Source organism: Eumetopias jubatus, unplaced genomic scaffold (genome assembly GCF_037043125.1).
Source record: "Eumetopias jubatus isolate StellerSeaLion01/CBP00866 unplaced genomic scaffold, mEumJub1_p1.0 scaffold_13, whole genome shotgun sequence".
In the NCBI taxonomy this organism is placed as follows: domain Eukaryota; kingdom Metazoa; phylum Chordata; class Mammalia; order Carnivora; family Otariidae; genus Eumetopias; species Eumetopias jubatus.
The window spans coordinates 12,375,383-12,519,561 of NW_028274819.1; the positions used below are offsets into that span (position 1 = coordinate 12,375,383).

The following is a 144,179-nucleotide window of genomic DNA, read 5'->3' on the forward strand; positions in this document are numbered from 1 at the left end:
TTGAATGTTTCTGCTGCACAGGAAGCACAGTTAGAATAGCAGCTTTGTCAGAAACTACTTTTCTGCCCACTAGCGCGTGCAACTAAATTATCCTAATGCGTCAAATGGGAGTTTCCATTTGTTTTCCAAGTTGCATTCAGTGACAGCAGTGGGCCTCCAGCATTCCTTCCTTTCTTCCTTTCATGCACTATAATCAAGGAGCAATTTGAAAGAACGGTTCTTACCCCTGGAAAATAAAGCTGCTGGGGTTAACCCCCCGTGTGCCCCTACCCTCCCCGCCCCCCCAGAAAGCGGATGGAAACAAGATCTAGGGATCCAATTCTAAATTTCACATTAATCATTCATTTAACCTACAGAGAGAGTCTAATATTTGCAAGCCAAGTGCTGAAGTGCATTTTTCCTCTCGGTGTTTTGGCTCAGTTACCACCATAGATTAGGCAAATGTTTTATATTTGCTATCAAATGTTCTGCACTTTCATAGGACTAGTGGCATTTCAGTTGTAAAAACTATGGATTAGTGTGGATGGGAATTTTTTCAAACCCATTTGGATTTTTGGAACAAACTTTTGGAACAGCACTGACATCCAATGGCTGCTCAAAGTAATGCAGAGTGGGAATCTCCTTTTTATTAAAGAAAAAAAATCTTAGCATCACAATGGAATGGGAGAATGAATGATTCCGTTACATCACCCTAAAAAAAGACCACGTATTGCAGAGGAAAAATCACAGGGATTGAAACTAAATCTGGACTATAGTAAATAGTAAAGCTACCTATAATTCTGTTATCTTTAGCAAGTTACTATTCCTTGAATCTATTTCACCACTAGTAAAAATGGAGATAATATTATGTTTCACTGAGCCATAATTACAGTTCTTTACATACTGCTTTCTCATAGTAGGCCTTTTGTAAATGTTTTATTTAATTCAAGGTGAATAAAATCACAGTGGTAGAAAAGGTGAAAGTTAATCTCAGAGTCCCTTTTCAGAGAAACTGCTCTTAGGCAACATAACTAGGCAGGAATTGTGCTTCCCTGAGGCATCTGCAGCTTAACACCTTGTGTCTTGCCTTCCAGTTTCATTCTTTATGATCACTATAGTTGTTTGTGTTTTGGACCACAGAAATAACCCTGAAAATCCAAATATGACTGCTACTCTGCCCTGCTTTTAATGGATTTACAGTCTATTCAGGAAAGGAGGTAAGCATAATTTCTGGATCATTAAGTAAATAGAGACAGCAGAATGAATTGGGTGCTGGTTAACTCTGATGGAAATTTTATGAAGGCAACCACTTCAATGGTCATCAGCTTTACACACACACGCACACACACACATAACACACATTCACACACATACAGGTTTTCTGATGGCACAGTCACGGTGGGATACCCACACTGGGAAAAAACACAAGTGCAAATCTGCCATCCCATGAATTCAAGATGAATCCTGGTGCATAGTAGGTGCCCAATTTTTTAAAGTTAATTTTAAATCTTTCTCACCCTCACCAATGCACTAACAGAATAACAGAATTCAAATCCCACTACCCACCTTTCTATGTCCCATTTTCAAAACTAACATCGAAATGAAAGAAAGAAAGAAAGAAAGAAAAAAAAAAAAGAAAAGGAACTCACCAAATCAAAAGAAAGGAAGTGCTAAGCAAATACAGGAACCAAAAAGGGTTATAGAGGCTGCTTCACGCTGTCTCATTCAGTTCCTTTGCGGTCCTCTTCTTCAGCACATGCCAAAGCAGTTCCTCACAACCTGTGGGACCAGAGCATCTTGGGTGTGTGACAATGGAAGAGTTGGGTGAGTGAGGACCTTCTTGGAGGAGAAACTGAGGGAATGAAGACTTGGCTGCCATCTCTGTGGTGGGGTGTACTTCTAGCCAGAGGGAGGGTGGTGCTGGAAGATTTTGTTTCCACTTCTCTCATGACCTCAGCCCAACCAAGAGTGAAGCATGAGGAACTATGATTGTTTTGGGGAACTACAGGTTCACTCTTTTCAGTGGCACAAATAGGCTGAGAGTGTGGTGCTCACCAGGGTAAACTATGCACAAATACGTTTGGACCGAATTGTGATTGAGATTGTCATTTTATTATGAGTATTTGCTTCTTGGGGGCTGTTGCAGGTCATAGGGTGGTCACACAGTTGGCACCTGCAGATTTGTGATTTAGGAAGAAAAAAAAAAGAAGGGAGAGGGACAAAGGCGGTGTTATAAGGAGAAGAAATGGAATAGAAGAACAAGAATGAGACATCTGTAAACGTTGGACAAAGGCCAGGGTAGTTTCATTTGTTCCATGGTTTAGTATTAAATCATGGAGAATTAGTGCTAAAACTCCAGTGATTCTGTTGCTAAGCTTTTTATTCAGAGGAATTCTGAAGGAACAGATTACTGTGGCCTGCAAATATGATACTCTTTCCATTTCAAACAATTAAAACCAGCAGTGAAACAATTGGCCACATTGCTCAGACAGATCCCTGATTTCCAATCTTTGGAGTAATGGAAGGTTTGTCATTCTTGGGATTCATTCCTTATCCTTTGCTGACTTTTGTTGCTGGCATCCTTACTAATACTGAGTCACTAACCTTTTACTCAATTTCCAAGCTGTATTAATTCCACAATGTTCTGGGTTTTTGTATGTTTGGGGTATGTCAAAAGTGTGATTTGAGGGCTGGAGGAGCAGAGAAAGGAAGATAGGCAAATTACAGGAGGGAAGAGATGTTAATGAAGAGGGAAAAGTGTTATTTAATAAATATTGAACTGTTTTGGAGGCAAAGTCTATTTTGATGCTTGGGGTAGAATGTGTTTTGGACTTGGAGTAGAGTCCAGATTCTTACTCTGTGTGAGAATTGGGGAAGTTCACATTTCTGCCTGAGTTCAAAGTCCAGCGCACTAGAATCTAGCCCTTCTTTCTTATTTTAGCAATACCTAATGGCTTTCATGCAGGTAATTCAAAAGGGAAGTAATACGTATTTAGTGACTTAAACTAAAACTTGACATTTTTACATATATTAATCATGTTAGTGTCTGAAGCAACTCTCTGAAATAAGTATTGTCCACTTTTTTTTTTCCAATGAGATAACTAAGAAAAAAAATAAATGTGTTCAATATCACTCTCAGGTGCCCCTGACACCAAAACTGATTAAGCTACAAGGCAATCTCCTATTTTAGCAGTGCGTTGGCTCAGGATTCCAAACAATAGAACAACCCAGATAAGTAAAAAATTAAAAACTAGATTTGCACAGTTTTGCACTACTTGAGCAGGATGAATGGTAGAGAAATATGGTGCAGAAATGTAGAAAGTACCAAGCCTCCTGGAAAGTAACATTCATATAATCTATCTGGGTGGCTAAACCTCAGCTGTTTCTTCAGATTGTCAGCATCTCAGTAACTACCCAAAAGACTTAGGGTGGGTCTTTCTTCCCTGCTGCAGAGAAATAGGGTGCAAGACAGGTCAGCAAAGGCAGGCGGATATTTCCTTTTTGTAGTACTTCCTCCAACGTTGATGGTTTGTTTCCACCCAGCAGATTTTACCTAAACCTTCATTACTTGGGGATGCTAGATAAAGGAGAACCAGGAGCAGACTCTAGCTCTGAATGAAATCATTCCAATCCAGTGAGATCCCCCAAGAGACCTCACTTTATTCCTTTCATGTTACTGTTGACATTATCGGATTTCTGCAGATGAAGGGCCATAGGGAAGGACTACAGAGTTTTCCGTATAATATTTCCCTCCACCCCTTATAATCCCACATTTGTCATACTGAAATTAGTCATCTGCAAATTACGGAATTTGGCAGAAGGCAAGATAATCTTGAGTATTGGTGTTATGTGCACTCCTAGGAAACAGGAAGAGAAAAGCCTGTTAACTCATGACTCAGAGGGGAGAGTTTCACTAAACTTTGGTTCACTGGTGCGTCTAAGGGTAACCTTCTCCTCTTAGAGATATGGTTTGCTTCTCTTACAGAGGGTCTCCCCTCTCCCCTAATCTTTACTGTAAATGTCTTTTTATTTTGAATACAAGAAGATCCATGATTTCTGATTGGAGCAAAGCTTAGAAAATAGAAAAGGGCTATATCTTAATAGAGGGGTACAGAACAAAAATTGGGAACCCAGAAGTTTGGCATTCAATCTGGCTAATAAAGTTATGAGAAAACAAGTTTTTCTTTCTCTTTCTACATTAGTTTTCTCTCTCTTTTTAAAAACCTTTTATTATGAGGAATTTTAAAATATACAAAAGTAAAGAAAATAGTTTAATAAAGTCTAGTATACCCATCAACCAGCTTAAACAGTCATCAACTCTTGACCAATCTTATTTCATTAATACACCCACCCATTCCTTACACTCCTGGATTATTTTAAAGCAATATCACATAATGTCATGTTCATTGGTGAATATTTCCCTATAGCCCTTCATCTGCAGAAATCAAATAATGTCAAATAATAGAATCCACTGTTTTGCAAACTTAAAAATCATGACCTGTGGTAAAAAATCCAATTAGAGATCCACTAATGGGTCTCAACCCACAATTTGAAAAAATTTGTAATAGAATTGCTTCATTATGTAGATGAGGAAGTGGCTTCAGAGAAGAGCATATCATGCCAAGATGATCCTGAGAATCCACATGAAGATGGGGACCGGAATTTTTGACATGAAGTTAGTGCAGGGGCTGGGATCAGATAGCCCAGGATCAGATAGGATCTGCATTAGTAGCAGTGATGCTACTTTTTTTCTTTCTTCTTTTCTTTTCTTTTTTTTTTTTAGAGGGAGGAGGGAGGTAGGGGCAGAGGAAGAGGGAGAGAGAGAATCTTAAGCAGGCTCCGCGGTGCTCAATCCCACAACTCTGAAATCCTGATCTGAGCCGAAATCAAGAGTTGGATGCTTAGCCAATTGAGCCACTCAGGCGCCCCAGTCTCTTTCTTGATCTACAAGATAAGGACAATAATATCACCTGCCTTAAAGCATTAGGGTGACTAAATTAAATATATAAATTCCTAAGCATAGTGCCTGTAATGTGTAAATTTTTATTAATTATTATTAATTTCATCATAACAGAAAAGTGGTAGTGTGATACTTGTAAAGTGCATTGGTTTTTTCCAAGAAAACTACAGGAGAAACAAATCTCAAGATTTGGATTGCAACATCTTCTTGCTTGATTTCACAATATCTATTTTCTCCTTGATCCCCCCCTTTTTTTTTACCCTATATGCCCTAAAAGACAGAACACTTCTACTTTGTTTTGAAAATTTTGTTACGTGCTTGGGATATAAGAAAAAAATAATCAGGTTAAGAATAAGCATTACTCCCCAACACTCCAGCGGTAGTGGGGGGTGGGAGGGATGGGGTGGCTGGGTGATAGACGTTGGGGAGGGTATGTGCTATGGTGAGCACTGTGAATTGTGCAAGACTGTTGAATCACAGACCTGTACCTCTGAAACAAATAATACATTATATGTTAAAAAAAAAAAGAAGAGGGTGCCTGGGTGGCTCAGTCAGTTAAGCGACTGCCTTCGGCTCAGGTCATGATCCTGGAGTCCTGGGATCGAGTCCCGCATCGGGCTCCCTGCTCAGCAGGGAGTCTGCTTCTCCCTCTGACCCTCTTCCCTCTCGTGCTCTCTATCTCTCATTCTCTCTCTCTCAAATAAATAAATAAAATCTTTAAAAAAAAATAAAAAATAAAAATAAAAAATAAAAAAAAAGAAGAATATAGCAGGAAGGGAAAAATGAAGGGGGGGAATCGGAGGGGGAGGTGAACCATGAGAGACTATGGACTCTGAGAAACAAACTGAGGGTTCTAGAGGGGACGGGGGTGGGGGAATGGGTTAGCCTGGTGGTGGGTATTAAGGAGGGCACGTATTGAATAGAGCACTGGGTGTTATATGCAAACAATGAATCATGGAACACTACATCAAAACAAATTATGTAATATATGGTGATTAACATAACAATAAAAAATTTAAAAAACTATGATGTAATATATGGTGATTAACATAACAAAATAAAAAAATAAAATGAAGCATTACTGTCTTGGTACATTTAGAAAAAAATGTGATTACTTACACTTTTCTGATAGGAAAAATATATAGGATTTACTTTTTTTCTAATTGGGGATCTTTGTGGACAACCCACCCTTCATGAATGATAAAAATTAATACCCTGCAATATAAGAAATCAAATGCTTGAGTGATGCTGTGAAATTGGATGCAACCATAGGAAATAGGTCACAGTATGTGGAGGCATTAAACATCCTCTGGGAGAATAGACCACATTCTTGAAGTAAAATAAAGAGTAAGGGAAGATATTTGAAGATAGCCTTAACCCAAGAGAAGAAGGAGGTGAATGGAGGCACAGGAGCGATATTTAAGGAGGAAATCATCCCAGAAGAGGAATCATCCCATGTTCTGTATTATGATTCTCTCATATCTTATGATACAGATGCCTTATTGGAGGAACTGGAGCGCTCCACCCTCCAAGACAGTGATGAATCCTCCAACCCAGCTCCTCTTTCCCTGGATCAGCGCTCCAGAAAGGAGAGTAACCTTGCTAAGACTTCAGAGACCCCTTCTGTTCAGAATGATGCAAGTCCCTTGCCGGTAACTTTTCATTTATTGCAGTACCTTGAATATACATGTTTGAGTGCCTTTCTGAAAATTAATTGTATCTCACATAAAATGATATGAAGGGAGAATCGTGTATCCAGGAAAGAGAAAGAAAAATCCCTTATGAAAAACTTGAAGGTGACTATTTTTGGAAAGGATGAGAATTGAGAAAATCATCATAGAAGAATAAGCCTTTGAGAACTGAATTTTTTCTAATGAGGGCATGGTAACACAGTATTCCCTATTTTACTCAGACTCTTCTGGTAGGACTGTCTGGGCATCAGAGCTGCATGTTGCAGTTTGACTGGAATGGCACTCACCAAGACTGGGGGTCACCTGGGCAAGGCCGAGTGGCAGCTCAGACAAGTCTTTTCAGGGTGACTTTTTAAAGTCACAACTTTCCAGGTCTTATTTTCTGTTGAATTATTAGGAAACCCAATTAGTAGTACACCTACAGGTGATGGCACTCTAGGGAACCGACACAAACAAGCTATACTCATAAGAGATGGTATATAAGAAAAACCCAGAAATCCAATTTATTAATTTCTGGTTAGAGTCAAAACCATCAAGTACAACGGAGAACAGTATTTGCTGATTCGCATATTCCCTTCCTGTTGGTAAGTCTACATGAATCTACTTTATAATGAGGAAGTTGCTTGATGAAAATGGCATTAGTTTAAGAGGAATTAAGTAGATACTCTTCATATGCAGTGTTTTGAACAGTATTCTGATTCATCCTTGCGCACTTGGTATGAACTCATGGTTGCATGGCCCTAAAATTTGAGCCTGTGTTTCTTTCCCCCTTTAACTGTTCTTCCCTTCAGCTACATATATACAGTTTTTTTTTTTCATATATATAGTTTTAAGGATGCACATTTATTTCCCTCCTAGGATGCTATTGTCTTTTCTCCTCAAGGCAAGATCACAGCCACAGGCTCTTAGCTGGTTTGCTACACTTGCCCCCTGCATTTTATTTTCAGAGTAGCAGCCAAAGTGATCCCGTAAAACTTAAATCAGATCTCATCATTCCTCTACTCAGAATCCCACTGTGAATTTCCATCTCCAATTGAAGTAAAAGCCATGGTCTTTACACTGACCTTAGTGGCGTGACTGAATGTCCTTGTTCACTTGGAAAAGCCCTGGGTTTTTGCTTGTTTTCTCAACATTCTGTTATTGGCTTTGCCATTTACCGTAGATTTTCCATATTTTATGAAGTTTTCTTGTTAGCGTTTCCACTAACGTAAACCAGGTTGGGTTGATAGACCTCCATTTGGTTCTTCTGGCTTCTTCCAACGTCTCGTCTAGTAGCATGTGAAATATATTCAGTGAACAGAATTCTAACTTTATTATGGCTAAATCCAAAAGATGGCTAATGATAACTCATCTCTTCTTTCCCTGATCCTGTTCAGACAAATCCTAACCGGTAAGCACCCTTTCAGGGATAATATGCAGAGTGCTGATTGTTAAAGCTAAGAGCTTAAGCACAATCAGTCAGGAACAGCCAACTCCTCTGGTGTTAGGTGGTGGCAGGAAAACTTTCGAGGCTTTTCCCCCAGCTGGCCACTTGGTATACCACCACTCGTGCTTATGAGGTACATAGAGCCTCCTCAGGATCAGAAAAAAACATGGGAAACTTTGGCTTAATGTCATACAAATTATGTTTAGGAAATAGAGGCCAAGCATTCTTGCCATTGAGTGTAGCATAATCTAAAAGTTCTCAGTAAAGCAGTTTTGGCCTTAATGGTATATATAAAGCTGTAGCTATTTATTTCATTATTTGGCAATGTTTTTATTTTTGCATTCGATGCTTTGAGCAGCATTTGGCTCAAACCAAAACCAAATCCAAAATTACATGTTTAATTTTCTCAAGAAATTGATGGGGGATGTGTAATTTGCCCCAAATATTTGCCAACATTTCCTGGCCACCCTGGAGGCAAGTAGATTACTGCCCCCTTGGAAGACAGGAAAACACAGGTATGGGGAAGAAGCATCAGCCTCTACTTCAGAAGTTAATAGTTTAAGAAGAGTGTGCCCAATGATTTAACATGTACAACTGCAGGAGGTGTGTCTACATGTCATGGCGAAGCACACCTTTCCATTTGGGTCAAGTGACGCCTCTAAATTGGTTTTGCTCATTGTCAGTTTCAAGTTATCTTGTGCTTGTAACTAAAGTGTAAATGTGATGATTGAGTTGATGCCCTTTGTAAACCACCAAATAATGTCAGCTTTATATCAGTGCCACCTCAGTCAGGACATTTGTTAATTCCAAAAGCTTTCGTTTTTTTATCCAATCCAAAGGATCGAAGTAAAGTACTTGGAAATTCATTCTTCTGTCAAAAAGAATTGAAACATCCGATATTGTTAATGCTATTGTAAATTTAGTTGAGAAGTTCAACATTGAAGAAAAAGTGGGTGGTTTTTTTTTTTGGTGGTAATATGAATATAAATTTTGGTGGAGCACAGATTTATGATAAAAAAAATGTTCTTTACAGACTTAAAAACCTATGAAGCAGAAACGTGCCTGGAATTGGTTGTGATGTACACAAAATTCATGACTGCATCCAAAGAAGCTGCAGGATTCCATCAATCAAATTAGAAACTGCAAATGTCAAAACTTACAAATATATATTTACACATAATCACAGTACATGTATAACTCATCTACAAAGCTCTCGTGACAGAAGCTGATGTTGAATACAGAAACATTTCAGTATGGCTGCATATGCTTTTCTGTGTTGCCTGTCATCAGGTTTTAGAAATGCCTGAGCCTTTGAAAAAATGCTTTGTAAAGCAACTTAAATATAGGTTACATTATGTGCAAGATCAGTCAGAAATATTTAATCAAATTATTCAGTGAATGTAGCATGGAAATTCAGCTTTTGAAGCTTTTAGCAAGTTGCAATTATGTAAAACAAAGCTTGCAAAAAGGAAAGGGCTCAAATGTCTCTTGACAAAAGCTGGGGAGGAATTGAACAAGTTAAAAGATGAGAGCTCAAATGGTTTAATTACCTAATTTGAAAATCGTGCTTTGGAAAAATCTTGCCTTTGGTGGAGTTTCTAATTTTAATTGGATAAATTTATATTCTCCACCAGAATGGGATGGAATTGTGAAGGCCTATGATTTTGCAGTATCTACATTTGGCAACATGTTAAAAAGAATCTTGAATAGAGACAACTTAAGAGCTCATCTTGTAAAAACATTACTAAAGAAAGGTGCTCCGGATGGAGGCAGAAATACAGCACCTGTGAAAATATTGGGGCAGAAATATTTATACATTTTAATATGGGAAACAATTGAGGATATTCTCCATTTAGCAGAATATGCCCTGAATTTAGAGGATCAACAGCAGCTGAGTGGGAGCCTTTGCTTAATTGAAAAAATTATGGTTTATAGAGAAGCATCAATTAAAAGTGTCAACAACTTCAAAATATATTAATTATGAAATCAGCTCTGCGGAAGTTTGCAATTTTATTAAAAATATGAAAATAAGATCAGATTAAAAAAAGACATCTTTCAGAAAAATTTCCACATCACAATGTTAGAGGCAACAATGGCTAGGTAACCAATTAAGGGATATGAATCTATATCAAGAGTAATTATTTACTGTGCTGTTTAAAAATATTCAAATAATATAAAAGTATTTTTGTTGGTTTTTTTTTTTTTAGTTAATGTTTGGGGCGACTGGGTAGCTCAGTTGGTTAAGCATCTGACTCTTGATTTTGGCTCAGGTCATGATCTCAGGATCATGAGATCAAGCCTCAAGTCAGACTCTGCACTCAGTGGGGAGTCTGCTTGAGATTCTCTCTCTTTCTCCCTCTGCCCCTCCCCTGCATGCGTGCACTTTCTTTCTCAAGTAAATAAATAAATCTTAAAAGAAATTAATGTTTTTAGCTATGTGTCATTTTAAAATATTCTAGAAAATTTTATTTTGAAAATAAGTTTTCAACAATTATTTTGTAGGTCCATCAATACAATAAAACCAAGCTTTTGGTCAATAAATATATATTTTAAAAATTATAGAGTATTAATTATTTTTGGTACCTTCCCCTCGTTCACTTTCAAGAACATCCCAGTTTGAACAATAAATTATATGGTCACCCTACCTGCTTGATCTGGCCTCTTTTACTCCCATCCCTGTCTCACCAGTTCACTGTGCAGGCCACCCCAGCCTCCTTTCTGTTCCACAGATGCTCCAGGGTGCTGGCCCCCTGAACCATGTTCCCCCTGATATCTGCTTACTTCCCTTACCTTCTATGAATCCTCACTCAAGTGTCCCCTTCTCAGTGAGTCCTTCCCTGATCAATATATTTTTAATTGCCATCTCTCCCCCATTTCTCATCTCCCACCTCCTGATGAGTTTTACATATTAATGGATTTATTCTTTTTCTTATTAATGTTTTTATTACCTGTTTCTCACCACCATAATGTAAGGTCAGGGTAGACAATTTTTGTTTGTTCGTTTAGTTTTGTTTTTTGACTGCTGCATCCCTGGCCCTGGCACATGACAGGTATTCAATAAATATTTGTTCAATAAATGAGTGAGTTGCTAGGCAACTACCGTTTAGAGACACACATTATTATTATTTTTTTTGTATGTTAAATTTAGTTGTGTTATAGTCTTCCCCTAGACACCATCCTGTCTAGTTAAAGAGCTTTGTTCTGATTCATTTTGTTTGTTTTGTGGTTCCTATGTGAGTACGATCAACTTCTCGATTTCAGTGCTTTGGGGGCAGGGAGAGGGACATTATTATTTGCTTAGAATGTGGCCTTTTGCTGTGGGATGGCTGTTTTTCCTCTCCCTTGTGAAAGATCTCAGAGATACGCTAGTTACCAGTCCCGTTTAGAAGCTAAAAACATCCCCTAATTCTGGGTGTAGATGAGTGTCAACATTCTCCTAACAGACACTCATTCTCTGCTCTTCTCTGTCGCTTACATGTCTTAGGTGCAGCTCGTGTATACTACCCATATCCAGGAGCACAATATCTACAGGTATGTTTTTTATTAAATACTTAAAAAAATTAAAGTTATTAGATAATTTTATCAATCTGTGTTTGGATGCTTTTGCGTGTGTTCATTATTAGAACTCCTGCTAAGTCACTCCTCCTCTTCCCCAGTGTTTGAACAGAGGTGGAATTCTGCCAAACTCACTTGGCAGTTTCTCAGGGTACGTGGCTTCTAGATGGGTTGTCTGGGCTGGTGGGCTCTGCTATTTCCTTCACCACCTGAGAAAAGTGTAAATAGTTTGAGTCACCACACATGTTTTGGCTGGGCTACTCTAAATAGCATGTTCCAGATCATGGAACAGGAAGTACCTAATGAAATTTCAGCAAGATGCCAACAAAACCAGAGCTAGGATTAGGATCAAACCGAGACAAGAGGGTCTCTGCAGCATACTACTGAATGTGTACTTCTAATGAATCTGTACTTCTTTCTATATTTGCTCAAGATTTATTTAGCCAGGGAAGGGGGTTTCCTTTTAAAAACATTACATACTGAAACAGACCCACTTACTAAATCATTTCTTCTGGCCAAGGCTGCTTTTCTTATTCTCTCTTCAGGTAGTGCTTGTCATTTAAAAAAAAAAAAAATCAGCTTTCTGGGAAACAAATGGAAGGGCTTAAGAAATTAAAAGGGAAACAAGATAGCAAAGGCTCATGTGTGGTAAAGAGTACCACACCACACCTTATTTGGTTCTAGAATTGCAGCCAGTAGTGCACACATGATGCCAAATAAGGGAAGGACCTGTGTCATCATGAAGTCTTTTTATAACTTCCCACCTGAGTACTCTTTCTACTTCGATGGGAGTAAGGCCAGTTTATTAATATAATTGCCAGTTTATTCCAGTTCCAGGAGATGGCCTGGTGGGATGTCCCCTAGACCACCCTGTCCATCCTTCTTGTAAAAAAAATAAAATCAAAACAAGCAAAACAACAAGAAAACAGTGCCTGGTGCACATAGACTTGCAGTAAATATTGATTTTTAAAAACTAGGAAACCAAGACTTCAACAGAAATATTAGTGAACACAGGCACCCAGAACATAAAAGCCAGCACAACTGACAGCGATTTTTCTGTACATCTGGCATTGTGGTCAATTGATGGCACACCAATGTATAAGTCTTTGATCTTTTTCCCATTTCTTTCTCTTTTCTTGCTCTGCTCTGTATTCCAGGGGAGCTGACCCCTGTCGGTTGGGTTTTCCAGGCTCCAGGATTAGTTGGCTTTCTCTGGCTTTGACCAATGGGAGGCACTGTGCAGAGAGAGCTGGAGGGCGAAAGGCAAGGCAAGTCAGGACATTTCTTCCCCTAGTCTCTCTCCACAGGTCATCCAGGTCAGCAAGCTACACCTCCTTTATGGCTTCAGCTGGAGCAAGACAGAGCCGCTGTGATTCCAGCATGTGCCTATCTGCCTTGGCCCCTGGCTTTTAGTAACTTTGCTTTTTTTTTTTTTTTTTTTTTGTCCCTTTGGCGTAATGGTTACAGGCTGTGGCTTATCTCTGAGTTACCTCAATATCTTCTGTTTAGTTCTGCCATCACCTGTGTAATCAAATTTCTGGATTAAATTCCTTCGGCTTACTCCCAGTATGTTTGCATTTTCCGGAGTGGGCCGTGACTGATACACCTCCCCAAGTACGGAGTGATACTTGCCCTGAAGATTTGCGTGAGAGATTGATAGGAAATCCAGGTGGCCTAGTCAGTATGTAATAGACTGAAACAAATCCATATGGCTGGTGTAACTCAGAGCCGAAAATGCTCCCAGGCATAGGTAGAGCTTGAGACTCAGAAACCAGATTCCCGCATCCCACTTTCACAATTTCCTCTGTCTTGTTTAAGTGAACTGAATGTTGCTCTCAACCTTGAAACTATTCAATACTAGTTGCGAGTATAGTGACGTGATAATATTTCTAATGTAGTTATATATCAGTAGCAATATGAACAATAATTTAGAAATGTACACATGAACAAAAATAATTTTGGTAAGAATGAGGAGAAAAAATTCATAAAAACATTTGCAGAAGAGTGAATAGGAGAAAACTCCAGCACAGTGAAGCCCCTCACGTGAGGAGTCTGTATTCTTTTAAACGCATCTCTTGTATTTGGATATTATTAAAATCTCTGACTCATGAATTACACTGTTGCTCATGACATAGCAGAGCACTTTTACCATCTTCAAGACATGAGGGTACAATTCAAAGGAGCTCTGATTTTGAGGTTCCTCTCTTTTGAGGAACACTTCCTGTAGTTATGTAATCACCAACTCTTTAAGGCCTTTCCATTCTTAGTTAGAATATTATATTGTCGACTCAGTTACTATTAGGGTATCACAAATATGATTACTTCTCTTTCCATACTGCTCTAGGAATCTTGCTAAAAACCAAAAACAATTTTTTTGAGTAAGCACAAGGATGCCCCAACTGTGAGACAGACAGGTTTTTAGGGTCGTACAGACCCATATAAGAAGCTACATTTATTCTACACGGGGAAGCAGAGCAGAGAATGTGCTGACAGCCCTGTTGCCTTTCGTACTTTCAAGACACATGCCTGTGGCAGCAATGACTGCGGGATTATGACTTAAAAGTGTTGTGAGGAGCTCCCCTGCACTTTCTTGGAAGCCTCCAAGGACCAAATCAAGCACTTGCATACCTGACCGTTTTTGTTCCTAGATTAGACAAAAAAAATTATGCCTGACAGGAGGCCATGTTGTACCTAAAAGACAAAATCTTTTATCTTTGGAGGGGAAGATATCCACTTCCTCCTACTTTTTTCTTATAGCTAAATACTCAAAAATAAGTTAGTAGTGGGACATGTGGTACCCAAAAGACAGTCTTTTTTCCCTAAGAGAGGAAGGTATTTTCCTTCTGCCTTTTGGCTGGTTGATAAATACACAAAAATAAGTAAAGTAGTACATCTATGTTTTCATCTTTGAAAATATATTTAGTGGAAGACTTACAATATTTGGTTTATTTATGGCTTTGCGTGCATGTGTGCATGTGTGTGTGAGAGAGAGAGAGAGAGAGAATGTGTCAGAGTCAGTTTGGTGGATTGTTAGCTAAGCTTAGTTAATGTTGGTTACAACATTACTCCAGAGTCAGTTACCTATATGATTCAAATTCCACTTCTCAAAATTTACTCTGGAAATAATCAAATATGGGTGCAGATATTTATTTACTGTATTATAACAGTGAAAATCAGAAACAATCTAGGTGTCTAGTGATAAATGGTTGGTTTAATAAAGTATGGTACATTCTACATTTGAAAGCTGGATAGCCTTTAAAGATCATTTTGGAGGATAGTTGAGTGTGGTGCTAGAGGACATAAGCTTTGCAGTCTGTGGGCCCAAATTCTGTTACTTACCAGCTGTATTATATAGAGCAAAGCTTTTTACTTCTCTAAGCCCCAGTGTTTTCTTCTGGGGGTGAGAATACCTAGCTTTTAAGGTTGTTATAAGGATTTAAGGAGAACATGTGTAAAACCCTTTATGGAGGGCCTGACATAGAGTGGACAGAAAGTGCTAGCTGTGGATGCCAAGTTAGATAAGAAAATACATAAAGATACTTCAAAATACGAAAAAAGGTCATTCTAATTTTCCAAAATTAGGCACAATCATAGAAGGGCATAATGGTTTAAGCCAACATGTCCAGAATGATTAATTGCCTCTCAAAAGGAGAATTAAGTGTGATTTTAATTTTTTCTTTATATCTCTCTGCATCTTTAAAATTTTCTGTACTTACATTAACTTTATATTTAACCTGTTAATAGTAAAAATAACTAAGAATTCAGAAATATACAGAGTAAAAAGTTAGACCATCTCCCTTTGAACGCATCCTCCTACCACCATTAATTGCTATCCCCATAGGTAACTGCTGTCAGATATGTCTCCTTATAGACCTTTGTGTATGCAAAGTCACACTTAGGTTTATGTGCTTATAAATTCACATGAATGGAAGGATAGTTTTCATATTGTTGTGGGCTTTGCTTTCTTAACAATGTATCTTAGAAGTCTTCCTTAATTTGGGGTGCTTGGGTGGCTCAGTTGGTTAAGCGTCTGCCTTTGGCTAAGGTCATGATCCCAGGGTCCTGGGATCAAGTCCCACATTGGGCTCCTTGCTCAGTGGGAAGCCTGCTTCTCCCTCTGCCTCTGCCCCCCCGCCTGTGCGCGCTCTCTCTCTCTGTCTCTCTGTCAAATAAATAAATAAAATCTTTAAAAAAAAAAAAGAAGTCTTCCTTAATTCATATAAATCTATGCCTGCATTCTTTTTAGCAGCTGCATGGTATTCTGTAGCATGTATCTATAATTTATTTAGCTATATGTCCATTTATTTTATTTTTAATTTGTTTATAAAGACTGTACTTTTTTGTCTTAAGGAACATCGACATATACCTTTTTATGTATATCTTCATTTTCTTGTAGGATAGAATCTTGGAAGTGAGATTGCTGAATCCCAGGATATATGCATATGAACTATTGATAGATACTGCCTTGCAAAGGATATAATAAATTTACATTGCTACCTATGATGTATGTAAATGTATATGTGTAAGATAATCCTGACTTTTGCCACCACTGCATGTTATTAGTCTTTCAGATTTTTGACTAATGGGTAAAAATTGGTATCTCACTATTTAATTTGGATATTAAAGATTGAGATTGAACATATTTTTATATGGTAATAAAAATTCAAATTTCTTTTTCTGAAACTTGCTTTTCTTCTTTTAATCCCCTAGCCCATGTTTCTATTAGCTTGCCTTATTTGTAGACTTTTTAATATTTGGATATTATTTATGTTTTAAATACTTATGTATGTTTAAATTTTTTTTGAGATTAGCCCTATTAATATTTTTTCTTTTTTTTTCCTTCATTCCAGAGTTTATGCCTTTCTTAGGAAAGTCTTCATCACCCCAAATTATAAAAAGTGTCCTCCATTTCCTTTTTTGTTAATGTTTAAACGTATTTATGTCTTTAATTCATTTAAAACTTATTCATGTGTAGAGTTTGTTAGAGATCTAAATTTATTGTGTTTCAAATAGGTTGTCATGCATTTTGTGTCTAATAGTCTATTTCTGATGATTTGAAATGGCACATTTAGCATATGCAAAATTCTCATGGTTCAGGAGTCTCTTTCTGGGCTTTCTCTCTCTTCCATTCCTTTGATCTGTTTGTCCATTTCTTTACCAACATCACACAAATTTTATTGTTAATTTATAGGAAAGCACAGCTATTGGACAGATCTTCCTTCTTCATCTCTTTTTTTTTCCCCAAAATTATCTTGAGTATTTTAGCCCACGAATTTTAGCATCAACCTATTAATGAACTTGAATAATTCTATTAGGATTTCTGTATGAATTACATTGAATTTATAGTTTAACTGGAGAAACTGACATCATATTATGTATCATGATTTATGTGCATCTTGTATGTCTACCAGTGGGTTTCTCTTCATAGAAGTCTTGTTAGAGTGATTCTTTAATATTTTATAGTTTTTTTGTTGGTATTATGAACATGTTCTTTTTTCCCAGTGGATTTTCAAATCAGCTACTACTGGTCTATAGGAAAGATACTAATTATTTCATTTTATTCTTTTTTTATTTTTAAATTAATTTTTAATTTTTTTTTTAATTTTAAGTAGGCTCCATGCCCAGTGTGGGGCTTGAACTCACGACCCCAGTATCAAGAGTCACATGCCCTGGGGCCCCTGGGTGGCTCTGTGGGTTAAGTGTCTGGCTCTTAATTTCACTTAGGTCATGATCTCAGAGTCATGATGACAGGGCTCCAGGCTGAGTGTGGAGTCTGCTTAAGAGTCTCTCTCTCCCGCTGACGCTTCCTGCTCCCTCCGCCCCCTCCCCAGCTCATGTCCCCACACACATGTTCTTTCTTTAAAAAACACAAAAAGAGTCACATGCTCTACCTACTGAGCCAGCCAGGCACCCCCTCATTTTATTCTTGTGCCTCGTAACCATCCTGGTATTTTCTATACATTCTAATAATTATCCAGTCACTTATCTTGCATTTTCCAGGTAAGTGATCATACCATCCAGTTAAAAGAGAAAATAGGAATGAGAATGTTTTACCTTTTTCTTTCCAATATATAAATCTCGTATTTGTATTCTTAAATGCATCCAGTAATGCGGTCTGCAGTGACACCGCAGAGCAGCAGTGATAGTAGGGTCCTTGTTCTTCTCATCCTTCTCTTTCTTAAAGATTTTATTTTATTTTAGAGAGGTGGGGGAGGGGCAGAGGGAGAGGGAGAGAATCTTAAGCAGACTCACCGCTGAGCACGGAGCTCTTAATTAGAAATGTGTTTAGTATTTGCACATTAAATATGAGGTTCATTATAGATTTTACACTTTATCAGGTTATGAAACTTCTTTTCCTTGATTCTCCACAACAGGAATGGTGGTAGAATTTGTTTTCTACTGCTTTTCAACACCTATCAATATGTTTATAAAGCTTTTCTCTGTTCTTGGGTATAATGAATTATAGTAATCCTTTTTCTAATGTTGAACCACACTTGAAAGACTGGCATAACACTATCTAGCCAGGATGTTTTTAAAACTCATTTCTGCTGTTTTTATTGAACTTCCCTCCCTCCCCCACCCCATGCACCCATGCACATACGCGTACACACGTACACTGTGCTCTTTTTGTCTGGTTTTAGTATTGAGTGTCTGTGATATTTCTAGAACTTATTTGGTGATTTTCCATATTTTTCTATGTACTTGAAATTTACACAATTCTCCCCCAAACCTCAGTTTCTGTTTGTTTTCTGTTTCAATAATTTACGCTTTTAGTTCTTCTGTTTAATTATTTTAGGTTTTTTTTTTAGATTCTTGAGTTGAATGTTTTGTTTATTTGCTTCTAGCCTCTTATTTTTCAATGTTGCACTTAAATCCATTTGTATTTTTTCCTGTTAATAGCATATTGGTGGGACGTCTGGGTGGCTCAATTGGTTAAGAGTCTGCCTTTGACTCAGGTCATGATCCCAGGGTCCTGGGATCGAGTCCCACATTGGGCTCCTTGCTCAGCAGGGAGTCTGCTTCTCTGTCTCCCTCTGACCCTCCCCCTTCTCATGTGCCCGCACACATGCATGCACACTCTCTCTGACAAATAAATAAATAAATAAAATCTTTAAAAATATATATATTGGTTCCACTTTGAAGGGTGTGTGTGTGTGTATGTGCTTTCATTGCTATTTCTAAATAGGTTGAAAATTCAGTTTATTTTTTTCTTCACAAGAATTATTTGGCAGTGCTTTATTTTTTCTTAAGCGGGTAGATTTCTTATGATTAATTTGTATTAAAGCAATAGAAGAATATGGTCTGTATTTACTTCTCAGAATTTATTGAGCTTTTATTCTGTGCTCTCATACACAGTTAATTTGCTAACAATTGGCTGGGATGCCTGGGTGGCTCAGTTGGTTAAGCGTCTGCCTTTGGCTCAAGTCATGATCCCGGGGTTCTGGGATCGAGCCTTGTCGGGGCTCCCTGCTCAGTGGTGAGTCTGTTTCTCTCTCTGCCTGCCGCTCCCCCTGCTTGTGCTTTCTCTCTCTCTCTCTGACAAATAAAATCTTTAAAAAAAAATTTACTAACAATTGGGCAAGTATTTGAATAGACTCTGTATTCTGTTTCTTGGGTCCAAATTTTAATCATCAATTTAGTCACAATTATATGGTTGTAAAACGAACATCATGTACATTGTCTAAACTCTCTCAGTGGTCTTTTTCTGTAAAGGGCAGACAGTAAATATTTTGACCTTGGACCACAAGGTCTCTGTTGGAACTATCCAACTCTGTAAGAAAGCAGCAGTATGTAAATGAACGGGTATGGCCAAATTTGGCCCATGGACCTTAGTTTGCTGTTGCTTGCTCTTTATTCTTACTTAGTTTTTATCTTTCACCTGACAATGAGAGAAAGTGTAATACTTTATAATTTCAAAAATAATGCTTTGCAAATAAAAAATGTATATTGGGCCATTGTCTTCTTTTTTTTTGTTAAAGATTTTATTTATTTATTTGACAGAGAGAGACCACTAGAGAGGAAACACAAGCAGGGGGGAATGGGAGAGAGAGAAGCAGGCTCCCTGCAGGGAGCCCCATGCGGGGCTCAATCCCAGGACCCTGAGATAATGACCTGAGCCAAAGGCAGATGCTTAACTGACTGAGCCACCCAGGCATCCCTGGGCCATTGTCTTCTTAAAGGTCTTTTCAGAAGCTGCTTTGCACCTGACCACTGGGGGACAATGGCCTGCCAAGCTACCTGTCCAGCGCTTTTCTTCATTCACTTGAGAACAATGGTCAGTTTTTGAGATGACTAGAACGGAGATATAGAGACAAAAGGCAGGGAGACCTTGTTCAGATTTTTAGTCACTACCTATTTTTAAATACTCTCTTTCTCTAGTTTTACTCACATGTAAGGGGTTAATAGTTAAAACTGCATTTTCTGGTATTTTATGTGTGGCTTAACATTTATCTGAGTTTTGATGTGTTAGGATTTTTTTTCTCCCTATAGTGAGGCCCAAAAGCCAAAGGAAGCACCACATCCTCCGAAAACCTCAGCAGCTGCTCAGCTGGATGAGCTCATGGCCCACCTGTGTGAGATGCAGACCCAGGTGAGTGCAGTTTCCTGAGTGTGTCTCCGTGCCTGAGTGTGTCTCCGTGGAGCTCAGCTCTGCCGTCCCCTTTCAGAACTCTTGGTTGTCATTCTTTTTTCCCAGACTAAATTTAATTCAGCAGATGAACTCAACTTTCTATTATGTATTAACACAAAAGATAATACGATGCGGGCTCTGATCTCAAGGAATGTGGAATGTGCTTGGTAAAATGAAGCAGAAGCCCATGTAACATTTGTAGATTAAAACACAGATAGTTTATCAAAATACGGGCAGCCAACATTAGGAATGTGGAGACTTTTATCAGAGGTGGGGATGGGATGTGGGATGGACTCCAAAGAATGGAAAGGGTTTGGATACAAAGAGATAAAAGAAGAGGCCCTTCCAGTTGGCATGAGCCCCAAGGGCATGGGCATCTACAGCTGGATGCAATGTGGTGGGACCGTGGGAGACCTGCCTGAGTGGGACAGAGGAGGGCAAACAGAGGCAGAGCCAGGGAGATCAGAGTACGGCTTTGAAAGTAAGGAGGATGAGGAGTCCTGAGCCCCATACAGAGATAAAAATCCGCCTCCTTGTTCTAGCCTCTAGAGCATGAGTGGTGAGCTCACGTGGCCTGGCAGGGGATGGAAATCAGAGAAGTGGGCTTAATAATTTATTAAGGGAAATCATCTAGAATTCTTAAGGTGGAGAATTCAACCACTTTAAATTGATTGGAGGATTTGATATGCACGCATGAGTGACTATGAAATAATTGCAAGGCAGTATATAAAAAGGTGTGTCCCTGGGGAGGTCAGGAACCTGATCTTTGTGGCTCACCTTTGGACTCCCAATGCCTGCACAGTTCCTGACATATTAGAGGAACAAATGAATGGACGTCAGAAACAAATTTTCTTCACTGCCTACAATAGAGCTGGGTACATTCCTCATTGTATTGTATATCTGAAAATACTGGGGAAAAAATCTACATTAGGAGTTTTAATTGTGTTTCCTAATTGATTTAATGTGTGTCATGGTTTATTTACATTTTTAAAATATCTGTTTATTTTTGGAATGAGCCATAATTCATGTTGTGCAAAAATCAAAAGTACAAAAGTTTGCAGTGAGCTATTTCCCTATCAGCCCTGTCCCCAGCCATCCTGTTCTGTCCCTGTTTCTTTCTTTTTTTTTTTTTTAAAGATTTTATTTATTTGACAGAGAGAGACACAGCGAGAGAGGGAACACAAGCAGGGGGAGTGGGAGAGGGAGAAGCAGGCTCCCTGCAGAGCAGAGAGCCCGATGTGGGGCTCGATCCCAGGACGCTGGGATGATGACCTGAGCCGAAGGCAGACGCTTAATGACCTAGCCACCCAGGCACCCCTCTGTCCCTGTTTCTTATATATTCACTCAGAAGTATTCTGGAATATGTAAGCAAACGGATGTAGATATGGATAGATATGTGTGTGTGTGTATGTATGTGTGTATATACATATAAAATTGTGTTTTTACTTACTTCATATTGATGATCCCTTTGGGCTTTCCAGACAGTAACCTTTGGAACACTAATCTCTTCAACATTAAGTAACATTATATAATAGAGGAGGAAGGAAATCTGTCAGTTGATAAGTTTCTTGAAGGGAAATGAGCATTTTGGATTAGTGAGATAATGCAAGGTTATTCCTGGCGGTGAAAATAGGATATGTAGAGGCCTGAGGGCAGACACTAACAAATCACGTTCAGGAGACTGCAGGGAGCCTGACTGGCCTCAAACAATGGAGGCTTTTAGTGACTAATGAAAGATAGATTGGAAAGGTAAAGTGAGGGCAGCGAATGGGAGACTTTGGATGTCTGTCTAGTGCATGCAAATCTGATGCTGTGGAGGCCGTAGAGAGCACCTGTTTCCTGATCAGGAAGTATTAGGTCGATGGTAGTAGTAGCCCAGTCAGAAAGGAGTTGAGAGAGAGAGAATCAGGACATGAAGTGATGAAGGACAAGCTGGGCATCGCATCATTTTTGTAATTCGAGGCTTTTCCTTTGAATGAATTATAATGACTATTTTGGGGGTTTTGCTTAAATAAATCCAGTCCATCAGTTAGTCTTATCTGACAGTTTCTCATCGCCTTCTCCCCTAACACTGGATCAAGTCATTATTTCTGGTTTGAACTGTTAACAATAATCTCCTTCCAAACTAGTGTCTTTTATTCCACTCTTGCTTGCCTACACTTAACTCCTCACTCAGCTACCACAGGGATCTTGTGGATCAGATTCTTTCGCTCTCATGCTTAAACTCCTCCAGAGGCTCCATCACCCTTGGAATAAAACCTGAGTTTACCATGAGGGCGCCACATGATCTTTGCCTCTCTCTCCATTGTCTTCTCCTGCCACGCTTACTCTCACTCCCTCTGTTCCAACCCCCCCCCCCCCGACCTTTCTGACTTTCTCCTGACGTACCAAACTGTTCTCTTCCTCTGGGCCTCCCTTCCCTCTGGAATGCTTTTCCCATTAATTCAATATTTCTGAGCCCCTAAGTACACCATGGAATAATCTGTCCCACCCTCTGGCACTTCTATCTTGATATATAACTTATGTCTTATCTCTACCTGACATCACATCATACATTTATTTAATCCGTTTATTGTCTATCACCCAGAGAAAATAAACTCCATGAGGGCAGACTCCTCAGTCACCATGTATATTGCTCTACACCAAGAGCCTGGAGCTGTGACTGGCACAAACTAGGTACTCAATAAACATTGCAGAACAAATGGGCAAAAAGAAGATATGATTAGTTGTTGACCTGTGGTCATTGTAGGAGTGAGGAAAGGTATCATCTTCATACACTCAATTTCCCATGGTCAGAAAAGATTTACAAATGGAGGAAGATTACTCGTGTTTCACCTGGCCCAAGGAATTTAGGATAAAAGGGAGATGGAAGCATTTTTATTGGTGTTACAATGTTGGACTCTTCCAGTGCCTTGGCCAGAGGTTAGGTACAGAACAAAGCATCAGTCAGTAGAGGTGAGCTTGTGGAGTCATGTAGAAGATGCCAACGAGGGCAAATATTCATGAGACTGATTCTTTTTCACGGTTCTTTCCCTGGTGCCAGGTTGCAGTGAAAGCAGATGCCAGCAAGAAACACACAGCAAATAAGCAAGATCCCAAGGCCTCCCTGGACTCAATGCTGGGGGGTTTGGAGCAGGATCTGCAGGACCTTGGAGTTGCCACAGTGCCCAAGGGCCACTGTGCTTCCTGTCAGAAACCGATTGCAGGAAAGGTGCGGTGGGCCGAGATGTTGGTCCTGCCGCCATGTATGACTGCGTGTATGTCTGTCTCTGTCCCACCAAGGATTACTCTGTCACCTTCTATCCTAAGACATTTTCATAATAGTTAATAATTACTCATCCCTTACAGTGCTCCAGGCACTGAGCTGAGCACTTTGCCAAGTATTCTCTCTTAATGGTCACATCAGCCCTTCAAGGGAGACTCTACTATTGTTCTTTTGTAAAGACAAGGGAACCAAGGGCTCCAGGATGTTAACTGACATGTCCAAGTCTAGAAAGAGGTAGAGGGAAGATTTGAACTGGGAGAGCCTGACTCCCAGGTGTGACTCTTAACTGCCTTTCTGTACTTCTGGTCCTGGGAGGGACTTTCCCACTGTCCACTCTGTCCCAACATTCTCAGTCAAGTTGATTGATGGTAACTTTCACCTGACTCAGCTCTGAATCATGGCCACAGACTCCTGCTCTGCATCATCCTTCACCAAAACCACAATAAAGGGCTCTGAGATCTGACTCAGTGTGGGGCAGGAGATGAGGTGTTCAGACCAGAGGAATAAAAACTCTCATTTGGCCTTTTCCTCTTCCAGGAATTCCTCCAGGCCAGACTGTAGTTATCCCTGTCTATCGCTACTGTGCTCAATTCTGATTCCCCCACCTCCAGGGCAGTGTCGTGGTAACGAACACTTACAGACTTTTATCAGCATGATTAGTCAGGAAACTGGGCTCCCTTTTACTATCCATAAAGCACGGACACCAGACCGCATAGGTGGGACCTGGGTCTAGGCCTCTGTGTTGTGTAACTCTGTGGGGGCGCTGTTTGCGTGGAATACTGTGTAAAAAGTTCTGTCCAGAATTGTGCGACTTGTAGGCCCTCCAGGACCTAGCTGCCATCGCCTGCCATGCTTTATTTCCTCCCCAGGTGATCCATGCTCTAGGGCAAGCGTGGCATCCAGAGCACTTTGTCTGCACTCACTGCAAGGAGGAGATCGGCTCCCATCCCTTCTTTGAGCGGAGTGGCTTGGCCTACTGCCCCAAGGACTACCACCATCTCTTTTCCCCACGCTGCGCTTACTGTGCTGCTCCTATCCTGGATGTAAGTCGTCCCCCTTCCCCTGCTTCTGCACTGGGGCCCTGGTTTATAGCTCTGGGACTCTCTAATATGGCTCCGTGTGTTCCTTTTCCAGAAAGTGCTGACGGCAATGAACCAAACCTGGCACCCAGAGCACTTCTTCTGCTCTCACTGTGGAGAGGTGTTTGGTGCAGAAGGTACGCCTGGATAGTTGCAAGAAGACCAGTAGAGCTTGTCCATGGTTTGCCGCGGTAGTCCTGGCTCCTGCCGCTAGCGTCCAAGTGCCCATTTCACTACTAGATGCCATCCCTCCTTACCTTTCCCCGGTATTTACAAATTTTGTTTAAACTGGTTTCTTAAATCAAAGAAATGCGAATGCATAGTTCAAAAGCGGAAATATGTCAACCATAATAGTGAAAAGCATCAGTGCCTTGCTTTTCCTTTCTCTACCCCTAAATCCAGTTACCCTCTCCAAATTTTTTCAGCTTTTTCTTCTATGACTTACTTGTGTATTTTAAGGAATATACTTAAATTATTATAGGTTTCCTTTTTTTTCCTTCTAATTTTAATCATTTGTATTAACTTTCTACCAGGGAAGATGAGGATTTACTCCCCGACCTTATCCCAACATACTTCCTCTCCCCCCCCCATTCTCAGTATATAATCAGGTCATAATTATAGGTCAGACCAGTATTCAGTGTGCACAGATTGACAACTATGAAAATATTGTTCATTGTTGAGCCTTGTAGCAAACCTATGGTTACAACAGAGCACAGATTTTAAGAGTTTAGACTACATGGTTCAAATCTGGGCTGCGGTATTTATTAGCTATATGATATCATTCAAGTCATTTAACCCCTTCGTACCTTGCTTTCCTCATTGATGAAATGCGCCTAGTCATAATTCCTACCCTGTAATCTTAGCTTACAGGGTAATTATGAGGATTTAAGATACAATGGCCATATAGTGTTTAGAATGGTGCCTGGCACATGGAGACTCAGTAAAAATTCGTATTACTATCATGGTATCCTTCTCATATAAATTTTTTCCTGAAGTTAATATTTAGATTTCTTTTTCACTAGCTTAATTTTCATTGTACCTAGCTGTAATTTATGTGACAGAACTGGGAGATCATTCTCAAAATGGTCAGCCACCTCTAGTAGTAGGTCAGTTCCACTTGTTTTGTCTTGGAGAAGTCTGTCCAGGAGACTTCCATCCTCCTGCCCAGCCTGAAATGGCTTCTCCTCAGGCCTGCTGTGAAGCATTTATTCTGGGCCATTCTCTTGGGAATTCCTTTTACTGCTTGACTTCTTTTTTTCCTTGGATCCTGTTTTCTGGATCCCCTTTTAATACACGTTACTACCTGTATTTTGGTGGAGCAGCTCCTAGGAAAGAATGAATAGGAGGTAAAATTTTTGAGACCTTGAAATACCTGAAAATTTTGTAATTCCGTTGTCTACTTTAAGTTGCCTGGGCATAGAATTCTAGGCGAAATTATTTTCCTCTATAACTCCGAAGACGTTGCCGCTGTCTTCCAGCTTCTGTGGTTGAGAGGTTTTTAAGATTTTGTTCTTATTCCTGATCTTTTTTGTGTGATCTGTTTTTCTCTTTTTGCAAGTTTTTTTTTCCTTCTTTTTTCTGAATTACCTTGATTTTTTTTTCCTGACTTCTTTTTATGTTTGTTTGGAACAAGTCTGACTCACGCGTGGAACCAGAAAGCTTCTTTATTTTGTTTGTTTGTTTCCTGTCCTTTTTGAATTAACTCAGTGGGGAAACTATTCACCTCTTTCCTAAGTAAAAACTTGGGCAGTCCCATCTGCCATCTTTTCTGATGACTCTTATTAAACAGTTCTAAATAGAAAATCAATTTCAGACACAAAACACAAAACTAAGTCCTTGGGTAATTCCATCTGTGTAATAGCTAAAGCATCCAACTTATTTAAAGTGACCGCTACTTTAAAAAAAAAATAAACAAGTAAAAAATAAAGTGACTGCTACTCTCCCCTGGTCAGGCCTTTCAGCTGCTGGAGACCAGCAAAGGGCATTATGGCCCTTCATCCGTCCTTTCCTGCCTTTAGCATCCACCACCCCCACCCCTGTTGCTAATCTTGATATCTGACCCCTTCAGGGCTGAAATAGGAGGGGAGGATAATGAGCCTGGAGGGCAGGTAAGTCCTAACTTGCCTAGTGCCATCATAAATTTGCTTCATGCTCTCTGGACCTGGCAGATGTTTAACTAACTTTTTTTTTTTCTCAGATGCTTTTGTGGATTCAGTACAGGTCCAACTTCAAACTCTTGATTACTCTTCACTTGTCTTAGCTAGCTGTTTTCTGCTTGGCCCATTTTAGGACCCATTCCACACAGATTAGTTTTGTGGGTTTTCATTGTTCCCTCCTGGTGATCTCTTAGAAATGATTACAGTGGTCCCAGATGTCTCTTTCACACTTTCCTATATGGACCGTGGGAAACTGGCACCTTTTTCTTATACTCAGTGAGATTGTAGTCAGTTAACAGCTATGTCTCTCTACTCAACCAGACTCATTCATGGACTTTTTCCAGGAGTGAGTCAGATACCATTAACTATATCCCACTGATGGCTCGGGACATATATCCAGCTCCTGAGTGGCTCTCTCGAAGTCCCTCTCTTGACTTGAGGTTAGCTGGAACCATGCCATACCTCATCCCTCTTGGTTGTGCGATGGTGGTAGAGCACCCATAGCTTTCTCCAAAGAAACCCCTCTTTCAATTTCCCTTCCTATCTACCTGTTTTATATCCTCACAGTGCGTGAGGAGTTCAAGAATCATGTGAACAGTCCATGGCTATCTACTTTGAGGGATGTCTTGAAGTTCATTTTGCAGTTTGACATTGTTACATCTCATGCCTTACACCTTGTTATACTGGTCTTGGCCAAATGCTGCTGATCTTTGGTTGCCCATTTCCTACTTAAGAATGAGACACAAGAATGTTAATTGGAAACTCTGTGGGTATAAGCAGAATTTGTCGACTGATGGACTCAACTGTGTGGTACTCAGTGCTCTGGCCATTTTGCTGGGAGACCCCTGACTATTAGTATGTTCGGTCTTTTAGTGCCTGAGACTCTCTGGTTTGATATTTTCAGAATTAATCACTACTCTTCAGACTTTCAGCCAACCCATTTCCAGCCTTGAAGACTATTTTGTACATTCACTTTCTGAGCCCCTCTGATGCTCTGGAGAACCCCAGCTTGAGTTGTCTTAGCCCCTCTCCTCTGGAGAAATGTGGGCTTCAGTTTTCCTGTTTGCCAAGCTAGTTGCCACTGTTATACCTACTTAAAATTTTGGAAAATTTTATTGATATCTCATCTATGGCATCTCCTCTCCTTTTCTCTTATTCCTTGTGGGTGTTTCTATATTAAATAATTCTTTAACTATTGTGTTGGTGGTATTTCAAGAGGGAGTGAAAATAATCCTATGTATCCTGCCCTTCACCAGCACAGAGACCCACCTAAATGTCAGGTGTGTTATTATGTATATTCCTAAAATATTATTCATTTAATCCCCAACGCCGTCTTATTAGGGTATTTTTATCCCACATTTTACCTAGTTATAGATGGAAACACTGAGCCTCAGGGAGGTAACATAATTTTCTTAAAGTTATACAGCCAGAAAGTCAAAGAGTAGGAACTGAAGCTCAGGTCCCATTTCTGTAAGTTCTGTGTTGTTTCTATATCACCACAACTGCTCCCTGACAGAGACTCAATTCTTCTTCTGCTGTTGAATCCCTTTACTTTCTTGGCAGCACCATGGTCCACTTTATTTGACAATAGAGCCAGATACAGTGGCATTGACATAATCTACTAACAAAGTGCTTTGTAGTAATTTGCTTGTTCACTGAAGCTTGTTCAATGCTTTTCACAAATCATTAGATATTTCATTTCTCGATTGTGCTTTAGTTAAGCAGGATTTTTTTTATTGAGATTTAATCTAAATCACATTAAAGTGTGTCATGGTAAATTTATATTGTACTGGTAGCCATAGAAGTGTGAGAGTTAGTTGAGTAGAACAGTCAGCAAGTGAATACTGCCCACAGACTATTATGATGTGGAAGTTGCCTGAGAGCAGAGCAATAGAATACAGGCATATTTCAAGAAGAGATATAAGTTAGATACAAAAGAAAAGTATCCCATCCATAGGATGACCAGCAAGCACCACAAAGGTAGCTAATACTCATTGTTCTTGACCTCGGCCCCCTCTAAACAGACAAGTCTTTTATGACTTTACGTCCTCATCAGGCCACACTTAAAACATTTATTGAGACACCTGACAAAAGAAGGCCATTTGTTCATCAGAAGCTCCTCCTAGATTATGTTTTTGTTTTTGTCCTTTGCTTTCTGTAAGTGGGTCTCCTGCCATATGATTGGTCCATTAGTTGGGTGGCATCCGGCCTCACCCTAAGTTACATAGTCTCACATGGAGTTTCTGTAATGAGAGCTTAACCACTGAGCCTTCTGGGAAATTAAATTCATCTGCATTTTTGTTTCAGTTCAGAAAATTCCTCCTTAAGGCTCAAGTTTCTAAGCATTTCAGGCCTTGGCATCCTCCCGTAGGGACCAGGTCCTCAGTGCCTGTCTTTCTTTTGAAATTGTTCATTATCCCGGCCATGCAGGTGCTCCCTAATTTCCCCTGTGGCTAGGAGCCTCACCAGAGTATAAACACCTCTCTCTCTCTCTGTGGCACTTTTAATTGTTAGTGTTTCTTATCCGTTCTCCAGAGGTAATTGGCCCCAGAGAGAGCCTCCAGGAAAGTAACTGCTGAAACTTTCTCAGTTTATTGGATCACTAAATGCAGGGGCATCACAGCAAGTTTGGCTGATTGCTTTTGATTCCTCTCCTGAGACTCACCCTAGTTGAAACAGAGGCTGTTCCTTCCCTGCTGTGTCATTCTGGAGATCAGCTACCCTGCAAATGCCTAGATGAGGGTCATTCCTAGGTCAGTTGGCATGTCTTAACAATTTTCTCAAGTAACACCTACTTATAGGCAAGTTCAGTTTTATGTCACCTGCTTATACATGCAAATTCTTGGGCCCCATCCCAGACCTACTGAATCAGAAACTCTGGGGGTGGGACCAAGCAATCTGCATATTGACAAGCTCTCCAGGTGCTGGATGCACGCTGAAGTGTGAGAAATACCTTGCCACATAAAAGCAAGGAGGATGGTTGTGGATGCTGGTTTGTTTTTCTTAAATGGAAGGCCTTCCTGCATTCAGTTGTCACTTGATCAGACTCTAGACATTCTTTGATAAAGTGAAAAAAGTATAGTGAGTTCTTCTGTGTCTAGGGGCTTTAGAAGAACACAGGACAGCTTATAGAATTATTAGTTTAGTTTCTTAGATCTGTAGGCCTCAGAAGTCTGTTCATTTGTCTGCGCTTCAAAGACAGCCTAGTTGAACAAAGCAAGGGATGTCAAAAAGTGACCAGAGAGAACAGAAAAACTGTAGTTGCATGATTTGGGTCCCAACCCCTGGCTGCTCCCATTGCCTTTTTGGATCTGGCTGCTACTATCAAAATGGGTCCTAGAAATAATGTTTCTTGGGTAGGCTGCTTTTCAATCCACTGTGCACACTTTGCTTACATGCTCTTTTAGTGGGGGTACAGGTAGAGCTCTCATATTTACAAAGCTTTTGGGCTGTGATATTTGGGCTTAGCTGATGCTATCAGTCCCCACAGAGAGGTCACCACCAGGATGCATTTAAATTAGGGGCATGACATTGAAGTTAGGCTTTGAAGTTAGGCCTAGATTTGAACATCAGGTACCCTACTGACTAGTTTGTTATTTGTAATTTCTCTGAGCCTCCCTTTTTTTCATTTGTAAGATGGGAGCATTGCTGTGAAGAATTTAATTTCAATTTAGTACCGCAGGTAGAGCCTTCAGTTGGAACAGGTACAAAGCAAGTGCTGCATAAATGGGATTGCTGATAGTCATCTTCACTTTACACAGGCTCTCCTGATAGATGCTAAGGAGAGTTCCTTACAGAAGAGTTCACCTATTTACACATATTCTAGTTAGTCCTGGAGAGATTCTAAGCTACAACATACTTCTGGAGCCGATGGTCTCAGTTGTGCAGTTGTAATATTGTTGACATGTCTGCTCATTCAGTAAATATTTATTGAGCAACTACTCTCTATGTGTCAGGTACTGTTCTAGGTACTAGGGACACAGTGACAAAAGACAAAGCTCCCGCCCTCATGGTGCATATATTCTAGTGAGAAAGACAGATAATCATCAAAACTAGCCGACTAATTAACTAACTTACTCTATGCTTATAATTCACTTATAACTTACTCTACATGTTAGGAGAGGGAGTGATAGATAGGGTGCTGTTTGAGATAGGGTGGTTGGGTCTGCTGTTCTCTTAAGCAGATCCCTCAGTGATGTGAAGGACCAAACCATCTGGGAATCTTGGAGAAGTGATTTTCAAAGCAGAGGGCACATATTACTTAAATAGGTGCTTGAAGATGAATTGATTTATTATATTTTTCTTTCTAAAATGTAAAGATGATAAAAAAAACTTGCTGAAATCTTCACTTAACAACCTATTACCCTTGTTAACCTAATGCAACATAAAAAAATTTCCCTAATAATGTTTTCCTACATTTGTTAATATTTATGTATACCTTAGTTAGGTGTACCTAAAAGTCCTTTTTATCCTTAAGCATTTCCTCATGTGGCTTTGTAATTTTATAATAATAACCTTAATAATATCAATTATTCCATTAGGGCTTTCTGTAAACAAATTATAAAAAAATATGTGCTTAAAGATGTTCCTTGAAGCTTTATTTATAGTTCCAAATATTGTAAACAAATATGTTCATAATCATATATTTAGATTACTTTTTGTGATAGTGAATATCTTTAAACATAACATTTTCTTTCAGTTATTTGTATAGATTAATTCTCAGGAGAAAGATATCTATATACTTATTTAAATTCTTGATACACATTACCAAATGATTTTCCAAAAGAATACTAACATTTAACTTTATCACCGGGAATATATAAATCGTGAATCACTCCATGTATTTTCCAGTATTAGGTAGTCTTATTTAACACTGTTTTTACTACTTAGCTAAAATTAGAAATTAAACTTACTAATTAGCAAAAATTGGAACTTTACTTTTTTCTTTTCAGTTTCATTGTTTACTCACGTTGAACATATTACTACTAAAAGTATTTCATCTGACGTTATTCGTCTCTTTATGAGGCTGACTTATTTTATTTTATTTATTTTTAAAGATTTTATTTATTTATTTGTAAGAGAGAGTGAGCTAGAGAGAGCACAAGCCAGGGGGAGAGGCAGAGGGAGAAGCAGACTCCCTGCTGAGCAGGGAGCCTGATGTGGGGGCTCGATCCCAGGACCCTGGAATCATGACCTGATCTGAAGGCAGACGCCTAACCAACTGAGCCATCTAGGCACCCTGGGACAACTTATTTTAAAAAAGTAATCACCTTGGGTTTCTCATCCTTCTTTATCCGGGCATAGGATGTGTAAGACTCAAGCCAGGGGTTTTCTAACGTGAGCCCAGCTGTGAAAATATCCAGTATTAAAGTATTTAAGAGAAAGCCCTTACACATTAACAAACTGATTAATTTTTTTTATTATGGAAATTGCTTCCTGCCTGGCTTCACCAAGTATCTGTGTTTTACCAAACTAATTTCCTCTAACCTCCACCCACCTTTCTACCCATTTTTCTTGCTGGAATATTTAAAAACAAATAATAGAAATCTTATGTCACCATTAAAAACTTCAACCTGCATCATCTTTAACTGATTATCAGCACTTTTTTTTAACGTAACTACCTTCACAACTAATGAAATTATTAATTACTCATTATCATAAAAAAACCCACATCTAAACTTCTGAAATTTCTAAAACACATAATTTACTTGGTTTGTTTGAATCTGTTGGGTCCAGGCAAAGCATATGCCTTGCATTTGACTGTTTTATCTCTCAAAATTTAAAAATCCTGTAAGGATCCTCTCTTCCCCATTTTTTAAATACCATTAATTTGTTAAGAAACTGGAACCTGTGTCCTGTAAAATGTTCCATATTCTTGATTTGACTGGCTGCTTCCTCATGATATTGTTTAACTTATTTGCTTTATCAGCCCACCCCCTATTTTTCTGAGATATAATTGACAAATATTTTCTTTGGTTTGTCCCTTGTCTTGGCTTTGCTTATGGTGCTTTTGGTCATGCACAAGTCATTCATATATATTTTTTCCATTTTGTTTATTTATTTATTTTATTAAATTTTATTTTATTATGTTAATCACCATACATTCCATCATTAGTTTTTGACGTAGTGTTCCAAGATGCATTCTTTGCATATAACACCCAGTGCTCCATGCAGTACATGCCCTCCTTAATACCCATCACCAGGCTAACGCATCCCCCACCCCCCTCCCCTCTAGAACCCTCAGTTTGTTTCTGAGTCCAGAGTCTCTCATGGTTCATTTCCCCCCTTCATTTTTACCTTCCTATTATCTTTTATTTTTTTAAACATATAATGTATTATTTGTTTCAGAAGTACAGGTCTGTGATTCAACAGTCTTGCACAATTCACAGCGCCCACCACAGCACATACCCTCCCTATTGTCTATCACCCAGCCACCCCATCCCTCCCACCCCCCACCACTCCAGCAACCCTCAGTTTGTTTCCTGAGATTAAGAATTCCTCATATCAGTGAGATCATATGATACATATCTTTCTCTGATTGACTTATTTTGCTAAGCATAATACCCTCTAGTTCCATCCACATCATTGCAAATGGCAAGATTTTGTTCTTTTTTGATGGCTGCATAATATTCCATTGTGTGTATATATATATATACCACATCTTCTTTATCCATTCATCTGTTGATGGACATCTTGGCTCTATCCATAGTTTGGCTATTGTGGACATTGCTGCTATAAACATTGGGGTGCATGTACCCCTAGGGATCACTACATCTTTATCTTTGGGGTAAATACCCAGTAGTGCAATTGCTGGGTCATACAATAGCTCTATTTTCAACTTTTTGAGGAACCTCCATACTGTTTTCCAGAGTGGCTACCCAGCTTGCATTCCTACCAACAGTGTAGGAGGGGTCCCCTTTCTCCGCATCCTTGCCAACATCTGTCATTTCCTGACTTGTTAATTTTAGCCATTCTGATTGATATGAGGTGGTATCTCACTGAGGTTTTGATTTGGATTTCCCTGATGCCGAGCGATGTTGAGCACTTTTTCACGTGCCTGTTGGCCATTTGGATGTCTTCTTTGGAAAAATGTCTGTTCATGTCTTCTGCCCATTTCTTGATTGGATCATTTGTTCTTTGGGGGTTGAGTTGGATAAGTTCTTTATAGATTTTGGATACCAGCCCTTTATCTGATATGTCATTTGCAAATATCTTCTCCCATTCTGTCGGTTGTCTTTGGTTTTGTGGACTGTTTCTTTTGCTGTGCAAAAGCTTTTTATCTTGATGAAGTCACAATAGTTCATTTTTTGCCCTTGCTTCCCTTGCCTTTGGCGATGTTTCTAGGAAGAACTTGCTGTGGCTGAGGTTGAAGCAGTTGCTGCCTGTGTTCTCCTTTAGGATTTTGATGGACTCTTGTCTCACATTTAGGTCTTTCATCCGTTTTGAGTCTATTTTTTTGTCTGGTGTAAGGAAATGGTCCAGTTTCATTCTTCTGCATGTGGCTGTCCAGTTTTCCCAACACCATTTGTTGAAGAGACTGTCTTTTTTCCATTGGACAGTCTTTCCTGCTTTGTCAAAGATTAGTTGACCATAGAGTTGAGGGTCCATTTCTGGGCTCTCTATTCTGTTCCATTGATCTATGTGTCTGTTTCGGTGCCAGTACCATACTTGATGATGACAGCTTTGTAATAGAGCTTGAAGCCCGGAATTGTGATGCCGCCAGCTTTGCTTTTCTTTTTCAACATTCCTCTGGCTATTCGGGGTCTTTTCTGGTTCCATACAAATTTTAGGATTATTTGTTCCATTTCTTCGAAAAACATGGATGATATTTTGATAGGGATTGCACTAAATGTGTAGATTGCTCTAGGTAGCATTGACATCTTCACAATATTTGTTCTTCCAGTCCATGAGCATGGAACATTTTTCCATTTCTTTGTGTCTTCCTCAGTTTCGTTCATGACTATTTTATAGTTTTCTGAATACAGTTTCTTTGCCTCTTTGGTTAAATTTATTCCTAGGTATCTTATGGTTTTGGGTGCAATTGTAAATGGGATCGACTCCTTAATTTCTCTTTCTTCTGTTTTGTTGTTGGTGTATAGGAATGCCACTGATTTCTGTGCATTGGTTTTATATCCTGCCACTTACTGAATTTCTGTATGAGTTCTAGCAGTTTTGGGGTGGAGTCTTTTGGGTTTTCCACATACAGTATCATATCATCTGCAAAGAGTGAGAGTTTGACTTCCTCTTTGCCGATTCGGATGCCTTTTATTTCTTTTTGGTGTCTGATTGCTGTGGCTAGGACTTCTAATACTATGTTGAATAGCAGTGGTGATAGTGGACATCCCTGCCGTGTTCCTGACCTTAGGGGGAAAGCTCTCTGTTTTTCCCCATTGAGAATGATATTCACTGTGGGTTTTTCATAGATGGCTTTTATAATATTGAGGTATGTACCCTCTATCCCTATACTCTGAAGAGTTTTGATCAAGAGAGGATGCTGTACTTTGTCAAATGCTTTTTCTGCATCTATTGAGAGGATCATATGATTCTTGTTCTTTCTTTTATTAATTTATTGTTATCATATTGATGGATTTGCGGATGTTGAACTAACCTTGCAGCCCAGGGATAAATCCCACTTGGTCATGGTGAATAATCCTTTTAATGTACTGTTGGATCCTATTGGCTAGTATTTTGGTGAGAATTTTTGCATCCATGTTCATCGGGGATATTGGTCTGTAATTCTTTTTGATGGGGTCTTTGTCTGATTTTGGGATCAAGGTAATGGTGGCCTCATAAAATGAGTTTGGAAGTTTTCCTTCCATTTCTATTTTTTGGAACAGTTTCAGAAGAATAGATATTAATTCTTCTTGGAAATGTTTGCTGGAATTCCCCTGGGAAGCCATCTGACCCTGGACTCTTATTTGTTGGGAGATTTTTGATGACTGCTTCAATTCCTTAGTGGTTATAGGTCTGTTCAGGTTTTCTGTTTCTTCCTGGTTCAGTTTTGGTAGTTGATACATCTCTAGGAATGCATCCATTTCTTCCAGATTATCTAATTTGCTGGCATATAGTTGCTCAAAATATGTTCTTATAATTGTTTGTATTTCTTTGGTGTTGGTTCTGATCTCTCCTCTTTCATTCATGATTTTATTTATTTGGGTCATTTCTCTTTTCTTTTTGATAACTCTGGCCAGGGGTTTATCAGTCTTATTAATTCTTTCAAAGAACAAGCTCCTAGTTTCTTTGATCTGTTCTACTGTTCTTTTGGTTTCTATTTCATTGATCTCCGCTCTGATCTTTATTATTTCTCTTCTCCTGCTGGGTTTGGGCTTTATTTGCTCTTCTTTCTCCAGCTCCTTTAGGTGTAGGGTTAGGTTGTGTATTTGAGACCTTTCTTGTTTCTTGAGAAAGGTTTGTATTGCTATATACTTTCATCTTAGGACTGCCTTTGCCGCATCCCAAAGGTTTTGAATAGTTTTGTTTTCATTTTCATTGGTTTCCATGAATTTTTTTAATTCTTCTTTAATTTCCTGGTTGACCCATTCATTCTTTAGTAGGATGCTCTTTAGACTCCATGTATTTGAGTTCTTTCTGACTTTCCTCTTGTGACTGAGTTCTAGTTTCAAAGCATTGTGGTCTGAAAATATGCAGGGAATCATCCCATCCTTTTGGTACCGGTTGAGACCTGATTTGTGACCTAGGATGTGATCAATTCTGGAGAATGTTCCATGGGCACTAGAGAAGAATGTGTATTCTGTTGCTTTGGGATGGAATGTTCTGAATATATCTGTGAAGTCCATTTGGTCCAGTGTGTCATTTAAAGTCTTTATTTCCTTGTTGATCTTTTGCTTAGATGATCTGTCCATTTCAGTGAGGGGGATGTTAAAGTCCCCTCCTATTATTGTCGATGTGTTTCTTTGCTTTTGTTATTAATTGGCTTATATAAGTGGCTGCTCCCATGCTAGGGGCATAGATATTTGCAATTGTTAGATCTTCTTGTTGGATAGACCCTTTAAGTAGGATATAGTGTCCTTCCTCATCTCTTATTACAGTCTTTGTTTTAAAATCTAGTTTGTCTGATATAAGGATTGCCACCCCAGCTTTCTTTTGATGTCCATTAGCATGATAAATGGTTTTCCACCCCCTCACTTTCAATCTGGAGGTGTCTTTGGGTCTAAAATGAGTCTGTTGCAGACAACATATCGATGGGTCTTGTTTTTTAATCCAGTCTGATAGCCTGTGTCTTTTGATTGGGGCATTTAGCCCATTTACATTGGGTAACTATTGAAAGATATGAATTTAGTGCCATTGTATTACCTGTAAGGTGACTGTTACTGTATATTTGTCTGTGTTCCTTTCTGGTCTGTGTTACTTTTAGGCTCTCTCTTTGCTTAGAGGACCCCTTTCAATAATTCTTGTAGGGCTGGTTTCGTGTTTGCAATTTCCTTTAGTTTTTGTTTGTCCTGGAATCTTTTTATCTCTCCTTCTATTTTCAGTGACAGCCCAGCTGGATATAGTATTCTTGGCTGCATATTTTTCTCATTTAGTGCTCTGAATATATCATGCCAGTCCTTTCTGGCCTGCCAGGTCTCTGTGGATGGGTCTGTTGCCAATCTAATGTTTCTACCATTGTAGGTTACAGACCTCTTGTCCCGAGCTGCTTTCAGGATTTTCTCTTTGTCTCTGAGACTTGTAAGTTTTACTATTAGATGTCAGGGTGTTGACCTATTTTTACTGATTTTGAAGGGGCGTTTCTCTGTGCCTCCTGGATTTTGATACCTGTTGACTTCCCCAAATTAGGGAAGTTCTCTGCTATAATTTGCTCCAATATACCTTCTGTCCCTCTCTCTCTTCATTCTTCTGGGATCCCAATAATTCTAATATTGTTTTGTCTTATGGTATCACTTATTTCTCAAATTCTGCCCTCGTGATCTAGTAGTTGTTTTATCTCTTTTTCTCAGCTTCTTTATTCTCCATCATTTGGTCTTCTATATCAGTAATTCTCTCTTCTGCCTCATTTATCCTAGCAGTTAGAGCCTCCATTTTTTTATTGCACCTCATTAATAGCCTTTTTGATTTTGACTTGGTTAGATTTTAGTTCTTTCATTTCTCCAGAAAGGGTTTCTCTAGTATCTTCCATGCTTTTTTCAAGCGCAGCTAGTATCTTTATAATCATCATTCTGAACTCTAGTTCCAACATCTTACTAATGTCCGTATTGATTAGGTCCCTGGCAGTTGGTACTCCCTCTTGTTCTTTTTTTTGAGGTGATTTTTGAATCTTGTCATTTTGTCCAGAGGAGAATAGATGAATGAGAGAACAAAATGCTAATGGGGTAACAATGACCCCAGAAAAATATACACTAAACAAAGCAGAAGAGACCTGAAACCAGGGGAAAAGAAAGGGAAAGAAAGAAAAAAAAAAAAAAAGAAAAAGAAGAAAAAGAAAATGATAAAAGAATATGGTCAAATATGATCAGGCTGGTGAATAGATCAGTGCCACACCCTAGATTTTGGACGTATTTTGGTCTGTTAGAAGAAACTGCCTTCCAAAATTTTAAAGAAATAAAAACTTATATATGTACAAAAATAAGGGTAGATACAATGAAGGGATGGAATATGAATATAAAGATGAAAAGTATAAAAGATTTTATAAAAGGAATTGGTAAGATAAGTTGGTTGAAAAAAGAAAGAAGAGAAATTAAAAAAAAAAAGCGAGAGAATGTGATCAGGCAGGAGACTAGAACAGAGCCATACACTAGAGATTTAGGGTATATTTTGGTCTGTTAGAAGAAACTGTATCCCAAAATTTTAAAGAGAGAACAACTTTATACACACACACACACACACACACACACACACACACACACACATACACACACACACACACATATATACACCAAAAATAATGTTAACTACTATGAAGGGACAGAATATGACTCTAAAAATGAAAAATAAAAAAGATTTTTAAAAAAGGGATTGATAAGATGTTGTTTGAAAAAGAAAAAGAAAAATCAAAAAAATATATAGAAAAAGAAGAAAAATTAACTTTGAAAGACTAAAGAATCAGGGGGAAAAAGCCATGAATTCTATGTGCAGTATTCCCCTAAGTGCTGGAGTTCTGCTGTTCTCATTGATCGGTAAACTTGGTCTTGGCTGGCCATTCTTGCTGATCTTCTGGGGGAGGGGCCTGTTGCCGTGGTTCTCAAATGTCTTTGCCGGAGGCAGAATTGCCCCACCCTTGCAGGGTCCGGGCTAAGTAATCTGCTTGGGTTGGCTCTCAGGAGCTTTTTTACCCTGCAAGCTTTCCATATAGCTTTGGAGGATGAGAGTGAAATGGCAGCTTCCCAATCTTCGCCCAGAGGAGCTGAGAATTCGGGGCCCCACTCCTCAGTGAGCCCCCAGAGAAAAGCAGTCAATCACTCCCGTCTCCTCGCCTCTGGTCGCACTCTCTGCTCACCTGACCTGTGACTGAGTGTTTCTATCTCTGGCACCCAACTCAGTGTGGAGTCTCCAAACCCAGCAGATCCCCGCGGTGCGCTCCCGCACTGCTCCTCCCGGGGGAGGAAGGGGAGTCTCCCCGGATCTGCCGCTTGTTGGGTCCCTGCTGGAGGAGCAGGGGCCCGACTGTGCCGCAGATCACGGTTTATGGCCACCCCAAGCTGAGAGCCCGCGCCTCGGCTCCATCTCTGCAGCCGGCTTCCCCGCTCCGATACCTGGGAGCTCTGCCGCACTCAGGCACCCCCGGTCTTTCTGTGACCCCGAGGGTCCTGAGACCACACTGTCCCGGGAGGATTCCACCCCCCGCTTAGCCACTGGAGCGACGTCCCTCAGCAGAGCCGAGGTCTAAAAGTTCCAATTTTGGGCTTTGTGGCACAATCACTTGCCAGTAGCTGGCTGATGGAGGCCCCCTCCCCTGCCGTCTATTTCCTGAATATCGCCTCAGATTCACTTCTCCACACGTCCTACCTTCCAGAAGGTGGTCGCTTTTCTGTTCAGAGAGTTGCTGCTATTCTTTTCTTCAATCTCCTGTTGAGTTCGTAGGTGTTCAGAATGGTTTGATCCCTATCTAGCTGAATTCCTGGGACCAGACGAAATTTAGGTCTCTGCCTACTCCTCCGCCATCTTGCTCCTCCCCCCATTCATATATATATTTTAATGGACCTAAATTTTTTGATTTTTTTTAATTTATTGGTTTTTAACTTGCTTTTGAAATTTGAGCCAAGTTTACTACAGTTTTCTCATTCCCAGGTTAAAGAGGGTCCCACTCAGTTTTGATTCACATCTTTGTATGGCTTAAACTGTTACATTTAGAATCTTGCATCCATTTGGAAATTATTGTTTCATAGTACTTTCTTTTTAAAGATTAAGCTCTTTTGTGCAGGTGCTGTTTTAGGTACTAGAGTTATAACATGACAAGACCAACAGTATCTAGTTTCAGAGCCATGCTCCAGTTCAGGATGACAGACCACCAAGGTAGTTTCAGATAATGGTAAATGCTGGAAAGATGATTTTAGAAAAGATGAAGTGATAGATACGGGTAGATAACAGGTGCCTCTGATAGGGTGATATTTGAACCGATTTCTGAATCATCAGATGAGATTAGCCACACCAAAGCCTGGGGCAGAGCTATGCAGGCCAGCACGATACTTAGTACAGAGATGTCGAGCAGGAATAGACCTTAATACTAAATGCTGGGTATGAGCCAGGCCTAGCACTAACGCACCTGTTCCCCATTACCTCCTGTATTTATGTATTTATGTATTTCTCTCTCACGTATTTCTTACAATGAGCTATTGAGGTTCGTATTGAATATGAGGACACTGAGTTTGGGAGAGTTGAAATCACTGGCCTCTTCTCAGCCTCCAGCTTAGTGGAAGGTGTCACCCTGCACCATGAACTGTTGATTTTACTTCTCCAGGCTTTCATGAGAAGGACAAGAAGCCATACTGCCGGAAGGATTTCCTAGCCATGTTCTCACCCAAGTGTGGCGGCTGCAACCGCCCCGTGTTGGAAAACTACCTTTCAGCCATGGACACTGTCTGGCACCCGGAATGCTTTGTGTGTGGGGTCTGTACACTCCTCTTTTGGACCTCTTTTGGACTGAGGGAAAGTCAAGAGTCTTCCTTTTTGAGGGGCAGAACAGCAACTGGGAAAAGGGTTCACAGCTTGGGGTGAGGGATTGATGCAGGCCTGGTAAAGGAGGCTGGGGGCACTTGCTCATGTCTTTTGCAAGTGGGTAATAACTGGCAGGAATTTCTAGGCTGCAAGTTTTACTTTGCTGTTGTTCTACTTCTTGACATCTGCATTCCTTTTTCTTTCCCTTTGCTCTGTCCTGCAGGACTGCTTCAGCAGTTTTTCTTCCGGCTCCTTCTTTGAACTGGACGGACGTCCGTACTGTGAGCTCCATTACCATCAGCGGCGGGGAACACTCTGCCACGGGTGTGGGCAGCCCATCACTGGCCGCTGCATCAGTGCCATGGGCCACAAGTTCCATCCCGAGCACTTTGTCTGTGCTTTCTGCCTGACACAGCTGTCAAAGGGCATCTTCAAGGAGCAGGACGACAAGACCTATTGTCAACCCTGCTTCGTGAAACTCTTCCCCCTGTAATCTCAGCTGAACCCACAGTCTCCGCAGATCCCCTACAAAATTTAAACCAGGCGGGGAAGGAGTATACTTTGTTGTTACTGCTCTTCAGCTCAGTGGGCGTATAGAGAAAGTAAAGGTAATGAACTTGTAGTTGTTACATGGCTAGGCTTGTTTAGGTTTTAGATTTCTAGTCTTATTTTTTTTTTCTTAATCAGGTACTTGGATTTAGATCTGGGTCCCACTACTCGTGCCTCTGCAGATGCATCTTCCACATGCACACATTCATTCCACCGCTGGTTTTCTCAGATTTCTCTGCAGCTGCAGATGCATCTTCCACATGCACACATTCATTCCACCGCTGGTTTTCTCAGATTTCTCCCATTTTCACTCCTGCGATGGCCCTCTTCCCTGGGCCTTTTCATACCTCCCTCATTTCCCCGTGACTCACTTTCCCATGACCAGTGCATTGTCCTCGCTGTCAAGAATCCTGATGCCCCCCCAAAGCTCTCTGCATCTCTCTTCAGTGTACTTCTCTTTTTCAAGAGCAAGTAGATTTTAACTGGACCACTTTGAGTACTGACATCATTGATAAATAAAATGGCTTTCAGTTTTAAGGTCTTACTGTCATGTTTGGAGATAAACTGCTTCCTGTGTTATATACTCAGCACCATGTGCAGTTAAATCCATATCGTATCTTTTGTTTACTTCCATACAATAGGCACTTTTTCTTAATCAAAAGAAATTGAAAGGAGGGACTCCTGTTCACCAACTTTTCTCTTGGTTTGGGCCCATAATATTCATTTTATTTTGTATTTTGAACTGAGATGATTGAATCATCTTAAAAGGTGGCATAGCCTCTTAAAATTGTTTACCCAAAGTGAAAAACCAAATCTCCACTAGACACTTGAAAATTCATATTTGTATGCATTTCTACAAACTCATGCAATTGTGTATATTGAATAAGTTCAGTTTTTCTGTATATCAATTATATCTCAATAAAGCTGTTTTTAAAAAATGAAACATACATCTTCCTCAACTTCACAATTATCTCAAAAGACAAACAAGATGGCTGTTTTATCTCTAAAGAAAGTTGCTATAAAGGATCATTTGATAATTTCCAGTTTGGATTAGGAAATCTAAGCTCCAGAGAAAATCTCCATTTAATTATTTGTTCATCTGCAAAACATCAAAGTATATTTGTAGAAAAGCTTGTCAGTTATTAACAAATCTGACTTTCTCATGTCCTGGCTCAAGTAAGCTTCAGGAGTCCTGCTTCCTCGAAGGATATTGATAAGATCTGTACTATGTCTTTCTTACCATGGTCTTAATTATGTGACTATTTTATTTTTTTAAAGATTTTATTTATTTGACAGAGAGAGACACAGTGAGAGAGGGAACGCAAGCAGGGGGAGTGGGAGAGGGAGAAGCAGGCTTCCCGCTGAGCAGGGAGCCCAATGTGGGGCTCGATCCCAGGACCCTGGGATCATGACCTGAGCCGAAGGCAGATGCTTAATGACTGAGCCACCCAGGCGCCCCTATGTGACTATTTAAAAAAAAACAACCCAGAGTTTAAGGTACTGAGGAAAAATCCTTTACCGAGGTTATTTTTAAAAATAGGACCAATGTATATGTATATAATGGAGTATTATGCAGCCATCAAAAATGAAATCTTGCCATTTGCAACGATGTGGATGGAACTGGAGGGTGTTATGCTGAGCGAAATAAGTCAATCAGAGAAAGACAAGTATCATATCTCACTGATATGAGGAATTCTTAATCTCAGGAAACAAACTGAGGGTTGCTGGAGTGGTGGGGGGTGGGAGGGACGGGGTGGCTGGGTGATGGACATTGGGGAGGGTATGTGCTATGGTGAGTGCTGTGAATTGTGTAAGACTGTTGAATCACAGACCTGTACCTCTGAAACAAATAATACATTATATATTAATAAAAAAAAATAGGACCGATTTAATGTCTTTAGACTGGTATAGGAACAGGTTCCTTAGAGAATGATTCTTGTTAAACTTGATCACATCTGTCTCCTTCATGGGAATGGATCGTAAGGGGTTTTTGAGAATTACAAGGAAGTGGTAACAGGAACTCCAACATAGCCAAGCTGCATGGGAGTTTTGCGCAGGGAGCCGTCAGGCCTCCTGCCCTGTTTGGTTGAGACCAGACTGAGCAGAGTATTCCTTCTTCTTCCAAACACCGTCCTTACAGTAGCTGCACTCTATGATGTCATGTGCAGGTGCCAGCATGACAGCGTTCGTGGCTGTCTTGGCACTTTGACAAAGTTCGCTTGAGGTTGTAGCCCTTAAGGAAGAATGTTCAGGTGCTGACACTTTTCTTTTTTAAGGATTGGCTATTTTGAGATACTGGTAGAATCTATAGATTTAAAAAGCCGGAGAAAAGGCAGTGTTGACCAGGTGCAACTAAGAAGTGAAGACTTTTTCTCCTTACAATAGTGAATGTAAGTGGTAATATTTGCTCAAGAGGAGAGCTGCATTCAGGGCCTTTCAGCAGCAAGGAAACCATTCACAAAAAGTTTTCCTTAAAAAAACAAACAAACAAACAAAAACCCAAGAGAAATACTGTTACTCAAACTGATCATCTACCTGTTTACTCTTGGTTCCAAGTAACTTCTAGCTTTGAAAAGATAAAATCTACCTTGAGGGAATGGGGCTTTTCCACCAGTGAGCACTATATATTTGTATATTTGTATCTATATCTACATATTTATATCCACATATATATATTTCTCAAAGATAAATTTCTTAATTCATTTGGCCAGTTATTCTTTGGGATAAATACAGAGTACTCCAAGGTGGAGGCCAACAATGATTCTTCCATACAAGTTCTTCTATGGCGGTAGGATGGCTACCAGCCACATGCTGTCTCTTTCATGATCAGTAGAGGGAGGAAGAGCCCTTTCTCCAGCTTTGCAAGTGAAAGTCCTAAGATTCATCCTCACTTGGAGTAGCTTAGGTCATTACTCACCAGTAATTTTTACTGGGGAAATGGATTATGCAGCTTGGCTTAAGACAAACCAGACCATTCCTAGAGTTAGGGGCCGGGCTAAGTTCCTGAAAGCACAAGGGCTGTGTGGAGGAGATGTGAATTCTTTAAAAATCTGGGTACTGGTAAGAAGGGGGTAATGAATCTCAAAATTCAGTGACTATATATATTTACAAGCAAAAATATTAAAGCATTTCTGAGTTTCAAGGTAATACAGACGGTAAACAAGCAGATATTTCTAGTGCCCCAAGGGAACATGTCTGAGAACCTAACAGAAATCCAAAGCAGAGGACAGCCAGGAATGATGGTGTCATGAAGAAAAGGGGGCGGAAGTATTGGTCTTCGCTGGGACCCTAGAGATACAGCATTAGGAAGCATCAAAAGCAGCTTCAGTCTGTGAATCTGAAGAGCGAGCTCTTCCAGCTGAAATAAAAATGAGAAGGAGTGACAACTTTAGGGGCAAGTGTCTTGGGCACAAGCAGGTTCCTACTAAGGGCAGTGGTGGCAGCCACTCACACATGGGGCTGAAAAAGTGACCACCTGCCCCCTGAATCCTGTGGAGGCTGTGTTATCAGGTAGAACTCACTATGAGGGCAGCACCTAAGTGCTGAGAACCCAGAGCTCAAAGGAGAAATGGAAATCTACTGGGATCCACTGGATGAGAAAGAAAGAAATCTCAGATAAGAGCTGGGGCTTGAGTTGTGCTTGTTACAAATTTATAACTTTGCCAGGAGGCAGCAACATCTCAAATTTATTCTATAAGAAATAAGACAGTTTATGTAAGAGCTTTCTCCTTCCTAGATATAGTAAACACACGGTACCTAAATGAGTTTTCTGTGGGAAGATATGTCCTAATTGCATTTAGGTTCACAGATTGTGGATTCTGGACAATTGAACAGACCTGCTGGCATCCTGCTGAGCGATTCTTCTTCCTTCCTATTTTGAATATCACCACATCTCAACAAAGACTGTATTCTAGCAGGAACACTTTGGCCTGGGATGACTACTTCAATTCCACTGAGATGATATCTCAGGTCACAAGTGCTGATGGAAAAATCTCCTATAGCTCAGCATGAGCAGACCAAGAAACCAAAGAGGACTTGACTTCCTTTGAACTTGACTTAAAGTATGTCAACTTAACTTAATTAAACCTAAGTTATGTCCTATGACTGGACATAATTGGGGATGTGAAATTGAATGGGAGTACCACATTGCTCCCATCTCTGGCACAGGTGGCTAAGTGGGGCTGTCCATCCCTTAGCTCTTGGGATGGACACACATCTCAGGCCTGACCAGTAAGTGTACTTTGTTCTTCTGGACCAAGGTGATTGGATCAAGCATAGTCCTGTGACCCAAACAAAGCCAACTAGATTTTCCCAGAACCTTTGCTGGGTTTACTGGGGAAGAGATGTTCTCATTTTGTTGAGATTCTAGCTCTGACCATAATAAAAACACATCACTACTGAGAAATAGCTTTATGGTCACTTACGGGGAGCCTGCCTGAGAGAAAGAAGCCAACACAGAGGAAAGAACTGCTGAGTCATGAAGAGGCCATGTTTCAGGGTGCCTGGGTAGCTCAGTTGGTTGAGCGTTGGATCTGGTTTTGGGCTCAGGTCATGATCTCAGGGTTGTAAAATCGAGCCCCGAGTAGGCTCCATGCTCAGTGGGGAATGTGCTTGGGATTCTTTCTCTCTCCCTCTGCCCCTCCCCCCCATTCTCTCTCTTAAATAAATAAATCTTAAAAAAAAAAAAAGGCCATGCCTTCTTTTCTTGAGCCACGCAGTCCTACCATATCAACACCTTAACCCCAGACCAGGAAGTTATGTGAGCAAAGAAATCTTTTTTGCCTATACTGATTTGAGTTGGAATACTATCACCAAAGAATTGTGTAAGCAGAACAGGCCTATTCTCTCCTTTATAGACTTAAAGTCTTGTGAAAGAATGGATAAATGAATGAACAAACCCAACAGTGACACTCTATGAACATTGCATGTCACCTTGCAAAACTATTACACAAACATCTGATCTTCCCAGGGCTTTTTACATGAGAGCACAAAGAAACACTTTGTATTTTAAGTCTGAGGCATCCTGTGGATAGCTGTATTCCTAAAATACAAACTTCTTGATCCTGTCCAAGTTGTTAGTAAAACTGAGTAATGTGTATCAATATCTCTAAGGGGAAGGAGGGAGGAGAGGGTGCTGTCATTCTCTATGCCAAAAATGTGTTGGAAATCATGTTAAATGTGCTGCTTTATCTAGTGCTCATCCATAGAAAACTATTATAGCTTTAATGTTACTGTAATGCTATGTATTTATAAGGAAAATAGTTTTAGAAAAATCTTGATGTTTTACTTGCAAACAAAAAAAGAAAATTTGGAAAATTTTAAGAGAATTGGATTTACCTTTATCCTAAAAGTTGGTACTTGACAAAAATTGCTCAGAAGAGGTTGAGGTTGAGGAAGAGAAAGAAGACATTTATAGTGATTTTGAGAGGCGATCTTAGGATACTTTTCAGTGCTTTGGAGGCTGAGGGTGATGATTTTCGTTATGTTCAATGACACTTGGAAAATATGACTTTCCCTCTCCAGGTGCTCTTGCATTTTCAGACACGAGTTAAGAAATATTAGAGGCTCAAAAATAAAGTGAGGAGCTTAGGAGAGACATTTTCCTAAAATAATCTAAAATTTGAAAGGCAGTGAAAGTGGGAGGGGAGAAAATTATAGAATATATAAGGGAACTTGTGAGTTAGACAAGATGAAATTTCCAGAGCTTCCAGCAAAGGAAGAAACATGGGTTAGAAGAAGGTGACATACGACACACTCTCTGTGAGGTAAAGAAAGGCAGTGAGGATGGGAGGGGGAGCGTCACGCAGTGAGTGACAGATGACCTTATACAAACGGCCAGGGGAAGCTATCACTTATTCTGGAGTGTCTCGGAGTTTGGGTTTTCCTAGAGGTGGATCCTGAGGCTAGGATTTGTGCGCACTAGTCTATTGAGGAGGGGATCTCTGGATGTATCGGTGGGAGAGATGGGAAAATGAGAGAGCAAAGGGAAGCAGGCCAATTCACTGTGCGCTGATGTGAACAGGTTACCGCTGCGTGTGGGAAGATGGAGTTCAGGGTTCTTGAGGATCTCTGGAATTTATTGTAGGACCCATGGGATGTCAACCAGTGCCCATACCCCACCTCTGCGTCCTCTAGCCTGCTCCACTTTGCAAGCTGGACATGTTTCTGTGGCCAAAGAAAGCCCTTCATCTAAGTCACGGGTGCTTGAGCACTTTCAAAGAGCATGAGTGTGCACCTTGCAGCAGTGCCAACAGATACGGGTGGGGAACTCACAGTGTCTGTTGGGGAAGTTATGAAGGGGTCAACATATGGGCAAATACTCATTAGAAAGTTCTTCCGATCACTGATAATCATAATACTTTGAAACAATACATTTTGTTTGCAAAGCTTCAAAATATTCCCAGCTCTGGGAAGCTTAATGAATTTCATCTAGTGTAGTAAGTGGTAGAGGGGATCTGAGGAGGAGAGGGGGCAAGGATTACGATTTCCAGTTCACCTATGGAAAAAATGATCAATTACACGAATAGGCCAAGATCACTCAGTTTTAGTGATGACACTAGAACTGGACCAAAGTTTGCCTCATCTTTGCCTGGGACACTGGCTCTTAGGCTGAGGCTCTACATCAATGATTTAAAGCCCGTCTCAGAAATATGGCCTGGGCGATACATTTTCAGGAGACAAGTGAGGGCACCAGGACAGGAAAGTGATCCACTGCTGCAGCCTGGGCTGTTTTTGGTTATAGCATCAAGAACAGTAGCTTTGGCACCAAACAAATCAAAGTTCAAATGTTGATTCTTCCACTTAGCAAACTGCGTAAACCTTGGTTAAGCCACTTATCTTCTCCAAACCTGTTTCATAATAGGCTAAATGTGGGGAATAATACCTCCCACGTGGGTTTGCCGTGAGGATTAACCAAGATAATAAGTGAAAAAAGGGCTCTGTAAACCACCTCAAGCCATACATAAAAGGCATTGACAAAAGAGTCCAAGAGCTAAATGAAGTCAACATCGCTTCCATCTCTGGCATTGCCGTGGAGACTGTGAAACCATGGCAGGCTTTTCGTTGTTTCTGTATGATTTTAGAAATCTTTTTTAAGGCTCAGGATGAAAGCTGATGGAATTGAAAATGCTGGGAGATTAGAAGAGCTTGAATTTGAGCCCATAATCTTCCTGTGCAGCAACAAATTGACAAAGCAATGCTCTCAAGTGAGTGATTTCCACGGCGCAGGAAATCCATCCCGTTAGCTGCTCACCACAGATAGAAAACAGAGAACCTGGGTTGAGGAAGCAGAGCCACAGGGAGGAAGTTCGGAAACCTTCCAATGTTATGATTTTCACTGCCTGTCATTGGCCTAATCATAATTCGAGGGAAATACCCGGGAAAATCCTTATCATCATCACTACTTCTATCAGTCTGCTGGGACTACCATGACAAAACACCAGAGGAGGCGACTTAAACAATAGAAATGTGTTTTCTCACCGTTCTGGATGTGGGAAGTCCAAGATCAAGGGGTCAGTAGGTTTGGTTTCTCCTGAGACCTCTCTCTCTGGCCACTTTCTCACCGTGTCCTCACATGGCCCTCTCGCTGCGTGCCTCTCTAGTATCTCTTCCTCTTCTTGTAAGGACACCAGTCCTATTGGATTGGGTCCCCACCCTCTGACTTCATTTAACCTTAATTACCTCTGTAAAGACAACTTCTCCAAACACTGGGGACTAGGGCTTTAACATAGGAATTTTATGGGGACATAACTCAGCCCAAAACATTACTTCAAAGAACACAGTGGCAAAGATACCATTCTACATGCTTTCTGATGGCCAGATCGGTGGTGTCACTCTGTTAGCTAATCCCAAACTCACCAACGGGCAAATTTTGGTCTTTTTTTTTTTTTTTTTTTTAAGACACACCTTATTATCTCCACAGGTGATAAAATCCCAGAGGCACCGATAGGCAGGTAAATACAGACCTGCTAAATGTTTAATATTATCAAGCTTGTGTGACTGGAGCGTGGTTTTGAGACTGTTGACCTCGGGTCTATCTTCCTGTCTGTCTGGGTAAGGGTGAGATCTGGCTTGGCATGAAATGCCACCCTTTCTGTCTTCACTTCCTGAAGCTTCCTTTCATTCATTGAACACAATTCTTTCACTCTGCTTCTTTCTAGGTTGAAATCAAACTTGCTCTCTGTCCAGATTTTCATTGCTTCATCCACTACTTATTCTTTTAACAGATGCAGTTCCCGTTTTAGTTTCTCACTTTCTGCTCTGAGGGATGAAAATTCGTTCTTCTCCAAAACAGCTACTCCATTTGCCACATTAGCACCCCGAGATGTTATTTGCCGAAGAGTGACCTCGGCTGCATCTTGGTGACCAGTCTCTGAAATGATATTCCTGTTGGCCTCCATGGTCTTGACCAATGTATATATAGTACATAATGATTTCTGCTTGTTGTGTGGTGATCCCATCTTCTTTGAGTTAACACAAGAAGTCATGGTTCACTTGTGATGACCTTGGGAGTGGGTCTTGCCTTCGGGTGTGGGTTTCCATCCAGCTCTGCTGCTCACGCGTTCTGTTACCTCGTGCAGCATCCCTTGAGTTTTGATCATTTGTTCATTCATTTCATGAGCATGAACATCTCTTTTGAGATGTTTTGTGGAAAAGAAAGTTGCATTAGAGAGGTAGCTCTAAGGGTAACCTGAGCGGAGAAGTATTTTCTAGATATTTGTATGCTGAGGGGATGAGGGCTGCAGCAATGGGGATGCTGGAGCTTAAGGTGAAGATTAAGATGAATATGGAGATTTAAGATGAAAACTTGATTAAACCAGGTTCTAGAGGAGACAGATGAGGTGGAGGCAAGAGCCCAGATGAGAGTGTTATACTTAGGAAGGAGGATGGTCCCGTCTTCTATGTGTTTATATAGGCAAATGCGCTGTGATACAGAGGATGGATGTTGGTTTCCTTTTCAAAGGTGGGAGATATATTTCAAGGCACCAATTTAAACTGTTCCTTTTTATTTTTCACTAACAAATAAGCCTTCAAGGTTTACAAACTTACAAAGAGATAATTTTCCATTTTTATCTCCCCCTTTTTAAGTAAGCTCCATGCCTAACGTGGGGCTTGAACTTGTGATGCTGAGGTCAAGAGTCACATGCTCTACCTATTGAGCCAGCCAGGTGCCCTTTCCATTTTTATTCCTGATGAGAATCACATAGTGCTGTTTTTAAACTACCGTGTCTGGTGAGTTAAGGACAAATTTTTCAGAAATGAGCCCCTCAAGTGACATTTCTGTGCCTAGGTCTCTGTGTCTCATCCAATTTACTAAATAGAGAATCTGGTGGGATTTACACTGTCTACAGGCACTGTTCTAGGTTCCAGGAAGTAGCCTACGAGGAGTGAGACACAGTGTCTCTCCTCAAGGAGCTTGAGGAAGGGTGGGCTGCACATTCAGTCCTAATATGAGCTTGTCCACACAGGATAATTTCTTCCCTGACAACAAGGTCATGAAAGACATAGGGACATGGGGTGGGAGAAGCGAAAGTAGAGATCTTCCTTGACTTACAACGGGGTCACATCTGGATAAACCCATCTTAAGTGGAAAATATTGTAAATATACGTAATACACCTAACCCACCAAAGATCATCGCTTAGCTTAGCCTACCTTACTTGTGCTCAGACACAGACATTAGCCCCCCATTGGGCAAAATATTCTCACACAAAGCCTACCTTAAAATAAAGTGTTGTCAGTCTCATGTAGTTTATTGAATTCTGAACTGAAAGTGAAAGACAGGATGATTGTGTGGGTAGAGAATGGTTGTGGGTATATCGGTGGTTGGTGCTTGTGATGGTGGGGCTGACTGGGAGCTGCAACTTGCTGCCGCAGCCCCGCATCCTGAGAGAGGATTGTATTGCATATCACTGGCCACAGGAGAAGATCAACATTTAAAATTCGAAGTATACTTTCAGCTGAACGTGTATCACTTTCACACCGTCATAAAGCCAAAAAATCATAAATTGAGCCATCATAAACTGATGGCTTCTGAGAAAGGAAACAAAAGGAGAGAGAAAATGTACAGAACTCAATATTATAAGGCACTTTGGGAAAGTGTTATAAATAGAAGGCCACACAGGTTTTCCATAACCCCAGAGAAAAACTTCATGGTGGAAATGGCTATAATTTGAACCTACACGTGGAAGAGAGAAAATGGAGCATTCCAACCAGAGGGAAAAGCATGAAGTAAGGCAAAGGGGGAAATGTGCATGGTGTGGGAGTTGGAGAAAGGAGCTCATCTGTTGAGGATCCCCTTTGGACCGCACTCTGTGGTAGCTAGCTGTTTGGGGGTTTGTGAGGATAAGAGGTAGAATACACAGTGGTTGTGAAGAGAAATCAAGCTGGAAAGGTTGGTTGGGTCTAGTTTGCTTTGAACGTCAGGAGGCAGAAGCTGCACATTATCCTGTGGGCAGCAAGCGAGCCATTATGGTTTTGAACATGGTGGATTGAAGAGAGGGGGAGGCAGTGGGGGAGGGGGACTGGCCACACACAAGCTGAGGTTCCAAGCTTCCCATGCACGCTCCATCGTCCCACTGGGTTTTAGTTACAAAGCACAGATTTGAAGATAAAATTATCCATAATTTGAAGATGCGAACTGCAGAGCATTAAACCCCAAGAATGGGGCCCTTCTTGGCACAGGGCCCTGCGTGACTCCACTGGATGCGTGTCTGTGAAGCTGGCTCTGGAGTGACCTTTAAGAATATTGTTTCAGGGGCGCCTGGGTGGCTCAGTCGTTAAGCGTCTGTCTTGGGCTCAGGTCATGATCCCGGAGTCCTGGGATCGAGTCCCGCATCAGGCTCCCTGCTCCGCGGGAAGCCTGCCTCTCCCTCTCCCACTCCCCCTGCTTGTGTTCCCTCTCTGGCTGTGTCTCTCTCTGTCAAATAAATGAATAAAATCTTTAAAAAATATATTGTTTCAGTGGAAGGGGTAGGGTAGTTGAGGCTACAGGGAAGGAGGAGAGAATGGAAGATGAGGTAGACCACCCTTGATAATTTTGATGGTAGAGGCCCTGGGATAGCACAAGGGTATGCTGGGGTGGGGGAAAGCCTTTTGAGAGTCTTGGGGGAAGGGATGGATGACTTAGGAATGTTTGTGGACACAGAGGGTAGGAGTGAATAAGGGAGGGCATAGAGAATGGGCAGTAATTGCAGTAGCAAGATCTCACAAGAGTAAGTTGAGGCAGGATCAACAGTGTGTGAGTGGCAGGGACCACCTGAGAAAAGAGAAGAGAAGCTCTAAGATAGGAAGGCGGAAAGGAGACAGGATGGATTCAAGGCATGGCCGAGGCGAAGCTAACATCAGATGGCCTCACTCTCAGTAAAGGAGGGCAAGACATCATCCTCAGAGAAGCCAGTACATGAGTGGGGCTCAGGAGTCAACAGAAGCTCAGGAAATTCTGGGGAATCAATGGATAGACACAAGCCAGGAGTCTTAAAGCCCTGGGTTTCCAATATGCTGCTAATCAGTGGCATGGCTTTAGGCGGATCACTTCACCACTATGAGTCTGTTTATTCCTGGAGAAAATTAGATATTTACAAAATAACACATTTATACGGTGCTTAGTATTCTGAGTACTTTGCATCCATTAACTTAATTAATTCTCACAAGAACCCTGTAATGAGAAAGCGAGGAATGGAGAGCCTAACTGACTTCATGAGCCTTCCAGGCATTAGTGGGGAGAGCTAGGATTTGAACGCAAGCAGCTGCTCCGGGGGCTGTGCTTATCTCCTCTGGGCTTTGGTGTTTTGCGTACCATAACACCCAGTGATCTTTAAGTTCGTAAAATGTGCTGACATACGCTGTGTCCATGAAATAAGCTTTTTAGACAGACTAGTAGCTTCTTGACTCTAACTCAATGAAGACCAGCTCTCCTTCCCAGCCAGCACCACTGGGAATGGCTCATCACACGGAAGGCATGAAATGGCCGCAAGGTGGCAGCGTTAACTCAAAGATGGAAGGAGAGACACCGCTGTTTGGGCTTGAACTAGCCCCCGAGTCAGAATTGGCCCCTGTCTTGCCCTTCATTTTTCGGAAAACCCAAGGTATAGCTATTTGGATGTGAAGTCACTATGTAATCTTGTGAGGAGACCAACTGTTGAAGGAGCCCGAGAAGTCAAAGCAGAAGTATTCGCTGGGACTCAAGGGTCTTCCAGAGGGAAAATGAAGACACGCTCAGTGCTGTGAGAAACTGAGGCTCAAAGAGATCACGTATCTGAGGCATCTGTTCAGTAAGCAGCACATTCTAGGTCTCTCACTCACCACTGCCCAGGACCATTCCACTTCACCATGATAATAGTCTCCATTTTTAGCTGTGTAATTTTTTAAAATATTAAACACTGATAAAGAAGAGTATTAAATTATTTTATAGAGCCAGGTGTTTTTGGCTAGATTGTCTCAGTTGTTCCTGTTGGTCCTAGAAGTGAAGTTTTCTCTGCTTTCCTCCTCCCCCCTTCTGTCTTCTCCCCCTTCTCCCTCTCCTCCTCCTTCTCGCTCTTCTTCTTTCTTTTTTCCTTTTTTATTTATTCATTTGAGACAGCGAGATACAGAGAGAGAGAGCAGGAACAGTGGGGAGAGGCAGAGGCAGAGGGAGAAGCAGACTCCCTGCTGAGCAGGGAGCCCGACGTGGGGCTCGATCCCGGGACCTGGTGATCATGACCTGAGCTGAAGGCAGTTGCTTAACCATCTGAGCCACCCAGGTGCCCCTCTTCTTCTTTCTTCTCTTTCTTTTTTCATCTCTCCCTCTCCTCTCTTTTCACCTTGGTTGCTGTATTGATCAAATAAAATAATGAGGGCATCTAGTCTTCAGAGCTGGATGTGTGGATCAGGAGATTAGATGCTACAAAATTCCAAGAATGGTGCAAAAACTCCTTGGTCTCATTTGACCTAACTTGCCACCTATTTGGCCACTTCGTATTTCTTTTTTTTTTTTTTAAATAAGAATTTTTTTTTTAATTTGTTCTAACAGGAAATTTTTCCATGAAAATATTTTCATGAAAAAAGTAAGTAAATAAACTTCACCAATGGGGCCAACTTTACTGGAACAGGCATTTGTGAGAGTCTATGAGAAATAGGACCTTTTCTAGATTCTGAGAGCTTCCCTGATCTTCCACACTGACTCCTACAGGAGCCGTACGGCATGGTGTAAAAGTACATAGACTCTGAGTCAGACCAACTTGAGCATGTCCTCACTGGAACTACAAGATGCTCCAGGTTTGTCTGGTATGTTCCGGTCCTAAAACCAGTCATTTCTCCAAGGAACCCTGGTTCCTTCTCTTGGAAAACATTATTAGAAAACAAGGTATATATTGAAGTTTTCATATCTGTAAAATTGGGAAAGAAATGCATTTCTTACAGAGTTGTGTGAACTTTAAGTGAAATAACATATGTATGTAATAAAGGCCTGAACCATAGGAAGCACCTCTTATCTGACAACTCAGGATAGAATCCTTTGCTTCTTATAGGCTCCATGTTAAAGCACATTGAAAACCAGATTGATTGGAGGAAAAAAATTCCTGAAAGTGTTTTGATCCACAAAGCTCCTCGGAACTTGGAGCTCTTCAATCCGAGCTGAGTTTAGGTAAAGTGGAGATTCTGATGTTTACCATCTGTATTTGGCATTTAAAAAGTTCTCCCCATTTAGTCTTGGAGAAAGAACCAAATTCCACTACCCACAAGAAATCTGTTGGCTGAGGAGGGACAGTTGGACCATCCAGATCCTTTGAAGACATTTTTGATGGAACTTGAGATCAATAATTTTCACCTGTGCTTGAAGAACTGGGGCTCCCCCTGGGCCTAAAGCCTCTTCTGTATCATGCCAATGTTTCATTCCCTCAGGAAAGTGGTTGTTTTGATTGCTCGTTTGCATGAGATGAGCCCTGGGTTGGGGTTGAGACCTCGGGAAACATCCCTCCAGAGGATCCCAGGTCTGCCTGGCTGCGCGCTCCTGGTTGGCCCCAGCCCCCTCACAGTTTGGGATGACTCACTTGGGCTCTGAAACAAACTAAAAGCACCCCAGCTGCCTTTGCACTTTTACTACGTAGCCTGAGGAAATCTTTCACTCTTTGAAATCTGAGGTTCTCAGAGCCTAAACAACTTTGCTTTTCTTTTTCAGATTCAAAAAGTCTGGTACTTGAAGGCAGTTAGATATGAATTGAGATCTCATAATTCCCCAGGAACCAGGTATGTTTTCCTTGACCTTTTCTAAAGCAGCATTCTTCACGCTGTGGGTGAAAATAATGAGTTTGTCTAGGAGAAAGGGGCTCAGAAGTAGGTATAAAAAATGACTCAATTCTATTTTCTTCATTCACCTCTGCCACAGCTCATAAAACATGGAGACAGAGTGAGCCTCCCATAGGTAATTTTGGCTCACCTTGTCTTAAACAGGAACTGACATAGTCATTGCCAGATAGAATACTGATACCAATTGGTGTTAATAAAACCCAGAAGCCATGTTCGTATGATTGACCAACAGTTTAGCAGAAAAAGAAATAAATTAGTTTGTGTTGAGCACCCACCACAGACCACATAGTGGCTGGATTTTTCCATAGTTTATCTTACTGACTCCTCTATTGATAGAGGGAAATTGACTTGCCTACAGTTGCCCAGCTAGTAAACATTAAAACTATTATTCTAACTCAATTGTTGAGCTTCTAGTCCATTCATTCATTCAACAAATAGATGAGTGTATAATGTGCCTGGCACCAGTCTAGATGGTGAATAATGATGCACAAAACAGTGACAGACCTTGTCTCTTTCTTCGTGAAATTCAGTCTAGTCCTTTTCCATTGAAGACCCTCTTCGGAACTCCCCAGATGGGATGTGATGGCCAGGGGTGAGTCTTCAAACCCCTTTAGAAACAACTGTGATGAAACTTTTATTTCCAGACTCTCTATCTTGGGGATTTAGGCTTCTAAAATTCCTTAAGTTTTAATGTTTTTCAGTTTTCAACACATTTTCTTATTTCTTATTTCTCAAAGAAGGTGGTCTATTCCATATTATCTTTAAATATTTAAAAATGTCTTTATTCTTTCAAGGCTCCTTCTGATATTTATTTTAGGCCTTTTCAGGACTTGGGTAAGAGAAATACAGTGGCAGGAGCACCACGGGGTTTGGATTCTGGCCTTGAAACCCTTGAGGGATGGCACTGGGCTAAAGAAGCCTCCAGATTTCTCTTTGCTGCTCTGGATCCAGACACATTTATCAATAGTGACTACAGTGCATAATGGAAAGGGTTGTCCATCATGAGAACAAAGAAAATGCCTTGAGTATTAATTGCTAACATATGAAGATGGCAGTCTGGGGCAGTTCAGTAGAGGGACTGTGTGATAACTATAGCTTAGGTGAATATAATCGGGTGGGCAGTTCTAACCAAGGAAATTGATCAAGCAAACATTTTGAGAAGGTGCTTTGGAATACAATTCAGAATCCGTGCTGTTAGCTGCCTTTCATTCTTGGAGTCTTTCCAGGTTGTTTATCCTCTCTTGGGTTGGGGAAGAGGTTGGTTTCTGAGCTAGGAGGGTGAAGTTCTTGTTAGTTAAAGGATCACAGTACTTAATAAGTGGTTTTCCCTTCCTGGTCTCCGTGCCCCCCCACCCCCCTGCCGCCAATGAGCAGCAATATTTGGCTGGAACTCCAAACCTTGAACTAGACACTTTATCTCACCAAGTCTTAGTTTCTCCATGTATATATTTACATGAATATAGGTATTTTTATATATATGTGCATGTGATGTAAGATGTATAGTATACATGACTCATGGAATTGTGATTAAATGTGGAACTGAACACAAATAGAGTTTTATAAACTCTAGAAAAGTAGTTCTCAAAACTGGGGACAATGTTGCCCCCCACCAGGGGGGAACATTTGAGACATTTGGGAGTGTCTGGAGACATTGTTGGTGGTCACAACTGGTAGGTAAAGGCCAGAGATATTGCTCAACATCCTACACTTCATAGGACAGCACCCCCCCCCCACCCACACCTGCAACCAAAGAACTGTTCAGCCCATAAGGTCAATGGCACAGGAGTTGGGAAATCCTGCTCTGGGGCATTGCATGGATACTGCAATTAAGTAATTGTGTGATCTCAAGGGGGCACCACCTACCTCAGCTTTTAATATGTAAAATCAAGAAATTGCCTATCATAGATGATAGGATATAGTAACCGCGAAATTATAGAGAACAAGCACAAAGCACAAAAGTCAAAAGGAAACAGAAAAATCAAAGGACTGGATCAACGTAATGGAAAGTGCTACAGTTTGGAAAGTTAGTTGGTACATTAAGGGATGGGAATCTATCAATAAGCAAAAGCAGATGAAAAATATACAATTGTAGGATTTATCCTAAGGAAAAAGGAAAGAACGAGGAGTCACGTGCAGGGGTATTCACTGGAACATTGTTTGTAAAGGCGAAACACTGGAAAGCAAGGAGTGGCATGGTGAAGCTTGTTCCTGTCCTGTAGCATTTCACGGGCTGGCTGAGCTCGTTCTTGTGACACCAGCACAGCGCTGGTGTGTGTAACCCTCGCCCAGACAGGACAGGCTTGGCTGTCTCCTTGTTTGATGCTATAAGAAAGGCTCCTAGTGGTGAACATAGCATATTGTATAGAATGGTTGAATCACTACTGTGTATATCTGAAACTAATGTAATGTGGTGTACTAACTACACCCCCCCCAAAAAAAATGCTCCTCAATCTGATGACCACAGCTGCTTTCCAAGGTAAGCCAAGGTCAAGCAGAGCTGAGGCATTTTCCCCTTCTCATCCCTGTTTCTCCCTTCCTCTCCTCCCTCCACACTTTGTCTCCCTGTTGAGCCCTTCCCCCCAACCCCCCCCAACCCCCCCCCCCCCCTGCTCTGCTTCCAGGGACAGGAAAAGCCTGTAATCGCCTCGGGCTGAGGGAAGACAACAGTGAGAGAGACCGTGCACTCAAATCAGGACACAAGCCCTTCTCCAGGTCTGCTGGCTCCATTCAAGCTGTTGTTTCTGAATATTTTTCATACCACAAGTCTAAGCTAATATTTTGGCAGGAAACATGGGTCCAGCTAGACGAGAGAACAATAAGCTGTTTGCTGTGCAGCTAGGTAGCATGAAAAAGGTTTAAACACTTTGCTGTTGATGTTCTGTTCTATTCATCAAGTATTTATGTGTGCCAAAGGGCCACAGTAGGCTGGGTGGGCCAGAGCCAGTGAAGACAAAGGTCCCAACAGGCTTAGAGCTAGTTATGGAGCTGGGTGGTTGCCCAGCTAACTGTGTGATAATCAAGCCAAACTCTAGAGCTTTGAGGGAGCAGAGGAGGGAGGACTTAATAATAACCAGCATCAATCACAAAGATTTCTTTTTTTTATTTATCTAAATTCAATTTAGTTAACATATAGTGTAGTATAGTTTCGGGAGTAGAATCTAGTGATTCAACACCTACATATAACACTCAGTGCTCATCACAAGTGCCCTCCTTAGTGTCCATCACCCAGTTAGCCCATCCCCCACCCACCTCCCCTCAAGCAACCCTCAGTTTGTTCCCTAGAGTTACGAGTCTCTAATCGTTTGCCTTCCTCTCTGTTTTTAATCTTATTTTATTTTTCCTTCCCTTCCCCTATGTTCATCTGTTTTGTTTCTTAAATTCCACATATGGGTGAAATCATATGGTATTTGTCTTTCTCTGACTGATTTATTTCACTTAGCATAATACCCTCTAGTTCTATCCACGTCATTGCAAAGAGCAAGATTTCATCCTTTTTGATGGCTGAGTAATCTTCCATTGCATATATATACCACATCTTCTTTATGGATTCATCTGTCAATGGACATCTGGGCTCTTTCCATAGTTGGCTATTGTGGACATTGCTGCTATAAACATTGGGGTGTGTGTGCCCCTCTGAATCATTATTTTTGTATCCTTTGGATAAATACCTAGTAGTGCAATTACAGGATCATAGGGTAGTTCTATTTTTTAACTTTTTGAGGAACCTCCATCCTGTTTTCCAGAGTGGCTGCACCAGCTTGCATTCCCACCAACAGTGTAAGAGGGTTCCCCTTTCTCTGCATCATCACTAACAACCGTTGTTTCCTGAGTTAATAATAAAGATTTCTGATTTCTGATAGGAGGTGAGAACATCTATATTCCCATATAAATACGTAAATGTCAATTGAATTGCTGTTGAAGAATAAACTCAAAAGACATTAAGGGTTGTGATTAACACATCTTGGACTTAACATCAGGAAGACCAAGGTTTTCATTCCGCTTCCAACACTTACTAGTTATGTGACTTTGGACAATAGTTACTATCATTATTATTATTATTATAGCTTTCCGGTCCCATCTAAAAGCTACTGGATTTTAAGAGCAGATAGTAGCCAGAAAAGGGAGAGTGAGCATAAAATATACTGCCAACTGGAAATAATCTAAGAAAGAGAGCCAAATGCTCTATCATGGAGCACTGTTTATAAAGGTGAAAAAATGGAATTGAGTGAGTGGGGTATTATCATTATGCAGTTTCTCCTTGTGTAAAAGGAGGAAAATAACAGGATCAAAACTGAAGAGTTAAATGAGTTAACAATGAGTAAAGCCTAGCATATAGTGAGCCATTGTTAGGGTTTCTGTGATTACTACTATTTAGTTATATGTGCACGGAAAATGTTAGGAAATCTCCTTGGAGGCTATATTTTTGGGAGTGGAATAAGAAGACAAGAAATGAGGGATTTATACTTTTTACTTCTTACTATTCTCTTTTTGATTTTTTAGAAAAGATTTTTATTTATTTATTTAGTTAGTTATATCTTTTATATATAAGACAGAGAGTGTGCGAGCAGGGGTAGGGGCAGAGGGAGAGGGAGAGGGGAGGCAGACTCTCCTCTGAGCGGGGAGCCCGACAACGGGGGGCTTGCCTTAATCCCAGGACTCTGAGATCATGACCTGAGCCAAAACCAAGAGTCAGATGCTTAACCGACTGAGCCACCCAAGGGCCGCTCTCTTTTTGATTTTTAAAAATGGAATAAATAAAATCTTAACAACTATGCTAGTGGACTTTTCATAATTTATTTTATATGATGTAAGCAGTCAGGATAATTCAAGCTGTGAATGTATGGGACTTTGGATTCAGGAATATAAAGGTGTGACCTTTGATTCTGACCCCTGCTGATTAGGTTATTTTGGTCAATATTAAGCTCCTTGAGCCTTAACTTTCTCATCTGTAAAATGGGTATAGTAGCACCTACCTCACAGGATTCAATGCTATAATATAATGTAAGGGTCTTGCATGTGCCTTATACATTGTCAACACATACTGGTTTACTATTTTCATACCATTCCATTATCCCTCCTACACTTTCTTCTCATTTTCATTGACTCTTCTTTAATCACCAGACGAAATTCAAGTTGACCAATGGACAATAGCACAAAAGCCACAGAGTTCATCCTCTTGGGATTAACAGATGACCCTAATCTTCAGGTCCCCCTCCTCCTGGTACTTTTGTTCATCTACCTCATCACTCTGGTTGGGAATAGGGGGATGATGGTGATCATCCTCTCAGACCCCCACCTCCACACTCCGATGTATTTCTTCCTCGGTAACTTCTCCTTCATAGACCTGGGTTACTCATCAGCAGTAGCCCCTAAGACGGTGGCCACCCTGCAGTCAGGGAGCAAAGTCATCTCCTACAATGGCTGTGCTGCCCAGTTCTTCTTCTTTGTGGGTTTTGCCACCGTCGAGTGCTACCTCCTGGCCTGCATGGCCTATGACCACCATGTAGCCGTATGCCGGCCTCTTCATTACACCACCACCATGACAGCAGGTGCGTGCGCCCTCCTGACTGTTGGCTCCTACGTCCGTGGCTTCCTCGATGCTTCCATTCACACAGCAAACACCTTTAGACTCTCATTCTGTGCTTCTCATGAGATTAATCATTTTTTCTGCGACATTCCTCCACTCTTGGCTTTCTCGTGTTCCAGCACACACATCAACAACTTGGCTGTCTTCTGTGTCGTGGGCTTCAGTGTCTTTTTCATTCTCCTGGTCATCCTCCTCTCTTACCTCTTCATATACACCGCCATTCAAAGGATGCGTTCTGCTGAAGGATGGAAGAAAGCCTTCTCCACCTGTGCCTCCCACCTCATTGCTGTAACCATCTTCTTTTTTTTTTTTCCTCCAAATTCCTGGTTTAATTAGGACTTGTTTATTTTGAGAAAAAAGGGTCCCAAACATCGGGCTGTTCTCAAAAATAACCCACAGTATCAACTTTAGAAAACAAATCTTAAGACTATTACACTAATTATTTTTCTAGAGGATGCATTTGACATGCCAACTCTCATTCACAAAAATACATTGTTACATTTGTGTTGAACAGCCCCACATAGCTCTCTTATGTGGGGTATAACACACATACCTCTAACTCAAAGCTGCTCTCAGGTGCTACTCAACTAATGCGATTGCCTCTGCAGTTAGGGAAGCAACTACTGAGCTCATGTATGAATGAATGGAAAGAACTGTACTCCCTGCATAACAAGAGGTTATTTTGGAGACAGTTGATAAAAACCACACATCCTTTTTATTGTTAAGTCATAAAGAGGTATCAAAATTAAAAGCAAAAATTACAGGGTAAGACTTAACTACTAGGAGCGTCAAAGGAAGTGAAAATGGGACAAGGCGCAGGGCAAAATGAATTAATGTAACATGGGAAGGACAAGGATGGGGAGAGCAGTGAGCATGTGCTGAAGATACTAGGGGCGAGGGTCTGGTGAAAATTTTGATCTTAGACAAGCGCCTAGGTAAAGAAATAATGGGACAACATTTCTAAACCCCACTATGTGCTTAAGAGTCATCCTCGCCATTGGCGCTGTCTCTGTCATCCTCTCCTTCCTCAGCCTCTTTTTCATCATCCTTGATCAACTCCAGCTCCTTGTTTGCTCTGTTCTTTCTCAATTTTTTCCAGGCTTTCCAGTAGAGAATCCACTTTTTGTTTTATCTGGGTCAACTCCTTCTTAATGGTCTGAAGGTCATCACCTTTCAACTTTCCAGACTTGGAAGAAGATCCTCGCTGTCCACTCTTAGAATTGAAGCCAGGTTTGCCCCTTCGTGAGGTGTTTCCTGATACACGCTGGCGTTTTGAAGGAACTACAGCCCGAGCAATAGGAGGAGGAGGAGGAGGAACACGTGCTGGGTAACTATACATCCTGTCATAATAATCTCGTTGAAAGTCATAGTCCAAGTCAAAAGAGCAGCCGTACATCTCCGCTGCAGATCGTTTCACACCTGCTTTTCCTCTGTTCACTTTTGGCTCTGCGGCCAGATTAATATCTAAAACCTGGCCAGCAATCATTCTGCCATCCTCTCCTGCCACAGCAGCCCGGGCATTTCTCTCATTAACATACTGAACGAAGGCAAAGCCCTTATGGACAGAGCAACCAACAATTTTGCCGTATTTTGAGAAGATTGCCTCCACATCAGATTTCTTGACCACAAGAGTATTGAGATTCCCAATGAATACACGGGAATTCATGGAGCGAGGATCTGTCTTGTTGGTAACATTGCTGGCCATTTTCTTTGATGATAAGGTTCCTCACAAGGCCGAAAAATGTAGCTGAAGATCAAAAAAAATCTCACAGGAGGGGGAAGGGAGAAGAGATTCGATTCTGAATCTCCTACTCCAGAGTTCTACGTGGAGAAGCCAACTGCTGCTCGAGGTCGACAACGCAGCCACACCGCTCAGTCTTCGTCTCTCTGCCGTAACCATCTTCTATGGGACTATCATCATGTACCTACAGCCCAGCTCCAGCCAGTCCATGGACATGGACAAAATCGCTTCTGTGTTTTACTCGGTGGTGATTCCCATGCTGAATCCCTTGATCTACAGCCTTAGGAACAAAGAAGTAAAAAATGCTCTCTGGAAAGTACTCAACAAACTTTATCCCAAGTCTGTAAGTGTGAATAGGAAGTAGGCAGGTAATGGTGGGATAAACCTTCCCCCAGACCTCAATGCCATCACGACTTCTGAGGTTTGGCAGATTCCAGACCTTTCTTCTTCAAGAACAGTGGTTACTTCTGCTACTTAGAGGAATCAAGAGAGCAGCACTTGGAAATGTCTCACTCAGGGAGATAATCTTATATTTAGTGAATAACAACATTGGACATTTAAACCCTTCTTGCACTAGTTTCTTGATATGATTCAAAACAGAAGATCAAAGCATAAACTGAATCCACTGAATTTCCTTTCCCTAATTTTAATTGGAAGAAATTTCCACTCACCATTAAAATTTGTGTAAGGATCACATTTTCATTGTATAATACTTATCAGTTGAAATGCACAGCATTATGCTTTCCATCTTTGGTCCATGTGTTTGAAAGTTAAAGTTTCTTAGGCAGACAAAAGATGTTTTAATATTTTTAATAATTCCTCCAGAAGGTTTTAACTCAAAGGACAGGGCACTGGATCCGGAGTTAGATGACCCAGCCTTCAACCCTTCAAAACCCCCAACCCACATCCCTGCTCACCCATTGGTTGAGCACCTTTGTATTTTCTGGCTCCTTCCGTTAATGTGTTGGGACAACTTTGGTAGAAAACAATAAGCCACCTTTGTATGTAACGGTTTCAGTAGATAAATTGTTTAAACTTTAACCCAAATCAACATATCTTTCTTTATAGAGCTTGCACTCTGTTCCATGCTTTTGGCCTTTGTCTAACATAATTACCAAAGCTTGCAGAAGGTTTGGAGGAAAAAACATTTTTTTGCATGGGCTATGAAAGAGGAGATTTGTCTTCTGAATTAAATGTTTGTATTTCTCAGCACCCTTAAGTTTGGAGAATCTATTATGGGCACACATAATAGCTTTCTGTGCCCTCTTGGCTTCTGTTTTTTCAATAATTCAGTTCCCCTCTGGATCCCTGTTGCATTGCAATGTTCTGTAATTAGATGCTGCAAGAATAAAAAAGCTTGTAGAAATGTACTTCCTAAATAGGAACGGCACAATGATGCACAGCCCAAGTCCAAGTCCACCTTCAGGTCTTGTCTTGTGTTCTGGATGGTATCCGCGAATGTGTGTGTCTGTGTGTGTGTGTGTGTGTGTGTGTGTGTGTGTGTGTGTGTGTGTGGCAGGGGCCTGGGGGTGGGGTGGTGGTGATTAATTTTACTTCTCACATATCAATGGCTTGATGGTGTTTGTAGCCGCAATTGGTCTAAGTCACTACATATTTCATGATATCAAGGTCTCAAAGACAACAAAACAAGAATTTTTATTCTAAATGAGAGAACAGGAAATCTTGGTGGGCTAAGTCAGGGAGCTCAGAAAGTCAAATTAGTTTTGAGACCATCAAACTCATTAGGCACAGGGCAGCCTCTGTCTGAGGAGAGTGGATCATGGGGCTTGTGGAGAGAAGAGTGAAGAGGGAGTTTTGGAACAGAGGCTGACCTATAGGAGAAGCTTCCTCTAGCACATGGCCACTGCCACCCAGTGAGACCAGGAGCTTCTCCTGGATCCAAGGCCTTGACTACCTGCACCTGCCTCATCTGTCCCCCTGCCACCCGCCCTTAGCAGGGTGGCCTCCGGAGCAACACACATAGAAGAATAGTCATTAAAGGCCAGCATCCACTTCACATGGGAGCCTTCTCAGTGACTGCCAGAAGTCACAGAGCTCATGGGCACCCAGACTTGGAAGCAGGGAGGGCATTTTGGTCTGAGCTCAGCTCCTTTTCCCACTTGATCCATATAATCGACTTCTTTCTTTTCCTCTTTCTTCTGTCCCTCCTTTTCTACTTCCCCTTCTCCCTTCTCTTCTTCTTCTCCTTTCTTTGATTCTCAACCCCTTTCTCTCCTAAGCTGTTCAGTCCCTATGAAAAATCAGATTTTATAGTTTGTGTATCATAGCTATTACTGTACCTAGTAAGGCATATTTCTGGGTGTGTTTCTTTGTGCCTCGACACCCTAGTGTGGCAGAAACATGTGTGACTCTTCTAAGAGCTAAAGTTCTGATGCCTATATATTTCCCTTTCTTACTGAAGCCCTCCCCAGTTAGTGTGACAGTTGACTGCCAATGGGTATAAGAGAGTACTAGTTCTGGTGTCAAGAGATGATGAAAATCCTTACTCTTCTTATCAGGTGTCAAGAAAGCCATTTAATCTATTTGACCTCAACATCAAGGTTGAACTGTGAAGATGACAAAATAAAGCATTTGAATGTGCCCAGCATAATGGATGCATATTCGAGACAGTGGAGACTCCTGTACTAGTTCTCACTTGGCTGCCCTCTTGCTCCCCACTTTTGGCTTCTGAGCTCCCTCCCTCTCTCCACCCCATCCAAGCCCAAGTTTTTATTTCTAGCCATTACTTAACTGCCTTTCTTCCAAGCTCCTCGTTCTACATCAGACACATTTCAAGCTGATATTACATGAGTATTCATTTACAGAAGCTACTCAGAAGGAGACGGCTTGTCGCCAGCAAGACATTAATTTTCAGAATCCACATTCCTGTGGGAAGCTTTTCACTTCCACATGGGAAATCTGTCAAATGGAGACTAAACGCCCATTTGGTTATTAACAACTCCCACCCTCTCTCTGCAGGGATGGCCTGATGAATGGGAGGCAGTGAGTAAGGCTCATGGCTCAGGATAGTAAAGGTGCAGGAAGATCTCCTTCCCGAAATGGCCAAAAAGAGAATAAAAACACATCAATCAGGACAATCATTTATATCGGGATAGATTACCCCTTTGAAAAAAGGATTCATGATTGAATTATTCTAAATGCAAGGCTCCCTTTGTGCATTAGATGATTTGCTTAGCTTTATGTATGGGGAAAGGAAAACCAAAATATTGGGAGTCTTTGACAATTGAAGCTAACATTACAGAGTCATAACTCTTTAACCTTCAGAGAGCCTTTAAAAATAATCTTGACCAACCCTCTCATTTTACAGTTGACAACCCTGATTCCCACAGTTTAACTTGCTTCAACTCACAGAGAACCACGTCTTATTAGACTCTTATTCATCCTTTACATTGTATAAAGTTCTTGAAGTGTCAAAAGACATTTTTACATTTTTACTTTCATTTTTCACCACGAGAAAGATTTCTGTGCTTCAGTTTTGCAATTGAGGAAACTGGAGTTTTGAGAAGTTAGCTTACCTACCTACCATTAACAAGAGGATCCCAGATTTGAACAGTCTTGCCTTCCCAGCCCAATTCTCTGAGAAGGAATAAGTAGCTTTATATTCTAGTAAGTTTCAACAGAGAACTTATTTCATGTATAAATCATTTACAGACAGTCTTTCCTGATAAGTCCCTGCAGTGTGGAAAGGCGCTGTGGAGAATACAAACAAATATAAAACTATAAGATATAATTCCTGCATATATGGTGACCGATGCAATGCAACTTTGAGATTAATGACTCAGTATTCAATAACTTTGTCAGCAGGAATTCTTCCTGGATGCTATGGAACTTAATGGATCAGAGCACATTTGTTTTCAGCCTTGAGAGTGGGAGTTGAGTCTGCAGCCTACAGAGAGAGCAAGCCTCAGTCAATGTTCACTGGGCACTGAGCGCAAGCTGCAAGAAAGGCATGGCATGAGATCTGTGAAAGAACCAGGCCATAGTCAATGCCATTCTTGCTTCAGAAGCAGCTCGCAAACAGTGCAGTAAAACAAGGCACATGCTTCCAGGTAGCTGGCAATTTGAGGCATTTGTGGTCATGGTCAAGTGAGCAGTATGGAAAATAATAATTAGAACTCTTCAGAGATGAGACGGAATCCTGTGGGCAGCGAAAGCTCCTTGGAGGAAGTGGAATTCGAGCCAAGCTCTGAAGGGATAATGTAGAAAGAGCCCAGAATTCAACAGAGTAGGCTTAGCTTCTAGTCAAAACCCTACCACTTACTAACTGGGAGACTGGCAGAAGTCACTTACCTCTGAGCCAACTTCCTCCTCATTAAAGTGGAGATAGTAGCAGGCCAAACATTCCTCAAGGATGTTGTAGGGTCAAAGGAGATAATGGACAGGAAAGCGTTTTTAGAGTTGCTACCTCTCGCTAATGACAATGAAATTATTAGCAGAGCTGACTGGGGAGTTTCTGACCAACAGGGACCGACCTGAACCCAGGAATGAAGATGGGACTGCACATGGCAGGAGGTTCTGTTGGCAGAGCCTTGTAGGAAAAGTAAACCACTCAGGTGTCAAGTTGACGGACCACCAACTCCTCAGTCCGTTACTTCTGCAGGGACTTAGGACTTGTTGCCATCCAGCTGGATGAAGGGCCTGGGTCTATGAGAGCAATTGTATCACCATAGACAAATCCCTTTCATTGCAAAACTTCTGTAGGATCCTACCACTCAACTACCCAGACCCAAGTCCAAGAACCTCACCTCCTATTCATGACATGAGATTTCTCTGTTGTTGGTCTGTGATTATTTCATAAGGTGTGTGTGTGGGGGTGGGGGTGGGGGTGGGGGGTGGCGTAGGAAGAAGGTGGCTAGTTTTTATAGTATATTTAACCAGGAAAAAGTTAGTGTCTACACATGTGTGTGTATGTATTTGTATATATATATAAAATATTAAATATATTCATAAATATAAATATAAATATATATATACATATATATTAAAGCTTCTTACACATCAGTGGGAAAAAGACAGACAGCCCAATAGAAAAACACAAAATTGAATCACCCAGTATTTGTTCATGTTGATTTTACTTATCTCCAGTTTGGGGAAATGATAAACACTGCTGATGTGAACTTTTTGTCATGAGTCCCGGTGCACATATGCATTCAGTTCTCTAGGGTATATGCATCTGAATGTGGAACTGCTGAACCACAGGTAAATAATATGGCACCAGTTTTGAAAGTAGTTATACCAATTTATAATCCCATCAACAGTTGTGATGTCCCACTGTCAACGCTTGATATCACTGGGGTTTTAAATTATGCCAATCTGAAAAGAGGTTAGTGTTTTTTTATTGTTGTTTTAATTGTATTTCTTGATTACTGATGAAGTATCAAACACACTATGGTGGGTTTTCTTTTTTCCAATTCTTTCAGCCATTTTTCTATTGCTATGTAAAAATAAAGCAAATCACAAACAGATCCGAACAGAATTGTGGAATGAAACTTCTGCTTTATTCCTGACTTGGATGGTGTCTATATTGACATTTGCTTCTTAACTATTATTAAACTCAACCTAGATGTTTTATGCACTTTTTTGAGTATATGTATATATACGTATATATGTAAGACACATATATATGTATGTAATCACAGTAAAAATGTTTAAAAAGGAAAATGAAACATAGTTCCTGTATTCATCTCTATATTTCATCACAGAACTTTATGTACTTTTCCATTATGTATCCTGTTATGTACTATTCTGTATAAGATGTATTTCATAATACAAATGTTAAAAAAGATACGTCCAAAAGAGTTCCTATATTTAAGAACTTTATAGCGTAAACTAAAGTGGAGACAGCACCTACATATAAATAAGTTTAATTCAATGTAGCAAATTATAAAAACCAATAAGAGATACAGATAAACTGTTATGGTAGATTGCAGAAAGACTAGATCCCGCGGGGCGGGGTGCAGTGCGGGTGGGCACTAAAGATGAAAACACTTGCTCTGGATAAGACACATGCAATGAAATGAGAATGAAGCTATGCAGATGTATTCAGCAAAGTGTTCTATTTGTCTGGAATGTAATATTCATGAAGGGAAGTAATGGAAAATAAGTTTGGAATGCTGTAGGCTGGTGCCCAATTGTGGAGAACATTCTCTTTCAAGTTAAGATTTTCCAATTTAAACTAGATTCAAACTCAACTGTGGAAAGTCCAGATATCATGTAAATATCAGAAGTAGAGGAGGGATCCCAAATAGTGTAGATCATTTAGAACAGTTTTGCTTATGCACCTATGTTAAGGCAAAGCATTTGTTTGCTTCAGGCATATTGTCCAACATTTTATGTGTGAGCACATATCCACCGAAAAAGTTATTTTAGCCCCTGTTGTAGCAGACATTGGTCATTTTTGAAATATCCAGAATCCATTTTCTTTCAGTTTTTAAAAAGATTTATTTATTTATTTTTAGAGAGAGCAAGAGACTGAGAAAGAGAGAGAGAGAGAGAATGAGCAGGGGGAGGAGCAGAGGGAGAGAGGGAGAGAAAATCTGTTAGCAGACTCCCTACCCTGAGATCATGACCTGAGCTGAAGTCCGATGCTTAACTGACTGAGCCACCCAGAAGCCCCCATTTTCCTTCTTAAAAACATTCTGACCTTCCTTTTGGAGAATGATCTCATACCCAAGCCTATGGGAAGCAAAGTAAGGGGAAACCTTTCCTTCTCTGCCCCTATAAAGAGATTTCCTACAGAGAAATGCACAGAGGTGCACAGAGGGCAGGTATGAGTTCTAAGCTCAGCCAATAATTTCTCACTCTCCCAACTTTGAACCTGAAGCAAGTGATACACACATTCACAGCCCAAAGGCTTGGGTTTCATTTGCCCCCGTGGTGGGATTCCGGTTGGGCCATTTCAGACAGGATATAGTTTCTTTACAGCGGACTTCTGTTCCTTAGGCCTCCAAAATGCCCCCAGTTCCTGCCTTTTACCCAGTTGCCCACTGATTCTGTGAACCTCTGTGATACCCTTTTAATTACCTCCTTTTTTCCCCTTTATGTTAGCCTGAGTTGGTCTGTACTAAAACATAACTGATATATCTAGCATGTGAGAAACACCCCACCAGGGATTGTAGAGTAAACAAGAGACAAGATCCCAGCCTCAAAAAGTTGAGACATAGAGTAGAAATGTAAAACGTTAAAAGAACAAGAAATAAAATCCTCAGTAATAGGAGAGAAATCTAAGCATTTTAACTAGCAAGTCAGTAGGAAACTGAATACTGCAGGGAAAGCATGGCCCTAAGATTTATCTTACCAGCAGAAAGCAAAGCAATTACCAAGCCATCCATTTTGTAATCATGTTTCCTTGCTAACAAAGCTGATTAAGATCTAGAATTATTGGTATAGAGATGAAAGGGACCTCGGGGCTATTTTTGTTTCACCATCACAATGTTTCAGACGAGGAAGCTGAGGCCTGGGGAGGGGAAGTGGTCTCGTGTCCAAGAAGCGGCTGAGCCAGATCTTGAGCCGTGATCCAGCACTGCAGATCCTCATGCACACTACAGCTGCCCTGGCCTCTGGCCAGTTCCCATATCGTGCTTGTGAATGCCCACTTTTGCTTCTTCCTGGATGTTGATAGGATCACTCTTTGTCCTTATGAACACATTATTGGTTCTCTCTTCTGATAATGGTTGCTTTATACCTGAGTGACACATGGACCCTGCTAATTGTTTCAGGGAACCCCCGTCTCCCAAGGTAACCTGCAGCCAAGACTGGCCAGTGAAGGATACCAAGGCCTGGCCCCTTGTCTTGTCTCTTTGAGATGGTTCCTGAGATCTACCCCAGCTCGAGTTCCCCAAAGGATAGGCTGAAGCCCTCGTGTCTGGTCCTGCCAGCATCTCTCCCTCACAGATGCCTTTCCTGAGAGCAACCCGTGGTGAGCCTCCTGCATGTGAATCTCAGCCGCAGAGACTGCATCCCAGAAAATATGATCTAAGAGGTCTCGCTCACCCGCTCTTTATTCTGTGAACTTCTGATGGCCAAATAATATTGTTTTACCTTCTTTGGGATCATGCTTTGTGTTGCTCACAATTTCAGAGATAAAATCCTAAATCTTCAGACTTGTTTTCTTTTTTGTGTGTGTGAAACTTTATTTTATTTATTTATTTTATTTAAATTCAATTAATTAACATATAATATATTATTGGTTTCGGAGGTAGAGGTCAGTGATTCATCAGTCTTATACAATACCCAGTATTCATTACATCACGTGCCCTCCTTAATGTCCATCATCACCCGGTTACCTCATCCCCCACCCCCTTCCCCTCTAGCAACCCTCAGTTTGTTTCCTATGATTAAGTCTCTCATGGTTTGTTTCCCTCTCTGATTTTGTCTTGTTTTACTTTTTCCTCTTTCCCCCGATGATCCTCTATTTTGTTTTTTTAAATTCCACCTATGAGTGAAATCATATGATAATTGTCTTTCCCTGATTGACTTATTTCGCTTAGCATAATACCCTACCGTTCCATCCACATCATTGCAAATGGCAAGATTTCATTTTTTTGATGGTTGAGTAGTATTCCATTGTGTATGTATACATATAATTATCCATTCATCTGTCGATGGACATCTGGGCTCTTTCCACAGTTTGGCTATTGTGGACATTGCTGCTATAAACATCGGGGTGCAGGTGCCCCTACAGATCACTACTTTGTATCTTTGGGGTAAATACCCAGTAGTGCAATTGCTGGGTCGTAGGGTAGCTCTATTTTCAACTTTTTGAGGAACATCCATACTGTTTTCCAGAGTGGCTGCACCAGCTTGCATTCCCACCAACAGTGTAAGAAGATTCGCCTTTCTCCACATCCCTCACCAACATCTGCCATTTCCCCAGTGGTTAATTTCAGCCCTTCTGACTGGTGTGAGGCAGACTTGCTTTCTGAATAAGCAGAAAATAATAGCCCTGAGTTGAGTGCACACAACTTCCCCATTTCCTGGAGATGTAAAGAGCCTTAGGGTTCATCATCTCCCTTCACCAAGTCTTCCCTGAGGGTTTTCTGTACTCGGTGCTGTGCTGGGCATTGTAACTTTTGTTTCTCATGCTTACTCTGTTAGCATTGAATTCATTATCTTAATTTTATGGTTGATAAAACCTAGCCTCGGAGATGTGAGGTGACTTACTAAAGGTCATCCAGCTGGAGGAGCTTATTCTCCTAAATGATAAGCCACTGGGGGACAGGCACTCTGTTATCTTCACTTTGTGTCCCTAGTACCTAGCTTAGTACCTGGCACGTAGCAGGTGTTTGATGATTCTTACTGAATGGGTGGATGATTGGACCTTCAAGGAAAGAGAATTATAATTTTATTAAGCACCTTTACCACGCCAGATTTGTTTCTATAATTCAATGTACATTATCTCCTTAAGGTTCACAACAGATGTGTGAGCAGTGAATCAAATTTCCCATTTGACAGATGGCAAAACCGAGGCTCAGATACGCAGGTGCTAAGTGGCAGAACCAGGATTTAATCCACTCTATTTTGGGGGCTCTACATGCCTTCTTCTGTACCTGGACCTTTGCACTGTCTCCTATTTCTCAGATAAGGAAACAGGTACAAAAGCCTTAAAGCTCTACCTAAGTCATGTTGCTAGAGGGTTCGTGTCAAGGCTCAACCCAGATTTCCTGTCTCCCCCTCCACAACACCAACTAGTTCTGCTCAGCAGGCTCAGAATCTGTAGGACTGCGGTCGCCTTTCCCAAACATGGTCAGTAGGATGTCATTGTCACTTAGATCGCAAAACTCCTCACCACATATAAAACCAAAAATGTAGGCCACCTGCCCATGTGATTGTATCTCATAGCTCAGAGCTAAAAATAGCTCTCTGCTTGCTTGGCCTGTTTATAAGATATTAAAAGCTCATATTCAAATTTGCTCGCCTCCTGGATTAGTGTCAAGATTATGGCTTTCCAGGTTTCTTTCTCTCCCTGTCTCTATCTCAGCCAGCAATGAGTGGATTATGCTTGTCCATGTTATTTTCCACATGAATTACTAAGCGCTTATTTTCATAGACGAATTTCATGGCCTTATTCTCTTTGCTGTACCCGCAGAATTCACTTCTGAAGGCGGAAGAGAGAAGTGGTTAAGGGTGCGGGCTCTAGAGCCAGATGGGGGTTAAGGCTGTATATTCTTGGGCAAGGCGTGCAAACTTTGTCTTAGTTTCCTCATCAGTGAAATGAAGACAAAATAATACCTATTTCCTAGGATCGTTTTGAGGATTAAACAAATTAATCCATGGCCAGTGTTTAACTCCATTTCCAACACATGGAGAGAGTGCACGAGTAAGACAACTAAAAACACAAATCAACAAAACAAAAAATCACCACCGCCTGGCATGACCGGTTTGTCCCAGTTAGCCTGGGACTTTCTGGATTTCACACCGAGAGTCCCAGGTGCCAGGGACTTGGCAGTCCTGGGCAGATTGGGATGGTTTGTTACTCTCTTCCCCATCAATGAAACAAACAAAAGTTTCTGAATTATTCCTTTACTTGCCAAGTATGTATTTTTTTTAAAAAATTTTATTTATTTATTTGACAGAGAGAGACACAGCGAGAGAGGAAACACAAGCAGGGGGAGTGGGAGAGGGAGAAGCAGGCTTCCCCCTGAGCAGGGAGCCCGATGCGGGGCTCGATCCCAGGACCCTGGGATCATGACCTGAGCTGAAGGCAGACGCTTAACGACTGAGCCACCCAGGCGCCCTGCCAAGTATGTATTGATCATGCACACATTCCAGAGGTTTTAATGGTATCTGAAAGGTAAACAGAACAAAATGAGTCCTCACAGGATGCTCAAGCTAATGAGACAAAATCACGAAAGTAGGCATATTCTGTATGGCTGAAGCTGGCATGAAATATTCAGAGTATAAGCCTGAAATGCCTTACTCTCAGGGGACAGTGTGTAGGAATTTCGTGGGTTACACATTTCTATCTAATAGGGATTTTTTTCCCCAAACGCTAATGCTATGGGGAGTTGGGAAGTCAATAGATTTACATAGGAAAATGTACTTCTATAGGAGTAAGTTAAACAGCTGTCTTTACTGCAATACTTCTCGGCCTCTTTAATAGGCTAATGAACATTGGACTCTCTAGGATGAGGGTATTCTAAGTACTGTTTCCAACTTTTAAAATTGTGATAGCACAGAATTTTTTTTAGGACTTATGGAATGATACCACTGTTGCATAGAGCTTTGACAGAGAGAAAATCTAGATAGCATCTGGTAGCAACCCTAGAAATCTTAGAGGAGAGAGAAAGGCTCCAAACCCCAGCTCCTCATAAATGGTGCAGCGATGCTTAATCCTGACAGACTGAGCTGTGGTTCTTAACCTTTTTTAGTCCATGAGCCTCCAATTTGATGAACACAGAGGATGCGCAGAGGATCAAAGGCCTCAATTCAGAGGCTTGAACTTTGCAAGAACATACCAGAGAGATGTTGTTTCCTTACGAATAGCAAAATCTTGTTCTCTAAGAGAATTTTGAGCTGTTATATCAGCAGGGATGGGGAAAAAAATCCACAAAGACTGAAATGAATTCCGACACAAGAAAGAAATACTCAGGTGTTGAGTAGCATAAAGTATCGTGGGGATGCACAAAAGCAGTACTTGCACAAAATATAGTAATCCCTTTGATATATTGAGCGCTTGATATTATGTGCGTTACTTTAATCGGGAGCTAATTTCTCCTAGTAGTTTAGTCTGTAGCTTCTGAGATCAGATTCCCAGTTTTGAATATTATTTTTGCCATTGCTGGTGATGCAACCCTGGGGAAATTATTAGAATCTCTCTTAGCCCTAGAATTCCCATCGATACAGTGGTGATCATAACAGTATCTTTCTCATGAGGCTTGTGGATGTCACATGACCTAATTCTTGCAGGCTCGTGCCAACTCATAGTAAAGCTCAGGAAACATTAGGTATTATTATCAATATTATTATTAGGTGGATACTATTATTAACTATATTTCGCAGAAGAAGCAACTGAGGACAAGCGTGATCTGTAGCAGATTAATCTTATCAACCACACTCACCTCCGAGATAACCATCATTCATTACTGAGGAGGAACAGAAAGGCAGTGCCATATTTTTTAAAACATATTTTAAGCAATGCCTCATGTTTTTTTTTCTCAGAAGAAATATTTAAATAAAACAAAGTAATGTACTTGGGAGTCTTCTAAATTATTTTTATCCTAATCACCATTTACCTATGTGAATCATATTTATTATATGTTTGCAAATCATGTATTTATCTATATGAATCCTATCTGGACTTGTGTGGCTTCTCTCCTTGGGTCAGATATGCCTTGAGGGTGTCTCTACATTTTGGGGACACCCAGAGTTGTTCTTAACAAGACTTACATAACCTTAAGTTACTCTTTTTCTGATTTAAGAGACATTCTTGTGTCTCTAGGATATGATGCTGAAGTCATTCTGCACAGGCTTCAGCATCCTTGATCTCTCCTCTGTCCAGTGACATGGCAGAAGCAAGAGAGAGACACCAAGGGAAGGAGGGAGAGAGGGGGGCGGGGAGCTGCTAAAACATCAACATCCTGTGACTACTTAAGTTGGAAGTGAGTGCCTTCCTTCCTTCCTCCCTCCCTCTTTTCTCTTTCTTTCTTTCTTTCTTTCTTTCTTTCTTTCTTTCTTTCTTTCTTTCTTTCTTTCTTTTTCTTTCTTTCTTCTTTCTTTTTCTTTCTTTTCTTTTCTTATCTTTTCTTTTTTTCTTTTCTTTTCTTTTCTTCTTTCTTCTGTGGTGGTAAGAACACTAACATGAGATCTACCGTCTTAACTTTTTCAGTGCACACTAATGTATTGTTACCTATAGGCCCTGTGTTGTACAGCACATCTCTAGAACTTTTTCATCTTGTATAACTGAACCTTTATACTCATTAAGCAGCAATTCCCCCTTCCCCCACCCCTCAGCCCCTGGCAACCACCATTCTCCTCAGTTTCTTTGAGTTTTACTATTTTTGATACTCTGTGTAAGTGGAATCATGCAGTATTTGTCTTTTGACTGATTTATTCCACTTAGCATAGTGTCCTCCAAGTTCATTCATGTTGTGACATATGGCAGGAATCTCATTCTTTTTTAAGGCTCAATAATATCCCATTGTATGCAGAAAGCACGTTTTCTTATATCCCTTCGTCTGCTGATGGACATTTGGGTTGTTTCTATATCTTGACTATTTGTGGACAATGCAGCAATAAACATGGGAGTGCAGATGTCTTTTTGAGGTCCTAGTTTCAATTCCTCCAGATATATACCCAGAAACGGGATTGCTAGATCATATGGTAGTTTTAATTTTAAATTTTTTGAGAAAACCCCATATAGTTTTCCATAGTGGCTGCATCATTCTGTATTCCCACAGTGTAGTAGGGTTCCACTTTCTCCACATCCTTACCAGTACTTGTTATCTTTTGTGGTTTTGTGGGTTTGTTGTTGTTTTGCTTTTTGGTCATCCTAACATGTGTGAGGGGATAGCTCGTTTTGGTTTTGATCTGCATTTCCCTGCTGATGTTCCCCTAATGATGTTGCATAAAGCTGGAGGTCATTTGTATGTTTTCTTTGGAGAAATGTTGATTCGAGTAGTTTGACCATTTTTTAATCTGGTTACTTGGTTCTTTGCTATTGTGTTGTAGGAGATTTTTATATATTTTGGACATTAACCTCTTTTTAGAAAGATGTTTTGCAAATATTTTCTCCCATTCCATTGGATGTCTTTTCTAATTTTTTTCATTGTTTCCTTTGCTGTGCAGAAGCTTTTTAGTTTAATGTAGTCCCATGTGTCTATTTTTTGTTTTGTTGCCTATGCTTTTGGTGGCAAATCCAAGAAATTGTTTCCAAGACTACTATCAAGAAGTTTTCCCTTTAGTTTTCTTTGAGGAGTTTAGAGGCAAAGAATAGAATAGTGATTGCCGGTGATTGGGACAAAGGGAAATGGCATGTTTTCAATGGGTACAAAGTTGATTTTCAATAGGTACAAAGTTTTTTTTATGCAAGATGAGTAAGTTCTAGAGATCTGTTATGCAACATAGTACCTATAATTATAGCTGTATGGTATTGTGCACTTTAAAATCTAAGAGGAAGGGGCTCCTGGGGGGCTCAGTCAGTTAAGCGTCTGACTCTTGGTTTTGGCTCAGGTCAGGACTAGAGCCCCGAGTCGGGCTCAGTGCAGAGTCTGCTTGAGATTCTCTCTCTCCCTTTCCCTCTGTCCCTCCCCTGACTAAAAAAATAAAATCTAAGAGGAAAGATCTCGTGTTAAGTATTCTTTTTTTAAAAGATTTTATTTATTTATTTGTCAGAGACAGAGAGAGCACAAGCAGGGGGAGTGGCAGACAGAGCAGGCAGAGGGAGAACCAGGCTCCCTGCTGAGCAAGGAGCCAGATGCCAGGACTCAATCCCAAGACCCTGGGATCATGACCTGAACGGAAGGCAGATGCTTAATGACTGAGCCACCCAGGCGCCCCTCATGTTAAGTATTCTTAAAACGAAATGAAACAAAACAAAACAAAACAAAAAAACCCACAAAAAAACAACAAGGACATTTTGGGAAGTGATGAATATATTTAGTACTTTAGTTGTGGTGATGTTATCATGGGTGTATGTAATGTCCAAACTCATCAAGTTGTATACATTAAATGTGTACAACATTCGTATCTCAATTACACCTCAGTGAAGCTTTAAAAAAAGATCAGGGAAGGAATCTCACATTTGTCAAGTATTGCCTCCCACTAGGCATCACTCTTGGTGCTTTACATTTTTTTGTTTTATTCAATTTTCATAAAATTTTTATAAAATATATGCTATAATTCCTTTTTTAAAAAGATTTTATTTATTTATTCATGAGAGACAGAGAGAGAAGCAGAGGGAGAAGCAGGATCCCCCGCAGAGCAGGGAGCCCGATGCGGGACTCGATCCCAGGACCCTGGGATCATGACCTGAGCCGAAGGCAGACGCTTAACGACTGAGCCACCCCAGGCGCCCTATGCTATAATTCCTATTATTTGACTTTGTAAAATAAAATTTAAAGGTTAATCTTTTTAAAGAGGTTCATAATAAATAGAAGGAAAGGGAACTTGCGAACAAATAAATGTAGGGCAAGGGTATTTTTTTCTTCTTTTAAATTTAGTTTGTGTAATTTTGTATAATGAGAGAGAGTGAGATATAGTCAAAATCAGAAGAGAAGGAATCAGTCCAGGGAAATGGAAGATGTTCAAGAAAAAAGGAGTCAATAATGGGGCAAAGTCACAGAAGAGATGGAAGTAGATGAAAGATCATTTTCTTACATGGGGCTAATCAAAGTAAAAATTAGTAAATTCCAATGACATTTTTCAAAGTGCTGGAAAAAAGAATCCTAAAATTTGTATGGAATCAGAAAAGACCCTGAATCGCCAAGGAAATGTTGAAAAGAAAAACAAAGCTGGGGGCATCACGTTGCCCAATTCCAAGCTATATTACAAAGCAATGATCACCAAGACAAAGCATGGTACTGGCACAAAAACAGACATATAGACCAATGGAACAGAATAGAGGGCCCAGATATGGACCTTCAACTCTATGGCCAAATAATCTTCCACAGAGCAATGGAAAAAAGACAGTCTCTTCAATAAATGGTGCAGGGAAAATTGGACAGCCGCATGCAGAAGAAGGAAACTCGACCATTCTCTAGCACCATACACAAAGATAAACTCAAAATGGATGAAAGACCTCAATGTGAGACAGGAATCCATCAAAATCGTGGAGGAGAACATAGGCAGTAACCTCTTTGACATCAGCCACAGCAATTTCTTTCAAGATACATCTCCAAAAGCTACTGAAACTAAAACGAAAATGAACTTTTGGGACTTCCTCAAGATAAAAAGCTTCTGCACAGCAAAGGAAACAGTCAACAAAACAAGGAGGCAACTCACAGAATGGGAGAAGATATTTGCAAATGACACTACAGATAAAGGGCTGGTATCCACGATCCATAAAGAACTTCTCAAACTCAACACCCAAAAGACAAATAATCAAGTCAAAAAATGGGCAGAAGACATGAACAGACACTTCTCCAAAGAAGACATACAAATGGCTAACAGACACAGGAAAAAATGTTCATCATCATTAGCCATCAAGGAAATTCAAATCAAAACCACATTGAGATACCACCTTACACCAGTTAGAATGGCAAAAATGGACAGGGCAAGAAACAACAAATGTTGGAGAGGTTGTGGAGAAAGGGGAACTCTCTTACACTGTTGGTGGGAATGCAAGCTGGTACAGCCACTTTGGAAAACAGTGCGGAAGTGCCTCAAAAAATTAAAAATAGAGCTACCCTATGACCCAGCAATTGCACTCCTGGGTATTTACCCCAAAGACGCAGATGTAGTGAAAAGAAGGGCCATATGCACCCCAATGTTCATAGCAGCAATGTCCGCAATAGCCAAACTGTGGAAAGAGCCGAGATGCCCTTCAACAGATGAATGGATAAAGAACATGTGGTCCATATATACAAGGGAATATTACTCAGCCATCAGAAAGGATGAATACCCAACTTTTACATCAACATGGAGGGGACTGAGGAGATTATGCTAAGTGAAATAAGTCAAGCAGAGAAAGTCAATTATCATGTGGTTTCACTTATTTGTGGAACATAAGGAATATCATGGAGGACATTAGGAGAAGGAAGGGAAACATGAAGGTGGGGAAATTGGAGGGAGAGACGAACCATGAGAGACCATGGACTCTGAGAAACAAACAGGGTTCTAGAGGGGACGGGGTTGGGAGGATGGGTTAGCCCAGTGATGGGTATTAAGGAGGGCACTACTGCATGGAGCACTGGGTGTTATAGGAAAACAATGAGCCATGGATCACCACAACAAAAACTAATAATGTACTGTATGGTGACTAACATAATAAAATAAATTAAAAAAAAAACATGTCAGTAACTTAAAAAAATTTTTGGTAAAGGCATAGTTTGGTGTGGTAGATAGTGGGAGAAAATTTGAGCAAGCCCATCTTATTCCAACAAGACCAAAAGTTCATCTTTTGACAATGAAGTTTAAGGATGGTTTGAAGAACTTAAGAAAAATGGTAATCATTCCTATCAGAAACAAGAAAAGGAACTGAATGGGGATAAAGTAGCCAAGCAAAAGTGTTTTTGAAATAGATTTTACCAGATTGCTTTACCAGGGTTAGAAAGGAAAGCTTTGCAGACTTATGGTTTGAAATTAGATAGATCCAAAAGAGCGGATTATTCTGAAATATGAAAATGTGAAAGAATCTTAAGAGCCATGTTTTCTTAGGTCCCAAACACTATCAATTACAAAGCACCTCAACAATTAAATGACAGCTTCAAGTGATAAAATAAAAAATAAAATAAAACAAAACAAAATAAAATAAAATAAAATAAAAAATACTCAATGACTTGTTAAACAGCTGGTAGAGGCAGAGCCAGCATCCAAACTCACTGTCTGATGTCAGAGCTTGTGTTCTTTGAAAAGCATATTCTTCACTTCTTCTGAATGGTCATTGCCTGATGAAGGTGTATGTTTCTTGGCATTGGGGAGCAGTTCAATCCATCTCTCCAACTCTAGCATCTAGCCTGAGTAAAGGAGATGGTCAGGAAGTGCTGGAATTAATATGTGCAATCACATGCCACTCCAGACGACTGGACAATATTGGTTCTCAGTTGAAATGCTATGGAGCATTCCCCTGCCCGTTGTCCCGATCTATAGATGTCTTCCAAGATATGTATTTGTGGCGGCTTCTGCTGACATATTTTTATAGTAGAAATAAACCCTCAATTTAGAAAATGCCTGAGAGGTGAAGAAACTCCACCAGAATTTGCTGTTGGCTTTTTCTTCTTCTGGACATCATGGATAAACTTCATGGGAATATCATGGCTGTCAGCCTGAGTGGATCTTGTCTTAAGATATTTCTTTCAGGTCTACTCTCTGATTTATGTTGGACTAACTTAGTTCCATTGTAGGGGGGAAAAGTTGCTTCTCCCTTTTCTGTCATCTGAGCTACATTCTGCAATTGATTCCATCTCTTTTTCTGAGAGAGAAGTACTTTTTACTTGAAGAATTATATTATGTGGGTACTCATGTATTGAGTGTCAAACATGGTTGTATAAAAGTATGCACTGCATGACTTGTGATGGTAAATATCACCATCGATTGCTTGTCTTTTATACACTGGGCAGTGTAATGACAACTCAGAGATGAAGCTAATCTAGGAGATTGTGGGTTTGAAGCAGTGTTCAACAAAGGACTCTTCTTATATGAGGGTGGGGAACATAGGTTCATAAATTTGAGTTAATCATCCTCCTCGGTTCATCGCAATCTGTCTTAATTGGTCTTTGCAAGCCCCTCTATCCTATTATTTTACCACTTTCCTCCTTAATTTCAACCAACCCCCCTCCCCGATTATCTTTTCTGTAAAGGCCCTAATGCTAATATATTTAGATATATGCTTTTCTTGAAAATGATTTGGTTTTAAATAATACAATATATGTTAAAAAAAAAAAAAGAAGAAGAAGATAGCAGGAGGGGAAGAATGAAGGGGGGGAAATCGGAGGGGGAGATGAACCATGAGAGACGATGGACTCTGAAAAACAAACTGAGGGTTCTAGAGGGGAGGGGGGTGGGTTAGCCTGGCGATGGGTATTAAAGAGGGCACATTCTGCATGGAGCACTGGGTGTTACACAGAAACAATGAATCATGGAACACTACACCAAAAACTAATGATGTAATGTATGGTGATTAACCTAACAATAAAAAATTTAAAAAAATAAAATGGAATGGTTACTCCTAAAAAAAAATGATTTGGTTTATTGCACCTGTATGCTTTAAATATACAATATTCTATAGATCTCCTTTTTTTCATAGTTTTAAAAATTGAGATAATTTGACATACATTGTGTAAGTTCAAGGTGTACAAAGTGCTGATTTGATATATTTATTTATTGCAATATGATTATGACTGTAGTGTTAGCCTATATCAAATCACATAATTATCATTTCCTTTTTGTGATGAAAACAATTTAGATTTAGTCTCTTGGCAACTTTGATGTTTATAATACAGTACCAGAAAAAGAGAAGAAGGAAAAGAAGAAGAAAGAGAAGACTTTGCAGTTGATTGGGATTGGATTAGAATACTTCTCACCACCTCTTTGGGTGATATTTCAGCCTCCCTTACAATCAGACTGAGAATGTTCTAATTGATGTTTACTTTTGGATTGTGGCAGAGACATGCTTGGGACAAGTGCATGCTTGTGATATAATTTTTCTTTCTAGGCACAGAGAAATTCCCTTGCAAATATGCTAGGATGTATGGATTGGTCCCAGCTAATGGCATATACATCCCATGCATTTTTATCCACACTCTGTCTTCTCATCCACAGAAACCTTTGGAGTCACCAGGTCTAAGAAGGCTGGGTCTCTCTTTACTACTTAGAAATGAACCACTTGGAAAACCACACAGCCTACATGTAATTGTAAGAAGGCCAAGAAATAAAATTTCACTTGAAGCTGTACCATACGCATAAAAGGAAAAAAAGATCAGTGTTTAAGGAGAATAAAGCGGAGTACCAGCCCCTTGCCAGCTTTTAGTCCCAGTCACGTCATGTGGCTTCAGAAGTCAAGGAGCACAATAGGCGCAAGGACATTTACTGCCAATGGGAAGGATCGACAAAAAAAAAACAAAACTCCTACCTGACTTATGGGAGTAGCATCGTCAGTAGTCTCTGCGACTGGTTGAATGCCTCCAGCCTGTGTTTCTTTTCCTGCTCTGATGTCCACATCATCTGCTTCCAAGAATGTTGGTAGCCTCTTTTTCTTTATTTTTGAGAACAGACAGGTAGACTAGAGAAAAAATAGCTGCTCACACGCCCATGACTTTCCTTAGCAAGTTCTCTCCGATCTTGGTCCCTGCAGGCAAGATTTTAGTGAAAACATTCAGTCCATGAGGCATGGAGCTGTAGATGTACTCACAAGAGAACTTGTTCCCTAAAAGCTCCACGACAGTGTCATCCCCTTCAAGACATCAGTCACTAGACCCTTACGTTCCAATCTGGCTTTATTCAAGCTCACTATAGTGGGAAAACCTGGTGCCCAGGTTTGTGTGTTTTCTTATTTTATTTTAAGAAGATCTTTTGGGTCTCTGCTGGAGGGAGCCCTTTTCCATCACAGTGATACTGATGTGAGATATTAGTGAGAACAACCTGGGACAGGACTCTCTGATAACAAGGGTCAGTTTTTATACAGGTTGAGTGATTCACTAAACATTTCACATCCTCTGTCTTATTTCATCCCCAAGCCACTCTGGAAACCATCAAGGGTGGGTAATACTAATTCCATTAAAAGAATATAGAAAGTGAGGCTGAGTGAGGTGAAGGAATTCTTTTTTTTTTTCCTATCGGAAGCATGAAATCTGGAATTTAGGACTTTTGTGGCTTGACATATAGTGCCAAGTAATCCACTCATGGCCAGATATGTGTATCCAAAAAGTTGACATGACATAATTCAGAAGGTATAAACTTCCAGTTATAAAGCACTTAAGTCCTGGAGATGTAACAGATAGCATGGTGACTATAGTTAATAACACTCTGTTGTATATTTAGAAGTCACTAAGAGAGTAGATCCTAAGTCTTCATCACAAGAAAAAAAATTTTGTAACTAAGTATGGGGACGAATGTTTACTAGACTTCTTGTGGTGATCATTTTGCAATGTATACAAATATTAAATCATTATGGTGTTCACCTGAAACTAGTACAATGTTAGATGTCATTTATACCTAAATAATAATAATAATAATAAAAGGTAATTCTGGACTCAGCACAAAGAGGGAGCCATAATCTGTATTTCTTGCTAAATCATTATCCAATCTCACCTCATAAGGATGTTGATGGTTTTGGTGCTCTGACTGGAGGAGAAAAAACCGGTGGGAAGGGATTGGGATTGCATCTTCCTAAGGTAGCCTTAGGGATGGTTGAAGCTTACTTAGCATAACTTAAGGTATAGCAGAAGCCATGTAGTCGCTTTTTTTAAATTAGAAAACGAGTGTTTTGTGTGATCAAATAGTTAATACCTGAAAAGGAATATATGTAATGTATATTAATTTATGAAGCATAACAAAATAACACTCATGAATCAAGCTGAAGAACTAGAACATTAACAATGTTTATAATTGCTGACATTTTACCTCATTTGAAAAAGAAATGTTACTATCCTATTGTTAAAAAATAAATAAAACAAAGCAATTTGAGGTTGTAAGTTTTTTAATTATTCAGATGGCAAGCAGTGGAACTGTCTTAAAATGAGACTATTTGGCTCCACTTCCAGTGTTGTGTTCACTAACTCAGTAATCTGTTACACAATGCTGCAAATATTTAAGGTGAATTAGATGAAACAATAATTTCTTGGATCCATTTGGCTTGTTTAATGGCAGAGTCCAATTGGTGCCCTAGAGGTAATGATTTTTGCATTATCAAAGGGAATTAGTAAAGGCAATGTAAATATATTCATAATCTCCCTCAACAGGCAGAGCTGGATTCCCCATAAAGATTTTATTTTTAAAATGTTTTTTATTTAATAAGTTTGACATGTTGCCTTTTGGAAATTTAAGGTATTTAATTGCTGGTTGTGTAAGTTTTTGTTGCTCCCGTTGGGGGGTTGTCCCTTGGGGGGTTCCATGAGTGTGGAACTCCCTTCCTGGTTTCCATCCGTAAACCTAGCAAGCCATGAAAATACATCGAGGAATGTATTTCACTAAGTGAAAGAAGCCAGTTGGAAAAAGCTACATACTGTCTGATTCCAGCCATGTGATCTTCCGGAAAAGACAAAACTATGGAGACTACTGTGTTTTCCCAGGAGTTGGGTGGAGGGAGGCATGAGTAGATGGAGCACAGAGGAATTTTAAGGCAATGAAAATACACTGTATGATATTGTAATGATGGATACATAGCGTTACACATTTATCTAAACCCACTGAATTTACAACACCAAGAGTGAATCCTAATGTAAACTATGGACTTTGGGTGATGATGATGTGTCAATGTGGGTTCATTTGTAACAAATGTACTACTCTGGTGAGGGACATTGATGAGGGGGGAGGCTGTGCATGTGTAAGGCAGGGGGTATATGGGAAATCTCTGTACCTTATTCTCCATATTGTTGTGAACCTAAAACTGCTCTAAGAAATAAAATCTATTAAAAGTTTAAGTCAGAGATACAGAAAATATTCATGTAACGTATATATTTCATGAACTTTATATACACATGCGGTTATATATAAACAATATACATATTAATTTTTAAGTGTATCCTTATATCTTTTTGTGTATATATGTATACATTTGTATATATACAAAAAACCTTATATATATAAATTCATAAGTATATAGAGTATCTCTCTATATGTATATATATATATAGTCTCTCTATATATGTATACACACACACACACACATAGATAGATAGATATGGTAAACTCCCAGAAATAGGACCAAAATTGTTCATTGATATCAAAACACTCCTTGATTGCATCATGTTCCTGCCCATGAAGTAAATAGTATTTATAATTACATGCTTATTCTACACATAATTACATATATGTGGCATTTCATTCTATATGTAGTTATATATCTCTTAGAGTGTTCACGCACTTAGTGTCTGTCTTCTCCATTATACTTAAACCCCATGAATGCAAGAATGATGTTTATTCTGCATGGGTCTGTATTCCCATGGCTCATCATTATTGCTGAAACACATTTGAGATCAATAAACAGTTGAATAAAATGGTATTTCTTCTCAGTGGTACAAACATTTAAGGTGAGTAAATTCCAGGGGACTGTTTTCTTGTTTAATGACAGAGCGCATTATCTCCATCCTTCAATATCTACACAAATTGCAGCCCTGGAGTTCATGATATGGCTTGATTTCCACATTATCGAAGAGAATTATTACAAATAATGTGAATTTACTGATGACCTCCCTCAACAAGCAGAGCTGGATCCTCATAGACACTTTAATCACTTCTTCCCTAGTTAGGTGAGAAAGAGTTCTGTAGCCCTCATAGGGTTTTTGTTCCCTGAGAGTTCCATGATTATATAACTCCTTCCTGGTTCTCGCTAGTTAACTTTTCAAGTTCCCACATGACCCCATTTGGCTTCGTTCTAGAGGGAGCAGCCCAAGAACCAGACTCACTTTGGCCATTCATTCATTCATGTGATTTGTTAATAATTTTCTACTAGCAATAATGACCTTCCCCCAAACTAATCTTACTAAGAGCATGCAACAAAGTCTAGGGAAAACAATCCCAAATAATAATGATGTTGGCTGTGATTATGACAATCACACCTCACAAGTATAAGGCATTTTAGAGATTTTCTAGTTTTCTTATCACAGCAGAAGTTTTCAGGGAAGATGGCATTGGGGCTAACTTCTTACTATTCTCATTTTATAAATGAAGATGTCAAAGCTCAAAGAGGTTAAGTGATATATCTAAGAAACATGAGCAGCAGATCCAGAACTAGAACTCTTACTAGCTGATTCCAAGGCCAATAGCATTTTTGTTTTCTTCAGTTTCTTCCTCCCTCCAGACAACTGTAAACATTTTGGCCAAACATTAAAGAAGAACATTGCAATAAGTTGTTCACTTTCTTTCACAGCCTGAGTTTCTGATTTGAGATCCACTCATATATGAAGGCGCTGGACTTGCACGTTGTATTACTCAGGGAATAAGGTAAACTTATAAATCTACTAGATCAAATCTACTGTCTGCATAAATTTGCCTAGATAAAGGTAATTAGGAAAATGCGTCAAGGAAGTGATTTCTCCTTTGATTTATTGAAAGATTAGGTCTGAATGTTTTGAATATTTCTTGTATCTGTTTTACACAATCAGGGATTATATGTCTCAACACTGTAGAGGTCCTATTAGAACATATATATATCATGTTATTTAAAGTATTTCAATCTATTTTCTCTTGAGGGAATATGATAATATTGGTTATTTTGACTAATTTCAGAGTTGTTAAGAGGATCAAGTATAAAATGTTATTATATTCTGGCAGTTCATATGATATCTAAGAAGAGAGAGAGAATGAATGGAGAATAATAATGAGGGAAAAATCAGGGTTAGTAATCAGCTATAAAGTCCACCAAAATGGAGATGTGTAAAGTCACACAAGACATATTATAGAAATGAGTAAATTTCATCTCAAATTCTAATTCTGCCACTAAAGACTTATCTGGGTTGGGGACTCAATTTATTAACTATTACATGGACTGCCTAATGATTATAGTGTAAATGATCAGCCACCATTACAGAGTTCTGAGCAAATGAGAAAAACAATGCTCTCTCTTGGGATGGAGAATGAGAACAGTACCTAGTATTCATCAGTTTATTTATGTGTCTCAGAGCACTAGGTATCCTGAGGTCAGGGAATGAGTCTTGCTCATCACTGTAAGCCTGGAAATTAGGCATACACCCTGGTGCACCATACAGACTTATTTGTTCTTATACAGGGAATGAAGGGATGAACAACATCCAGCATTTTATGTGGCTTATTGGTTGGTGTTACTAAGAAGTCATGTTCCTTTTTAACTGTGAGGAGTTTTTGAGGGATTGAAGTAGCTTGCAAATATTTGTAGATCCATTTCTTATTATTCAGCTAAGATCCAGAAAGCTAGGTTATTTGCACAAAGTTCACACAAACTGGTAGGTATATCTGATTCCCAAGTTTGTGCTTCTTAATTCTCCCCATTGACTTCCGATGATAGATTTAGTCACTTAATCAGTCATCATCCAGTCAACCAAATGCGTTACTTTGTGCCCAGTTTAGTTTAAATGGTAAAAAATTAAAAGAGTATTTCATCATGCAAGGAGCTTAAACTTCAATTCAGAATGACTTGGCTTCAAATCCCTGCTCTACTAATTTCTTCAGCTGCAAGCAAGTAACTAAATGTCAGAAACCTTCAGCTTCCATACCTGTGAAGTGGGGATAATATCTCACACAATGCATGAGGATTAAATGAGGTAAACCAGCACACCTCTAACTTGGTGATGGGCACAGAGCAAATGCTCAATAATTCATATCCATAACAGCTAAAGTCATTATTAATCATGACTTCCACTTATACAAAATGATAGATTATGATAAATTTTTTTCAGAGTGGGGCACCTGGGTGGCTCAGTCGGTTAAGTGGCTACCTTTGGCTCAGGTCATGATCCTGGGGTCCTGGGATCGAGCCCCACGTCTGGCTCCCCGCTCAGGGGAGAGCCTGCTTCTCCCTCTCCCTCTGCCTACTTGTGCTCTCTCTCTGTCAAATAAATAAATAAAATCTTTAAAAAAATTTTTTAGAGTAATGAAGTGATGAATTTGATTGATTATAATGACATAGTTGTGTCTAAAGAGGTAGGAGCTGAGGAAGATTTCAGGGAAGCTTTGGAACTTGTGTTATTCTTTGAAGAATACATGAGATTTTGTATCAGAGGCAGAGGACATTTTGTAAGGAAGATTGCATTTTTTAATTTGTACTGAGCACCAACTATATGGAGGTCCATTCCATCAGAAGTTTCCATCTGTAGAACAAAGAATGGTAACAGGTTAACAAATGCCTCAAAGAACCATTGTAGTTCTTAATTTCTTTCCAACAGATTAAAATGAGTTATAACTTTCTTTTTCCTCCAGGAAGATGTTGGATTAAAACCTAAAGGTTGCTGGAGTGGTGGGGGGTGGGAGGGATGGGGTGGCTGGGTGATAGACATTGGGGAGGGTATGTGCTATGGTGAATGTGCAAGACTGTTGAATCACAGATCCGTACCTCTGAACAAATAATACATTATATGTTAAAAAAAAAAAAAAAAGAAGAAGATAGCAGGAGGGGAAGAATGAAGGGGGGGAGATCGGAGGGGGAGATGAACCATGAGAGACGATGGACTCTGAAAAACAAACTGAGGGTTCTAGAGGGGAGGGGGGTGGGGGGATGGGTTAGCCTGGTGATGGGTATTAAAAAGGGCCGTTCTGCATGGAGCACTGGGTGTTATACACAAATAAGGAATCATGGAACACTACATCAAAAACTAATGATGTAATGTATGGTGGTCATAATAAAAAAAATTTAAAAAATACCCTAAGATTTCAGATGCGGAAAAGAAAGTTGGTAAAAAGTTTTGAACTGATTCCTACCACACTGTTGTTGTTTTTCCAGAATTTGGGAAATCTGTATCTATGCTATCAAGTGAGCAGTTTTTTAAGGAACCAAGAGGGTATCCTCACCACCCTGCTCTGTGTAAATGGCCCTCCTATACCACTAGTAACAGCAGTGAACTCTGTCTGTCATGACTCTCAACTGCCTGGATTGCCTTCCCAACCCCTACCCTACCTTGAGACCCATAGGACTAATCTTAATATTATATTTAGCTCTATGTCACTCATCGCAAACCTGAAGATTGTCATCTAAGCCCTCAACTGCTACAAAATAATGTCTGGACATCTCTGCATATCTCCTTCACTGACCTTGGCTCCCACTCCTGCCCAACTCCTAAAACCATTCCACTGTGCCTTCTGGCATTTATAGTCATTCATCAGTATGACCCAATACATACTTAACCTCTCCTCTGACAGTCTCTTTGCCTACTTGGTCTGACAGAATCCAGTGTCCTGGGGCAGTAGTTTTCTTTCCCACATTCCCCTTACCACTGAATCTCATCATTGTAAACATTAGAATACTCTGTATTTTTGTCTGTCTGTATGTACTCCTTTCTTTGATGGTGTGCATTTAATATACGCATGTCGAATCATTAAAAATTGCCAGCATAGTTCAAATTAATATAATCTGCGGCAGCCAGACCTCTCCTCAGCTCTGGATTGCATACCAATTATTTATACAATGCTCTACTTGGATGGCCAAAAGGTATCTCAGACTTGATTAAATGATTTCTTTACCCCTTTCCCCAAACACCTGCTTCTTTTACACTATTTTTTGTATCACTCTACACAACTTGGAGTCAATGTGGACCCCTCTCTTTCTCTCATGTCCCTTTTTCAATATATCAGGAAATTTGGTCAGCTCTACTTTGGAAATATATCCCAAAGTGGATGGATTTCTCATTATCTCTCACACTACCATCTTGGTTCAGGCACGCACCATCATTTACCTAGAATATTACAGTGGCCTCCTAATTTTTCCAGCACCTTCCATCCTTATTATGTTAAATTCAATTACCAACAGATCTACAAGAGTGACCTTTTTAAAAAAGAAGTCAGATTATGTCCCTTTTTGGTCTAAATCCTGTAATGTTTTCCAATCTCACTCAAAATAAAAGCTTCATAATTTAATGTAGTGTATGGATCCCCCCCCCGCTCTACCTCTCTCACCTAAACTTTCCTTCCCACTGTAGCCTTATTGGTTTTGTTGCTGTCCCTAGAACAATCTCGGCATGTTCAAACCCTAGTACCATGTATTTGTTGTTGCCTCTGCCTGAATTGCTCTTTCCCCAAATATAGACTCGCTCCCCTACTTCCTTCATGTGTTTGCCCAAAGATATACTTTAGGCTAAGGACATGCTTTATATAACTATCTTTTACTAGCATATAACACTGTTCTTGACACAATGGACAAGACAAAAAAAAAAGGCCAGTTGAAGCAAAATTAACTCACTTTCACATTAATTTTACTAAGCGATTCTAGTTTAATACAAAGAGTAATTTGTGGTTGTTTTGTAAGGTTTTACTTGGAAGTCTGAGCTGTTCCAATTAGCAACAACTCTGGTGACATTACTTAAGTCCTTTCTTTTCTTCTTTTTGCCTTAATTCGGTCTTCTATGAAGTTAAGAGATTGGGATGCATTATCTCCAAATCCTTTTTCTGGCATTCTGTAATGATTTAAGATTGCATGTTGTTGTCATAACCATGCTTTAGTTCTAGAACATCCTGAAAACAAATTCTTGCAATACCGAAGTAAGACACAGAGTGGACATGCGGACTGATTTCAGCGGAATCCACTCCGTTTATAATTCGGATTCGATTTGCTCACTGCTCCAGGGCAGCCGCATAATTCCCAACTGACCCCCATGGAGAACAGTACAGAAGTGACTGAGTTCATTCTTGTGGGGTTAACCAATGCCCCAGAGCTGCAGATCCCCCTCTTTATCATGTTCACCCTCATTTACCTCATCACTGTGGTTGGGAACATGGGCATGATGGCACTGATTCTCTGGGACTCCCATCTCCACACCCCCATGTACTTTTTCCTCAGTAATCTGTCTCTGGTGGACTTTGGTTACTCTACAGCTGTCACTCCCAAGGTCATGGCTGGATTACTTATAGGAGACAAGGTCATCTCCTACAATGCTTGTGCCCCCCAGTTCTTTCTCCTTGTAGCCTTTATCACTGTAGAAAGCTTCCTGTTGGCCTCAATGGCTTATGACCGTTTTGCAGCAGTGTGCAAACCCCTGCATTACACCACCATCATGACGACAGGTGTGTGTGCTCATCTGGCCATGGGCTGCTACGTCTGTGGTTTCCTGAATGCCTCCATCCACACTGGGAACATTTTCAGGCTCTCCTTCTGTAGAGCCAATGTGGTTGATCACTTCTTCTGTGATGCTCCTCTGCTCCTCGCTTTCTCATGTTCAGACATCTACATCAGGGAGATGGCTATTTTTTTGGTAGTGGGCTTCAATGTCCTCTTTTCTGTCTTGGTCATCTTGATCTCCTACGTGTTTATATTTATCACTATTCTGAGGATGCGCTCATCTGAGGGATGCCAGAAGGCCTTTTCCACCTGTGCCTCCCACCTGACCACTGTTTCCATCTTCTATGGGACGGGCACCTTCATGTACTTACAGCCCAGCTCCAGCCATTCCATGGACATGGACAAAGCGGCATCCATGTTCTACACCATGGTCATCCCCATGCTGAACCCAGTGGTCTAGCCTGAAGAACAAAGAGGTCAAGAGTGCCTTTAAAAAGGCTGTGGAGAAGGCAAAGTCTTCTATAGGATTCAGATTTTAATTACGAAGAAGCTACAATAAGTCACTTTCATCCACCTCAGATCTAGAGAAAATATTTACCTGTCCAGCCGACAAATTTCTAATTTCTTATAGTAATTTTCCCAGATATTAAGTTTACAAAGTTTACATATCTTTGTTTACAAAGTTTACATATCTTTAAAAATATATACCTAAGAATAATAGGTTAAGAGGAATCACCCATAAATATGTTCTTATCTGAAAAATTCTTCTTAATAAACATGTTCATCCATACTCCCACATGAACATGTATACTCACAGTATTTTTAAGCCCAGGCACACACATAGATAATTCATGAGAAACTCATGAAATGCACACACACACCACAGAAGGAAAAATTAGTTAAGACATATATGAGATAGGTCTGTTGTTATAGTAGAATTTAAAACAATTATTTTGGTGTCGGAGAACACATTCTTAACATACAGAAATAGTTGACTTAATGGAAAAAAACATATATATATGTCTGTGGGTTTTTTTTATTTAGTTTTTTTATGTATTTGACAGAGAGAGAGAGAGTGAGAGAGCACAGGCAGCTGAGCAGCAGAGGGAGAGAGAAAGAGAGAAGCAGGTTCCCTACTGAGCAGGGAGCCTGATGCAGAGGTCCATGCTGGGCTTGATGCGGCTCGAGCCCCAGAACCCTGGGATCACGACCTGAGCCAAAGGCAGATTTGCTCAGTCGACTGAGACACCCAGGTGCCCCATATGTCTGGTTTTTAAGAATTATTTTTACTTTATCTTTTTGCATATGAAAAAACAATATGTTTTATATTTAAAAAAATTAAAGTTTATAAAAATACTTCCAAAGTTCCTTGAATGTAGATTTATTATTGGTTCTTTGTCTGTTCTTGTTTTTAGTAAAAATGCAAGCCATAAGAGACTCTTAAGTATGGGGAAAAAACAGGGTTGCTGGAGGGGATGTTGGTGAGGGGATGGGGTAAATAGGTGATGGGCATTAAGGAGGGCACTTGTTGTGATGAGCACTAGGTGTTGTATAGAAGTGATGGATCACTAAATTCTAACCTGAAATTAATACTACACTATATGTTAACTAACTTGAATTTAAATAAAATCTTGATAGCAAAAAAAAAAAATACATGCTTTACATGGGCATTTATTTTCCTAGCCAAATTTCCAAATTAATGAGCCTATCTAAAAATAATATGTGTATATGACAGTTAAATAGAGAAAATATATCACACAAAACAGGAAAAAAAGGATGACAAGGCATATTTTTTTCACTTAAATAAAAATGTAACAATGTGGCAAGATGGCGGAGGAGTAGGAGACCTGGAATTCGTCTGGTCTCAGGAATTCAGCTGAATAGGGATCAAACCATTCTGAACACCTACGAACTCAACAGGAGACCGAAGAAGAGAGTAGCAACAACTCTGAACAGAGAAGCGACCACTTACTGGAAGGTAGGACTTGTGGAGAAGTGAATCCGAGGCGATATTCGGGAGGATAGATGGCGGGAGAGGGGGCCTCCCTCGGCCGCTTCTGGCAAGTGCTAGAGCCGCGGAGCACAAAATCGGAACATTGAGAAGTCGGCTCTGCGGAGGGACGTCGCTGCAGTGGCTAAGCGGGGGGTGGAACCCTCGCGGGACAGTGTGGTCTCAGGACCCTCAGGGTCACAGAAAGACCCGGGGTGCCTGAGTGCGGCAGAGCTCCCGGTATCGGAGTGGGGAAGCCGGCTGCAGAGACAGAGCCGAGGCGCGGGCTCTCAGCTCGGGGTTGCCATAAACTGTGATCCGCGGCCCAGTCGGGCCACTGCTCCTCCAGCAGGGACCCAACAAGCGGCAGATCTGGGGAGACTCCCCTCCCTCCTCCGGGAGGAGCGGCGCAGGAGCGCACTGCAGGGATCTGCTGGGTTTGGAGACTCCACACGGGGTCGGGTGCCAGACATAGAAACGCTCGGTCACAGGCCGGGTGAGCACGCAGTGCGGCCGGAGACCAGGGAGACGGGATTGACTGCTTTTCTCTGGGGGCGCACTGAGGAGCGGGGCCCCGAGTTCTCAGCTCCTCCGGGTGGAGATTGGGAGGCCACCATTTTTGCCCTGGTCCTCCAAAGCTGTACCAGAGCTTGCAGGGAACAAAAGCTCCTGAGATCAAACCCGAGCAGCTTGCTTAGCCCGGACGACAAGGGCGGGGCAATTCCGCCTCCGGCAAAGACATTTGGGAACCACGGCAACAGGCCCCTCCCCCAGAAGATCAGCAGGAACAGCCAGCAAGCCAAGACCAAGTTTACCGATCAAGGAGGACGGGAGAACTCCAGCCCTAGGGGAATACTGCACATAGAATTCATGGCTTTCTTTACTATGATTCATTAGTTTTTCAAAGTTAATTTTTTTAACTATTTTTTTTTATTTTTCTTTTTCCCTTTTTCAACCAACATCTTATCAATCCCTTTCTTAAAAAAACATTTTTTATTTTTCATTTTTTAGAGTCATATTTTATCCCTTCATAGTAGTTACCCTTATTTTTCGCATATATATATAAGTTGTTCTCTCTTTAAAATTTTAAGATACAATTTCTTCTAACAGATCAAAATATACCCTAAATCACTAGTGTATGGCTTTGTTCTAGTCTCCTGCCTGATCACATTCTCTCCCTTTTTTCTTAATCTTCTTCTTTCTTTTTTCAAACAACTTCTTATATTATCAATTCCTTTTATAAAATTTTTTATAATTTTTATCTTTACAGTCATCTTCCATCCCTTCATTGTATCAACCCTTATTTTGTACATATGTAAGTCTTTCTTCCTTTAAAATTTTAGGAGGCACTTTTTTCTAACACACCAAAATATGCCCAAAATCTAGTGTGTGGCACTGATCTATGCACTACCCTGATCATATTTGATCATATTCTGGTTTTTTTTGTATTGTTCTGTTTTTGTTTTTATCTTTTTCTTTTTGTGTTTTTTTTTTCCCTCTTTCTTTTTTCTTTCTTTCCCTTCCTTTCCCTGGTTTCAGGTCTTTTCTGATTTGCATAGAGAATATTTGCTGGGGACATTGATAACCTCTCAGCATTTTGTTCTCTCATTCATCTATTATCCTCTGGACAAAGTGACAAGACGAAAAAATCACCTCAGCAAAAACAACAAGAAGTAGTACCGTCAGCCAGGGACCTACTCAATATGGACATTAGTACGATGTCAGACCTAGAGTTCAGAATCATGACTTTAAAGATATTAGCTGGGCTTGAAAAAAGCATGGAAGTTATTAGAGAAACCCTTTCTGGAGAAATAAAAGAACTAAAATCTAACCAAGTCGAAATCAAAAAGGCTATTAATGAGGTGCAATCAAAAATGGGGGCACTAACTGCTAGGATAGATGAGGCAGAAGAGATAATCAGCGATACAGAAGACCAAATGATGGAAAATAAAGAGGCTGAGAAAAAGAGAGAGAAACAACTACAGGATCACGAGGGCAGAAGTCGAGAGATAAACGGTATGATAAGATGAAACAACATTAGAATAATTGGGATCCCAGAAGCAGAAGAAAGAGAGAGGGGCAGAAGGTATATTGGAGCAAGTAATAGCAGAGAACTTCCCTAATGCGAGGAAGGAAACAGGCATCAAAATCCAGAAGGCACAGAGAACCCCTCTCAAAATCAATAAAAATAGGTCAACATGCCAACATCTAATAGTAAAACTTACGAGTCTCAGAGAAAAAGAGAAAATCCTGAAAGCAGCTCGGGAGAAGAGATATGTAACCTACAATGCTAAAAACATTAGATTGGCAACAGACCTATCCACAGAGACCTGGCAGGCCAGAAAGGACTGGCATGAGACCTTCAGAGCACTAAACCAGAAAAATATGCAGCCAAGAATACTATATCCAGCTAGGCTATCATTGAAAATAGAAGGAGAGATAAAAAGCTTCCAGAACAAACAAAAACTAAAGGACTTTGCAAACACGAAACCTGCCCTCCAAGAAATATTGAAAGGGGTCCTCTAAGCCAAGAGAGAGCCTAAAAGTAGCATAGATCAGAAAGGAACAGAGACAATATACAGTCACAGTCACCTTACAGGCAATACAATGGCACTATATTCATACCTTTCAATAGTTACCCTGAATGTAAATGGGCTAAATACCCCAATCAAAAGACACAGGCTATCAGATTGGATTAAAAAACAAGACCATCCATATGCTGTCTGCAAGAGACTCATTTTAGACCCAAAGACACCCCCAGATTGAAAGTAAGGGGGTGGAAAACAATTTACCATGCTAATGGACACCAAAAGAAAGCTGGGGTGGCAATCCTTATATCAGACAAATTAGATTTTCAAACAAAGACTGTAATAAGAGATGAGGAAGGACACTATATCCTACTTAAAGGGTCTATCCAACAAGAAGATCTAACAATTGTAAATATCTATGCCCGTAACATGGGAGCAGCCAATTTTATAAGGCAATTAATAACAAAAGCGAAGAAACACAGTGACAACAATACAATAATAGTGGGGGACTTTGGGCGCCTGGATGGCTCAGTTGGTTAAGCGACTGCCTTCGGCTCAGGTCATGATCCTGGACTCCCAGGATCGAGTCCCACATCAGGCTCCGTGCTCGGCAAGGAGTCTACTTCTCCCTCTGACCGTCCCCCCTCTCATGCGCTCTCTCTCTCTCATTCTCTCTTTCTCTCAGATAAACAAATAAAATCTTAAAAAAAATAGTGGGGGACTTTAACACCCCACTGACTAAAATGGACAGATCATCTAAGCAAAAGATCAACAAGGAAATAAAGACTTTAAATGACACACTGGACCAAATGGACTTCACAGACATATTCAGAACATTCCATCCCAAAGCAACAGAATACACATTCTTCTCTAGTGCCCATGGAACATTCTCCAGAACTGATCACATCCTAGGTCACAAATCAGGTCTCAACCAGTACCAAAAGATTGGGATCACTCCCTGCATATTTTCAGACCACAATGCTTTGAAACTAGAACTCAATCACAAGAGGAAAGTCGGAAAGAACTCAAATACATGGAGGCTAAAGAGCATCCTACTAAAGAATGAATGGGTCAACCAGGAAATTAAAGAAGAATTTAAAAAATTCATGGAAACCAATGAAAATGAAAACAAAACTGTTCAAAATCTTTGGGATGCAGCAAAGGCAGTCCTGAGAGGAAAGTATATAGCAATACAAGCCTTTCTCAAGACACAAGAAAGGTCTCAAATACACAACCTAACCCTACACCTGAAGGAGCTGGAGAAAGAACAGCAAATAAAGCCTAAACCCAGCAGGAGAAGAGAAATCATAAAGATCAGAGCAGAAATCAATGAACTAGAAACCAAAAGAACAGTAGAACAGATCAACGAAACTAGGAGCTGGTTCTTTGAAAGAATTAACAAGATTGATAAACCCCTGGCCAGATTTATCAAAAAGAAAAGAGAAAGGACCCAAATCAACAAAATCATGAACGAAAGAGGAGAGATCACAACCAACACCAAAGAAATACCAACAATTATAAGAACATATGATGAGCAACTCTATGCCAGCAAATTAGATAACCTGGAAGAAATGGGTGCATTCCTAGAGATGTATCAACTACCAAAACTGAACCAGGAAGAAATAGAAAACCTGAACAGACCTATAGCCACTAAGGAAATTGAAGCAGTCATCAAAAATCTCCCAACAAACAAAAGCTCAGGGCCACATGGCTTCCCAGCGGAATTCTAACAGACATTTAAAGAAGAATTAATACCTATTCTTCTGAAACTGTTCCAAAAAATAGAAATGGAAGGAAAACTTCCAAACTCATTTTATGAGGCCACCATTACCTTGATCCCAAAACCAGACAAAGACCCCATCAAAAAGGAGAATTACAGACCAATATCCTTGATGAACATGGATGCAAAAATTCTCACCAAGGTACTAGCCAATAGGATCCAACAGTACATTAAAAGGGTTATTCACCACGACCAAGTGAGATTTATCCCTGGGCTGCAAGGCTGGTTCAACATCCGCAAATCAATCAACGTGATACAATACATTAACAAAAGAAAGAACAAGAATCATATGATCCTCTCAATAGATGCAGAAAAAGCATTTGATAAAGTACAGCATCCTTTCTTGATCAAAACTCTTCAGAGTATAGGGATAGAGGGTACATACCTCAACATCATAAAAGCCATCTATGAAAAACCTACAGCGAATATCATTCTCAATGAGGAAAAGCTGAGAGCTTTTCCCCTAAGGTCAGGAACGCGGCAGGGATGTCCACTCTCACCACTGCTATTTAACATAGTATTAGAAGTCCTAGCCACAGCAATCAGACAACAAAAAGAAATCAAAGGCCTCCAAATCGGCAAAGAGGAAGTCAAACTCTCACTCCTTGAAAATGATATGATACTGTATGTGGAAAACCCAAAAGACTCCACTCCAAAACTGCTAGAACTCATAAAGGAATTCAGTCAAGTAGCAGGCTATAAAATCAATGCACAGAAATCAGTGGCATTCCTATACACCAACAACAAAACAGAAGAGAGACAAATCAAGGAGTCGATCCCATTTATAATTACACCCAAAACCATAAGATACCTAGGAATAAATTTAACCAAAGAGGCAAAGGATCTGTACTCAGAAAACTATAAAATACTCAGGAAAGAAATTGAAGAAGACACAAAGAAATGGAAAAACGTTCCATGCTCATGGATTGGGAGAACCAACATTGTGAAGATGTCAATGCTACCTAGAGCAATCTACACATTCAATGCAATCCCCATCAAAATACCATCCACTTTTTTCAAAGAAATGGGACAAATAATCCTAAAATTTGTATGGAACCAGAAGAGACCCCGAATAGCCAGAGGAATCTTGAAAAAGAAAAGCAAAGCTGGCGGCATCGCAATTCCAGGGTTCCAGCTCTATTACAAAGCTGTCATCATCAAGACAGTATGGTACTGGCACAAAAACAGACACATCGATCAATGGAACAGAATAGAGAGCCCAGAAATGGACCCTCCACTCTATGGTCAACTCATCTTTGACAAAGCAGGAAAGAATATCTGATGGAAAAAAGACCCAGTCTCTTCAACAAATGGTGTTGGGAAAATTGGACAGCCACATGCAGAAGAATGAAACTGGACCATTTCCTTACACCACACACAAAAATAGACTCCAAATAGTTGAAAGACCCAAATGTGAGACAGGAGTCCATCAAAATCCTAAAGGAGAACACAGGCAGCAACCTCTTCGACATCAGCCACAGCAACTTCTTCCTAGAAACATCGCCAAAGGCAAGGGAAGCAAGGGCAAAAATGAAGTATTGGGATTTCATCGAGATAAAAAGCTTTTGCATAGCAAAAGAAACAGTCCACAAAACCAAAAGGCAACCGACAGAATGGGAGAAAATATTTGCAAATGACATATCACATAAAGGGCTAGTATCCAAAACCTATAAAGAACTTATCCAACTCAACCCCCAAAGAACAAATGATCCAATCAAGAAATGGGCAGAAGACATGAACAGACATTTTTCCAAAGAAGACATCCAAATGGCCAACCGACACATGAAAAAGTGCTCAACATCGCTCGGCATCAGGGAAATCCAAACCAAAACCTCAATGAGATACCACCTCACACCAGTCAGAATGGCTAAAATTAACAAGTCAGGAAATGACAGATGTTGGCGGGGATGCGGAGAAAGGGGAACCCTCCTACACTGTGGGTGGGAATGCAAGCTGGTGCAACCCCTCTGGAAAACAGTATGGAGGTTCCTCAAACAGTTGAAAATAGAGCTACCCTACGATCCAGCAATTGCACTACTGGGTTTACCCCAAAGATACAAATGTAGGGATCCGAAGGGGTACGTGCACCCCAATGTTTATAGCAGCAATGTCCACAATAGCCAAACTGTGGGAAGAGCCAAGATGTCCATCGACAGCTGAATGGATAAAGAGGTGGTATATATACACAATGGAATATTATGCAGCCATCAAAAGGGATAAGATCTTGCCATTTGCAACGACGTGGATGGAACTGGAGGGTGTTATGCTGAGTCAAATAAGTCAGAGAAAGACATGTATCATATGACCTCACTGATATGAGGAATTCTTAATCTCAGGAAACAAACTGAGTGGTGGGGGGTGGGAGAGATGGGGTGGCTGGGTGATAGACATTAGGTAGGGTATGTGCTATGGTGAGCGCTGTGAATTGTGCAAGACTGTTGAATTATAGATCTGTACTTCTGAAACAAATAATGCAACATATGTTAAGAAAAAAGAAGAAGAAGAAGATAGCAGGAGGGGAAGAATGAAGGGGAGTAAGTCAGATTGGGAGACGAACCATGAGAGACGATGGACTCTGAAAAACAAACTGAGGGTTCTAGAGGGGAGGGGGTAGGGGGATGGGTTAGCCTGGTGATGGATATTAAATAGGGCACAGTCTGCATGGAGCACTGGGTGTTATGCACAAACAATGAATCATGGAACACTACATCAAAAACTAATGATGTAATATATGGTGATTAACATAACAATTAAAAAAAGAAAAAAGAAAAAAGAACACAGATACCATCCCATTTTCAGGTAAAAAAAATGAAAATAAATAAAAACTTAAAAAAACAGTAAAAAATCTTTTGCCAATTTTTATTGTATTTCATTGTATTTGTTTTCTTATTATTGGGATTTGAGAATACTTTATGTATCCAAAATACAAGCCCTTTAGTGATAAGGACTGATATGATTTGCAAATCCTTTCTTCTAGTCTATGACTTGTCTTTTTTTCTGGAATAAAAAAACTTGAACAAACACTTGTTTCAGTAATATTTAATGTAATATATCTATCCTTTGTTCAATACCACACTACTTGACTATTATAGCTGTATAGTGAATCTGGAAAGGAGGTAGAGTGAGTGCTCCAACTTTGTTGTTCTTCTACAAAATTGTGTTATTCTAGTTTTTTTTTTTTATGTTCCATGTAAATTTTATGATGAGCTTGCCAATTTTTACAAATTGGCAAAATTCTTTCTGGGATTTTGATTGAAATTTTGTTGATTAGCTTGGGAAAGACAGACATCTTTAAATTATCTAGTCCTCCAATCCATGAATATAGTAAATTTCTTCATGTATCTAGATCTGCTTTGATTTATTTAATCCACATATTTATATTTTTCAGCATATCTTGCACGTATCTTGCAAAATTTGTACCTAAGTACTTCATGATGTTGGTGCTTTTGCAAGTGGTACTGTTTTTAAATTCCAATTTCTAAATGTTTATTAATATTATATAGAATTATGACAGATTTTTGTATATTGACTTTGTTTCTTCAGAACTTGATAAACTTATTAGTTGTATAGTTTTTTGCCAAATTCTTTTCTAAGTAGAAAGCCGTATCTTCTCTGAATTGAGAGAATTTTATTTATTCCTTTCCAAGTGGCATGTTTTTCTTTTTCTTGCCTTAGGGTATGACTAGGATATCTATCATGATGTGGGATAGAAATTTTAAGAGGGGACACCCTTGCCCTATTTCTAATCTTGGAGAAAAGCATTCGGTCTTTCACCATGAAGTGTGAAGTTAGCTGTAAGTTTTTCATGGAATTCTTTTATTATGTTTAGGAAATTCTCTACCATTAATAGTTTGCTGAATTTTTATCATAAATACAGGGTGAATTTTGTCAAAGGCTTTTCAGCATCTATTGAGATGATTATATGATTTGTATTCCTGAGTCTATTAATATAGTGAATTAAATTGATTGATTTTGATTTTGAAGTTTGAGCTAACCTTGGGTTTAAGAGGAAAAGATTTAAGACACTGTAAATGTGGTCAAAGAACTAAAGGAAACCATGTCGAAAGCATTAAGGGGGGAAAAAAAGAATTAAAGACAGCATGAGAACAATGTCTCACCAAATAGAGAATATCAATAAAGATATAGACATTATTTTTAATAACAGAAATAGAAATTCTTGAGTTGAAAAGAAAAATAAATAAAATATAAAGTTTAAAAAGTGGATCAGTAGCAGATGGAAGGTGGCAGAAAAAAAAATCAGTAAGCTTTAAGATAGGTCAGTTGAGAACATCCAGCCTGAAAAGTAGAAATTTTTTTTAAAAAATCAAGAAAAATAAATTGTCTTGAAGAGCAGTGGGATACTGCGAGAGTACCAACTTACAACTAATGAGAGTCTCAAAAGGGGAGAGAGAAAGGGACAGAAAGAATATTTGAAAAAATAATGGCCAAAACTCCCTAAATCAAGGGAAAGAAATGGACATACATACAAATTCTGAATTTTTTGACATAGTGAGACTCAAAATTTTAGCAGATTTGTACATTACCAAATTCCTAGCATTGCATACAAGTAAGTTTTTAATACTATTGTAATTCTTGGTGCTTAAACTTTAAACATTGTTACTTTTTTAATTTTTTTATTGTTATGTTAATCACCATACATTAAATCATTAGTTTTTGATGTAGTGTTTCATGATTCATTGTTTCTGCATAACACCCAGTGCTCCACGCAGAATGTGCCCTCTTTAATACCCATCACCAGGCTAACCCATCCCCCCACCCCCCTCCCCTCTAGAACCCTCAGTTTGTTTTTCGGTGTCCATCATCTCTCATGGTTCGTCTCCCCTTCTGACCTACTCCCCTTCATTCTTCCCCTCCTGCTATCTTCTTCTTCTTCTTTTTTTCTTAACATATGTTGCATTATTTGTTTCAGAAATACAGATCTGTGATTCAACAGTCTTGCACAATTCACAGCGCTCACCATAGCACATACCCTACCCAATGTCTATCACCCAGCCACCCCATCTCTCCCACCCCCCACCACTCCAGCAACCCTCAGTTTGTTTCCTGAGATTAAGAATTCCTCATATCAGTGAGGTCATATGATACATATCTTTCTCTGATTGACTTATTTGACTCAGCATAACACCCTCCAGTTCCATCCACGTCGTTGCAAATGGCAAGATCTCATTCCTTTTGATGGCTGCATAATATTCCATTGTGTATATATACCACCTCTTTATCCATTCAGCTGTCGATGGACATCTTGGCTCTTCCCACAGTTTGGCTATTGTGGACATTGCTGCTATAAACATTGCGGTGCACGTACCCCTTCGGATCCCTACATTTGTATCTTTGGGGTAAATACCCAGTAGTGCCATTGCTGGATCGTAGGGTAGCTCTATTTTCAACTGTTTGAGGAACCTCCATACTCTTTTCCAGAGGGATTGCACAAGCTTGCATTCCCACCGACAGTGTAGGAGGGTTCCCCTTTCTCCACATCCCCGCCAACATCTGTCGTTTCCTGACTTGTTAATTTTAGCCATTCTGACTGGTGTGAGGTGGTATCTCGTTGAGGTTTTGATTTGGATTTCCCTGATGCCGAGCGATGTTGAGCACTTTTTCATGTGTCGGTTGGCCATTTGGATGTCTTCTTTGGAAAAATGTCTGTTCATGTCTTCTGCCCATTTCTTGATTGGATCATTTGTTCTTTGGGTGTTGAGTTGGATAAGTTCTTTATAGATTTTGGATACTAGCCCTTTATGTGATATGTCATTTGCAAATATTTTCTCCCATTCTGTCGGTTGTCTTTTGGTTTTGTGGAGTGTTTCTTTTGCTGTGCAAAAGCTTTTTATCTCGATGAAATCCCAATACTTCATTTTTGCCCTTGCTTCCCTTGCCTTTGGTGATGTTTCTAGGAACACGTTGTTGTGGCTGAGGTCGAAGAGGTTGCTGCCTGTGTTCTCCTTTAGGATTTTGATGGACACCTCTCTCACGTTTAGGTCTTTCAACCATTTGGAGTCTATTTTTGTGTGTGGTGTAAGGAAATGGTCCAGTTTCATTCTTCTGCATGTGGCTGTCCAGTTTTCCCAATACCATTTGTTGAAGAGACTGTCTTTTTGCCATTGGACATTCTTTCCTGCTTTGTCAAAGATGAGTTGACCATAGAGTGGAGGGTCCATTTCTGGGCTCTCTGTTCTGTTCCATTGATCGATGTGTCTGTTTTTGTGCCAGTACCATACTGTCTTGATGATGACAGCTTTGTAATAGAGCTGGAAGCCTGGAATTGTGATGCCGCCAGCTTTGCTTTTCTTTTTCAAGATTCCTCTGGCTATTCGGGGTCTCATCTGGTTCCATACAAATTTTAGGATTATTTGTCCCATTTCTTTGAAAAAAGTGGATGGTATTTTGATGGGGATTGCATTGAATGTGTAGATTGCTCTAGGTAGCATTGACATCTTCACAATGTTGGTTCTCCCAATCCATGAGCATGGAACGTTTTTCCATTTCTTTGTGTCTTCTTCAATTTCTTTCCTGAGTATTTTATAGTTTTCTGAGTACAGATCCTTTGCCTCTTTGGTTAAATTTATTCCTAGGTATCTTATGGTTTTGGGTGCAATTATAAATGGGATCGACTCCTTGATTTGTCTCTCTTCTGTCTTGTTGTTGGTGTATAGGAATGCCACTGATTTCTGTGCATTGATTTTATATCCTGGTACTTTACTGAATTCCTTTATGAGTTCTAGCAGTTTTGGAGTGGAGTCTTTTGGGTTTTCCACATACAGTATCATATCATTTTCAAGGAGTGAGAGTTTGACTTCCTCTTTGCCGATTTGGATGCCTTTGATTTCTTTTTGTTGTCTGATTGCTGTGGCTAGGACTTCTAATACTATGTTGAATAGCAGTGGTGAGAGTGGACATCCCTGCCGCGTTCCTGACCTTAGGGGAAAAGCTCTCAGCTTTTCCCCACTGAGAATGATATTCGCTGTAGGTTTTTCAAAGATGGCTTTTATGATGTTGAGGTATGTACCCTCTATCCCTATACTCTGAAGAGTTTTGATCAAGAAAGGATGCTGTACTTTGTCAAATGCTTTTTCTGCATCTATTGAGAGGATCATATGATTCTTGTTCTTTCTTTTGTTAATGTATTGTATCACGTTGATTGATTTGCGGATGTTGAACCAGCTTGCAGCCCAGGGATAAATCTCACTTGGTCGTGGTGAATAATCCTTTTAATGTACTGTTGGATCCTATTGGCTAGTATTTTGGTGAGAATTTTTGCATCCCTGTTCATCAAGGATATGGGTCTGTAATTCTCCTTTTTGATGGGGTCTTTGTCTGGTTTTGGGATCAAGGTAATGGTGGCCTCATAAAATGAGTTTGGAAGTTTTCCTTCCATTTCTATTTTTTGGAACAGTTTCAGAAGAATAGGTATTAATTCTTCTTTAAATGTCTGTTAGAATTCCGCTGGGAAGCCATCTGGCCCTGGGCTTTTTTTTGTTGGGAGATTTTTGATGACTGCTTCAATTTCCTTAGTGGCTATAGGTCTGTTCAGGTTTTCTATTTCTTCCTGGTTCAGTTTTGGTAGTTGATACATCTCTAGGAATGCACCCATTTCTTCCAGGTTATCTAATTTGCTGGCATAGAGTTGCTCATCATATGTTCTTATAATTGTTGGTATTTCTTTGGTGTTGGTTGTGAAGTTCTCTGCTATTATTTGCTCCAATATACCTTCTGCCCCTCTCTCTTTCTTCTTCTTCTGGGATCCCAATTATTCTAATGATGTTTCATCTTATCGTACCGCTTATCTCTCGAATTCTGCCCTCGTGATCCTGTAGTTGTTTCTCTCTCTTTTTCTCAGCCTCTTTATTTTCCATCATTTAGTCTTCTATATCACTGATTCTCTCTTCTGCCTCATTTATCCTAGCAGTTAGTGCCCCCATTTTTGATTGCACCTCATTAATAGCGTTTTTGATTTCGACTTCGTTATATTTTAGTTCTTTTATTTCTCCAGAAAGGGTGTCTCAAATAACTGCCACGCTTTTTTCAAGCCCAGCTAATATCTTTAAAGTCATGATTCTGAACTCTAGGTCCGACATTGTAATAATGTCCATATTGAGTATGTCCCTGGCTGACGGTACTACCTCTTGTTCTTTTTGCTGAGGTGATAATTTTCGTCTTGTCATTTTGTCCAGAGGAGAATAGATGAATGAGAGAACAAAATGCTAACAGGTTAACAACGTCCCTAGCAAATATACTGTATACAAATCAGGAAAGACCTGAAACCAGGGGAAAAGAAAGGGAAAGAAAGAAAAAAGAAAGAGGAAAAAAGAAAGATAAAAACAAAATACAACAAAACAAAAAAAGCAGAATATGATCAAATATGATCAGGCTAGTGCATAGATCAGTGCCACACACTACATTTTGGGCGTATTTTGGTCTGTTAGAAAAAAGTGCCTCCTAAAATTTTAAAGGAAGAAAGACATATATGTACAAAATAAGGGTTGATACAATGAAGGGATGGAAGATGAGTGTAAAGATGAAAATTATAAAAGATTTTATAAAAGGAATTGATAAGATAAGTTGTTTGAAAAAAGAAAGAAGATTAAAAAAAAAAAGAAAAAAGGGAGAGAATGTGATCAGGCAGGAGACTAGAACAAAGCCATACACTAGTGATTTAGGGTATATTTTGATCTGTTAGAAGAAATTGTATCTCAAAATTTTAAAGAGAGAACAACTTATATATATACGCCAAAAATAAGGGTAACTACTATGAAGGGATAAAATATGACTCTAAAAATGAAAAATAAAAAATGTTTTTTTAAAAGAAGGGATTGATAAGATTTTGGTTGTAAAAGGGAAAAATAAAAATAAAAAAAATAGTTAAAAAAATTAACTTTGATGAACTAATGAATCATGGTAAAAAAAAAAAAAGCCATGAATTCTATGTGCAGTATTCCCCTAGCGCTGGAGTTCTCCCATTCTCCTTGATCGGTAAACTTGGTCTTGGCTTGCTGGCTGTTCGTGCTGATCTTCTGGGGGAGGGGTCTGTTGTCGTGGTTCCCAAATGTCTTTGCGGAGGCGGAATTGCCCCGCCCTTGTGAGTTGGGGCTAAGCAAGCTGCTCGGGTTTGCTCTCAGGATCTTTGGTTCCCTGCAAGCTCTTGGTACAGCTTTGGAGGACGAGGGTGAAAATGGTGGCCTCCCAATCTCCGCCTGGAGGAGCTGAGAACTCGGGGCCCCGCTCTTCAGTGCACCCCCAGAGAAAAGCAGTCACTCCCGTCTCCCCGGTCTCCGGCCACACTGCGTCCTCACCCAGCCTGTGATCGAGCGTTTCTATGTCTGGCACCCGACCCCGTGTGGAGTCTCCAAACCCAGCAGATCCCTGCGGTGCGCTCCCACGCCACTCCTCCCCGGGGAGGAAGGGGAGTCTCCCTGGCTCTGCCGCTTGTTGGGTCCCTGCTGGAGGAGCAGTGGCCCGACTGGGCCGCAGGTCACAGTTTATAGCAACCCCGAGCTGAGAGCCTGCACCTCGGCTCTGTCTCTGCAGCCGGCTTCCCCGCTCCGATACCTGGGAGCTCTGCCGCACTCAGGCACCCCCGGTCTTTCTGTGACCCCAAGGGTCCTGAGACCACACTGTCCCGGGAGGATTCCACCCCCCGCTTAGCCACTGCAGCGACGTCCCTCAGCGGAGCCGACTTCTAAAAGTTCCGATTTTGTGCTCCGCGGCTCTATCACTTGCCAGAAGCGGCCGACAGGGACCCCCTCCCCCGCCGTCTATCCTCCCGAATATCGCCTCGGATTCACTTCTCCGCACGTCCTACCTTCCAGTAAGTGGTCGCTTCTCTGTTCAGAGTTGTTGCTACTCTCCTCTTCGATCTCCTGTTGAGTTCGTAGGTGTTCAGAATGGTTTGATCCCTATTCAGCTGAATTCCTGAGACTAGACGAAATCTAGGTCTCCTACTCCTCTGCCATCTTGCTCCGCCTCCCTTAAGTTTTTATTTAAATTCCAGTTAGTTAACATACAATGTAATATTAGTTTCAGGTGTTCGATATAGTGATTCAGCACTTCCATACATCACCAGTGCTCAGCACAACTTGGGTGTCCCTTAATCTCCATCACCTATTTCACCCATTCCCCTACCCACCTCCCCTCTGGTAACCATCCGTTTGTTCTCTATAGTTAAGAGTCTGTTTCTTGGTTTACTTCTTTCTCTCTTTTTTTCCCTTTGCTTGTTCTGTTTCTTAAATTCCACATATGAGTGAAATCACATGGTATTTGTCTTTCTCTGACTGACTTATTTCGCTTAGCATAATACTCTCTAGTTCCATCCATGTCACTGCAAATGGCAAGATTTCATTCTTTTTTTATGGCTGAGTAATATTACACCACATATATACCACATCTCCTTTATTTCTTCAGTTGATGGACACTTGGGCCCTTTCCACAATTTGGCTGTTGTAGATTATGCTACTATAAACATTGGGGTGCATGTATCAAAAACAGGCCAAAGATTTTAACAGACATTTCATAAAAGAAGATAATTGGGAAGGAAAGTAAACACATAAAAAGAGGCTCAACATCATTAGTCATTAGAGAAATTCAAATTAATACAACAAGGGGATATACTATAAACTTATTAGAATAACTAATGTAAAAAAAAAAAAAAGCCCATCTGTAAATGTAAAGTACCATCAAGGATGTAAAGCAATTGGAACTCTCATACATTGCTGGTGGGAATGCAAAATAGTATGCTATTTTAGAAAATAGGTTGGCAGTATCACATAACCTAGAAATCTCACTCCTAACAATCTACTCAGGTGAAATAAAAGCACATGTCCACATAAAATCCTGTATGTTAATGCTTATAGGATCTTTATTTGTATGTTAAAAACTGGAAATAACCCATTTTCCTCAACTGAAGAATGGATAAATAATTTGAATACATAGACTGCATCTCAGAAATAAAAAGGAACCAATTACAGAACAAATACACAACTCCATAAATTTCAAATGCATTATACTAAGGGAGAGAAGCATGACTCAAGAGATAACCTACTGTATGATTCTTTTTTTATGACATTCTTACAAAGCCCAAACCATAGGGACCGAAAAAAATTAGCGGTTGCTAGGAGGTGGAAGGAGAGGTCAATTGCAAAGGCTTGTAGGAACTGTGGGGGGTTAATAAACTGTTCTATATCATGATATTATGGTGGTTATATGGCCAATTACATTTGTACAAACTCTTAGAACAATGCATTGCAAGTGTGGATATAACTATGTAAATTATACTTTAATTAGAAAAAGGAAAACAAAAGAGAGACAAGTAATGCAAATGGGTCAGTGCTCTTACTCAACAGACACTTCAGTTCCCCACTGACAGTTTAATTGCTTCTTCCCTAAATGAGATGAGGAGCTGTGGATCTTCTCATAGGGGGTCTGTTCCCCTGAGAACTCTGCCTCCCTATAGCTTTCTTTCTTTCTTTCTTTTTTGACTTTCTCCTGGTTCCCATTCATTAGCCTTGGGAATCCTAAAATCACTCCATTTGACATCATTTTAGAGTACCCAACTGTGTGCAGAACCCTTTTGTTCATTTGTTTATACATCTTTTTAAAAAAAATTTTATTATGTTATGTTAGTCACCATACAGTACATCATTTGTTTTTGATGTAGTGATCCATGATTCATTGTTTTCATATAACACCCAGTGCTCCACGCCGGACGTACCCTCCTTAATACCAATCACCGGGCTAACCCATCCCCCCACCCCCCTCCCCTCTAAAACCCTGTCTGTTTCTCGGAGTCCATAGTCTCTCATGGTTCATCTCTCCCTCCAATTTCCTCCCCTTCATTTTTCCCTTCCTTCTCCTAGTGTCCTCCACGCTATTCCTTATGTTCCGCAAATACGTGAAACCCTATGATAATTGACTTTCTCTGCTTGACTTATTTCACTTAGCATAAGCTCCTCCAGTCCCATCCATGTTGATGTAAAAGTTGGGTATTCATCCTTTCTGATGCCTGAGTAATATTCCATTGTATATATGGACTTGTTCATTCATCTTAAAGTTAGTTTTCCTGGTATACCTGCTGTCTTCCTCCAAACAGGATTTGTTTCCAGGCTGCAACCAAAGCCAAAAAAACCCAAACCAAAACAAAACAAAAAACAACTACAAGAAAAAACCACTCCGAGATAAGAATTATACTAATTCAGGTTAAAACGATAAACCCCTTACCAAGTTGGTTTATAGACCTTCCCTCATCTGCTATTCACACACAGAATTCTGTAAGGTATGCGGGAGATGCAATTTTATTAGTTTACTTCACGTATCAGGAAACTGGGCTTGACAGAAGTAAATGACTCTTCCAGGGGATCATGAAGAATACATGGTAGATGCGGGAATTGGACCATTTTCCTAGATCCACGTCAGGGAGTTTTCCTCCATTCTTCCATGGTTCAGAGACCTTGAAGCCTTTTTACCAGTACCAGAGAGAGAGCCTCTTCAATAAGATATACACATTCTACCCCGGTTGAAGTTCTGATATCAGAGACACAATTCATGGTTGCCTTTCCCTTTTCGTCAAGGAGCAAGGTAAGATTCTACATATCCTAGACATTTTCAGTAAGAAGTGTAATTCATGCCAAAACAGTAGGCAAGCTGTGTCTGCTGTGAATTATTTTATTTTTTTAAATTTTATTATGTTATGTTAGTCACCATACAATACATCATTAGTTTTTGATGTGGTGATCCACGATCCATTGTTTTCGTTTAACACCCAGTGCTCCATGAAGTATGTGCCCTCCTTAATACCCATCACTGGGCTAACCAATCCCCCTCCAAACCCTGTTTGTTTCTCAGAGTCCATGATCTCTCATGGTTCATCTCTCCCTTCAATTCCGCCCCCCCCTCATTTTTCCCTTCCTTCTCCTAATGTCCTCCATGCTATCCCTCATGTTCCACAAATAAGTGAAACCATATGATAATTGACTTTCTCTGCTTGACTTATTTCACTTAGCATAATCTCCTCCAGTCCCATCCATGTCGATGTAAAAGTTGGGTATTCATCCTTTCTGATGGCTGAGTAATATTCCACTGTATATATGGACCACATCTTCTTTATCCATTCATCTGTTGAAGGGCATCTCGGCTCTTTCCACAGTTTGGCTATTGCGGACATTGCTGCTATGAACATTGGGGTGCATATGGCCCTTCTTTTCACTACATCTCTGTCTTTGGAGTAAATACCCAGGAGTGCAATTGCTGGGTCATAGGGTGTCTCTATTTTTAATTTTTTGAGGCACCTCCACACTGTTTTCCAAAGTGGCTGTACCAACTTGTATTCCCACCAACAGTGTAAGAGGGTTCCCCTTTCTCCACAACCTCTCCAACATTTGTTGTTTCTTTCCCTGTCCATTTTTGCCATTCTAACTCGTGTAATGTGGTATCTCAATGTGGTTTTGATTTGAATTTCACTGATGGCTGATGATGATGAACACTTTTTCATGTGTCTGTTAGCCATTTGTGTGTCCTCTTTGGAGAAGTGTCTGTTATGTCTTCTGCCCATTTTTTGACTTGATTATTTGTTTTTTGGGTGTTGAGTTTGAGAAGTTCTTTATAGATCTTGGATACCAGCCCTTTATCTGTAGTGTCATTTGCAAATATCTTCTCCCATTCTGTGGGTTGCCTCTTTGTTTTGTTGACTGTTTCCTTTGCTGTGCATAAGCTTTTTATCTTGATGAAGTCCCAAAGGTTTATTTTTGCTTTTGTTTCACTAGTCTTTGGAGATGTATCTTGAAAGAAGTTGCTGTGACTAATGTCAAAGAGGTCACTGCCTATGTTCTCCTCTAGGGTTTTGATGGATTCCTGTCTCACATTGAGGTCTTTCATCCACTTTCAGTTTATCTTTGTGAATGGTGTTAGAGAATGGTCAAGTTTCATTCTTCTGCATGTGGCTGTCCAATTTTCCCAGCACCATTTATTGAAGAGATTGTCTTTTTTCCATTGCGTGTTTTTTCCTGCTTTGTCAAAGATTATTTGACCATAGAGTTGAGGGTCTATATCTGGGTTCTCTCTTCTGTTCCATTGGTCTATATGTCTGTTTTTGTGCCAGTACCATGCTGTCTTGGTGATCATTGCTTTGTAATATAGCTTGAAATCGGGCAACGTGATGCCCCCAGCTTTGTTTTTATTTTTCAACATTTCCTTGGCGATTCGGGGTCTTTTCTGGTTCCATACAAATTTTAGGATTCTTTTTTCCAGCACTTTGAAAAATATCATTGGAATTTTGATTGGGATGGCATTGAAGGTATAGATTGCTCTGGGTAGCATAGATATTTTAACAATGTTTATTCTTCCCATCCATGAGCATGGAATATTTTTCCATCTTTTTGTGTCTTCTTCAATTTCTTTCATGAGTGTTCTGTAGTTCCTAGAGCTAAAGACCACTCTGCTCAAGAATGTTTGGGTCAACCAGGAAATCAAAGAAGAACTTAAACAATTCATGGAAATCAATGAGAATGGAAACACATCAGTCTAAAACCTATGGGATACTGCAAAGGTGGTCCTAAGGGGGAAATACATAGCCATCCAAGCCTCACTCAAAAAAACAGAAAAATCCCGAATTCACCAACTAAATCTACACCTTAAAGAACTAGAGAAAAAGCAACAAACGATGACTAAGCCATGCATTAGAAGAGAAATAATTAAAATCAGAGCAGAAATCAATGAATTAGAAACCAGAAACACAGTAGATCAGATCAACGAAACTAGAAGTTGGTTCTTTGAAAGAATTAATAAGATCGATAAACCACTGGCCAGACTTATCCAAAAGAAAAGAGAAAGGACCCAAATTAATGAAATTATGAATGAAAGGGGAGAGATCACGACTAACACCAAGGAAATAGAAACAATCATTAGAAATTATTATCAACAACTATATGCCAATAAACTGAGCAATCTGGATGAAATGGAGGCCTTCCTGGAAACCTATAAGCTGCCAAGACTGAAACAGGAAGAAATTGACAACCTGAATAGGCCAATAACCAGTAATGAGATTGAAGCAGTGATCAAAAACATCGCAAAAAACAAGAGTCCAGGGCCTGATGGATTCCCTGGGGAATTCTACCAAACATTCAAAGAAGAAAGAATACCTATTCTCCTGAAGCTGTTTCAAAAAACAGAAACAGAAGGAAAACTTCCAAACTCATTCTATGAGGCCAGCATTATCTTAATCCCCAAACCAGGCAAAGACCCCATCAAAAAGGAGAATTTCAGACCGATATCCCTGATGAATATGGATTCCAAATTCCTCAACAAAATCCTAGCTAATAGGATCCAACAATACATTAAAAGGATCATCCACCACGACCAAGTGGGATTTATCCCCAGGATGCAAGTGTGGTTCAACATTCGCAAATCAATCACCGTGATAGAACCACATTAATAAGAGGAGAGAGAAGAACCATATGGTCCTTCAATTAATGCAGAAAAAGCATTTGACAAAATACAGCATCCTTCCTGATGAAGACTCTTCGGAGTATAGGGATAGAGGGAATATTCCTCAAGTTCATAAAATCCATCTATGAAAAACCCACAGCAAATATCATCCTCAATGGGGAAAAGCTGAGAGCCTTTCCCTAAGATCAGGAACACGTCAAGGATGCCCACTCTTGCCACTATTGTTCAACATAGTACTAGAAGTCCTAGCAACAGCAATCAGACAACAAAAAGAAATAAAAGGTATTCAAATTGGCAAAGAAGAAGTCAAACTCTCTCTTTTTGCAGACGACATGATACTTTATGTGGAAAACCCAAAAGACTCCACCCCCAAATTACTAGAACTCATACAGCAATTCAGTAATGTGGCAGGATACAAAATCAATGCACAGAAATCAGTTGCTTTCTTATACACTAACAACGCAACTGTAGAAAGAGAATTTAGAGAAACGATTCCATTTATAACAGCACCAAAAACCATAAGATACCTCAGAATAAACCTAACCAAAGAGGTAAACGATCTATGCTCTAGGAATTGCTGTAAATTATTTTAGCAAAGTAATGGATGCTGTGAGTATTTTTCTGAACAGTGAGGCAGAGCTGGTCTTAAATGCTCAAATGTACATCATTATTCAACAAATAAGGAATTTAGTGATAATTAGGAAACAACATATTGCTTTCCTAAGGACGCTGAACAGCAATAACAAGAAATAGAGGATAGATTATGCTTCAATGGAATAGGTAGTAATTTCATTCTGTTTACTAATTGTGGGTCTGTTATGGAAGGGAAGTTAAGTAGAACAAGGTGAAATGATATGTCTTTAGACTCCAAGAGGATCCTCATGATTATAAAGCTCCGTACTCTATTTCAACCTTTTTTTGCTCTCTAACCTTACTCATATTACTGGCTCACATAAAAAAGCTGAAAGTGTAGTAGCTAAAAGCACAGGCTTATGAACTTTCTGATCTGTATATGAATCTTGAGTTTATTTCTTGCTAGGTGTAGAGTGGACCTCTGTAAAGTCACCAAACCTCTCAAATCCTCAATTCTTTAACCACAAAATGTGGATATTAATACTCCATATCTTTTTTTAAATACTCCATATCTTATAACATTGTAGGATACTATAACTTTTAAAGTTATTCTTGTCAATTTATAAGTTATCCTTATAAAGTCATGAGGATAAAGAAAGAATACACACCCACACTCGGAATGCTCTTATCAGAGGTTGTAGAACTTAGTATATGCTAAAAAAAAATCTTATATTTGTCAAAGGTGAGCACATACAAATGTTTTTAGGAACTGGGTATGAAAGGGGAAGTTGTGACGCCTCTTCAGATGGTAGAGAAGAGTGGTTACCAATGAGGGAAAGCTGTGGCATAGGCTTCATTCAGTTCAAATGAGACAAATCACAGCATGGAGCTCACCTCGAAGGCAGATCTGAAAGCTAGAGTCAAACCCAGGGACATGAGATTTTGACCCTGGTTCTTTGTCATCCAGCTTAAGGGGTCAGAGTAATGAGAGTAAGAGTGAGTTCAAAACAGAAGAAAACTGTTTCAACCCAAGGTAAAGTATGGATCCCAAGGAAGAAACTGAACGAATGGCTGGTGTGGCCAATGATATGGTCAGAGGTAGGACAGAACGAGACACACAGGAGGATCAGAAGATCTGAGTGGACATGGTGTGTGGGGAAAGACAAATCAAAGAGCGAGGCTCTCAGACTTCAAAACTAATCTGTAACCTAGAGACTGGATATGGCTTCCCACATTTACCCAGCCAAGACAGAGACCACCCTTTCATCCCACTAATAACATTGGAGCCAACACTCATGAGATTTGTCATTATTGTTTTTCATGCATTATTTTTAAACTCACAATTGCCCCTTCACGTTACATCTCCATTTTTAGAGATGAAAAAACTGAGGCTCAGAGAACTTAGGTTAGGACAGTGTCTCCCAGACGGTAAATGCTAGGGTACCATTTGAGCACAGGAGCTTGAGCTCTTGTACTTGGTGCATTACCTTCTCTTCAGAAGTGCCTTTGCTGGTTGTCCATGTCTGCAGCAGCAGCTCCCCCACTACATCCACTCTACCTCTATGCTTCTGTCACCCCACTGCAAGTCTCAAATCCAGGAATAGTATCTTCATCATGTCAGTATTCCTCACAACTAACATTAAGATGGTTCTGATGGATTCAATGGCTTCATGTGAATAGAATTAATTCAATTCAATTCAAATTCAATTCAAATTACTGTCATGGGATTCTGGAATTAGTCTGCCTGGGTACACAGCTTGATTCTGCCAGTTAATATTTGGGTAAGCTTGGACAAATTACACAACCTTTTTGAGCCTAAGTTCCCTCACAAAATAAATGAGCGTAATGACTGGTTGTTTTGTCTTGTGTGCTCTAGACTTGAAGAACAAATTATTGCCATAATTGAAACAATCAATTTACACAGTTCAACTTCATTCTACTCTCTTTTCCAATTAACACTCTGTTCCTTTACTTCTCATCACTACAGGACATCCTGTGATTCCCCACTGACATCCATGGAGAACAGCACAGAAGTGAGTTCATCCTTCTAGGACATACAGATGCTCCAGAACTGCAGATCTCACTCTTTATGACATTCACCCTCTTCTATCTCTTTACTCTAGTTGGAAATCTGGGGGTGATTGTGTTGATTCTGTTGGACTCCCATCTCTACACTCCCAGGTACTTTTTCTTCAGTAATCTGTCTCTGATAGATTTTTGTTACATACCCAAGGTCATGACAGGACTTCTTTTTTTTTTAATTTAATTTTATTATATTATGTTAGTCACCATACAATACATCATTAGTTTTGATGTAGTGATCCATGATTCATTGTTTTCGTATAACAGCCAGTGCTCCATGCAGTACATGCCCTCCTTAATAGCCATCACCAGGCTAACACTTTCCCCCAACCCCCTCCCCTCTAAAACCTTCAATTTGTTTCCTGGAGTCCATAGTCTCTCAAGCTTCATCTCTCCCTCTGATTTCCCCCACTTCCTTTTCCCCTTCCTTCTCCTAATGTCCTCCATGCTATTCTTTATGTTCCACAAATAAGTGAAGCCATATGATAATTGACTTTCTCTGCTTGACTTATTTCACTTAGCATAATCTCCTCCAGTCCCATCCATGTCGATGTAAAAGTTGGGTATTCATCCTTTCTGATGGCTGAGTAATATTCCATTGTATATATGGACCACATCTTCTTTATCCATTCATCTGTTGAAGGGCATCTCGGCTCTTTCCACAGTTTGGCTATTGCGGACATTGCTGCTATGAACATTGGGGTGCATATGGCCCTTCTTTTCACTACATCTGCATCTTTGGAGTAAATATCCAGTAGTGCAATTGCTGGGTCATAGGGTGTCTCTATTTTTAATTTTTTGAGGCACCTCCACACTGTTTTCCAAAGTGGCTGTACCAACTTGTATTCCCACCAACAGTGTAAGAGGGTTCCCCTTTCTCCACAACCTCTCCAACATTTGTTGTTTCTTTCCCTGTCCATTTTTGCCATTCTAACTCGTGTAATGTGGTATCTCAATGTGGTTTTGATTTGAATTTCACTGATGGCTGATGATGATGAATACTTTTTCATGTGTCTGTTAGCCATTTGTGTGTCCTCTTTGGAGAAGTGTCTGTTATGTCTTCTGCCCATTTTTTGACTTGATTATTTGTTTTTTGGGTGTTGAGTTTGAGAAGTTCTTTATAGATCTTGGATACCAGCCCTTTATCTGTAGTGTCATTTGCAAATATCTTCTCCCATTCTGTGGGTTGCCTCTTTGTTTTGTTGACTGTTTCCTTTGCTGTGCAGAAGCTTTTTATCTTGATGAAGTCCCAAAGGTTTATTTTTGCTTTTGTTTCACTAGTCTTTGGAGATGTATCTTGAAAGAAGTTGCTGTGACTAATGTCAAAGAGGTCACTGCCTATGTTCTCCTCTAGGATTTTGATGGATTCCTGTCTCACACTGAGGTCTTTCATCCATTTTGAGTTTATCTTATCAGAGACCATTATACCACCATGACAGTAGGTTTGTGTGTTTGTCTGGCCATAGGCTGGATGTCTGTGATGTTCTGAATGCCTCTATAAATGTTGGAGATACCTTCAGTCTCTCTTCCTGTATGTCCAATGTGGTTCAGCACTTTATCTGTGATATTCTAGCAGTCACAGCTCTGTCTTGCTCTGATAAGTACATCAGTAAGTTGGTTCTTATCTATATGACTGGCTTCCATTCTTTTTTTTTGCCTTTGTGGTTATCTTTATTTCCTACCTGTTTATATTTATCACCATCTTGAAGATGCACTCAGCTCAGGGGCATCAAAAGGTTTTGTCCACCTGTGCTTCCCACCTCACTACAGTGACCATCTTCTATGGGACAATCATCTTCATCTTCATGTACTTACAGCCTAGCTCCAAGAATTCCATAGACACAAACAAAATGGCATTTATCGTATGTATTTCCAGTTAACACATAAACTCCATGTGAACAGTAGCTTTGTCTGCTTTGCTCATAACTCTACCCTCCATAGCTAAATGAATCTCTGGTTCATAGGAAATTTCAGTAACTCTTTGTGAAATGAATGAATTAATAAATGAAGCTTTTAGTTTAATCATATCAATACATTGGCTATTTGGATCATGAATATTTATAATTCATCATTCATAAAATAAATTCATAAAATTCATCATTCATAAAATAAAAAAAATTTTAAATTCATCAGACATAAAATTATAGAACATTTCAAGATTCATGACCAGTGTTCTTTTTTGCTGAAATATTTTTATCTACATTCTCACTCAATGCTTTTAATCCCCATTTATGGATGCAATAATTTTCCGGAAACTACATTATCATTCCTTAGGAATGACATCTCATTGACTAGTAAGTAACACATCAAATAGATTCTATTTAGTAAATCATGAAAAGATATAAAGTATAAAACTATTTTAAAGTTTAATATCTCATTCAGTTCAGAAAATCACTTTATACACACTGGTTATGCAGTTAATTCCAGTGATTCTAAATATCCATAGAGAGATACTCTGATTTCTCTTCAGATCACATAAATCTTTTGCCTTTTTTTTTTTAAAGATTTTATTTATTTGAAAGAGAGAGAATGACAGATAGAAAGCACAAGAGGGAAGAGGGTCAGAGGGAGAAGCAGACTCCCCGCTGAGCAGGGAGCCCGATGTGGGACTCGATCCCGGTACTCCAGGATCATGACCTGAGCCGAAGGCAGTTGCTTAACGAACTGAGCCACCCAGGCGCCCAATCTTTCGCCTTTTAAATATCCATAGAGAATGGGAATGCAATAGTATTTGTCAATAGTAAATACAATCCACATTCAATATCCTAGCATTAAAGTGATCATGTGTTTAATTTTGATCCTCAGGAGAGATCAATTCTATAATAAAGCTCCCTATAGGAATTTGCACTGTTTCCTTTTCTGCATCTACACACTTGGAGGCACTCATACTCACAGTATATGAAAGACTGTGCTTGGGGCACCTGGGTGGTTCAGTCAGTTAAGTGGCTGACTCTTGGTTTCTGCTCAGGTCATGATCTCAAGGTCATGAGATCAAGCCCAGTGTCAGACTGGGCATAGAGCCTGCTTGAGATTCTCTTTCTCCCTCTCTCTCTGCCCCTCCCCCATTCCTTGCTCTAAAAATAAAAAGACTGTGTTTGAATATGCTAGGATGGTCATGCTGACACTAGCATGGGCAGTGTGTTATAACATAAACGTTCTCTTTTGGCTCCAGATCTATGATGATGGTGATGTATCTTCTGCTGGAATCATTTAAGAAACTAAGTTTAATAAAAACTTTTGGAATAGTTTTAGGCTTACAGAAAATGTGCAAAGACAGTATAAGAGTTCCCATATATCCCTTACCCAGTTTACTCTGATGTTATCATCTATATTACCTTGGTACATATGTCCATACAAAGAATCCAACATTCATACATTGCTATTAACTGAATCCCATACTTACTTGGATTTCACTAGTTTTTCTTTTGATGTCTTTTTTCTGTTCCAGTATCCTATCCACGATACCACATAAGGAAATAAAAGTGGTTATTGTTTTATGTCATTATTTTGGGTGATGTTCTACAAGCAGCATATAAGTGAAAGAAAAAGTCATGGGGGTAAGGAGACAAAGAAGGTGAAGTAGTTACATATGAGAAAAAACTTGGTGGGTGCCTGGGTGGCTCAGTCAGTTGTGCCTGCCTTCGGCTCAGGTCATGATCCCAGGGTCCTGGGAACCCAAGCCCCACACTGGGCTCCTTGCTCAGCAGGGAGTCTGCTTCTCCTTCTCCCTCTGCCCCTCCCCCTACTCATGCTCTCCTCCCTCTCTCAAATAAACAAATAAAATCTTTAAAAAAATAAAGAAAAAATTTTGGATATGATGACCAATATTGGACCTAGTAATACAAATTGAAAACACAACAAGGGAATTGCATTGGCAAGAAAGCTATGAGCCTTGACTGAGCATTAAAACAACTCTAGAAATTTAAAATTGCGTGTGCAGAAGTAAGCTGTAAAAACTGAATATTCCTCAAAGAGCTCATAATCCCCCACATGCACTTAAACTGCCTGATGTGGCCATCAGCTTCACATAAAAACATTGCACAACAGCACTCAATATATCTCCCACTTGTTCTGGGACATGGCCAGACTCTAATACCCAAGGTCTTTAGCACCGGACAGTTCTTTCTGTTTTGAAATGCCCCAGAACTGTTCACTTGAACCCTGCAACAAACTAAGGCCCATCAAAGTTACCTGAAAACCAATTAGAAAGTCTCCTTTTCCAAAAATCCCATCTTAATAACATGTTCGTCAATTTTATACATCTCTCAGTATTTCTTCTTTTTAATCTATAAAACTTACTCTCCTTTATAACATTTTTATAACCCCTGCTAAAACTCAAGTAATAGCAGATGGCTTCCCTTGCTGACACAAAATACAACAAGGCAAAACAAAACAAAACAAAACCAGCCTGTTAATTTTGTCTCAGATTTTGTCTTTGATACACTTCAGAAATGATCTTAAAGAATAATGGGTAAGGGGGGGGAAAAATCCAACTAGACTAGGGCCCAGGAAAAATAATGGAAAGTAGAATTCTCCTAGAGAGAAAAACAGGATCTCATAAAGAAATATCTCCACTGTCAAGGTTGGGGTGGGGTGAGGGGGGCTGTTTCATAAGGCTGACTCAGCAAGATTTCAAAAGCGACCATTATATCTCTGTTCTTTACTTTCATAATAGGGAACTTTTTTTTTTTCACTTATATTCATCCTGTTTGTATGTAATATATTGAGTAAGATGTGAGATAAGCTGTTTGGTTTTTATTTGTTTGTTTAGTTTGTAAGTTCCTAGACCATGAGGAGCCACGTTTGGACTGAATGGAGAGAACCATTGAACCCCTTTAGTGTCCTGGGTATTGAGCCCCTATAGTGATTAGTTGGGATTTAGGTTGTCTCCCTACTGGAAGCAGATAATATGGTCTGTGGGAACAGGGGGAATAAAATGGATATTTGATGAACATAAATATTACAGTAGAAGACACTTGTTCTTTTTGTGCCAAACTATTTTCTTTTTCCTCTTAAGCACATAGCTACACTTAATTTCTCAGCCTGCATGCAATTAGTGGAGGTCATGTCATTGTATCCTTGTCAGTGAAAGTGAGTATAAGTTACCTGTGCCACTTCCAAGTCTGGCCTGTGAAACCTTCCAGGTGATCCTTTGCTTATTCTCTCTTCCACTGTCACCTATTGGATAGAGAATCCAGGTCACATAGAACAACTAACTGAACAGTATATGAGCAAGTGAAGTCTCTATGGTTAAGCCACTGTGATTTGGGAGTTTCCTTGAATAACAGCTCGTATTATTTACACCAGCTAATATAAAGAGATTCCCATAAGACAGTCTGGAGGCTGTTGGCAAGAAGCAGATGGATGTATGATGAGAAATACTGTCAAATGTCTACAACACAATTCCACAAATTAATCCCCATCCAGCTTCTAAACATAATTAAAATGGATAAGACATGCATTTGCTCTACCACATTCAATATAAACCTACATGAGTACATGAGAATGGGGGTGCACACAAGCCTGTGAATAAAAAGTAATGCAGAGTTCCATCTATACACATACAGGTAGGAATAGGAAATTTGTCAAAGAAGTAAGTATAGTGTGGCTAATGTTTGATGAAAAAACATAACAAATCAGTTGAGGTACCAGAATATAAACTTATGTCAAATCATAATTATTTATTTGTTTGAAAAACTGTTCTAAGAGTCCCAAATGCAGAAAAAAGTACTCTAGTATTTTTTTAATGAAGGCATGTGTTTAAGTCAATACGTTTTATGGAAAGCTACATAAGTATAGCACTTAAATGAATTCCATCTTGACTGAGCCATTATGTAGAAACAGCAGGTTCACATAATAATTTTCAAAAAGATAAAAGACCAGAGTAGAAGAAAACAAAAGGGATAATACCGGCCTTTCCACCTTATGTGTACATGACTACCAACTCCTCACGTTGAGTAAAAATAATGCACTCAGAATAACAAATATATTTTTTTTCTGTCTGTAAATGCTTTGAAATGGTTATTGTCCTCATTCACTTTTACCCTAGTTGATCTGCACCATCTGTTATCACTTTCCCAATCATGGACTCCACATCGTTCACATTGACTTCCTTGTTATTCCTTCACAATTCCAAGCATGGAATCAGGACCTTTGTACCTGCTATTCCCTCTGCTTAGAATGTTCCCTTGCTTCCTTCAGGACTCTCCCTAAATGTTACCTGTCCTATAGGTATGACTCCCCTTATAAAATGTTCACTTTGTTCTTCATGGGCCTCCTCACCTCAGCCTGCTCTATTTTTCATAGTTCTTATTAACACTGACTTATTTTATCTGTTCACCTGTTCATCTATATCTGCTAACTAGAATATAAACTCCCCGAGAGCTGCAGTTTGATCTTCTGTGTTCACAACTCTCTTCCCAGTACCTAGTAGAGTGTCTGGCTCAAGATTCTTTTGTGGAATGAACGAAGTAACTCTGTCATGAGTACACTATGTCAATATGTTGGATCTTTGAAGCACTGATAATTCTATCACACCACTACTAAATAATCCTTCTAAATATAATTTAGAACATTTCAAGAGACATGGCTGCTTTTCTCCTTTGTGGAATATTTTTATCTACAATCTCAGTGCTTGGACCCCCAATTTTAGATGCAAGGATCTTTTGGAACCCACCTTGCCATTCAGTGTGTCATCTGAAACCATCTCTTATTTTTCCCTTAGGAATGTCTCATTAAGTGGCAAGTCACACAATCAAACAAATCCTATTTAGTAAATTATGAAAAGACCTAATATTGAATGTAAACATAACCTGCATTCAGTATCCTAGTGTGAGATACAATAATTATCATTTGATTTTGGTTCTCCTGTTAGCTATAATAAAGCTACCCAAGGATATTTGCATTTGTGTCTTCTCTTTCTATCTCTATATGATTAGAAGTATTCAACATCTCAAGATTTATAACACTGTGCTTGAATGCCTTAAGGCAGTCATGTAGATACTAGCATGAGATAAACTGATATTCCCAAATGGGCATGACTAGACTCCTTGACACGACATGCCAAACATCAAGAATCTTAAGTTACAGATTTTATATCTTAAATATAGGAATGGCTGACATGCTTTTTTGTCCCACCAGTTTATCTCACTAGTATCATATGCTAGTGGGACACTAGCATGCATTCCCTTCTGGCTCTAAAGTCTATAGAAATGGTGATGTTTCTCCTCCTGGAACCATTATTATCACTTTAAATATTTTTTAAATTCTAGAATGTTCTAAATTTTCAAAAACTTACAAAGATATTACTGTCACTTCCCATATACCCCTGCCCTACTTTCCCCTATTACTAATGTGTTACTTTAACATGGTATGTTTGTCAAAACGAAGAAGCTAACCTCCGCATTACTGTTCTCTAAACTTTAGATTTTACTTGGATTTTATCATTTTTTTCCAGTAATGTCCTTTTCTCTTCCAGGCTACAATTCAGGAACAATACTGAATTGAGTTGTTATGGCTCCTTGGTTTCCTATAACAGTGTCTCAGTCTTTCCTTGTCTCTCATGACTTGGACAGTTTTGAGAGGTACTAGTCAGATATTTTGTAGAATAGCTTTCAATTTGCAGTTATTTGGTTTTTTTGGGGTCATGGTTAAATAAGGGATATGGGTTTTCTGTCAGGAACAAGAAGTTCCCTTTTCATCATGTTGTATCAGCGGTACACGTTCACAACATGACTTGGTACTGCGATATTACCTTTGATCACGTGGCCAAGAAGGCTTGGCCAGGTTGTCCAGTGTGAAGCAATGTTTTCCCTTCTTTATATTCTATTTTTTGTAAGGAACTCACTAAGACTACCTTAGACTCCAGGCAGTGGGGGACTAAGGTCCACCTCTGGGAGTAGAGGGGGACATATAAATAAATGATTTAGAATTCTTCTGAAGGGAGAATCTGTCTATTTTCACCATTTACTTATTTCTTCAATCATTTATTTATATCAGTATGGGATCCCACATTTATTGTATACTTTGGGGTATAACCCTTTTGACACGCCCCCATCTGTTTTGAACAATTCTTTGTGTTGGAGCATTATGAGATGCTCAGACTCATCTTGTGTTGACCCTCTCCAGGCCTGGAATCAGTTATTTCTCCAGAGAGCCCTGCTCCCATCTATTGGAGAATACTATTTAGAAAATAAGATCTAGGAGCTGGGTAGGCTCATTGCTACTTGGCTGTCATTTCCAGGTGATCTTAGAAGACAAAACTAGGAAATATACATACACACACATTTATGCTTATTTCTGTATCTGCCCATCTATACCTGTAATAAGCTAAATATTTCTGACTTTAATTTTGTTCTTTCCAACCTCCCCCACTTCCTGTGTGACTTCTTTTCCTCTAGTGCTAGCTCAACGACAGTTTTTATCACGAATCAATATTGGATTTGTCAACTGTTTTTTCGGCAGCAAATGATATGATCACGTTTAATTTTCTTTATTAGCATATTGATAAGGTCAATTACACCGACTGATTTTCAAATGTTGGCTCAGCCTTGCATACCTGGAATAATTTCCACTTAGTCATTGTGTATAGTTCTTTTTATACACTGCTGCATTTGGTTTGGTAATATTTTGCTAAGGATTTTTGTATCGATGTTCACGAGAAATGTTTGCTTGTAGTTTTCCTTAGTGGTAAGGCATTTATCTTATCTGGTGTTAGGATTCGGGTACTCTCTATGCTTTGGCTTGTTTGTTTGTTTTGTTTTGTTTGTCATTTGCTTAGTAAAAGAAACTGTTATAAATTGTATTTACATTTTGCTGGATTTGGAAACCTGAGAAACTGATCCAGATAGCTCTTCCTTCACTTTTCTTTTTTTAATTTTCTTTCCCAGCTAACTGAGTTGGAATATTCCCCTGCTAGAACAAAGTTGATACAACACTGATGAGTAATCAGGCCAAGGTGTGAGTAAGGAGGGACAAAAATCATGTCAGCCATTCTCATATTTAAGATATAAAATCTGTAACTTAAGATTCTTGATGTTTGGCATGTTGTGTCAAGGAGTCTAGTCATGCCCATTTGGGAATTAAAAGGTGAGACAACTCAGGACTTTGAGCAAAAGTGGTAGTGGCAATCTGTTTTCCTGGTTAGGCTCCCTCCACTGTTGCCATCCCTGCCTATCACATAGGTGTGGGTGATAATGTGGGGGAGAGAGGTGATCTTGATGTACACAACAGAAATCAACTCTGGCTAACTTAAGCAGAAAAGAAATTTATTAGAAGATTAAAGGGGTGCTCACAAAACCAAAGGGAATATGTGATAATTTAGGCTAAGAAAATCGGTGTTAAACAAAGAAAGCCAGAAGGCAGGAACCACAGGCAAGACAAAGCCCTTGAAAGAGTTTTGTTAAGACAATTCCTCTGGCACATCCACCATTTCTGCCTTGGACGCTACTATTGACGGCTGCCACTACCACAACTGTTGGACCCTTGCTAATGTCATATGCCATAACACCTATTGCAAAAAATTCTAACTATCCTAACTTCTGTATGGCATTAATTGCATTCCTTTGGCTGAGATAAGTTCTTCTGATGCTTGCTGAGCTGTGAGCATGGTAAGCATAATAATAATAATAATAATAATTACTGCTCTCAAATACATCCCTCCTAGTACATTGACCATGTTCTTAGTGCTTACACGTCTTAATTAATTTAATCTTCACAGCAACTTCACAAATAAGTACTATTGTAATTCCCATTTTACTTAAGAGGAACTGAGGCTTAGAGACATTAATTAGCTCCCCCACGTTCCAGGACAGTTTGGACAGAACCAGGATCTGCACACATGCCACCCTCTGGAGTCTTCTCTTGTGAACTTGTGAACACAGTGTTGTACAGTTTCCTACTTGTGAACCCAGTGCTGTAGTTTCCTACCATGTTTCATATATTGGGCAATTATCAAAAGTAGGAAGAGTTTGGGTGAAGGGCATCCAGAAAAATGTCGTATCTCAGCTCCTGGTGGCCATGTTATAGTTTCTACAAAGACATATATCTGGAATTTCTTTGTTGAGTCCCTGGGTTGTTCAGCTTAGTCTGGAAGTCAGTGGGCAAACTGGATATGCTATAGATGAATTCTTGCTTCCCTGCTTTGTCAATTTAAGCAGCTCGTATTTGAATTCTTCTTTTCTCACTTGAATTCTTACTTCTCAGTTTGCTAATTATTAACACACACCTCAACCCCACTATGGTAGGGTCTGCGGAATTGAGTCATGGTGACTTCTAAGGCCCCTAAGGGGTAAATTATTTCTTTTAGAGACAATGGGCACTTTCAGAAATGAATGGAGGCTCTCTCACAAAAAAGTAAGACTTTGCAATTATTTTTTACAATGTTTGGTGAGAGTTTGCTGTGTACCTGGCTTTGTTTTAAAAGCATATAAATGTTAATTTATATGCTTCTCATAACAACTGTATGAAGTAGGCACTATCATTGTCTTCATTTTACAAATGAGGGAGCTGAAGTGTAGAGGGGTTATATAACCTGTAACCTTCTTCACATTAATTTTTGGAGGTCATGTGGCTGTGGGACAACACAACTTCCATAATGCTCCAGCCTGGTTTTCATGACCTCTCTCATGATTCTGTCTGATTGCCATTGGGAAATTTAATGCTGAATCTTTTCTGAAGATATCTGCACTGTCAAGAAGAAATAATCCCAAGTCATGTAAATACATCAATGTTATGCCTTAACAAACTAAGCTGGGTCTCTAATTGCTTCTTCTCTACGTGAATGGACTCAGAAGCTATGGTTGCTCTCTTGGGTACCTATTCCACTGAGAATCTCATGTTTGTATAAATCCCTCTGTTTCCCCATCATTAGCTCCTAACATCCCAACATGACTCTATTTGACATCACTTTGGAGGGACCAGTCTGTGTGCCATAGGCTCTTTGGTGTTCTTTTTGTGAATCTTCATGTAAAATGTTGTCTATTTCACTAAGTGGCCTTATTTCACAGACATATTACTCTGAGCCTGTGAAATGAGCAGGGACAAAATCCCAGGCTGAAATTTTGTCCCTGGTGGGTATGATGATTCGTTTTTGGAGTGGCTCAGCACTGTAGAGTCCATTCAGAGACTTTCTTCTGTTTTTCCTCATGGCAGCATCTCTTTGTGACAGGTTGGAGAATATTTTATAATCCCCATCTAGTAACTACCTTTTCTTTATATCTCCCTGCCTCTAGAGAACCTCAATCTTTGTGACCAGACATTAAGCAAGGAGATCAATGGGACATTTTCTTTCTCTTTGAGTGGCACTAGCAATTTGAAGATCATAAGTGAAGTTGTGTCACCTTCCTTGAAGGGCAAGGTAAATGTTTAGCTCAGTTCTCTGGTCTGTTAGATTGTGGTATTTGAAGATGTGCTATGTGAAGTTACAAGGGCAACACCTTCCCAACACCTTCCCAACACCGATTTTTCAGAGTTTAATATTCTTACGCTTCCAGACTGCTTGGCTGGAGTCCAGATGTTAGAGCAACCTTTATTGATTAGGAAAATGGTGATTTTTCTCAAATAATAGAGATGGTATTTTTCTCATCATTTAACATCCCTGCACTTAAGAGAGCACTTAGAAACTGGTAAGGACTCAGTACAACTTTGTGGAGGTAATGAGTGAAAAGATGAATAAATGAATACATGAATGAATGAATGAATCTCTGAATGAGCTGTTTATTAAGCCTGTTAATGAAGCACATTCTGAAGTAACTGGTACTGTGTTACTAAAGCTAGTCTCATGTGCAACTTAACAGAGGCTTTGCAGAGGCCCTGGATCAAAGGTTTTAGACTTCTGTGAATAAGTAACAGTAGTGCCTGGCTACCCATTATTGTTGATATTATTGTTGTTTTTTAAGATCTATTTATTTATTTTGAGAGAGAGTGAGAGAGAGCACATGTGAGCAGTGGGGGAGGAGGAGCAGAGGGAGAGGAAGAGAGAATCTCAAGCAGAGTCCATGCTGAGCGTGGAGCCTTGTGCAGGGCTTGATCTCATGACCCTGAGAGCATGATCCTGAGATCACGAACCTGAGATCATGACCTGAGCCAAAACCAAGAGTCTGACACTCAACCAACTGAGCCACCCAGGAGCTCTATTGATCTTATTGTTGTTAGCTTTAAAAAGACATGGCCTATGGGACACATTTATTATCTACTTGAAAAGACAAAACTTTGGCATCGTTAATATCTACTCCTTGGCTCCCACCATCGTTCAGCTCCCATATCTGCATCTCACCTCTGATTTTCTCTTCTTACCTTTTCCAGTGACCCACTGCAGGACTCAGTTCTTACCACACATGGCCTAAGTGATGCCATGGCTTAGAGCAGGTACACAGGAGGTGGTGACAAGGACATCAATTCAGGCTATATTTTGAAGGTAGAGATAACAAGATGTGCTCATGGACTACATGTGGAGCGTGAGGGAAAGAGCCAGGGCTGAATAATTCTGGCATTAAGAGATTCTTTGTGGAAGACTTTATCAGGGTTAGCCAGATATGTAACCTGGATTCTGAGAATTGTGGAGGCTATTTTATGATGAGATTATACAGTTGGCTGAAATAATTGGTATAACCTTCAAGAGATTCCTTTTGCAGTAGTCATGCCATGAAAGATAGTATCTCAACATTTGTACCTGTTATCATTCCTGATGTTTGGCCCCCAATTTTTTGTTGTTAATATTTTTAAAAACAGTATGTTTGTTTAAACAGATTTGAATTTAAGTTATGAGGTCACTCACCCACATAAGTTTCTTTAGTAGTATGGTTCCAATAATTGTGTTGGTTTCTTTGTTATTTTTTTCAACAGCCTTATATACATACTATTAATAATAATAATATTTATTTAATAATAATACAACTTATGATTTATTACACACTATTAGGCAGTATTTGGGGTGATTCAAATATATCAACTCATTAAATTCTCCAAACAGCCTTGTGAAGTACTATTATTATCACCTCTGTTTTAAACTGACACACAGAAAGGCTGTGACTTGCCCAGGATTACCAGCTAGCAAGTGGAAATGCCAGGATTTGAATGCAGATAGGTCACCCAGAGACCATGTTCTTCACTATAACAATATGCTGCCTCTGGAAATACTTGTGTTGTTTTCAAAGTGCCTTTTAAAATTCCTCTAAGAATCTTGTAATATAGTAAAAGTAGGAAACACAATGCCCACTTAGTTTTTTCAGATGAAGAAATTAAAGCTCAGGAACATTTATGTTGCTTTTCTGAGGCAATAAAATGAAGATCACAGAAACCTTCAACCTACATGAAAATAAGCAATAGCCAGTTTGAAGATAACTGAGTGGTAATTTGGAATATCTCAGTGGGGTCAGGCACTGACAAGTATGTATGTACCCTTACACATTGAAAGATGGAGGTCAGAAGATGCCAGTCTCTGGGTTACTGGGAACCCTGTACTGGTAATGGTGTCATGGTGCACTCATGTCATTTGGGTGACTTGGGTGAGCTCTGAGTCATTTTCCATGCATAAGTAATTTATCCATTTTGCCTTCTGGTGAACCATAATTTCAAAATAGTATCTATGGAGAACAGCACCAAGGTGAATGAGTTTAGGCTCTTGGGACTGACTGACAGCCCAGAACTGCAAATCCCTCTCTTCATAATGTTCATTTTCATTTATCTCACTACCCTCATTGGAAATCTTGGGATGCTCATGGTGATTCTGTTGGACTCTCGTCTCCACACTCCCATGTATATTTTCCTCAGTAACCTCTCTCTGGTGGACTGTGCTTACTCCTCAGCTGTTACCCCCAGTGTGATGGCTGGGTTTCTCACAGGGGATAAAGTCATTTCCTATGGTGGATGTGTTGCTCAGATGTTCTTCTTTGTGGCTTTTGCCAGTGTAGACTGTTTCCTGTTAGCTGCCATGGCTTATGATCGGCAGGCAGCAGTATGTAAGCCCTTACATTATATCACCACTGTGACTACAAGCTTGTGTGCTCAAACGGCAGTAAGCTGCTATGTTTGGGGCTTTGTTGACTCTGTCATCTGTACTAGATTCACATTTTGCCTCTCTTTCTGCCATTCCAATGTGGCCCATCACTTTTTCTGTGATATCCCCCCAATTTTGGCTCTTTCCTGCCTTGATATCTATATAAATAAGATTGTGCTCTTTACCTTAGCAGCTTTCAGTGTCTGTTTTGCCCTTGTAGTTATCTTGACCTCCTATCTGTTCATCTTCATTGCCATCCTGAGGATGTGCTCAGCTGAGGGAAGGAAGAAAGCTTTCTCCACCTGTGCCTCACAGCTCACTGCTGTAACCATCTTCGATGGGACTGTCATGTTTATGTACTTACAACCCAGTTCTAGTCATTCTATGGACAATGACCAAATGGCATCTATGTTCTATACAATAATAGTCCCCACGTTGAACCCTATTGTCTATAGTCTAAGGAATAAAGAGGTAAATAATGCTTTCAGGAAAGCCACTAAGAAGCTGAAAATTCTGTTCAGCCCATAGATCAATTAGAGAGATTATAAAAGCTGTATAGTTAATCAGTTATCTATTGTTGTGTAGCAAAATATCACAATGCTTAAAACAACAGTTTATTATTTCTCATAATTCTGTGGTTGGTGGGGTAGTTCCTTTACTGCTTTCCTATGGGCCCACTCATGAAGTTGCATACCTTCTGCAAGGTCAGCTGGGCTGAAAGGTTCATGTTTCTAACTCATATTTCTAACTGTGGATTCTGGTTACTGTCCACCTCTTCTCCACATGCTCTTTCATCCTCCAGAGGATGGACAAGCTTTATTACATATTTTAAGTATGAAAGTAAAACTGAACAGTTTCTTGAAATTTAGACTCCTAACTTACACATTTTCTCTACCACATTATACTAATCAATGGTGTCAAAGGGTTGGCCCCAATGCAAGCATGAAGAAAGACTCCACCTCTTGAGGGAAATAGCTGCAAAGAATTTGTGCCCATAGTTAATCTACCATAATTAGAAATTAGGTTAAACTGCTGTAACAGAGAAAGCCAAAATACAGTGACTTAAATACCATAGCAATTTGTTCTCAAATAATGGAAGCTAATGTAGCAACGTGAAAATGAACTATCTGGACGGCTGGTGTGTCTTGGTCATTCAGGGCCAGGTTCAGTCCACCTAACCTCTCTCTATTATCTCCTAGAGTGTTGAGTGTTGAGTTTGTCCTCATTATAACTCTTCTATCTGGAGGAAAGGAGGAAGAGATGAGTTGAAAGAAAAATAATATCTCTTCAAGAAAGTAATATAGTCACTATCTGCATGACTTCTGAGTACATTCCATTGGCAAGGATTTAGTCATAAGTCCCCAAAAACAACCTGCAAAATCAACTTCAAAATTTAATCTCTGTCTAAAAGACAGTGGATGAAGCTGAAATCTCAATACTTTTGGAAAAAATAATGGAAAAACATATCCTGGAAAGCCAGGATACTGCCACACAATTAGTAACTGAATCTGAGCTTCTAAGACCTGGAACTTTCTCAATAAAAGGTCAGAGAGATGAGTAGCCAGTGAGTGGTGTTTTAGAGGTGAGTGGTGTTCTAGAAACCAAGTGATGAGAAATGCATCAAGAGGAAATGGATGTGTCTGAGCTGCTAGTAGGTTAAGCAATATCAAGACTAAGAACTGGAAATAGGCCATAGTGATAGCAAGTTGGTGGGTGACTTTGAATGGTTATAGCTAGATGGTGGAAGAACAAATCTCATTAAATGTATACTCTACAATCTAGTCCATGATTATTCTTTGCTTTACATCATTTCTAAGTATTTTCCCAACCTGCATGATGGAGTAAATGTATGTTGTCTTTTCCCAGAGCAGCTAGAGAGATAAGCCTTTGAGACTTTCAATTTTGAGAAGAGAGATAGACAGAGCCTAACAACATGATGGGAAGCCACGGTTTCAGGAGATGACTGGTAAAAAGATGTTTTGGCAGTAGATGATGCTTCATGAACTTGAGCATCAGTTATATCGAATGCCTACTTTGCAGCAATTCATTGTTCTGGGCTTCACTTCCCCTCCATTTTGTCTGAGTACAAGATTATTGTGTAACTGGTTCTTTGGAAGAATGAAGGAGAGGGAGTAGTTTAGGTCACCTTGGGGAAAAGCAGTGTAGAGACAGGAAAAGAAGAGGCACAGGAGGTGGTGTGGTGCTTGAAGTGATGGACAAGTAAGACAAAGGAAGGGATTTGGAACAGGAACTGAGAGACAAAAGGAAAACTTAAACACACACAATCCCTACTCAAAGACACCTCAGAACCATTTAGGAAGGTACTCAGCCTCTTGTAGCTAGCTAGTTGCTATTTAATCTACCAGTTAAAGGAAAGAAGGCTGGAGGATTTGGGTTCATTTGAGTTACAACTGAGAAGTAAGATGGCCCCTTTGGAGAAAGAGCTGATTACTGGGTTGGGACAGGAATAGCACAAGAGGAACCTGGAGTGTCTTGTAGTTCCAGAAAGTAAGGAGGAGAAAAACAAGAGGGTTGGGTATATCAAAAGGAAACAAGAGTAAAACTGAAAGTGCTCCCAATGGCCAAAGACAGAACAACTTGAACAAGAAAGTAAATAACATAGGACTACATTGTACCCCAAAGTATAAAGCAGATATATGTAAGTTGGTGTTGATAGAAGTAATTAATAAATAAATAAGTAAGCAAACAAATCTTCCTTATAGAAAAATTCTAAATAATATATTCAGACTTCCCCAGGAGGTAGAGTGTAGTCCCTTCCACCATGAGTGTGTCCTGAACTTAGTGTGATGTTTCTAAAGTGTACAGCATGCAGGGGAGAAAGGCAACATTACACTGAAGCCCCTGGCAAACATACCTTCTTTAGGTGATTAAGGTTAAGACCCCCAGTGACAAGTCATGTTGGTAATGTGTCCCCTGATCAGATATGAATTTGTTATTTTTCTGAAAACCTACAACCCCTGTAACCATGACCAGAAAAAGTAGACAAACCTAAATTGAAAGACCTTCTAGAAAATGCCAAAGCAATACTCCTCAGAGCTATTAAGGTAGTTAAAATCCAGGAAAGACGGACACTCTCACAGATCAGAGGAGACTAAGGAGACAGGACGGTATATGTAGGTTTGGATACTGGATCAGACCCTGTAAGAACAAAACGACATTAGCTGAAAAATAATAATCTGCACGAATTCTTCAAGTTTAGAGAATAGTAATGTATCAATGCTGGTCTCTGCGTTTTGACTAGTGTATTATGATAAAGTAAGATGTTAACACTAGGGGAAACTGGGTGGGAGGTAGGTGGGACTTGTTCTAATATCTTAACGAATATTTTGAAAATCTAAAATCATTTTCAAATTTAAAGTCATTATTAAAAAATGGCTCCAGAATAGAAACCATTTTCATAGACTTCAGAGAAGATCTTTGTGTTGCATCACACAGACCCCACCAATGTCAGCAATGTCTTAGGACATTCAAGCACAGGTTTGCAAGTCTTGAGAAGCTGAATGCTTTTAAAATCATGGAGATGAGCACACCTGGACAGCTCAGGATGTTAAGCGTCTGACTCTTGGTTTCAGCTCTGGTCATGATTTCGGGATGAGCTCTGTGCTCATCAAAGAGCCTGCTTGGGATTCTCTCCTTCCCTCTTCCTCTGCCCCTCCCCCTGAGCTCTCTCAATAAATAAATAAATAAATAAAATCTTTTTAAAAATTAAAAAAAAAAACCAAAGTAAATAAAAAAGTAAAACCAGGGTGCCTGTGTTGCTCAGTTGGTTAAGCGACTGCCTTCGGCTCAGGTCATGATCCTGGAGTCCTGGGATCGAGTCCCGCATCGGGCTTCCTGCTCGGCAGGGAGTCTGCTTCTCCCTCTGACCCTCCCCCCCTCATGCTCTCTCTCTCTCATTCTCTCTCTCAAATAAATAAATAAAATCTTTAAAAAAAAAGTAAAACCATAGAGATAAGAAAAAGAATATGGGTAAAAATTCCTTTGGATAGGTTTATCATAAAACTGAGCTCACCTCTAAGTCAAATAAAATACGCAATGATTATATATTATATTAGCATACTGAGGTAGGTTATGTTTATTGTGGTAAAGTGTTGTCATGCTTACATTTTCTATGGATGTTTAGTCACTGGAGTTGATTGAATAATCATTATTTATGAAGGACTTTTGCAAGTTGAATAATTTAGAAAACTTTGTGCAGTCTCATATTTTGTGTTTTTACAATTTGCTAAATAAAATGTCTTTCATGTGTTATTTTTCATTTAATGAGAAATTCCTAGAAGAAAAGAATTAAGATGGCTTGATATGATTCACGTGATAGTGTGGCTTCCAAAATTTATTTGTATGAAAGCGGGAAATGCAAACAGTGAGTGAGAGACTATATAAAGAAAAGAGCCACATCTCCTAAAATGCTCTCAAATTCTTTTTTAAAGAATTACGTAATGGGTAATCAACTATAATTATCAGTAGTTCAAATATATTGACTTCTGGACTCAAAGCTTAATTAATTTATTTATTCATTAATTTAGCAAATGTTTATTGAGAAATTAGTATGAACTAGGGTATAATTTTTGTTTGGGGATAAAGTTGTCGATAAAACAAATTCACTCTTGTGTAGTGTATGTGCTAGGTAGACAGGTAAATGAATAAACAAGCTAACAAACAAATAAATAGAAATACTTGAGTACTGATCAGGACTATGAAGAGTAAAACAAGTTGGGAACAATGTCCAAGGGGTGTGGGGAGACTATTGTATGGTAACACTTAAACAAAGACCTGAGGGAAGTGAGGGAGCTTTCTGAGCATTGGCAGCAGCAAGTACAAAGACCCTAAGGCAGGAGGGAGCTTGGATGGTCCAGGAACAGCAGGGAACTCAGTGTGAGTGAAGTGGAAGGAGCAAGTAGAGAGCAGCCACACATGATGTAGCTCATCTGAAACCAAAGTGTCCTGAATGAGGAGCACTAGCCATCTCATAGTATTTCCAGAGAGAAAAATAGCTAATGTGATCATTACTCAGTGCACTTATTTTTTCACAAAATATAAGAAAGGATCATTATAAACAGATAAATTGGAAAATTCCCTTATTATATACTGATCAACTTTTCTTTTTCTGGCCTTCTTTTTTTTTGAAAATTGCCCTGTCGGGAGACATGAACAGACATTTCTGCAAAGAAGACATCCAAATGACCAACAGACACGTGAAAAAGTGCTCAACATCACTCAGCATCAGGGAAATCCAAATCAAAACCTCAGTGAGATACCACCTCACACCAGTCAGAATGGCTAAAATTAACAAGTCAGGAAACGACAGATGTTGGTGAGGATGTGGAGAAAGGGGAACCCTCCTACACTGTTGGTGGGAATGCAAGCTGATGCAGCCACTCTGGAAAGCAGTATGGAGGTTCCTCAAAAAGCTGAAAATAGAGCTACCCTACAACCCAGCAATTGCATTATTGGGTATTTAACCCAAAGATACAAATGTAGTGATCCAAAGGGGCACGTGCATCCCAATGTTTATAGCAGCAATGTCCAAAATAACCAAACTATGGAAAGAGTCTAGATGTCCATCAACAGATGAATGGATAAAGAAGATGTGGTGTATATATACAATGGAATATTATGCAACCATCAAAAAAATGAAATCTTGCCATTTGCAATGATGTGGATGAAACTAGAGGGTATTATGCTAAGCAAAATAAGTCAATCAGGGAAAGAAAAGTATCATATGATCTCACTGATACGAGGAATTTGAGAAACAAGACAGAGGATCATAGGGGAAGGGAGGGAAAAATGAAACAAGACGAAACCAGAGAGTGAGACAAACCCTAAGATACTCTTAATCTCAGGAAACAAACTGAGGGTTGCTGGAGAGGAGGGGGTGGGAAGGTTGAGTTGGCTGGGTGATGGACATTGGGGAGGGTATGTAATTTGAAGAGCACTGTGAATTGTGTAAGACTGATGAATCACAGACCTGTACCCCTGAAAAAATAATACATTATATGTTAATAAAAAAATTTAAAAAAAAGAAAATTGCCCTGTGACAAATCTGTTTCCAACAGACAGAATATTAATTCCTTTAAAATATTGTATGTTGTAGCTTTGAATAAAATGTGCCACAAAAGGCGTATATCTTTATTTAAAAACTTATATCATGTATTTGGGCATCTGGGTGGCTCAGTTGGTCAAATGTCCAACTCTTAATTTCTGCTCAGGTCATTGATCTCAGGGTTGTGAGATCAAGCCCCGCATTAGGCTGTGAGCTGGGCATGGAGTCTGCTTAAGATTCTCTCTCTCTCTCTTTCCTTCTGCCCCTTCACCCTGCTCTCTCTCTCTCTCTAAAAAAAAAAAAAATTATGTCATGTTTTATTTCATTTTGGCCTTTTTTTCACCATCTTAAATCATTTTTTTCTTCTTCAAGTATAATTAACATACAGTGTTGTATTAGTTTCTAGTGTACAATATATTGATGCAACAATTTTATATATTTCTCAGTGCTCATGAAGGTAATGTACTCTTAATCCCCATTTTGGACTCTTATAAAATTTTCAACTACAGAAATAAATAATGTCAGACATAAATTTATATTCTAATATTTAAATTGGTTATTTTAACTTTTTTATTAAAAATTAGTCATACTACAATCAACTCCTTTAACAAATTCCCCCCTCCTGTGTGTATGTGCACATATGGGATTCTTGCATATGCTTTTTTTCATGGGTTTGTGTGTGCCATGGTTTGCATGGAGGCTTGCATTGCCATATGGTAGAAAAAATAATGAAGATGTAATTAATAAAACTTACTACAAGCAGAGCCCCCAAATTCATAAGATTCCCCTTGGCCATCCTGCTTCAGATATCACATATTTGAACATATATTTTCTCTTCTAGATTATAGATTTTTGAACAAGAAATGGTATCACCTCAGTAATTTAGGTGCAGTGCGAGCATTAAAATGGTCATTGCATATTAGAGACCTGACAACAATAACACAGGTCATTGTGGATACTATGATTTTAAGAGGTAAAACCAACAGACAATTTTGCTTTCTCAACCACCTCCTTGAAAGCAGTTTTAACCTCCTTGTTCCTCAGGCTATAGACCAGGGGATTCAGCATGAGAATGACCATTGTGTAGAACACAGATGCGATTTTGTCTGAGTCCATGGAATGGCAGGAGGTTGGCCCATAGAAGATGGACACTGTAGTGAGGGGGGAGGCAGAGGGAGATAAAGCTTTCTGATATCCCTCGGCTGAGTGCATCTTCAGGATGGTGATAAAAATGAGCAGGTAGGAAATCAAGATAATGAGAGCAAAAAAGATTTTGAAGCTCGCTACAACAACAAGAACCAGCTCACTGACATGTCTATCAGAGCAAGAGAGAGCCATGACTGCTGGAACATCACAGAAAAAGTGATGGATTAGATTGGACACGCAGAAAGAGAGACTGACAGTGTCCTGAATGTGAATGGAGGCACTAAGGAAACCGCAGATGTAGGAGCCCATGGCCAGACGAGCACACACACCTGTCATCATGGTGGTGGTGTAATGGAGGGGTTTGCACACTGCTGCAAAATGGTCATAAGCCATTGAAGCCAACAGGAAATTTTCCACGGTGGCTAAGGCTACAGAAAAGAACCTCTGAGCAGCATATGCACTGTAGGAGATGACCTTGTCTCCCACAAGGAACCCAGCTGTCACTTTGGGAATTACAGCTGTAGAGTAACAAAAGTCCACCAGAGACAGATTACTGAAGAAAAAGTACATGGAGGTGTGGAGATGGGAGTCCAAGAGAATCAAAAGAATCGTCCCCATGTTACCAACCAGAGTGATGAGGTAAATGAGGGTGAACATGATAAAGAGGGGGATCTGCAGCTCTGGGGCATGGGTTAGTCCCAGAGAGATGAATTCAGTCATTTCTGTGTTGTTTTCCATGGGTATTGTTGGAGAATCACAGGAAGCCCTGGAGGGATGAGAAATAAAGAAACAATAAAAAACAAACAAGTAATTGAAGTGAAATTGAAAGAGATACATAGAAAAATGATAGATCAATAGATGTGCATGGTTTCATTATACCAATAATTCTTACTTCATATTTTTCAGATCTCAAAATTTAATGCATGAATTATCTATATAGTTATACATTGCTAAAACTGAAGGATCTTCATGGATCATATTCCACTTTCTAAGTTTTGTAAATTTGTAAACTGAGATGTGGAAAAAGAATGTCTTGATTAAGATGACGTGTCTATACCTTGGCTCATTGAAAGTAAAAAAAAAGATGGCATGTCTGGAATCAAATATATCTGTCATTTCAGTTCCATGGGTCATTAAATGTTTACACTTGTATGTTGCTCTAGACAGAAACTACTTTAGACACTATGCATATATTCATTCTTTTTTCTCAACAACCATATGAGATTGACTGGTTATTACCCCCATTTCATTTATGAAGCACAGAGATTAAGTCATGTGTTCATGTTTACAACATTATACTGCCAAAGCCAAGTTTTGTACCCAAGAGTGTTTCTTCAGTCCACTGGTCTCAAGTAAAATTGAATTTAACTCAATTTACAATTACTCATTGTCTCCATTGTCCCACACTCAGTTTTTGGAGCCTTATACTTAGGTAACTGAGCATATAAGCAGAGTAGATGTAGTAGGGTAACTGGAGCAATAGGGCATATACAACCAGCAGAGGCAATTCAGAGAGCAAGGCACAGCATCCGGTGTAGAGCTCGGGCTCTGGGAAGAGGTGCACATCAGCCCTATCACTGACTACCGAAGGGGTATTGGTTCCAACCTCAGTACCTAGACCTGATTTTCTCCATACACAAAATGAGGATTGTCATGAGATCTACCTCAAGATATTGTCTTCTTTTTTAGTTTTTTTTTAATTAAACTTTTTATTTAAATTCTAGTTAGTTAACAAATATGGTAAAATTGGTTTCAGGTGTAGAACTTAGTGATTCATCACTTATATATTACACCCAGTGCTTACCACAAGTGCCCTCCTTAATACCCATCACCCAATTAGCCCATCCACCACCCACCTTCCGCCATCAACCCTCAGTTTGTTCTCCATCATTAAGAGTCTCTTATGGTGTGCCTCGCTCTCTCTCTCTCTCTCTTTCCTTATAGAAATAAAGAGATAGGGCATTATAAACAATGAGCAAAATGCTGGGTGTTTAGCATGGCCTAATATATAAGTTAGCTGTAGTATTGTCCTTAGGATGGAATGATAGCCCTTACGTTTGTTTGAGAAAGGTGGGTGGTGACGTGCAGAAATTCAGGGATGGATGAGTTCTGAAGTTTATAGCCTCTCTTCATTTCCTTGTTCTCACACACTTGGTCCATTGATGATTTTGTCCCCTCCAGTGTTCCTCAGTCTGTCTGTCCTCTGCCAGCTTGAGTGGCTGTTCTAGCCATTCCAAATGAGCCATTCTTTTGCTTAATTTCTTTCTTAAAATCCATATTTTAGCATGAGTCAAAGAATGTCCTTTCTGAAACTCATTCTTCCTCTCATTACTATCATCTCATGGTTGAATCACCAAGATCAAGGGCTGAAAGGTCCTGGTTTGTTGGCTGCCTTTAGCCTGCAGGTCTGTTTTGGTAGTGAGCTCCACATTTAAAAACATTTTTTAAATGTTTTTTATTTATTTATTCATGAGAGTCAGAGAGAGAGAGAGAGAGAGAGGCAGAGGCAGAGGGAGAAGCAGGCTTCCTGCCGAGCAGGGAGCCCGATGCAGGACTCGATCCCAGGACCCTGGGATCCTGACCTGAGCCGAAGGCAGACACTTAACCAACTGAGCCATTCAGGTGCCTCTCAAATTTTTTTATGTGATATGATCTTATATAGGAACAGTGCCTTCAATCTTTTGAATTTGAATTTGAAGGCTTTAGAAAGACATCTCTTCTGCTAATCATTCTCTACCACTGTCCTCCCGCTTCTGCAAATCTTCCCTCAGCAAGCCCAGCTCTAAAATCATTAAGTTTGTCAACCTCTGACAATTGTAACCACTCTTAGAATGTGGCATGTTCTACAAATAGTAAGAGCTATATGCTTATATATTTTTCTTTATGCATATCTGTACATATATATTTATGTGTGTGTGTATGTAAACACATATCATTACATTTAAATTCACGGTAAGTAGAATTATTACTCCCAAGTTACCATTAAGAAAACTGAGGATTTGAGGAATTATGTAAAGCTCTACAACTGCTTGGCTCAGATGAGGAAGAGTCAAGATTCAAATCCAGCTGTGACCAAATCAAAAGCCTGTGCTTTTAGGGGCGCCTGGGTGGCTCAGTCGTTAAGCGTCTGCCTTCGGCTCAGGTCATGTTCCCAGGGTCCTGGGATCGAGCCCCACGTCTGGCTCCCTGCTCGGCAGGAAGCCTGCTTCTCCCTCTCCCGCTCCCCCTGCTTGTGTTCCCTCTCTCGCTATGTCTCTCTCTGTCAAATAAATAAATAAAATCTTTAAAAAAAACCTGTGCTTTTAGTGACCTTATCATTGGCCTTTACAGATGTGCTAACAATAATAATAAGGATGACATTATGCATTATGCAGGAAAGATTACAGTGGAGTACAGATCTGGTTAATTATAACACTTTTGTAGTTTATAGAATGTTTATTTTACTGTCTTCTGTTTTTCTTAACCTCCAATGAGAGGACAGAGATAACAAGCATAAGATGAATTTAAAACTTACTGAATAAGAGCTTCACCTATCTTTTTTGTTTGGTGGATCTTTTATTTTTTTTAAAGATTTTATTTATTTATTCATGAGAGACAGAGAGAGAGAGAGAGAGGGAGGCAGAGGGAGAAGCAGGCTCCCCGCCGAGCAGGGAGCCTGATGCGGGACTCGATCCCAGGACCCTGGGATCCTGACCTGAGCCAAAGGCAGACGCTTAACCATCTGAGCCACCCAGGCGTCCTGGTGGATCTTTTAAAAGACAGCAGCATGATGGTATTCCATAAGTATCACTAAACTCCCCATTGACAGAAGTTTTGATATTTAAATCTCAGTCTCAGCTCACTACTTTAGACGTAATGTTCAAATCATCTATTTCTGTGCTCAAATAATTCATAGTAGGTAGAGTAGCCCCATGGATTTTGCATGAATTACACTTCTCGCTAAAAATACATTTGCAACAACGTGGATGGGACCAGAGGGTATTATGCTAAGTGGAATAAGCCAGTCAGAGAAATACAAATACCATATGATTTCACTCATATGTGGAATTTAAGAAACAAAACAGATGAACATAGGGTAAGGGAAGGAAAAATAAAATAAGATAGAAACAGAGATGGAGGCAAACCATAAGAGACTCTTAGCTCTAGGGAACAGACTGAGGGTTGTTGGAGGGGAGGTGGGTGGGGGGATGGGGTAACTGGGTGATGGGCATTAAGGAGGGCACTTGATGGAATGAGCACTGGCTGTTATGTGCAACTGATGAACCACTAAATTCTACCCCTGAAACTAGTAATTCAACTTAGTTAGTTGAATTTAAATAAAGAAATATATAGAGAGACTGACATTATATATAATATAATATATATATATTTATACACACACACACATATATGTATGGATCATAGACGCTTATCTTGCTGCTGGAAAAGAAGGGATAGGAAATCCTGAATAGTGAGTCTGAAATCAGACTTTTTGCCGTGGAATAACGCCTATATACTGTTATAGATGTTCTCTATCAGCTATCAGCCAAAATATTCCAAGACCTTTAAGGCAGGTAAAGATGAAGGAAAGATTCCAACAGGGAGTCACAAACCTGATCCATGTCCTGAATCTACCATTAATTCTTCCTATGCTTTGGAGGAGTCACTCGTTCTCTCCTTATTTGTAAGATAAAGAATAAAGTGACCTCTCCTACATCATTCACAGAATTATGTCTGTGGTAAGCAAAGGAAGGAAGCTCAGTAAAACATCTTGCTGAGGGGTTATCCCTTTAAAGTCAATCAGTATAATTTTCCTGTTGAAATGTTTTCCCTGCCCATGATTGCAGGCTTGAAGCAAATTCTCAGGTCCAAGTCAGGGAGGAAGGTCTGCAGGTACTAGCAACTATTAACAGTCAAATGAATAAATGGTGTCCAAAGGGGCTCGGCACATGGTCTGGTCCCTCTAAAAATGATGTCCTGTGAGTCATGTTGGGATTTCAGGGGATAACTCATGGAATCAGGAGGGAGTTATGTAGACATGGAGTTCTCTGTGCATGTCCCCCAGGAGGGCATCTATAGCTCTCATCCACCTTCTTAGGGAGAAGCAATTAAACAGCCTGTGGGGCCCTAGCTGGATTTGACTAAGGTCACACATGTTTTCATATCACTTGTTATTTCTTATTTTCCCCCTTTTCTAATTAAAGCAGAATTTATACACAATAACATCCTTAGTTTCTATTGTATAAATTTCAGAGTTTGGTTACATTTACAAGGTCATGTAACCACTAGCACAATTGCGATATAGAAGAATTCCATCATCTAAACCAAACCCTCCAGCTTCTTTGTGATCAATCCCTTCTCCCACCTGCCGCACCTGGAAACCACTAAACTGGTTTTGTCCATGTAATTTTGCCTTTGCAAGAATGTCCTATAAATTGAATCCCAGTGTATGTAGCCTTTGTATCTGGATTCCTTCACTTAGCACAGTGTGTCTGAGATTCATCCATATTGTTACCTGTATTAATTTCCCAAGACTGCCATTAAAAAGTACCACAAAACAGGTGTTTTAAACAACAGAAATTTATTGTCTCACATTTCTGGCCCTAGGAGCCTGTGGTCAATGTGTCGACAGGGTTGGTTCTGCTGGTTGCTTGTGATTTCTGAAAGGCAGAATTTGTTTCACATCTGTCTTTGAGCATCTGGGTGATGTGTTGGCATTCTTTGGCATTCCTTGGTCTGCTACATCTTCTTGACTTCTGTCTTCATCTTCATATGGTGTTCTCCCCTTATGTTTGTGTCTGTCTAAATTTCCCTTCTTAAAGGGACATGAGTCCTGTTAGATTTGGGGCCCATCCTACCCCAGTATGATCTCATTTTAAGTAATCAAATTTGCAACGATCCTGTTTACAAATAAGATCATATTTTGAAGTACTGAGGTTAGGACTTCAACAAATGAGACATTGAACTGGACTTTGGACTTCTCATAAGAGCATTTTGTTACTTATATTGTTAAATCTGTCTTTCTGTAAGGGAACATGGGTTTGGACTTTCCATTCCTCCATCCTGCTTATCTCACTCTCTGGTCCTTTATTATATGCTTAATGGCTTGGCAGGACTAATTCTTCAAAGTGTATTTCCCCTGAAGTACATAAGCTCTGATGTCCCGGCTCTATTTTTTTTTTTCCTTCTTTATCTCTTAGCCTACCTTCCTATGGATTGCTCTTGGGTCCTTATGAACCATTTACACAGCAAAAATTATTCTTAAATCCCCTTAACCAAGTAGACCCCAAATTTCACATTTTACCATTGGATGTTTGTATGAGTTGGATACCACTTTCACAGTTCAGGGACATTATAATTTTGCCCTACATTTAGCCAAGGACTAGTACCTCAGAAATTTTCCTTCCTAGGCCTCCCGAGATGGTGTGGCCTTGGGAATGCAGAACATCTTCCAGACGGACAGGGATAAGTATGACTTTATTTTTAAGACTACTTCTTTAGAGTCATGCCTGGATTAAAGTAGCTTATTTTTAGCCAGCGTTTGGTCAAAGTTGTGCTCGAGTGTGCTTAGAGTTCAAGGTCCTTTGCTAATGGATCACTGTGTGATTTGGTAAAACTTTCATGTTTTCCCCACCTCCGGCTTTTATGGCTCTTAAGTGGATGCTATCTAGGGTGTGAATGCAAGCTTTAGGACCCTTAGGCATGAGTGTGATTTTAGAAGGACTCTTCTTGACTCTCTCTTGCCCCTGTTCTCTCTTTGAATCTACTGGCATCTCGACCATTTTACTTTTTGCTACTAGTATCATGAAATTTTCCAAACCCCTTTTAATTGCTAATCACCAAATCCTCCATGGTTTTCCATGATACTCTTAGGCATGAACTTCTCACTTGCTCTAACTAAAGTCAGCCACCTCAGGCAAAGCTTTGCAGCTCTATGTCCTTGTGGACTGCCTAGCCCGCTGGATATAAACTCTGTACCACTGTACTGGAACTGTGGGGGCAGACAGCATTCAGCTTCTCCCAGAATGATCCCCCTCTTTGTTAAGTAAGTGCTGGTGGGAA

General features: G+C 39.9%; 5 protein-coding genes and 2 pseudogenes across 6 annotated transcripts; 4 read left to right on the forward strand and 3 right to left on the reverse strand.

The window, feature by feature from the left end:
• The first annotated feature begins 1,673 nt into the window (after nt 1-1,673).
• LPXN (leupaxin) lies at nt 1,674-42,344 on the forward strand. Of its 2 annotated transcripts, XM_028111389.2 has the most exons (9): nt 1,674-1,803; nt 6,434-6,591; nt 11,541-11,587; nt 20,102-20,201; nt 23,284-23,451; nt 24,375-24,548; nt 24,640-24,721; nt 40,656-40,804; nt 41,076-42,344. In XM_028111389.2, exons 1-9 carry the CDS (start codon nt 1,791-1,793, stop codon nt 41,343-41,345), a joined length of 1,161 nt encoding a protein of 386 aa, XP_027967190.1. In that variant the 5' UTR covers nt 1,674-1,790; the 3' UTR covers nt 41,346-42,344. The 2 variants fall into 2 exon arrangements, with proteins under 2 accessions (XP_027967190.1, XP_027967191.1); XM_028111390.2 differs by lacking the exons at nt 1,674-1,803; nt 11,541-11,587.
• A 6,966-nt stretch (nt 42,345-49,310) lies between these two features.
• LOC114215232 (mitochondrial calcium uniporter regulator 1 pseudogene) lies at nt 49,311-49,942 on the reverse strand (annotated as a pseudogene).
• A 10,880-nt stretch (nt 49,943-60,822) lies between these two features.
• On the forward strand, nt 60,823-63,677 carry OR5B21 (olfactory receptor family 5 subfamily B member 21). Its single transcript, XM_088017648.1, has 2 exons — nt 60,823-61,552; nt 63,157-63,677. Exons 1-2 carry the CDS (start codon nt 60,823-60,825, stop codon nt 63,372-63,374), a joined length of 948 nt encoding a protein of 315 aa, XP_087873774.1. The 3' UTR covers nt 63,375-63,677.
• Nucleotides 62,187-63,150, reverse strand: LOC114215430 (heterogeneous nuclear ribonucleoprotein C pseudogene; annotated as a pseudogene).
• A 27,442-nt stretch (nt 63,678-91,119) lies between the features above and the next one.
• Nucleotides 91,120-92,065, forward strand: LOC114215351 (olfactory receptor 5B12-like). The gene is given in 2 exon segments (XM_028111303.2): nt 91,120-91,982; nt 91,984-92,065. Coding segments are annotated over 2 exon segments (942 nt in total). The 5' UTR covers nt 91,120-91,122.
• A 37,449-nt stretch (nt 92,066-129,514) lies between these two features.
• Nucleotides 129,515-130,456, forward strand: LOC114215231 (olfactory receptor 5B12-like). Its single transcript, XM_028111116.2, has one exon. It carries the CDS (start codon nt 129,518-129,520, stop codon nt 130,454-130,456), a length of 939 nt encoding a protein of 312 aa, XP_027966917.1. The 5' UTR covers nt 129,515-129,517.
• A 6,502-nt stretch (nt 130,457-136,958) lies between these two features.
• On the reverse strand, nt 136,959-137,876 carry LOC114215307 (olfactory receptor 5B3-like). The gene has a single exon (XM_028111236.1). It carries the CDS (start codon nt 137,874-137,876, stop codon nt 136,959-136,961), a length of 918 nt encoding a protein of 305 aa, XP_027967037.1.
• Between the last annotated feature and the right edge of the window lie 6,303 nt (nt 137,877-144,179).

Excerpts from the sequence above, each read along its gene's own strand:
- LPXN (XM_028111389.2), top strand. Across the intron at positions 11,588-20,101 it reads CAGGAGCACAATATCTACAG|TGAGGCCCAAAAGCCAAAGG; the intron begins GTATGTTTTTTA and ends TTCTCCCTATAG. Across the intron at positions 23,452-24,374 it reads AGAAACCGATTGCAGGAAAG|GTGATCCATGCTCTAGGGCA; the intron begins GTGCGGTGGGCC and ends TTTCCTCCCCAG.
- OR5B21 (XM_088017648.1), top strand. The coding sequence starts at position 60,823 with ATGGACAATAGCACAAAAGCCACAGAGTTCATCCTCTTGGGATTAACA. Across the intron at positions 61,553-63,156 it reads CACCTGTGCCTCCCACCTCA|CTGCCGTAACCATCTTCTAT; the intron begins TTGCTGTAACCA and ends GTCTTCGTCTCT.
- LOC114215231 (XM_028111116.2), top strand. The coding sequence starts at position 129,518 with ATGGAGAACAGCACCAAGGTGAATGAGTTTAGGCTCTTGGGACTGACT.
- LOC114215307 (XM_028111236.1), bottom strand. The coding sequence starts at position 137,876 with ATGGAAAACAACACAGAAATGACTGAATTCATCTCTCTGGGACTAACC.